The sequence below is a fragment of the Jaculus jaculus genome, chromosome 1 (assembly GCF_020740685.1).
Source record: "Jaculus jaculus isolate mJacJac1 chromosome 1, mJacJac1.mat.Y.cur, whole genome shotgun sequence".
In the NCBI taxonomy this organism is placed as follows: Eukaryota; Metazoa; Chordata; class Mammalia; order Rodentia; family Dipodidae; genus Jaculus; species Jaculus jaculus.
Genome location: NC_059102.1, coordinates 17,748,443 through 17,892,621, shown reverse-complemented (window position 1 = coordinate 17,892,621; position 144,179 = coordinate 17,748,443). Strand labels below are relative to the sequence as shown.

The 144,179-nt window shown below is 40.6% G+C and overlaps 1 protein-coding gene across 1 annotated transcript; it reads left to right on the top strand.

The window, feature by feature from the left end:
- The first annotated feature begins 58,927 nt into the window (after window positions 1-58,927).
- Window positions 58,928-135,122, top strand: Ccdc172 (coiled-coil domain containing 172). Its single transcript, XM_045145402.1, has 8 exons — window positions 58,928-59,006; window positions 59,414-59,499; window positions 86,945-87,061; window positions 91,960-92,125; window positions 120,566-120,667; window positions 124,800-124,902; window positions 126,094-126,097; window positions 134,946-135,122. Exons 1-8 carry the CDS (start codon window positions 58,928-58,930, stop codon window positions 135,120-135,122), a joined length of 834 nt encoding a protein of 277 aa, XP_045001337.1.
- Window positions 135,123-144,179: the final 9,057 nt, after the last annotated feature.

Sequence of the window (144,179 nt, the reverse complement as noted above, 5' to 3'; positions counted from 1 at the left end):
TGTCTAGCAGCAAAGGACCCCAGTCTCGGTACCAACTTTACTGTTGCAGCCAGCCATTGCTGGCAGAAATCACCCAACCAAGAGCAGCTTTGCAGGGGGGGGGGGGGGAAGAGTCTATTTCGGGTTATGGACTCAAGGGGAAACTCCATGATGGCAGGGGAAAACAATGGCATGAGCAGAGAATGGACATCACCCCTGGCCAACATAAAGTGGACAATAGCAACAAGAGAGTATGCCAAACTGGCAAGGGGACAGTGGCTATAATACCCATAAGCCCACCCCCAACAACATACTGCCTCCAGGAGGCATTAATTCCCAAATCTCCATCAGCTGGGAGATAACCTAGCATTCAGAACACCTAAGTCTATGGGGAACACCTGAATCAAACCACCACATTATCTTTGCTAATCGTTTGAGGTAGCTGAATGACCATTTAATTTTAATTTAAGACATCATCCATGCCTTTTGAAAGTATTCTTTGTATGGAAAACATAGTTACTTATTCTGTAGAAATGTTTTAAATCAGCTTTAACAGGTTGGCCTAAACTTTCTCCATATGCAGAACGCAAAACTTCTTTAAACATTTTTTTTTAATTTTTTATTTATTTATTTGAGAGTGACAGACACAGAGAGAAAGACAGATAGAGGGAGAGAGAGAGAATGGGCGTGCCAGGGCTTCCAGCCTCTGCAAACGAACTCCAGACGCATGCGCCCCCTTGTGCATCTGGCTAACGTGGGACCTGGGGAACCGAGCCTCGAACCAGGGTTCTTAGGCTTCACAGGCAAGCGCTTAACCGCTAAGCCATCTCTCCAGCCCTTCTTTAAACATTCTTAGAGAAGGCTGGAGAAATGGCTTAGCAGTTAAGGCACATGCCTGTGAAGCCTAAGGACTCAGGTTTGATTCTCCGGGTCCTAAGTAAGCCAGATGCATGAGGAGGCACATGTATCTGGAGTTTGTTTGCAGTGGCTAGAGGCTCTGGCATGCCCATTCTCCTTCTCTCTCCCTCCCCTCTCTCTTTCTCTCTCTCTCTCCCCCCCCACCCACCCATCTCTAATAAATAAATAAATAATCTAAAAAAAATCTTAGAGCTTTAAGAATATTCATACACTCCATCAATACATTCCTTGTCCTAGTCCTCAAGTTCTTACTGGTGTTGAAAGTAGAACATTACTTTTAAGGCTGGGTGTGGTAGCACACACCCTTAATCCCACCACTGGGGGAAGCTGAGGTAGGAGGATTTCTGTCCGTTCAAGACCAGCCTGAGACTACAGAGTGAATTCCGAGATCATCCTCAGCTAGTAAGACCCTACCTCAAAAAAAAAAGTACAAAAAATAACTTTACTTTTAAAATAATAATATTGGTATTAATACCCCAGAAGTTGGTATCATTGTATTAACTAATATAGTGATACAGTAGTCACAAGCCATGGGGCTGCTTCGATGAAATTAACTGAAATTAAATATGAGATAAATGTCATTCCTCTGTAGCACTGATCAATTACTGCACATGGCTGGTAGCTACCATATTGGATAGCATAGATATAAAACATCTTCATCACCATAGAAAGAGCTTGCGAATAACTATGAATGAACAGATGTGGCCCAGGTTCTAGCCCAAGATTTCTTTTAGTAAGATACAATTAAAAAAAAAAATCACTACTTCACAACTATATCTACAAATATGAAAGGTGAGAGAAACACATTTGGCCAGAAAGCCTGTAGAATATGCAATTTAAAAGCATGGGGGGGGCTGGAAAGATGGCTTAGAGGGTAAGGTACTTGCCTGCGAAGGCTAAGGACGCAGGTTCAATTCCCCAGTACCCACATAAGCCAGATACACAAGGTGGAGCATGTGTCTGAAGTTTATTGGCAGTGGCTAGAGTCCCTGGCACACCCATTCTCCCCCGACCCCATTTCTCTTCCTCCCTCTCTTGCTCTTTCTCTCTCAGATAAATAAAATATTATTTAAAAAGCACTGTGACTTACTGCTGTTATACCACGTGTGGTGGTTTGCACATAATGTCCCCACAGCCTCAGGAGTTTTTGGTTTCGGTTAAGCCTCCTGCTCAAGCCTCTATGAGTGCTGCTGGAGGAGGCGGGTCACAGGGGTGGGTCTTGACTCCAGCCCCAAGGCATGCACACTCAGCTCCGGCGCTGGTGCGGGCTGTTGCCTCTCTGCTGCGGATGTATGATGAACTGAACACATTTCCTTCACTGCGATAAAGCTTCCCCTGGAATCTGTAAGCCTGAAATAAACCCTTCCCTCCCATAAGCTCCTTCTCATGGGGTGTTTGTCCCAGCAACAAGAAGGCAACTAAAATACCGTATGTTTCCTCGCAGCTTATCTGTTCCTGTGTGTAGGGGACTGATCTTAGGGTGAAAGATGGTATTGAAGTATCAAATATTATCATTATAAAGGTTTACACAATCCTCCGTGACGTGTTTTCTCAGTGGAAAATTGTTTTTAATGTTGCAAAACTAGATTCAAGTCACCCATGAGCATGTGAAGTGAACAGTCCCCTTGTATTTCTTGACATAAGTATATTTTCATAAGTTATCTGATGAGTCATGGTGAGAATGACAGTTTTATTCCCTGCAGCATTTTGCCTCTTACCCTCATTTCCTTACTCCTATAGAATATAATGCAAAATATATTCATCTCGTGAAATTATATGCAAAAGTCATTCAAGATGCTTTCATTCAAAGGAGTCAATCATTTGACATTAGACATTCTGACGGCCTGACTAGCTACAAAAGTCACTCACTATTCCCCACAGGTGTGATACTTTATCTGTGTAGCTTTGCCCATCCTATTCCATCTGCCTAAGATCTTCATTCTGGTCTTCTCAGGGTCAGCCGGGTTGAACAAGCCACTAAGCATAACAAAGACACCTTGCATGGGAACCACATACAGTGTAGTTTATGCCCCCAGTGGAATCTCTGCTCTGCTACATCTGGGGTGACATAATCCATCTGTCTTCTTAACTGAATTGTGAGCTCCTTGAAGGCAGGAAGATATTCTATTCTTTTTACTTTTATTTTTGTATCCTTAGCATTTAAGCTTATATGACTGACACATACCCCCAATAAATGCATATTGATTGCATGAATAATGATTGGTGCTATTTTTCATTTTCTCTGACACCATAATTTTACAGAAGACTTACATGAGATCCTTTTACTATGTGAACAATGCTCAGTATAAGTACCTCATACAATTACTGGTATTGCTGTTCCAATAATAGTATCAAATATGTATTATTCCTTTGGGGATTTGACATTTAAATTTTTTTAGCAAAACCCATTATTATAATAGAATGTTCCTTTTCTGGTTCACTTTAATAGTAACATATGACATATTTCGTTTCTGGGAAATGATGGCTTGCCTTAGGTCATATTTGAAGGCATAAAGCCAGAAGCAGAGTAACATTCCCACCTGAAGTTCTCTAATCATCTAGAAATGCACCTCTCTCTGGGAGAAGGGCCAGATCACAACCACCCTGGAGCCTTCATCTTTAAAGGAAAATTTTTAAAAGCCAAATTGGCCCAGAATTGTGGGTTAAAAAAAAAAAAAAGTCTTTTACAAACACACAAGTCCTTTTGCTATCTTTGAGGGAAAATGAGAAAATACTGACCATCCAAACCAGAAAGCTGAAGCAAAGAGCTTCATGCTGACACAAATCACACCTTCTAAAGCTGCACTTTGACCCTTGACCTTTGGCAATACCAGAAGAACCTGTCATTTTCACATCTTACACTTTGAATGTTATTTTGAATATTATTTACAGATGTAAAGTTCTTATAGGCTATGGAGGTGCTTGACCCCCTAGCAACCTATCTAAGGACATCTTTCTTCCTCCTTAGTTCTCAGGTGATTTTCATTTATTAGTACTAAGTCAATGACAACGGTTTTAATGCATTTATGGAAGAATATTCCTGAGAGTTGAAGTCATTTCTGTTTTGGCCTTCTGCCACAAAATGCATAAGTTGCACACAGCCTTGATGAAATAAAGTGCTTGTCATGCCTTATTGCTTGAATAGATGGCAAAAGATCCCCCATTTCCAGCAGCCTTGAGAAGGTTTTGTCAGGATTGCCAAAGGTGTTGGATTAAAAATTCTGCACATTCTGGCTGGAGAGATGGCTTGGTGGCTAAGGTACTTGCCTGCAAAGCTAAAGGGCCCAGGTTCGATAGCCCAGGACGCACATAAGCCAGATGACCCAGGTGGAGCATGTGTCTGAAGTTTGTTTGCAGCACCTGGAGGCCCTGGCATGCCCATTCTTTCTCTGTCATAAATAAATAAATCACATATGTGTGTATATATATATATATATATACACACACACACAAACATATGTGTGTGTGTGTGTGTGTGTGTGTTCTGGACACATTTCAGTCCTCTTTATATGGGCAGAATGGGAATGCCTACTCTGAGGAAACCCTTCTCACCACAGTGGAGAGCACCAAATCCTGTTCAGAGGAAGTGTTCTTCAGAAGGGGGGAGCTTAATCCCCAGTTTTTTTCCAGTAATTAGCCCCCCCCCCCCCTTTCTCTCTCTCCAGCAAGCACAGATGCTGATCCGGATGAGCTCTGGAATGCTGAATGAAAACAGGACTGAAAACACTGACTCATTTCTTCAGAAGCCTTTTAGAGACCTTTAAGGCCGAAACAAGTTCTTGTTTCTACAGGTGTCATTAAGTCTGAAGTGGGACGATGAGACCTTTCCCATTTGTGATGCATCAGAAGCAGCAGCAGCGTGGCCAGGCGCTGGAGGTGAGCAGCTCCCAGGCCTGCGCATCAATGGGGGCTCTATGGTGTGTCGCTGTTTCTGTCATGTCGCTTAGCCAGGCGACTTTCCGTAAATGCCATGGAAATGCTCTGTTTACCACAAAGCAAGGCCCCTCGAAGCACCCTGGGAGGACCTCACTAACACAATTAGCTCGCAGTTAAGGACCATGCCTGGGCCAGAGCTGATGAGGCCAACCGTGCTCATGGCACAAAGGGCTTGGGTCTGTTTTAATGCGTCCATTGTGACATCATTTAGAAGTCATTTCAAACTCCTCCGAAACTGTTGCTCTGAAAACAAATGTGGTGCAATATTCTTAGAATTGTTGGTTTTATTTATTTTTTTTCCTGTCAAAAAATCTGACAAAAGTCAGTTGAAAAATGTCAAGGAAGGAAACATCACACATTATGGAGGTTTTCCTCAAATTTGAAGTCTACAGAAGGAGTGACGAATTTGTTACAGACATGACCCTAACACAAAAGTGAATTAGAACAGCCCAGGAGATATGATACCACAATGAAGATAGGAAGTTGCCTTTGAGAGAGTTCATAAACTTGAGGCCATGACAGAGAATTAAAATCAGATCCATTTGAGTTTAATCTGAATTATCTGTCAAGCTTAAAATACAGGAGAATCAATGGGATGGATATTTTGTGTGCGTTTTTATTTGTACAAACAACACACTATGACATCTCTTCCCATCCTCAGAGGATCGCTTGGTAATGACTGTTCCGGTCTTCCATTTTTGAATGTGTCAACAGACACTCCATCTGTACTCAGGAATATTTCATCAGTTGCTTAGCTGATTGATTTATTTTCTTGTATGGAGCCAGTAGCTAATACTGTGATGTGTGCCACAAGGCATGCAGATAAATGATCCTGCCTGTGGGCAGACTGTGTCCTTCCCCATGGTGAAGAGCCCTGTTGATCTCCTGAAATTCTTCCCTCCTCCTTCCGAAGTAAAGCATAAACATTGCAGATTGTGTCTCCTTCATCAGCAACAAGCAACACTTACCTTATAAAATATTTTTTTAATGTGCAAGGGTGATAATTTAGGCAGTAAAATGCTTGCCATGCAAGCATGAGTATCTGACTTCAGGTCCCTAGCACCCACAGGACAGCGAGGTGAGGCAGAGATGGAAGATTTCCTAGGATTGGCTGGTTACCTTGTCTAGGTGAATTGATGAGTTCTAGGTTCAGCAAGAGACCCTGTCTTAAAAAATAAATGATTAAGCCAGGCATGATAGCACATGCCGTTAATTCCAGCACTTGGGAGGCAGAGGTAGAAGGATCATCGTGAGTTCAAGACCACCTTGACACTACATGGTGAATTCCAGGTCAGTTTGGGCTAGAGTGAGACCCTACCTTGAACCCTCCCCCACACCCCCCAAAAAGCACATTTTTAAAAGTGATTAAAGAAGACACCATACATTTACCTCTGGCCTCTGCACTCACACATGCACACACATGTGCCCATATACATATAAGCATATATACACATGCACACGCACATACACACACCACAAATGAAATAAAATATTTTAAAGAATCACACAAAGTAAAGTATTGTCCCCCCAAAAAAAAAACCCTTTTGTTTCATTTCTTGCATTGGTACCTGTATTTGGGTTACATGTACATATATTTCCTATTGTGAATCATGGTCTGAATTTTTGAAATACTTTATTTATTTATTTGAGAGAAAGAGAATGTGGCAAATCGAGAATGGACATGTCAGGGCCTCCAGCCACTGCAAACAAACTCCAGACACATATGCCGCCATGTGCATCTGGCTTATGTGGGTGCTGAGTAATCAAACTTGGGTCTTTAGGCGTCCTAGGCAAGCACATTCACTACTGAGCCATCTCTCCGCCCCAGTTTGAAATGTTTGAGTGTCGTGGCATTATATTAATTATACACTGGGATTACACTTGAACACTTTCACTTGAAATAAAGCTTTCATTTCCCATTCCTTCTTCTCAGCCCTGATCATAGAGACAAGGTCTGATGAGTACAATGTGTCAGAAATGACAGGAAGACCCTCAGGGAGTTCCATCCTCTCCATATTTCCATTGTCATCATATATCTTGGTTGCTGTTTGGTGTGCTATGCTCAGCCAGGTATGTAACCCTACCTATAAGGGATGCCAGAACGAGACAAAAGGGGCCCTTGTCCCAAGCTGTCTTCATAAAGCACAGCCATCTACTTTCTCTGGAGTTTCTATTCCATACTAGTAGAAAAATAAATAAATAAACTTGTCTTATTTAAGCTATTAAACATATTGGATCTCCAATATGTGCAGCCAGTCTTGTAGAACTAGTTACATCCAATTTCCAATAAAAGGGAAATAAATTTAATTAACATTTTTTCCCCTGGGCATCTATCATGGACAAGCCTTCAGCTAAGCTGCTTTAGGCAATACAGAACACGGTGTCTAAGGGAAGTGCTATGTCATTGAGAAGATGAGCTACACATCTGAAATACTGGAATAACAGGATGAATTCTCAACATGAATGGAAGTAAAAAAATAAGGCCCTTGTAGTGGTTTGATTCAGGTTTCCCCCAAAACTCAGGTGTTCTGAATGCTAGGTTCTCAGCTGATGGAGATTTGGGAATTAATGCCTCCTGGAGGCAGTGTATTGTTGGGGGTGGGCTTATGGATGATATAGCCAGTTTCCCCTTGCCAGTGTTTGGCACACTCTCCTGCTGCTATTGTCCACCTGATGTTGGCCAGGGAGTGACGTCCACCCTCTGTTCATGCCATCGTTTCCCCCTGCCATCGTGGAGCTTCCCCTCAAGTCTGTAAGCCAAAAATAAACCTTTTTCTTTTCCCAAATGCTATTCTTGGTTGGGTGATTTCTGCCAGCAATGTGAACCTGACCACAACAGCCCTACACAGGGAGGTGGATTGGAAAGGTGGATAATGAGGCAGATCTACAGAATCATGAGTTGAAAGAAGAGAAAGGGATAAAATAAGTAGAGCTCTCCTGAGGACATTACATGTGTGGAGAACTGAAAAGAAATTAAAGACCTTCAAAATAGAAGTGGCGTGACCATTTATCCCATGCCTCCCTTTCCAGCCCTGAAGAGCACTCAACCCAGGTGATAAGCAAGAAATCTGTGCTATGAAACAATCAAATCTACAGACTCCCTTCCCGTCTATACAGCAACTCATTCTCCCCTGTCTAAAACCCTTATTACCATTAGGGCAGACCAGAGGCCCCATGTCAGAACTTCATGTAGGAGGGGATGCTGCCCATGTGGAAAGTGTCTCTGGATTTGGTGGTAAGCACTTCCTTTGGGGATCATGCCCATCCCACCCAGGCATACCTCCATGTTTGTTTGTTGGTTGGTTGGTTTCCTATTATTATCTAGTTTATTTTAGTTGATTGATTTATTTTTCTTTTTCTTTTAAAGAAAGACACAGAGAGGTAGAGAATGGGCATGCCAGGGCCTCTAGAAATTGCAAATGAATTCAGACACATGTGCCACCATGTGCATCTGGCTTACATGGGTTCTGGGGAATCAAACCTGGGTCCTTAGGCTTCACAGGCAGGCGCCTTACTCACTAAGCCTCCTTTCCAGCCCAAGTTGGCTGGTTTTTAAGAAAAGGTGGAGCTTATTAAAGAAAAGATTTTAATATAGATTTAAGCCCTGACAGAGAAAAGGAGGAAGGGAGAGAGAGGAGGGAAGAACAAAGAGAGGAAAAGAGCAAGAGGAAGAATAAATAACAGAGTGTACCCAACAGTAGACATACGGAGCATTGCCAGCATTAGGTCATGATCGTGTTACACCAAACTTTGGTGAAGTTTCTAATATATTTGTAGGTAATTTGGATCACTAATGATAAGGAGATTCTAGGATTCTGTTCTCTGCATACCATCTAGAAGCTATTTAACACTTGGGGCCTCCCTTCCTGGAAGACTCATGACTCGGAAATGCCTGGCCGGCAAGGCATGAGTATGTTAAAAGGAAAAGTGTTATTTCAGCAGACTCGCCACAGAGGTATGTGTTAATTAAGTTAATTGTGCTATCAGTGATGCAGGCAATGACAGTAACCATTCCCCATAATGGGACTGGGTTATTGCCATCATCCATTAAACGTGCTGGTTTTCTTAAATGCAGTTACTTCACCTTATTTTTTAAGCATGAGCACACACACCCACAATTTATAGCTTTCCAACCACTTTCATATGAATTAAATAGCATTATTTGATCTTCATTCGCGCTCTATGAGAAAGAGGGAACTCATTTTCTTCCTTAAGCAAATGAAGAAAGTGAAACTCAAAGCTTCTTAGTCCAGGAGTCAAGCCCCAAGTCCAGTGTCCTTCCCTATTGGTCACATTATCTGTTTAAGAGTCCTTATCTTAAAAAAAAAAGAGTCCTTATCTTCTAACCAGCATGACCCAAATTTACATAATCTACGTACCCTAGCTTATTAGACTGAGAATTATTACATAATTATTTTTGAAAATTAATGGTAGATCAACTAATTGTTCCATCCATGAAGTACTTAAAGTCATAGCCTCATGCATTCGGGATGATCTAAACCAAACACAGTCAGGATCAGTTGAAGACTTAGTCCAGGTCCCTTCCTGACTCATCTTTCCAAAATATTACTGTAATTACTAGGAAGAGTAAGAAATGGTTAAAGGATATCAAGTTAGTCCAGACTTTCATTGGACTCAACTAACATTGATTGCTTCCAATTCCACAGTGAAAGTCCATTCAGGGGTATATCAAATGATCATTCTACCAAGTGATGCCCACCTCATTGGCTAAGAGTCCATCTAAGTTTTTCTTTTCTTTGGTTTGTTTGTTTTTGTTTTTCAAGGTAGGTTCTCGCTCTAGCCCAGGCTGACCTGGAATTCACTAATGTAGTCTCAGGGTTACTGGGATTAAAGGTGTGCGCCACCATGCCCAGCCCTAACGTTTTATTGTAATTTTAATCCACATCAAATCATACACATGATTGGGAAAGTTGATTCAGTAGTATTTTGGGTCAATTGCCCTTTATTGTGACTGAGGTTAGAACTTCTTTTTAGAGCCTGAGGGCTGTATCATGTCTGTTCATTGGACTGGAGTGGATGAGCGTTGACTCCTCTGAGAGACTCTAGCTTCTTTATACTGATGGTCAGACTTAGTTGGCACAGCAAGGAAAGACCTGATCACTGTCTGCAGCACCCGGAGTCGTCAATGCAATGCTTCCAAAGCAGTGTGAAGAACTCCCTCTCTTTTGTTTCATGCCAAAGCAAGTTGCTGAAGTCTAGATAGAAAAATTCCCGGCATCTCACCCGTGTGACATCTCTGACTGGCTTTCCAGAGGAATCGTCTTGAAGTGCTGCACAGTAGAATTCTGAGTTTGTTGACAAGTGTACCTCCTCAGCCTGAGTGCGAGTCAGATCAGAGAAGTAGATTTGAGGGCTGGAGAGATGGCTTAGCGGTTAAGGCACTTGCCTACGAAGCCTAAGAACCCAGGTTTGATCCTCCAGGTTCCGCGTAAGCCAGATGCACATGGTGGAGCATGCATCTGGAGTTGGTTTGCGGTGGCTAGAGGCCCTGGCACACCCATTCTCACACACACTCTCTCTGTCCTTCTCTCTGTCCCTAATTAATAATAAATAAATAATAACTCAGAAAAAAAAAAGAAAAGTAGATTTGTGCCTGAATGTTACTACTTCCTGCTAGTCTAAAATATTTATTAACAGTAGAATTTTGGTACATTCTTGGCAAGAGTGACTACAGACCGGATCCCAGTAGAACCTTGGTACTGAGTTTCTAATGAGCTTTCTTAATAATACCCACTGAGCCTTCTCCAGCAAAGGACTCTGGGAAGCTTGCAGCTGGCTTCCTGTGTGCTTTGCATGTGCACCTTTTCCTCCGCCTCGGTTGTCTAACCTCCTTCCTTTGTGAGAAATCTCAGCCAGTTAAGTATACACTGCGTCCTGTGGGCACTGTTAGGGATACATCATATCTGGGAGTGGCCATGGGAACACCACTCCCCCCCCACCCCACCCCCCGCAACATGGAAACACTTGAAGTGTGGTTCTTGAAATGAGTAGTCGCTGGGTGTAAGTGTAAATGATTACATTGAAAGCAAGGCTTGCCACATGAGGCCTGTGCAGACACCCATGGTTCTTAAAGGAACTGTGCTTAGAAGGACCCTGAGCATTTAAGGTTCTGTTGCCACTATTTTGAAATTCTTAATAGTTTATGCACAGCAGGTTCTGCAAATGATGTACTTAATCCTGAGTCAAGGTCATACTTAGAGATTTTTCATGTTTACATGTCACTGGTGTATGTGTCCACATTTCTCCTTTTAATAAGGACACCAGTCATATTGAATCAGAGCCCATCATAATGACCTCATTTTAACTGGATTACTCACACTATAAAGGCCTTATTTCCTAATAAGGTCACATTATGAAGTGTATTGGGAATTGGAATCTCAGCATATGAATGGGGGACACAAGTCAAGGCTTTACAAGTGAAGTTGTTGTTTTTTTCCTCTAAGCATTCCACCATTTGGAGTTTGAGGGTCTGTTAGTGACCTCTCATGGAGCCCGTGTTCTACAGATGAAGAGAAAGAGTCCATCGGGATGGCCACAGCCCAGGGTGGTGGTGTGGGGAGTGGAGAGGAGAGGCGATGACGGCAGGGAGGGAACAGGCTGCTGAGGTAGGTTTGGGTCAACGCTGGCTCTAGATTCTTCACCCTGAGCAAAGCAGGTTTATTAGAGATTCAGTCCTGGGGATTATCTCACTAGATAAGTGACATTATTAAACCAACTCAACACTTGAGAGACTGACGCAGAAGGTTTTAAGATGGAGGCCAGCCTAGGCTACATATTGAGATTCCTCTACCCTCAAAAAACAAGCACAATAACACCAGGAATTGGATGGGAGATTTAAAAGGCGAGAGGCTGAGCCAGGCGCGGTGGCGCACATCTTTAATCCCAGCACTCACTCGGGAGGCAGAGGTAGGAGGATCTCCATGAGTTCAAGGCCACCCTGAGACTACATAGTGAATTCCAGGTCAGCCTGAGCTAGAGTGAAACCCTACTGTGAAACAAAACAACACCAAAAAAAAAAAAAAAAAGAAAAAGAAAAGAAAGAAAGAAAGAAAAGAAAAAGGATAGCAGTATATTCACACCCATATATGCATATGCATAGACTTACATACAGACATCTAGTCATATCTACACCTTTACCTATCTACATGTAAGTAAAAGCTTTCATAGGAAGCCTTCCTGTGAAGCTAAGCTGAAAAGTTCACAGACCGATGGGTCATGTTAAGGGAACCCTGTTCCTCCCCTGGTAGTGACCAGGGCTGCGATGTGAATTCTCGGAGGACGCCCACCGTGCCTCTTCCATGATCTGCCCCAGCCTTATCTTGCACCTGTTCCTCTCATTTCTGTAAGCTCCAGGCACATTGACTTCCTTTCTGTTTTACCTCAGAGCTTATATTTACCTTTTTTGGGGGAGGGAGGGGGCTGGCCCCTATTATGTTTAGCTGAAAAGTCTCAGCTTTTAGGACACTTTTTTTGGAAAGGGCCCTCGACCTAATTCCCTGGGATTCCTTCCACTAACTTTCACTCCCTGTCTGTCTTCTTTCTGCTGGGTCCTAAGTCCGCCAAGGGTGGGGAGCGTGTCTCTCGTGTTTTTGCAGAATGTCCACAACCTGTGACAAGTTGGATAAGTCAATAGTCTACATACAAGCTAAATGAATGGATGAATGGTTCATAGTCTAAAATGGACTTAGAGCAATGTATAAGGAAAACAGCAGGATCAGAAGGGAATAGATAATGTGATAATTTTTAGTGAGCTCAGAACCCACCCTTAACAAATGACTTTTACATTTAAAGCCAAAGTTAAATTTTAAATTTTAGAGGACTTGTATTAATCGATTTATCATCCAAAGTAACTTCCATTTTCTTAGAGAACAAAATACCAAAACAAATTAAAGCCTCATAGACATCAAATTACTTTCATTAGCCGGGCATGGTAGCACACATCTTTAATCCCAGCACTCAGGAGGCAGAGGTAGGAGGATTGCTGTGAGTTCAAGGCCACCCTGAAACTACATAGTGAATTCCAGGTCAGCCTGGGCTACAGTGAACTCCTACCTCGAAAGAACAATAAATAAATAAATATGTATATATATTTATATATATACATATGTGTGTGTGTGTATATATATATATATATATATATATATATATATATATATATATACACACATATATATAGTAACAAAAATTGAGGGATGGGGCTGGAGAGATGGCTTAGTGCTTAAGGTGAAGCCTGAGGACCCAGGTTCAATTCCCCAGAATCCATGTAAAGCCAGATGCACATGGTGGGACATGCATCTGGAGTTTGTTTGCAGTGGCTAGTGGCCCTGGCTTGCCCATTGTCTCCCCATCTCTCTCAAATAAATAAATAAATAAATATAAAATATTAAAAAGGGAGGCAGGGAGCCTTGAAGATGAATGCATTTGAGTATAAAAGCCCAGAAGCATGTGGATTGCATTTCCCTTAAACTCTCTTGGGGTTTGCAAATTAGAAAGAAGAGCCTGGAATAAAACACATTTTCTATTTTCCCGAAGTCAGTATATTTGGGAAACAGCGATATTTGAGATGTTCAGGAAACTGAAGTTCTGTGTGGGTACTTGTTTAAGTACAGTTATTTCCAGGACTACATTAAAGTGGCTGATAAGAAAGAGGAAGTGGCCATTTAGCATCTGAAAAGAGCTAATTCAAAAAAAATTTTTTTTTCTCTGTGTAGCTTTCACGCAAGAGAAATCTTCCTCTGCCCCCACCCCCAACCACAATCAATATTTTTTAGGGGACGGAGGCAGGAGGAGGAAAGAGTTTATTCAGTCTTTTGTATGCGACTGCGCTGTGAAAACCGGATGAAGATTTTGCTAAATCTGTCCATTAAGTGTCTCTAAGTGCTTTGAAAACATGTCCTAGAGCAGAATGGAGGGCACAAGAAGGAGAAACTGGGAATCAAGGCTAAATGAGTACATTTCAGTGTCTTCATAGTAGAAATGTCAGAAAAAAAAAAAAAATAGCGGCATGACAAGCAGACAGAACTTCCGAGGTAGCTCTTACTTCCTCCTTCATTTGACACCTCTACAAGCTGAAAATTTGTTTGGGTTCTTAAGTGGTCAAATTATGTAACTTTTGGGCTGGAGAGATGGCTTAGTGGTTAAGCGCTTGTCTGTGAAGCCTAAGGACCCCGGTTTGAGGCTCGACTCCCCAGGACCCACGTTAGCCAGATGCACAAGGGGGCGCACGTGTCTGGAGTTTGTTTGCAGTGGCTGGAAGCCCTGGCACGCCCATTCTCTCTCCCTTTCTCTCTCTCCCCTCTCAGCCTCTTTCTTTCTCTGTTGGTCGCTATCAAATAAATAAAAATTTAAAATTATGTAACTTTTGTGGGGGCTTTTTATTTTTGTTATTATCTATCAGGGCTTTTTTCTTTTTGGTGCGGCGCAGGGTGGCGGGGGTTGGTTTTGGTTTTTTCAAGGTACAGTATCACTCTACACCAGGCTGACCTGGAACTCACTCTGTAGTCCCAGGCTGGCCTCAGATTCACCATTGTTCCTCCTACCTCTGCCTCCAGAGTGCTAGGCTTAAAGGGATGTGCCAACACGCCCAACTATTAGTTTTGATTATATATTATTCCTCAAGATGTGGTAGGTAAAAATTGAATTTAAAAAATACCAACTTAAGCCAGGCATGGTGTTACATACCTTTGATCCCAGTACTCAGGAAGCAGAGGTAGGAGGATCACTGTGAGTTCAAGGCTAGCCTGGGACTACAGAGTGAATTCCAGGTCAGCCTGGGCTAGAGTGAGACCCTACCTAGAAAAACCAAAACAAACAACAACAATAATACATACACACACACACACACACACACACACACACACACACACACACGGTATTATTATTGGACATGACAAGTTTCTAACAAGCAGATATTTACTTTCTAATTTAGATCTTTAGAAAGAGTCAAAAAGTCAAAAGACTTAACTATAGAAAAATTACCCAGGGCTGGAGCCATGGCTTAGCGGTTAAGGCGTTTGCCTGCAAAGGCAAAGGACCACGGTTTAATTCTCCATGACCCACGTAAGCCAGATGCACAAGAGGGCGCATGTATCTGGAGTTAGTTTGCAGTGGCTGGAGGCCCTGGCACGTCCACTCCCCCCGCCCCAGCTCTTTCTCTCTCTCAAATAAATTAATTAATTAATTAAAAAAAAAGAAAAGTTACCCATGGAGGGGCTAGAGAGAAGGCGTAGCAGTTAAGGTGCTTGCCTGTGAAGCTTAAGGGCCGAGGTTCAATTCCCCAGTAGCCACGTAAACCAGATACACAAGGTGGTGTACACATCTGGAGTTCATTTGCAATTGCTGGAGGCCCTGACATGCCTATCCCCCCCCCCCGTCCCATATAATTAAATCAAGGTGGCACATGTGTCTGGAGTTCATTTGCAGTAGCTGGAAGCCCTGATGTGCCCATCCTCTCTATCTCCTCCCTCCCTCTTTCTCTCTCTCTCTCTCTCTCTCTCTCTCTTTCTCAGATAATTAAATAAATAAAATAATTTTTTAGAAAAGAAAAAAAATGCCCATGGAAAAGAGAAAAAGTAAAGTAATTTGACAAAGGAGGTTAGTGATTTTGCATATTTATTGTATTGATCTATTAATATTTAGAAATAACAAGGAAAACAGCCTATTTTGACTTGCAAATGTCTTTTGGTGTGTGAAAGGTGGACTACTAGAGCCCCCTAGCGGTGGGAAATGATTCTGTCCTCCAAGGTGTAGATAACGAAGTGCAAAAGCGGTGGTTTACCAAGAAACCCACTAGGAAACACACAAGAGTGTATACCTCGACCCCTTTGCACACTAAGGTCTTACCATGGTGGCTGGTAGTAATGTCAAATCTGCTGAGAACACCCACCAATGTGGATCTTGGCCTTCCACACCCTTGAACTTCATGGTAGGCCAATTATTAGTCTACCACAATCACACTTTCCCCTGTTGTTTAGATTGGCCTCAACAAGAGGGTCTTCCAAATCCAAAGTACAGCGAGTCTGATGGAGGTGGAGGAAGGATTCCAGGTCTGTTTTCAGTAACAGGAAGTCTCTCCAGGACCTGGCCTGCCCTGGGCCTTGGGATGATTCAGCTGATGTCAGCTAGTAGCCCGTGGATGCATGTTTTGGTTTTAGTTTTTGTGTGCCTAGAACTTGCAAAGCCTTTAGTTATGCAACTTAAGTTGTGAAAATTAAGTAAATATCAGTTCAAAACTCTTATTTCTGGGCTGGAGAGATATCTTAGTGGCTAAAGGCTCTTGCTTACACAGCCTAAGGACCCAGGTTCAATTCCCCAGTACCCACATAAGCCAGATGCACAAGGTGGGACATGTTTCTGGAGTTTGTTTGCAGTGCCTAGAGGTCCTGGTGTCTCCATTCGCCCCCCCCCCCCGTCTCTCTCAATCTCTCTCTCTCTTTCTCTCTCAAATAAATAAATAAAATCAAACAAACAACAACAAAATGGACTTCTGTGTGAGTAGGAAGAAAACTCAGTAGCAGAGGCCAGTAAACTGGAAAGGGGACATAAAAGGATTAGAAAGGGAGGGAGAAGTGGACTTAATAGGATGGCATTGTATATATGTAAGTAGAAGAACAGATTAATGGGGATGAAAAGCCCTAAGTGAGGTCAGGGGAAGAGATTGAAGATGGAGGGAGGGCTAATCAAAATCTATGAGGATATACATAAGTCATGTGGAAACCTACAATTATAAGCCTCCTCCCAAGAATAGAAATAAAACATCTAGGGATCGGGTTCTTCAGGTCCATTATCTCAAATATTCTTATCAACCATTCAAAACAATTATACTTGTTTTACAAATAAGAAATGCAAAGCTCATGTTTAAATTAAGTAACTCAATAAATATATGATGAGTGCCACACTGAGGCTGGTATTTTATTTATTTTTTAAAAATTTTTTTTATTATTTATTTATTTGAGAGCGACAGACACAGAGAGAAAGACAGATAGAGGGAGAGAGAGAGAATAGGCGCGCCAGGGCTTCCAGCCTCGGCAAACGAACTCCAGACGCGTGCGCCCCCTTGTGCATCTGGCTAACGTGGGACCTGGGGAACCGAGCCTCGAACCGGGGTCCTTAGGCTTCACAGGCAAGCGCTTAACCGCTAAGCCATCTCTCCAGCCCGAGGCTGGTATTTTATTAAAGGGAAGATGCAGTGCTGAACAAGACAGCCATGACCCCTGCGTTCTCAGAGTTTCAGCTGTGTGTGGTGCTTATAAAGTGAGGCTGTGTAGCCGGGCGTGGTGGTGCACGCCTTTAATCCCAGCACTCGGGAGGCAGAGGTAGGAAGATCACAGTGAGTCGAGGCCACCCTGAGACTACATAGAGAATTCTAGGTCAGCCTGAGCTAAAGTGAGACCCTACCTCAAAAAACCAATAAATAAATAAAGTGAGGGTGTGGACTGCCCTGGAGCAGAGAGAATTTAAGGTGGACTGTATCAATGTCGCCCACTTTTTACCCAGTTTCACCCAGAGAGCATGGAGTTCTTTCTTCATCACTCCCTCTAGTTTCTGATGTAAGGAATCTGGCTAGGAGCCAGGGGCCTTCACTTTGTTTCAAAATTGTAGCAAACTATAAACAATAAAATGTTACCATTTTAACTATTTTTAGTGTACTGTTCTGACAGCATTGCATAGATTCACAGGGTTGTTCACCCATCGACACCTTCCACATCCGGAACTTTATTCATGATCTCCCCATCTGCAGATAATTCTTTTACCCTATTCCCCATCAGTATCCATATTTTATCAAAATTGTCTTCCTTTTTTTGTTTTGTTTTGTTTTTTAGGTTTTTCAAGGTAGGGTCTCATCTGGCCCAGGCTGACCTAGAATTAACTATGTAGTCTCAGGGTGGCCTCGAACTCATGGCAATCCTCCTACCTCTGCCTCCCGAGTGCTCGGATTAAAGGTGTGCACCACCACACCCAGCAAAATTTTCTTCCTTTTTAAAGCTGCATAATATTCTATTATGTGTATGTGCCATATTTTGTTTGTCCATTCATGTGCTGATGGACATTTGGGCTGTGTGGTAATTTGAATGTGCGTCTCCCATAGACTTGGTGTTTTGTTAAAACTGAGTTTGCAACTTCAGCCTCTAGCAGGCAGCGTCCTGCTACAGGATTAGGGGACATCACTGGGGGGCAGAGCTGAATTCCAGCCTAAAGGAAGGCAGAGAGGTTTTTGTTATCTGGCTGTTCTTGTGGCTTGTGGTGTGTCCTATGCTTGGCTTTGTGAATGGAGCCAGCTTCGTCTGCCATTTGATGGAAGTTCCCCTGGATCTGCAAGCTTAACATAAATCTCTTCCTCACATAAGCTGTTCTGGTTTGGTTGTTTTTCCCAGCAATGTCAAGCTGACTCCAACAGGTTGCTTCCACCCTTTGGCTATTATGAATAATACTACTGTGAATGGGAATCTAACAGCATTAATTTAAGCAGATATCTGCCTGTTTACCTCCTTGGCAATCCAAATGAACCATGGACCATGAGCTTCCAGGCATTGATAAATGATGATCTTAAGGGTCAAGGAATCGAATCCAGGCCATCAGGTTTCGAATGCAAGCTCCTTTAACCCCTGAGCCATCTCTCCTGCTCAGTTTCTGAGCCTTTGAGACATTTTTTTTTATTTCTAATAATTAATTCTAATTAATTCTAATTAATCCATCCTTTTGGTACTGATGAAATATCATCATTGATTTCAGTTTCCACATTGAAAATGAGCCCCACACTTAGCAGAGCTCACCAGTGGGTAAGGGTTACCCTGACACTTGATGAGAAAGCTGTTGTTCTTTGAGGGGGAAAACAGAGGAGAGCTGTCCTGTCTAAATCTCTTTTAAGAGAACTGTAAAGAAGTGTTTAGTGGTACATGACTTGAACATGCTTGAGGAAGAAATAAATGTGTCAAATTAGAAATTCACAACATGTGAGCTGGAGAGATGCCTTAGTGGTTAAGGAACTTGCTTGAAAACCCAAAGGACCCAAGTTCAATTCCCTAGGATCCACATAGGCCAGATGTACAAGGTGGTGCATGCATCTGGACTTCATTTGCAGTGGCTAGAGGCTATGGCACGCCCATCTTTCTTTCTTCCTTTCTTCCTTTCTCCCTTCCTTCCTTTCTTTTGTTTTTCTCTTTCTCTCTCTCAAATAAATAAAGAAAAAAATTAAAGAAATTCACAAGATGCTTTTCTACATATGGACATCTTTGAACTTGGAAGGTATTTGTCTTAGTCTAATTTGTAGTATAATTTATCATTCCATCTTAGCAATTGCAAAGTTCTTGAAGGTAGGATCCTTCTATCTCCAGACTAGCTCTCAATATGAACACAGGGTAACTCACAGAACAGAATAACTACAGCATATTACATACCAGACATGAAATAAATATCCAATAAAAATTCAGTAATTGAATAAATAAATGGACACACTTCACAGAAGAGCAATTTGGAAAGAAGCGCAAATGAGTTGTCACTCATATAAAATGCACGCACGTCTGTGTTGCAGAGGGAGGCAGCTCAATAATGATTGAATGTGAAAATAAAATCTTGCACACGAAGCCTCACTTTTTGTGGTTGTTGTCTTGCTTGGTTTTTTTTTTTTTTTTTTTTTTTTTGAGAGCGACAGACACAGAGAGAAAGACAGATAGAGGGAGAGAGAGGGAGAATGGGCGCGCCAGGGCTTCCAGCCTCTGCAAATGAACTCCAGACGCATGTGCCCCCTTGTGCATCTGGCTAACGTGGGACCTGGGGAACTGAGCCTCGAACCGGGGTCCTTAGGCTTCACAGGCAAGCACTTAACCGCTAAGCCATCTCTCCAGCCCTTGCTTGGATTTTTAACAGAGCATTTCAAGCAGCTTGTCGTCTATGCTTTTGAAAGAATATCTCCCAGAGGTACAATGATGCTTAGTCCTTCTGGAAAGACAAGCCATCTTGTGTCAGGCCAGGTGAGGGTGAAGAGAAGCTGAGAACTCTGTCCCTCCTGGAAAACAGGCGCAGTAAACACTTTTGTTCACCTGAATGTCTAATAATCCAGTGATTCCAGTACGTGACCAGCGCTTTAGACAGGTGATGAGGAAAGGAACAGAAATCAACATGGAGCAAAGGAAACAGGAAGTTTAAGCTTAAAAGGTTGATTCCTTTTAGGGCTGGGCAGAGAGTTCAGTCAGTAAAGTGCTTGTTTTATATGCAAGAGGACCCCGGTTTCTTTTCCCAGAAGCCACAGGAACATGCCAGGCATGGCGACATACTTACAAAGTGAACAGTGGGCAGATAGAGATAGGGAGATAGGTAGGTCCTTGGAGCTCACTGGCCAGCCAGTCTGGCCTAATTGGTGGACTCCGGGACAATAATCTCAATAAAGGTGGACAGTGTCCCTAAAGAAGGATGGCTGATAGTCGGGTGTGGTGGCGCACGCCTTTAATCCCAGCACTCGGGAGGCAGAGGTAGGAGGATCGCCATGAGTTCAAGGACACCCTGAGACTCCATAGTGAATTCCAGGTCAGTCTGGGCCAGAGTGAGACCCTACCTCGAAAAACCAAAAAAAAAAGAAGGATGGCTGAGGTTGTCTTCTGGTCTCTGTATGTGTATACACACACACACACACACACACACACACACAGGTTTATTAGCTGTATTCCAGAGAACAAGCATGAATTATGCAAAGTAATCAGTAAGAAAAATAAATCCGGTTTTAAAAACATTTTACATGGGGCTGGAGAGATGGCTTAGCAGTTAAGGTGCTTGCCTGTGAAGCCTAAGGACCCAAGTTTAATTTCCCAGTACCCACATGTGGTGGTTTGAGTCAGGTGTCCCCCATAAACTTAGGTATTCTGAATGCTAGGTTCCCAGCTGGTGGAGATTTGGGAATTAATGCTTCCTAGAGGCAGTGGATTGTTGAGGGCGGGTTTATGGGTGTTATAGCCAGTTTCCAAGGCCAGTGTTTGGCACACTCTTCTGTTGCTGTTGTCCACCTGATGTTGGCCAGGAGGTGATGTCCACCCTCTGCTCATGCCATCATTTTCCCCGGCCATCATGGAGTTTTCCCTTGAGTCTGTAAGCCAAAATAAACCTTTTTCCCACAGGCTGCTCTTGGTCAGGTGTTTTCTGCCAGCAATGTAAACCTGACTGCAACACCACACAAGCCAGATGCACAAAGTAGCGAATACATCTGAATTCTGTTTGCAGTGGCTAGAGGCTCTGGCGCACCCATTCATTCTCTGTCTCTCTCTCTATCTGCCTCACTGTCAAATAAATAAATAACATATTTAAAAATATATTTTACATGACTTCAAATCATCTTCTTTTTTTTTTAAATTTTTATTTATTTATTTATTTGAGAGCGACAGACAGAGAGAGAAAGACAGATAGAGGGAGAGAGAGAGAATGGGCGCGCCAGGGCTTCCAGCCTCTGCAAACGAACTCCAGACGCATGCGCCCCCTTGTGCATCTGGCTAACGTGGGACCTGGGGAACCGAGCCTTGAACCGGGGTCCTTAGGCTTCACAGGTAAGCGCTCAACTGCTAAGCCATCTCTCCAGCCCAAATCATCTTCTTTTAAAGTAACTTAAAGTAGACATATATTCACATTAAACATACATACATATATATATATTTATATATCATGTAGCCCAGATTGGCTTTGAATTCAAGATCTTCCTGCCTCCGACTCCCAAGTGCTGGGATTGCAGGTTTACACCTAAAAAGATTAATATTTGATCATTTTTAGGAGAAAACATGTTGAAACTCTCATGTACTTGCTCACCTCCCATACACCATTTTTTTGTGGGCTCTCATGCACAAATCATTGCTTTACAGATGTTATTGGGGATTCAAGAAGAACTTTGAATCTGTATCTCTTTTCAGATTCTGATATCCGGGGCCTTTTTTTTTTTTTCCCCCTACTGCCCAATGATTTCCAAGGTTGTTTATTGTTTTATTTGTTTGTTTGCTGGCTTTGAGTCACAGGTAACTAGCACACACTTTCATAGAAACGTGAGCTGAGTTGAAATTCTTTGTTTAGGTCATGCCGAATTAGCAAAACAAAGGGAAACTCTAAGACTTCAGATGAGAGGACTTGGGAAAGGCAGAGGGAAATAGTGCAAAAACCAACCCCGTCGTAAGGTCACATTGGCTGACCTAGTGTATCTTCAAGCATATTGTTTCCACAGAGGAGGATGCTTATACATTTTTAAAGCCTGTCTTCTCTTGGGAATGGTTTGAGGAGTCTGACAGAGTTCACACTGTGTGCCAGCAAGTCAAATCAAGTGTGCCGACTTCATTTCGGCGTGTTCTGAACTGTGTCGTGCGGAAACAGGAATAAAGCCGGAAACTCAGCTTCCCTCCACCATCTGACACCACCTCATATATCATTCTCGATACGTCATTGAATCTGTGAAAAATGGTAAATGTTTAAAAAAAAAAAGACCATGGAATTCAACATAGGAAAATGACCATCTGTGGCAATCAATTTAGAGTAACTTCCAGTTTCTAAAAACCACTAACTGAGGTGCAGCCTCAGCCAGCAGAACACTGCTGTGCTCAGGGCAGGCATCTGCTCTGCTCTCCATCCCTCAGTAGCTGCTCTATCAGGGATGCTTCATAAATGTTTGGTGGGATGGAGTAGGATGGAAAGCAAGGATACCCTGCAGAGCATTGCATGGCTTAGAATTAGGAAGAGCCTTCTAATTTGTCAAGCAAGCAGTTGTCCATGGGAACTGATCACCCCATGTAATGACTGGTAATTGCTCAGCTTCTTGAATAATATCCCTTTTCCAACAGCATGCTGTTTGGACTATGTTGAAGCACATGAAGTTAGCACATGAAATTAGCATGTGAAATTGCAAGCATTTGCCCATTCTTGAGCTCCCAATTACCTGTGTCATATGGTGCAGTTTAATTTCCTTTCTTCTCTCTTTTTTAAAACATATTTTATTTAGCCAGGCATGGTGGTGCACACCTTTAATCCCAGCACTTGGGAGGCAGAGATAGGAGGATTGCCGTGAGTTTGAGGCCACTCTGAGATTACTGAGTGAGTTCCAGGTCAGCCTGAGCTAGAGTGAGACCCTACCTCAAAAAAACAAATATATATATATATATATATATATATATATATATATATATATATATATATATATATTTATTTATTATTTATTTGAGGAGGGACAGATAGAGGGGAAAAAAGAGAGAGAATGGGCATGCCAGGGCTTCTAGCTGTTGCAAACGAACTCCAGATGCATGTGTCACCTTGTGCATCTGGTTTACCTGGGTTCTGGAATCAAATCTTAGGCTTCACAGGTCCTTAGGCTTCACAGGCCAGCACCTTAACTGCTAAGCCATCTCTTCTGCTTCTGCTTTTTTTTTTTTTCTGTGTATGTATTATATGTGTGAAGTGGTTCGTGTGTGCATGTGCATGTGTGTGTGTAGATGTATGTGCCCCATGCACATGCATGCAAAGGCCAGAGAAAGATTTGAGGTGTCAGTTTCTTAATAGGAAAAAATGGGAAGCTCTAGGTTCAATGAGGTTGCCCCAGCAATCTTCCTGTCTCCCCCTCACCTCAGCTCTGGAATTGCAAGCATGCATAGCACTTCTGGTCAAACTCATACCTGCTGAGCCATCTCCCCAGCCTCACAATCTAATATTGTAATAGACACATTAGGAGCTCTAAGTTGAACTGTATGAAATGGCTGTGTTTGTAGGCTAAACACAATTGACTACCAACGATCTCATAGACATCAATTATAATGATAATAATGATAAGCTGCTTAGGTATTACGTGGTTTTGAGGCTCCATATACTAAAACCAGTTGCTGCTATCTACTGGGAGTTACTATGTCCGCACACTGCTAGGGAGTCCATCTACGTTGTTCCGTTGAATCTTACCAGATGGGTCTAAATATTAGCCTCCAATTTATGCCCTGTTCCTGAAAACGGTAAGACATGAAGCATTAAGTAAGTGCTTTTATTTTATGAAATCAGCTTATCATTGGACCTAGTGTCATGTTGACAGGAACAAAAAGAATGGAGTCTGAGGCCATGTTCTTATGGGAAAACGGCTTCCTTGAGGCAGGAACCTTTGCATACCAATTCCAAGTAGCTTTCTGGAACACATCCTGGATTTCATTTATGGTTCCCAGTTGGGCCTGTGGTCATAGCTGGGAAAGGTAGGAGACAAGGCACACATACATACGCTCACACTGTGCAAATAGAGAAGCATTCCACTGACAGACAGCGCGCTGGACTGAGGACAGTGTGTCTCCTCCGCCTCCCCTGTGTCCGATAACATACTGGTTCATGCCTGGTTCAAGCATAATCACTGGAGACTTCCCATTTCACCTCCAACAGCAAGCTGGAAACAGGGAAATAAGGCAAGGAGTTTGCTTTGAGAACGAAATTTAGGGGGTGCCAAAATTCAGTAATTGAAAGCAATAGTATTTTAAAGTAACTTTTAAAAAATATTATTTGTGGATTTGAGAGAGAGAGAGAGAAAGAGAGTATGGACAGGCCAGAGCCTCTGGCAACTGCAAATGAAACTCAAGATGCATGTGCCACTTTGTGCATCTGGATTTATGTGGGTACTGGGGAATTGAACTCTGGGCCAAGAGGCAAGCAAGTGCCTTTAACCACTGAGACACCTCCTCAGCTCCTACAGTAATATTTTAAAAATTAGAAAAATGAGCTGAGCATGGTGGTGCACACCTTTAGTCCCAGCACTTGGGAGGCAGAGGTAGGAGGATTGCCATGAGTTCGAGGCCACCCTGAGACTACATAGTGAATTCCAGGTCAGCGTGGGCTAGGGGCAAGACCCTACTGTGAAAAGCCAAAAATAAATAAATAAATAAATAAATAAATAAGAAAAATACAAAATAGTCATAATTATAAAAACATTAACATTTTAAGTAGGAAAAGGATTATTTTGACTAGTTCTTCCTTTTGCCTTGGGCTCCCATATGATTGCATTGAAAAGTACATCTTAACCAAGCAGGGGTAGCTCACACTTATAACCTCAGCATTCATTTGGAAAGCCCGGCAGGGGAACTGCCATGAGTTTGAGGTCAACACAGGGCTACATGGGCTAGCCTGGACTACAGAATAAGACCCTATCTCAACATAACAAGAAAAAGCACTTCAGCTCAAGTAGCTAATTTAGAGAATTTCATAAAATGACCATGAAATAATGATCATAAGACACCATGTCTAACTCTGAGTTTCAACTGTGGGGCAACTGTTGACATTATCCCCATTCACAGCAGAGAAAACTGAGGCCGGAAAAGTTAAATATGTAGGCTGTGCGAAGTTACTCAAGTAAGAGAGGGGCAGCAAGATTTGAATCCAGGCAGCCTGGATCCAAGTCCTTGGCCATGATATGAGGCCACATCTCTGAGAAAGAGCTCCGTGGATGTGATTGCAAATACTCACGGGGAAAGGAGCGGTGGGAGAGGGGAATGGTTTCACCTATTTCTCACGTGGGACTATAGCTCTCAGCCCAGAATACAGCTGTGAGCTGGCTGTCATTAACCTTTTCTGAGCCTCTGCTTCCTGTCAAATGAAGAGCTTGGACCGGCTGATGTCTGAGGTCTCTTTCAGCTCCAAAGAATCATCGTTTGTTCCGTGAGTCCTCATTACCGCCTGGCGTTTCTCTGGCACTCGCTGGCCTTCCGAAGCCTTTCTTTTTTATGTCTTCCTTCCACTCTCAGCTCCTCGGTGCGCGTCCTCCATCCTCCCCCCATATGGCTGCTCCTCGGCGACGGTGATCTCATCCGTTCTCACGGCTCCGGAGCTCACCTCACCATGGCTGACTCCCAAGTCTCGATTGGAGCTCCATCCTTCTGCCCAGGTCAGACCAGCAGTTCCAGTCCCCCACCCCCCACCCCCCACCAGCTCTCCTTATCTCACACCGGAAGCTGTAAATCAACGTGTCTGCCTTCTGATCCATCACCTTGCACCAGTCTCCATCCACCTGTCTCATGCACCTCCAGCTCAGGCAGCTGCTGACACCCCAACCCCACCAGCGCCTAGCTGCCTTCCCCATCTCCCTCCAGTGTGCCCCAGGCCCAGTGCTGGGATGAACTTCCTAGGGGATAACTGCGATGCTGGCTGTCCCGCCCAAGGACACGCAGTGGCTTTCCGGTGTCCCGCAGAGCAAAGGACAACTCCTGTCTGACTCCCACGTGTTTTTCCAATCTTATCTTTGACTTCTCAACTCCACGTATCTCTTGTGCCCATGTTTTCCAAATATATATATATTTTCCTACTTTTGACATATACTTTTTTTTTCTCTTTACTTACTGTTTCCCCTCCTTCTTTGTCCATTTTTCAAGATCTAGCTCACATACTCCTTTCTTTACAATGTCTTCTCAAATTCCCTGGGCAGAGATCATCTTTCCTTCTTGTAACTATTTACAGCACTTCCTACATCTCTGCAGCGCTTGGGTCGTTCTACATGGTCTTGCTGTTGCATACATTTACTTTTTATCCTGGCAAATCAGTCTTATCTCCCCTGGGGGGGGGGGGTGTCATGCCTTTCACCTCTAAAACTCTATCTCCACCCTCCCTGCAGTGTCTAGACATCGTCACATAAAAGGAGCTGGAGAAAATGCAAACATTAAGTCACCTGGTTTAGTTTAGTTTAGTTTAGTATATATATACATATGTGTGTGTGTGTGTGTGTGTGTGTGTGTGTGTATGTGTGTGTGTGTTTCGAGGCTGACCTGGAATTCACCATGTAGTCTCATGGTGGCCTTGAACTCACGGTGGTCCTCCTACCTCTGCCCCCCGAGTGCTGGGATTAAAGGCGTGCACCACCTCGCCCAGCTAGTTTAGTTTAGTTTTGAGTTATCATACCGGCAAAATAAATGACTTGTATTTCTGAGTGAATAAAAGGGCAGGGTCTGCATTTCACTCTCTCTCCCTTACACTTAGCCACACTGTAAAGCATTCCTTTCTCACAGCCAGCAATCTTGCAAGGACAGTCTTGCCTGCCCAGCAATTCAAAATATGGGGACTATATGCTACCTACCCAAGAGCATCCCTTTGCCTGTGAAGTGTGGGATTTTCCTTTCTTTGGCAAAAGAACCTTCCAGAGGAGCTGAAGAAATGGCTTAACAGTTAAGGCATTTGCCTGTGAAGCTAAAGGACCCAGGTTCAATTCCCCAGGTTGCACATAAGCCAGATGCCCAAGGTGGTGCACAGATCTGGAGTTCGTTTGCAGTGGCTAGAGGTCCTGGCATGCCCATTCTCTCTCTGTCTCTCTTCTTTCTTCTCTCTCTCTCTCTCTATCTCTCTATCTCCTTGCAAATAAATAAATAAATAGAAACTTCCAGAATTCTTGGGTGGCAACTCTTTGGGCTTCTTTTAGTGTATGCTAAACTCAGATGTTCCTTATTACTCAGATGAAGTGGCAGTTTCAAATCCAACCTGCAGTAGGGAAGAGCTATTAATTTATTTATGAGAGAGACAGAGAGAGAGAGAGAATGGGTGTGCCAGAGTCTCTAGCCTCTGCAAACAAACTCCAGATGCATGCATCACCTTGTGCATCTGGCTTACTGGGTCCTGGGGAATCAAACCTGGGTCCTTTGGCTTGGCAGGCAAGCACCCTAACCACTAAGCAATCTCTCCAGCCTGGGAAGAGCTTTTAAAAAACACTCTCCCTGTGAAAATACTTATTAGCAGAGGCCAGTAAGTTGAAAAGGAGACATAAAGGGAAGAGAAAGGAAGGGAGGAGGACACTTAATAGGTTGGTATTGTATATATGTAATTACAATGATTGTAATGGGGAGGTAATATGATGGAGAATGGAATTTCAAAGGGGAAAGTGTGGGGGTGGGGAGGGAGGGAATTACCATGGGATATATTTTGGAATCATGGAAAATGTTAATAAAAATAAAAACAAAACTAAACAAAAAAACAAAAAACACTCTCCCTGAGTATTTGTGCATGGGGTAATATACTTAGGTAAGACAGAGAAAGGCTTCAGAAGCAAACCTAGCCTGTCCGGTGCAAGCGGTGCTAAGACATGGTTAAGGTAACTTTCCATGCTCCATATTTGGGCTGAGATCAAACACCAGTAGTGTATTGCAAAAACAAGCAAAGAAAAAAGCCGGGCCTGGTGGCACACACCTTTAATTCCAGCACTCGGGAGGCAGAGGTAGGAGGATCACCATGGGTTCAAGGCCACCCTGAGACTGCATAGTGAATTCCAGGTCATCTTGGGCTAGAGTCAGACCCTACCTCAAAAAACCAAAAAATAAAATAAAAAATTTTTTAAAGTAAAGAGTTGGGCTGGAGAAATGGCTTAGCAGTTAAGTGCTTGCCTGTGAAGCCTTAGGACCCCGGTTTGAGGCTCGATTTTCCAGGACCCACATAAGCCAGATGGACAAGGTGGAGCACACATCTGGAGTTCGTTTGCAGTGGCTGGAGGCCCTGGCTTGCCCATTCTCTCTCTCTCTTTCTCTCTCTCCCTCTTTCTCTCTATCACTGTCAAATAAATAAATAAATAAATAAATAGTCACCGAAGGTCATTCCTTCTTAATCTAACAGCTAAGAGGCAACTTTTTAAAAGTTTCATTTCCTGCTCCAGTATGTCCTTGGACTAGCAACTGATTATGGAATTTTGACTTTATATTACAGCATATGTTGCTTCTCTGAATTTAAAGATCCACAATGAATCCAGAATCTTTTCACATTCTGCAGAATAGTCTCACAAAAATAAGGTCATCGGAGGGAGTATTTATAATAAATTTACAATTTCTGAAAAAAAATGGAATCAATATATACAATTAATATTGCAAATAAACGTCAAAATGATCTACTTCCACCATATAAACGAACCCTGTTTCACACATAAATGTGCTTTGTGGCAGTGGTTCAAAATTCTTTTTCTTCAACAGTAAGCAGATTGAATGAAATAAAAAATGATGTGCCAGGACTTAAAGGTACAAATGGTACAAATTTCAAATTATTGATTGCTGACTGTGCTTCCAGACATCAAACAATGCTTTTTCAGGCAGCTATAATAGTCCACTTCAATAAGACATGATATATTACAGGAAAATTGAAAATAAGGGGACAATTTGACTAATCCATCATCATTTTAAAGTATTAAAGTTTTGGGGGTCTTTTTTTAAGGTTATATTTTTTAAAATACAAACTAAATGAAATCTCATTCACTTTAAACTTTTCTTACCCAATACCTTTTATTATAACTTAAAACGTACTAAGATGTTTAGTCAGAATATAAACTTACTTTATGTTAGAAGTGCATATTTGGGCAGAATCCACGGGCAGTGACACCCTAATGGAATCCTTAGCAGGACAGAGCCATTGCTCTTAAGGGATTCAGAATGTATTTGTGTAAATCAGGGACTAACTTCTGATTTATAAGGGATGCATGTGCTTTTGCAGAGTGTGAATCTGAACTCTTGCAGCATGCCCACGCCTCAAACATCACCTTCCTCAAAGTAATGGCCAAGTGTAGCTCCAAACCTGAATCAATGGTCTTGCACTTGAAATGATCTTCCTGTAGCCTGGAAATGGAAAGCAGATTTGTGCATTAGAAAACGCTAACACTTGGAACTCTCAGTTGTGTGTGACAGAAACCAAACTCAAATCAGCCGAAGCCAAAAAATAATAATAATAATAATTTATTGTCCTGGGTTATTGGAAAGTTCAAGTAAGGCTGGATCCAGGGGTTCCTATGATGTCATCAGGAATGTGTCTGTTTCTGCCCATCTCTCAGCTTTGTCTCTTGTGCAGGGGATTAATTCCCAAACTAGCTGTCACCATATGGAGGAGCCTGCTGGTCACAATACAGGCCTGCAGGAGGGTTTTCTTTCTTCTTCTTTATATATATATTTTTTTTCTCGTGGTATTCCCAGAAAGAATTAACGAATTAAAACATCTTTGTAGCTGGCTGGGTATTGATCTGGACATAAGGGACCAGATCAGTCTTTGGAACTTTTGTCCATAATGTGGTTATATACACTGTCCCCTGCATACTTGCTCTCTGCTTCATTCTCCAGGCTCATAGGTCTTCACAGATCCTCATTTAAGACTTCCCAAGGTAGTAGCCCATCCCTGTCTGCCTCTCTAGATCTGTCCCTGATGCTCCTGGTCCATAACAAACTCACAGTCAGACGCCCACTGATGCTGTTGAGATAACTCTCCAGTCCTGGCCAATCACAGTGCCTTGTAAGGTGGAAGTTTTCTGATGGGCCTGGAGCTTGACCAGCCCCATGGGAATCAGGATCTGTGTTGCTCAAGAGCCTCACGAGGGAAGCTGTGTTCCAAATGAGATGTTCTCCCATTCGCTGTCAAGACACAGGTGCCTCACAGCTACAGAGAGCCCACGAGAGACAGCTTTCTGACTGAGCTGGAATAAGTGGACTCTGGAAACGCTTGCTAGAAGGTGTCAGGAGAGGAAGGACGGCTTCTTTCATGGGCCTGTGGTCATGGATCCCTTCTCATCACAGATGCATTGCTCCAATATATGTATGAGCCTAGGCCTCAACAGGGTGTAGCTTATCCACGGGGGGCCAGAAGTTGTCAATTCCAGAAGGAAACCAATGGGGGGGGGGGGAATTCTCTGGACTTGTTTGGTTTAGGAGATGAATCTGTCTTTCTTACTGCAAACCTGGCCAACTAAAGATGCCCTGAGGAGCTGGAAATATGGCTCAGTGGTTAAGGCAGTTGCCTACAAGAAAGCCTAGAGACCTAGATTTGATTCCCTACTACTCATGTAAAACCTGATGCACAAAGGGGCGCATGCATCTGGAGTTTGTTTGCAGTGGCTGAAGGCCCTGGCATGCCTTTTCTCCCTTCCTTCCTTCCTTCCTTCCTTCCTTCCTTCCTTCCTTCCTTCCTTTCTTTCTTTCTTTTGTTCTTCCTCTCTCTCCTCTCTCTCTCTCTCTCTCTCTCTCTCTCTCTCTCTCTCTCTCCCCCATTTCTCTTTCTGCTTGTAAATAAATAATTTTTATTTTTATTTGGCAGAGGGAAAGAGGTAGAGAGAGAGAAAGAGAGAGAGAAAATGGGCATGCCAGAGCCTCCAGCCACTGTAAACAAACTCCAGATGCATGCACCACCTTGTGCATCTGGCTTACATGGTTCCTGGGGAATCCAACCTAAGTCCTTTGGATTTGCAGGCAAGCACCATAACATCTAAGCCATCTCTCCAGCCCAGTAATTTTTTTAAAGGATGTCCTAAGCATCTTTTGAGTGCCAGGCATTATAGGGACATATTGATGGATTAAGAAAGCAAGTGTCCCTGCTTGGAACATTCAAAGCTCTTCCAGGAACCTAGTAAAGAAAATCACTGCCAGGCTTGGTGGTGCACGCCTTTAATCCCAGCATTCGAGAGGCAGAGGTAGGAGGATCGCTGTGAGTTCCAGGCCACCCTGAGACTCCATAGTGAATTCCAGGTCAGCCTGGGCTAGAGTGAGCCCCTACCTGGAAAAACCAAAACAAAGAAAAGAAAATCACTAACTACATATAACAGGCTGTGATTCGCTTCATGAGTGGTGTGTTAGAGGAGAGAGGAAGGGGATTCACTTGCTGGGAATGGAGAGACTGAGCAGTGGGCAGGGAAGTGAAAGGAGAGGAGACATCAGCATGTCTTTCCCAGGGGCTGACATGTGACCTGAAGAATGAGACAGAGGGTGGCTGCTTAGGAGGAGAACAGCATTTCAGTCAGAGGAAGCAGTAACAGGAGAGAGGAGAGAAATCAATGCGACACTCTTTAATAGTTACTGGCCAAGTTTCCAAGGCCAGCACAAGAGGGAGGATTGAAGCAATTATTGAGAAAATTGTCTCAATCTTTCCCTTTTTCCCTGGCTGTGGAGAATTTGGCCACCGCTACTGCATTTTTGTAAGAGAAAGCATCTTGATTCCAGAGACCAAGCAACGTTAACTGATGGGAAGTTTATTTATTTTTTGACAGAGCAGAGAAAAGACCATAGCATCTGAATTCAACCAGGAAAAACTAGATTTTTACAAGCAAGGAAACCAAGTCTTTTTCTCTTTTGCTCTGTCCTCTCTCACTCAACTTCTCTTTCTGTGAGAGGGCAGGGAGAAGCTTCATGTTAGCAAAGCCACTGAGCAAGAGCCATAAGGACAGATGCATTTGCTGCCCTGTGAGAGCTTAATAATACTTATCATAGAATAGTAGTAATTATCCAAATATTTTTTCATGAACTTACTCACATTAAAATTAAGTACAGTTCCCTCAGTGGACTCCCATGCTCTTTCCCCATTATGTTATCTCCTCAAATGTATGAGTAGATTGTTAGCATCCAATACTTCTTTTGAAGATCAAAAGTACGATGTTGGGCTGGAGAGATGGCTTAGCGGTAAAGCGCTTGCCTGTGAAGCCTAAGTACCCCGGTTCGAGGCTTGATTCCCCAGGACCCACGTTAGCCAGATGCACAAGGGGCACACGCATCTGGAGTTCGTTTGCAGAGGCTAGATGTCCTGGCGTGCCCATTCTCTCTCTCTCTCTCTCTCATTCTCTCTTTCTCTCTCTGCCTCTTCCTCTCTCTGTCTGTTGCTGTCAAATAAATAAATAAAAATAAACAAAAAAAATTTTTTTAAGTACTATGTTATGGGGGAAACCAACTGCCCTCTAATTGTACTGGATGCTGGCTCCATGGGAGAGAATACATCCCTGATACTGAAAACCTGCAACAGGGGTAGTCATGAGCCTTAGGGTTATGACATCTGCTGCTGTCTGGCTAAATGTATATACTATGCTCACCAAACTGCCCAGTAAGCACTTCTCTTAATGTTCATACCCACATATTAATGCTACTCTCACTTATGATTAAAGAACCTTCTCTTTTCATATAGCAGTGACCTCAGGATGACTCAGAAGGCATCATGGTGCTGAGAAGAAGTGACAGACAAGTGCAATATCTCTATTACACCTTCCAAAGCTCAGGGTCCATTGCAGAAGATGTGGTGGAAAGAATGTAAGAGCCAAAGGAAGGGTAGGACAACGTGCTCCTTCAGACACAAAATGGCCTGGATATCCATGACCTCACAGTGCCTGACACTACCTACACAAGACCATCGTAATAGGATGAAAAGATGCTGACATCAAAATAAAAGAGAGACTGGGGCTGGAGAGATTGCTTAGTGGTTAAGCATATGCCTATGAAGCCTAAGGACCCTAGTTCAAGGCCTTATTCCCCAGGTCCCACGTTAGCCAGATGCACAAAGGGGCACTTGCATATGAAGTTCATTTGCAGTGGCTAGAGGCCCTGGTGTGCCCATTCTTTCCCTTTCTCTCTCTCTCTCACTCTCCCTCTCTCTTTCCCTCATTCTCTCTTTGTCTGTCACTTTTAAATAAATAAATAAACAAAATTTCAAAATAAAAGAGAGACTGATTGAGAGGGGGAGGGGATATGATGGAGAGTAGAGTTTCAAAGGGGAAAGTAGGGGGAGGGAGGGAATTAGCATAGGATATTGTTTACACTTATGGAAGTTGTCAATAAAAATATAAAGTAAATAAAAGATTGAAAGTATTAAAGTTTTGCCTTGTGAAGAAAGAGACTGTGAGGTTATGTAAAAATAGTACAGGTATAAACACATATAGAAATATGAAGGGGGAAAATTCTGGATTAAAGTCTTTATATAAATAGAAATTGGAGAGATTTTTTTCAGTTTTAGCATCATCCTTTATAAATTATTGTTTCTGGACAAGTTTCTTCATGTCTTTAAACCTCAACTTTAAAATCAAAGTAGAGAGCTGGGCGTGGTGGCGCACGCCTTTAATCCCAGCACTTGGGAGGCAGAGGTAGGAGGATCACTGTGAGTTTGAAGCCATCCTGAGACTATATAGTGAATTCCAGGTCAGCCTGGGCTAGACTGAGACCCTACCTCAAAAAAAAAAAAATCAAAGTAGAGACAATGTCATAGCATAAAATGGCTTTTTAGATTAATATTAATAATCTATTAATCAGCACAGTGTCTAGCATACAGTTTTACCAAAAGAACACTAGAAGTTCAAAAACCTGCCCCAGAAAGGGTATAGAGATGTAAAGATGGCTCAGTGGTTAAAGGCACTTGCTTGTAAAACCTGATAGCCCAGGTTCTATTACCCATTACCCATGTAAAACCAAACACACAAAATGACGCATGCATGTGGAGTTAGTTGGCAGTGATAGGAGGCCCTGATATGCCTGTACTGTTCTGAGACTACATAGTGAATTCCAGGTCAGCCTGGACTAGAGTGAGACCCTACCTCATAAAACATATATATATATATATATATATATATATATATATATATATATATATATATATATCTGTGTGTGTGTGGTTTAATTAATTGTCCCATTATTAATATCTATCACAAAGAAGATATTATAGCAAAACTATAATCTGATATACTATTTATCTCATCGTTCTCTTTATCACAATGTTATGAACATTAACATGACAAGCACTTATTTTTTTCTAAGTAGGGTCTCACTCTTGCCCAGGTTCTCCCATATAGTGGAATTCACTATATGGTCTCAGGGTGGTCTTAATCCTCCTACCTCTGCCTCCTAAATGCTAAGATTAAATAAATGAGCCACCACACCCAACCTTTGAACACCTTTGTTATGACATTGATCATTGTTGAAGAGCACTGAACAGCCAAAGGAGGAACTTTAGTGTTTTTATCCTCAGGTTATTGATGAAAAGGAAGGACATTGAACTTCCTTTTCTGAAAACTTTGGCCATTTAACACCACAAGAGTTTAATTGTGGGGGCTGGAGAAATGGCTTAGCAGTGAAAGTGCTTACCTGTGAAGCCTAAGGACCCAAGTTTGATTCCCCAGTACCCAGATACACCAAACGCACTAGGAGGCACATGAGTCTGGAGTTTGTTTGCAGTGGCAAGAGGCCCTGGCATGCCCATTCTCTCTCTCTCTCTCTCTCTATCTATGTATAATATATATATACATATATATATATATGTATGTATGTATGTATGTATATATATATCCCTATTTCTCTCAAAGAAAAATTTAAATTAAAAAAAATTTAAAGAGTTTAATTGTAAGCAAGAATGGAGGAAAACATGTGTGAAACTATCACTGAGCCCAGTGCATGTTCCTTACCCCAGGGTAGAACTTCTGTTATCCAAAAATAGACTTCAAATATACTGTGTAATTGTATAGGCATTAAGTCTTAAAATTTGCTAATGTTCAATATTTGCTTTGAGTTTTATATGCTCTCTATAATACAGAATTATCAGCTTCTTACTACGGTGTAAAATGGCTAAGGGCACCATTCCTATAGTTTTAACAGGAGTACAAGTGTCCCCCTTATGTTACATTTAAAAAGTATACATAGGGCTGGAGAGATGGCTTAGCTGTTGAGTGCTTGCCTGTGAAGCCTAAGGATCCCGGTTCGAGGCTCGGTTCCCCAGGTCCCACGTTAGCCAGATGCACAGGGGGGCGCACGCATCTGGAGTTCGTTTGCAGAGGCTGGAAGCCCTGGCACGCCCATTCTCTCTCTCTCCCTCTATCTGTCTTTCTCTCTGTGTCTGTCGCTCTCAAATAAATTAATTAATTAATTAAAAAAAAAAGTATACATAATCCAGTATAGCATGTCTTTAAAATGTGTCTGCCTATGGGATCTTAACTTTGGAATCGATTCCTTACAAAGGAGCTAAAATACTCTTCAAAGAGAGAATTTAATAGAAACAGAAGTCATGACAGAATTTCTGGTCATCTGCATAGTAAATAGATTTTTGTGTAGTTAAAAAAATATATACATCCTTTAGCTGGAGAGATGGCTTGGCAGTTAAGGCACTTGCCTGTGAAGCCTAAGGGCCTGGGTTAGATTCCCCAGGACCCACATAATCCAGATGCACAAGGTAGCTCATGAGTCTGGAGTTCCTTTGCAGTGTGGCTGGAGGCCCTGACATGCCTATTCTCTCTCTCTTTCTCACTCCTTCTCTCTCTTTCTCTCTGCCTATTTCTCTCAAATAAATAAATAAATTTTAAATATAAAATTAAAAATAAATTCCTGGGAGGGAATGCTGAAGGCTATACATATCTTCCTGCCATTTAAATTTACTTTTACGTACTCCAAATGCATGTTGACTGTAGTTCAATGAAATGGCTGAAGAGTTGCAAAATATAGTTCCCATGATCATCTAGCTTTCTGTATAAGAACTAGGTACAAAAGAGAGACATGGAGCCAGGTGTGATGACACATACCTTTAATCCCATCAGTCAGGAGGCAGAGGTAGGAAGATCACTGTGTTTGCGAGGCCTTGAGACTACATAATGAGTTCCAGGTCAGCCTGGGCTAGAGTGTACCCTACTTCTAATCCCCACCACCAAAAAAAAGAGAGAGGGAGAGAGACATGGTTTAGAAAAAAACAATCAACATGAAGTTGGAATTAAAAGAATGGGTCATACTATATCTACTCATAACAAAATTTGAGGACATGATATTTAGCCAGAAAATAATAATAGATGTTGTAGACAGTTTCATGTCATGAAGAGGAACATTCAAACCAGACATAGTTTAGCGAGGAATGAGTTTATTTCAGGCTTACAGATCCAAGGAAAATTCCATCAATAGCAGAAGCTGGCTCCCATTCATAAATACAAACACAGGGAGAAACCACAACCAGCCAGCAAAACCAAAAAGCAGCAAGAAGCAGGGACCCCACCAGAGCTCAGACCACTCTGAACACCTTTGGGCTGGACTCCAAGATCCACCCCCAGGGACATCTCCTCCATCCTAGTGGCTGGAGAGTCGAGTTACAAGCTTTAATAAAACGCCTGAGTCTATGGGACACATATCTTCAAATCACCACAATAGATATGTTAGATTTTATATAGTCAGATAATCATGAGTCTGCATAACATGTTTAAGTAAAACCTGATTCCTATTCCATTCCTGTTCCATAATTAAACACTAATTTCTCAGGTCAAATTTTCCCATGACATCATAATAGTCTTTGATTGTGTCTACCCTCAGCCTTCATGTTATTTAGAAAGAGTGACACTGAGATAATTTTTCCAATGAATAATGAAGCTATTGATGTATTTTTCAGGCTTCTCAGTTAGGAAAAAATCAAGGACAAATGGAGGGGCTTTTGAGTCTAAGGCCAGGTCTGTCACTCTGTATGTCTGAACCTCCATTCTACAACCCATTACACAGTAATATACACTTATGCCCCACACCCCTCAGGCCAACAATTTGCCAGAATGCTAATGTAGATCAGAATCACATGTTTATAACTCCTGGCTAGAGGGAAGCTGAATGGCCCACCACCAAGACCTCCATAGCTACCTGAGCAGAAATCCATACAAGAATTCAAACTGCACATTATATTTTATAGAACCTCCTTGACTGTACATACTTCATACTCCAGCACACTAAACAAATGAAAAGGGACTCATGTCCAAATAAATTTAAAACATTCTGTTCGACTAAATGAACCATATTTCAGGATGTCTAAGCACTTTCAAGAAACTAGTATATAATACATAAACAATTTTTGTTTGTTTGTTTGTTTGTTAGAGGTAGGGTCTCTAGCCCAGGCTGACCTGAAACTCACTCTGTAGTGTCAGGCTGGCCTCAAACTCACAACAATCCTTCTACCTTAGCCTCTCAAGTGCTGGGATTAAAGAAGAGGGCCACCACGCCAGGCTAACAATTTTTTTAAAGGACCCAAAGCTCGAATGCTCTCTGGAGGGAGTTTATGGAATTCTACATCCTCCACTAGAAGGTCTTGGAGTTGTCTTTGTGGAAATGACTTAATCATGGTTTGTCAGTGATTTTAAAAAGAACATTTCCCCAGCTGTAGGACAAAGAACAATACAAAAGCTAGGCCTAAGTGTGATCTTCTTCCAGCCTTTTTGCATAATTTAGGGACGATGAGAAGTTCTCTTTTATGGAAGAAGACAAAATTGTTAACTGCAGAGCAGAAGTTGGGTCAGGCAGATATACTGCTCCTGCAAATGTGCTGATTATGGCCAATGTTTTATGTCTGCTGAAAACTTTGAGTAGCTTGCTAATGAGATCAAGCACCGTTACATATATATTACTGGCATCCTCAAAAACTGCAGATTCATTTTGAAGCATCTTTCTGCTACATTTGTTCACAGCATTCTCTTTCAGTGAAAAGAATTCACCTGCGCATTACATTTTCTCCGTAATATACTTCTAACAGTGCAAAGAAATATTTCTGTGTATCCTTTTGTCTGAATTTGGAAGCTGTGGATTTTCTTTGAGTCTCACTTCAAAAAAAAAAAAAAAACTACTTGTTGACAAATAAGATTGTCACAATGGTTGTGGTTCTGAAGTACTCTGTTGATTTCCTAATTTGTTACTTGACTTGTAATGTCCCAAAAGAAGTGCAGCATCTCTAAAATATTTTGTCATCTCATAGTGTCTGAAAGATAAATGATCTTAAGCAGGATAGCTGCTGAAATCCTTTGCTGGAACTGGAGCTTTTTGTTTGTTTGGTTGGTTGTTTTTTTTTTTTTTTTTTTTTTTTTTTTTTTGAGGTAGGGTTTCACTCTAGCCGGGGCTAACCTGGAATTCACTATGTAATCTCAGGGTGGCCTCGAACTCACGGTGATTGGAACTGAAGTTTTAACACCAAGTTCTACCTCTCAGAGAAAACAGCTGGCAGAGATTACTCCTTATACGGAAGGTTTTCTGCTCCGCTAGAATTTTGACAGTCAAGTTCAACATGAAAGGGAGAAGATGAAGGAGAGGAGTGCTAAGTTTCAAAGGAGCTGGATTGTATTAAAAAGAAAACAAGGCGTGACTGTCTCTTTAAAATGCTGATCTCATTTCTTTTGGCTATATAACCAGAAATAGCATTGTTGGATAACAGTTTTGCCTTTTGTTTTATTTTTTTATTTGAGAGAGAGAGAAAAAAAAAAGAGAAAGGGGCAGATAGAGAAAGAGAGAGAATGGGCATGTCAAGGCCTCTAGCCACTGCAAACGAACTCCAGATGCACGCTCTACCACAAACATCTGGCTTACTTGGGTTCTGGGAAATCAAACTTGGATCCTTATGCTTTGTAGGCATGCGCTTTAATCACTAACCATTTGTCCAGCCCCTGCCTTAATTTTTTTGAGAACCTCAGTACTGTTTCCCACAATAGCTGTACCCATTTTCAATACGTTCTGTGCCACATTATTCTCAATAATCAGGATAATCAAGCAACCCAAGTGTGTTTGGAAAGATGAATGGAATAAAAAGATGTGTTATATTTGTGCAACAGACTATTATCCAGCCTTAAAAAAGAGGAAAGCTTAAAATTTGTGTCCATAAAGACGAACCTGGAGGACAGTATGCTAAGTGAAGCAAGCCTGACGCAGGAAGATAAATTCTCCATGACTTCATGGATGTGTGGGGCTACAATAGGCAAAAGGGTACAGTGGCAGTGGTCAGGAGCTGTTGGTCAAAGGGTACAAACAATTATATAAGGCATGAAAATCTAGGATCTAACGTGCACCAGCTCCATGACCTTATTAACAATATCATAGTGTGTGTTTCAGTGTCAAAAGGATAGATTGTCAGAAAACATCTTACCACAAAAGGTAAAGAGAAAAAAAAAAAAACATAACCATGTGAAATGATTGATGTGTTTGGTTATGATGATATGATTTGATTATGATAATCTATACACATTTCAAATCATATTGTTGTGTCTCCTTATACATATATATAACTTTAACTTTTCAATTACATTTTTAAAAAGTTTTTTCCAGGCTGACCTGGAATTCACTCTGAAGTCCCAGGCTGGCCTTGAACTCACAGCGATCCTCCTACCTCAGCCTCCCAAGTGCTGGGTTTAAAGACATGAGCCACTATGCCTTGGCCAAATACATTTTATTAGGGTGGGAACCATGGTGCTACAAGAATCCAGTTCACATTTATCAGGAAGCCTCAGATAAATCAGTTAGCTGTGAATTTCCATAATTAATGAACTAAAGGGAATAGCACTGGTAATCTGTCAGATGCTTTTGTTTTGTTTTCATTAGACATTGGGTACAAATAAAGGGGGAAGCAGAAAGTGAGCTGTGAAAAGAAATGACTGATTTCAGAATTCTTTCCACTTTCTTTGTTGGTTTTTTCAAGGTAACGTCTTGTTCTATCCCAGGCAACCTACAGTTCACTATGTAGTCTCAGGCTGGCCTCGAACTCACAAAAAGCCTCCTACCTCTGCCTCCCAAGTGCTGAGGTTGAAGATGTGTGCCATCATGCCTGGCATCTTTCCATACTTTTTTTTTTTAAATTTTTTATTTATTTATTTGAGAGCGATAGACACAGAGAGAAAGACAGATGGAGGGAGAGAGAGAGAATGGGTGCGCCAGGGCCTCCAGCCTCTGCAAACGAACTCCAGACGCGTGCGCCCCCTTGTGCATCTGGCTAACGTGGGACCTGGGGAACCGAGCCTCGAACCGGGGTCCTTAGGCTTCACAGGCAAGCGCTTAACCGCTAAGCCATCTCTCCAGCCCTCTTTCCATACTTTTAAGCATGGAGAAAGTCTTACTGTCCTCATGAGTTCTTTACTCCATATCCAGAGTAGTGATGACTGTTGCTCTGGGGAACATAGAATCTACAAACTGGATTCCATTTCCTGCCTAGAATTTGGTATATGGTTGTTCTATGCCAATATATGTATGTATATTATATTATACTACATATAATATAAATATTATATTATAAATATTATATTATATATGTCTATAAGTATTAATTTTGTCACTTTTCATTTGAAAGTCTTTGACTTCCTGTCCTTATAAGTGATAATACTAAGGCTTGGTGCCAATAAAGTTTCAGGGAAAAAGAGTGAGAAGATTATTTAAAAGGACTACTTTTTGATAATGGCAGTGTTTTGACAGGTTTTGACAGGCAATTTGGAATAATGCAAACTTCTGGATTACAGCCAAACTGTGAAATGGGCTGTAATTTAGAATGATGGCAGCTTCCATGACTCTTGTGTGAGAGTCACTAGAATTAAAATGGTGAAGGGTGGAGGGAGATTTCCAAACAACTTTTAGATATGTATTTGAAAAGTGGGTTTAAATGTCCTATATGGAGCCATCTTATTGAATGAAAGGATTTTCTTGTTCTGCACACAACTGCACATATAAAATGGAAAAGATTTTCTGCCTTTTCATGTGTCATAACTCTTCTCAGATTCTACTCCCAACCAGTTTCTGGATGTTTTAATGGCTAGTTCTGGGCACATCGGCTCCTTTTGTCCCCTACATGAAATCAGAGCTCCTCAGGTGTGGGTAAATGTAGCACTCTGTCATCTGGCAAAAGACAAAGCTCTGAACTATTACAGCTTCCAGAACTTTCTCTTTTCCCATAAATGTACTGTTTTAGTGTCTGAATTTGGTCCTTGGGGCTTGTTTGAAAAATGGATTCTATTACTCCCTTAATTCTAAGAGTTAAATGCTTTTTAAAGAGTTGCGTAACTTAAAGATGAGCTGGGTGTGCAGGGCAGCGTTTTTAACTGAACCGCAATTCTCCAAACATACCAATATATTCCAAAATTGCCAGTTGCAGGCCATAAAATATTTACATTACAGAGTTAATAATGTATGTTTAGTAAGAAATGATGAAATATTTACAGTTTTTTTTTTCTAAAGATACTGTATGGGGTTTTTTTTCCTTTGCCACAGCCATTTTTCTTGAAGTAGGCAAAATAGGCAACTTCCTGAGTTCTGAGGGCGGCACGAAATCATTTCCAAAGAAAGAGGAGGTTCTGAGGTGGCTACTGGAAAAGTCTCTACAAGGAAGAGAAGCACCAGCTGATCACTGTCACTGTCGGATACAGAGACTCACATTCCCTGTGATGGAAGGCCTGGGGAGGCATTAGCTAACATGTTTGGAATCCTTACAATTCAATCGATGAGTTGCTAGGCTCACTTTGCTCTGGTATGCCAAAGCTCTTCTGTGGGAATGTTGTGACCCTTGAGGAAGTATGATCTTCCAAGCTTCAAATAGTAAAACCTCCTTTCTCCCCCTCCCCACCTCCGACACACACCCACAATGACCTTGAACCTGACAGTGTTAACTGGTTTTGGACTTCTGATAGTTAGAACTACAAACGAATAAATGTGTGTTATGTTAAGCCAGAAAACATTAATCAATTTGTGACCACAGCAAAAGGCAACTAAAGCATGTACCATTTTCCCAAACCAACTCTAATCATCGTTTATTGCTATACGCAACTACTCAAGCCACAGCTTTAGGGCCTCATGATTTAACTGGCCCTGAGAAAGCAAGCCTTGTTGCTAGAAGATACCCCAGGCCCCTCTCCCCATCTGCCTTGAGCACCTTCCCCACAAGCCTGTTCCTCTGCACTTGCCATAGCTACCAAAAGACACCAGGCAGCAGCGGTGAGGGCCCACGGCCAATAGCAACATCCCTCAAATTGGGACCTCACTCCTCAAGAACTCATCCTCCCCCTCCCGAGTGCTCAGCATCCTGCTAGCTACTGAGGGGAATTGAGAGAACCCGGAGAGATCACTCCCGACAATCCTGCTGACATTGCACAGAGATTACAAACACTGAGGCTGCATTTCCAGGAATGTCCAATGTGAGGCTTTCCTGGCTACAGAAAATATTGTCTCATTCAGGGACAGGACAGATGTATCATCCCAGTTGAAGGGAAGATGATGTCAAAGCCTGAGCTTCCCAGTTGTACTCTGGTTAGAGAAGCTGGAAACCAAGTCATTTTTTCCCCATTGTTTTAGCCTCTTGGGAACTGGTGGTAGTGGCTGTATTTCAAGGCAGGTGAGAGCCTGTGGAAGGCAGGGGGGTCTGAATATTTTATTAACATTTGTTCCCATCTGAACAGCTCATAGGGAAAGAATGGGCGGGGGGAGAAGGCAGTTGCATAGAGCTGGAGTAGCATCTTGTTTCTATGGCAACAGTGTCTGCTCTGCTCCAAACTCCATCTGGTATTCACAGACCTACCAGCCAGGTAGCATGTAAGTGCCTGATGTGGGGAAAGAGTTATCAGCAGAGATTCTCTGGATCAGGCACAGATGAACATGGCAACACCATACCCCTTCCAAGGAAAACAGCGCATGGCTTCACCAGCACCAGGGAATCACGAAGACCAGCCATCAGGTACACAGGATGTGCTCCAATCCATTCTGTAGACCCAGCAAGCCAGCGTGCACACACAAGGCAGATGCACCACGGGCTGAGCCCGAGCTTCCCTGGTCAGTTCCTTTCCAGGTCCCGCTTCCTGGAGTTGCTGTGCGTCGGGTAATAATGGATGCGGCAGCTCTTGCTTGCCTCATCGACCTTCCCATCAGATTTTATCCTTACTGTTCACTGAAAGCTCTGTGGAATTTATGAGAAGTTGAATCTCAGTCTTCCTCTACGAACCCTGGCGCCCAGGAAGAAAAATCATATGTTTAAAACGCACAATATGACGCGCAGGCCTCCATAATTCCTCTTCTCCCTACTTTTAGCATATTTGTCTAGTGAAAGTGACTCCCCCCCCCCCAAGTAATACCATCTGTAAAAACAAGAAATCTTTACGAAGTTATAATTTACCTAAAATACAATACTATGTGACTTTGATGATATATAGCCATGTTGTATTTAGGACACACTTATACTAAAAAGTGCTTCCTGTTCTTCAGACATTCAAATTTAACTGGACATGTTGTATTTTTATTAGTTAAATCTGGCATGAATATAGAACTTTAAATTTATTTGATCACATAGGCTTTGATAGGGTATATTGAAATGCCAATACACTGAATTGAGTATTGATTTCCAGCTTCTTTCTGGTTGCTAAAACAAACATTTAATTGTTCATTATTTATGTCAAAAGTGGTTGTTTATAACAAATCATTGCATATATTCATCTATTTTCCTTTATTCATTCAAAACAGAGTTGTTGGGCCCTTGCTATTTGCCTGACCTTTCCAGAAGCTGCTGTCTGTGACGTGCATAAGACCCATGGGCCTTGGATGAGCCTGGGGCTGAGGCTACTGCATGTTATTTCAGGACATTTACTCTCTCAGTACATCCAGGTCATTGTCCAGTATACAGAGATCCATTAGATATGGCTTCTGTCTTCTAAGAGCAGATAAACTACACTAGATTAGATATCCCCCTTACATATCTTTAAAATTTCCCCTACCTCATCAGCCAATCCCATGGGTATTAAATTGCAGAATGCATTCAAATTTCCATTATCTTCCTGTGCTTACTTTTTTTCCCCTCATTTTTTTTCCCTTACTGTCTCATGTCAGGAGATAATTGACTGTGGGAGGGTTGGAGGTTACCATCAATTTGTAGTGATTCTTCTTTTCCTTAGTGGAATCTCTCCATCTGAGGGTCCCTTTCTCTTCTGAGCCCTAGCAAGGGATTTAAACTTAAAAGTAAAATATGCATCCTCTCTCCCCCACCCCTTTCTGTATTTTCCCAACTCTTTTAAAAAGTTGGATAAATGACTACTAACTCAGAGGACAGAAGTAAAAATCTGCATTATTCCAGGAAGTTCTTGAGACATTTATTTATTCTATGTGATGTTTATTCTAGGTGAACCATATGCTTTCCTCTCATATCTCAACTTTTAAATAAAAATTTTACCAAAATAAGAGAGACTGATTGAGAGGGGAAGGGGATATGATGGAGAATGGAATTTCAAAGGGGAAAGAGAAGGCATTACCATGGGATATTTTTTATAATCATAGAAGTTGTTAATAAAAAAATTTTGAAAAATAATATTTATTTAGAGAGGGGGGGAGAGAGGAGCAAAGAGGCAATAGAGAGAAAGAGCACACCAAGGCCTCTAGCCACTGCATATGAACTGCAGACACTTATGGCACCTTGTGTATCTGGCTTACGTGAGTACTGAGGAATTGAACCTGGGTCCTTGTGCTTTTCAGGCAAATGCTCTAACAGCTAAGCCATTTCTCCAGCCCCCATATATCAAATTTTAGTGGTAACACATTTTTATGAAGAACATATTTATCTTATTGTATAAACTAAAGGGCTGGGATTAAAGGCATGTGCCACTACACCTGGCTTAAAGTATCATAGTTAAAATGCATAAACACTATGTAGACAGAATAAAGGCCCTAAATATAACTGCATTGCAGTCCCCTGATACTTAAGAATAGATCTCCTTACATAGTAAAAGGGGCTTTGAGAATATGATTAAATTCACTGTTTTGGGGGACTAGAGAGATGACTCAGTGGTTAAAGGCACTTGCTTACAAAGCCTGATGACCTGAGTTCAATTCCCCAGTGCCCACATAGAGCAGATACACAAAGTGGTGCATGTGTCTAGAATTTGTTTGCAGTGGAAAGAGGCCCTGGAGTGTCCATCCTCTCTCATAAATAAATAAATAAATGTTTAAAAAACAAATTAACTCTTTTGAGATGAGAAAATTATAGTAAATTATAGGCCCACTGGGACCTATTTTCTGACCTGTAGAACTGTAAGAGCACATAACTGTAGTTTAAAGCCTTTTAAATTTGTGATGATTTGTCATAGCAACCATAAGACACTGATATTCCTGCAGGGCAAGGCAGTGAATAACTACAATTGACATAGAGAAGGATCCTTGAGGTCTTTTATTAAATCAGTGCTATCTGAATGGTTATTAAAGTTGGACAACAGGTCTAGAGAGATGGCTTAGCAATTAAGGAACTTATCTGCAATGCCTAAGGATCCATGTTTCAACTCTCCAGATCCCACTTAAGCCAGACGCACAAGGTGACATAAGTGCACAAAGTCGCACATGCGCACGCGGTGGTACACACATCTGGGGTTCTATTGCAATGGCTGGAAGCCCTGAAATGCTAATTCTCTCTCTCTCTCTCTGTCATAAAAAAGTTAGACAACAGAGATGGTAGAGTTCATATAGAGGGCTAGAGCAGGTGTCATATACCGCCTGTGAGGATGTTTTAGCATATTTACAGTCAGAATGGGTAGACCAGTAAATCCCTACTATATACCTGCCTATGTACAAATACAGTTAAAAGATATAGAAGAGTGTGGCTATCTCTTACCCTTTCCTTCCCTGAGGCCTTGATATTAAACTTTAGCCATGGCATTGATTTCAATACATTTTATTATTTTCTAAGTGCCTTACATCTGAAATTTCCATTTTTAACTATTGAATTTTTATTTCTCTCTCCTGTTTCTTCTCTTTTGTTTACTCTGCTCCTAGAATTCCATTTGGAGATAGGTGAAATAGGAGGAAAGAGAATCAAGACTTCCTCAAGAACACATAGCTACCTATCAGTCACGGTGAACCCTGGACCTGGGTCAACTCCTTTCACAACGATGTGATGTCATTCCACTCAACATTGTTGTCTTTTTTTTTTTTTTTTTTTTTTTTGGTTTTAAAATGCAAGCATTCCTTTAGACTCTTCTATCCAGTGCTGAATAAGATTCAGAGTCCTTGTATTGCCTTTAAGGATCTGCGTGATTGGGCGCTAAGCCTTTTGGCCACCCCATCTCTAAACAAATCCCATTGTCTTCCTCTTTCATATTTCAGATGTCAAGACTGTCAGGTCTGAGGAACTGCTGGAGCATAGATGTGTTGTCTTCACTGGGCACACCAGGTCTCTAGACCACATTATTATTATTACGTTTGATACCTACATTACTGTTCTTGCACTGAGCAGATGAGTGTGTATATTCTCTTATTGCCTCTGTTGAAGCTGTCAGTACAGAAAGTTCACTGGCTTTGTTCATTATTATATTATGGAGTCTGATAAACACACTAGGACTCCAGTGAACACTTGCTGAGTGATGTCTATGGCTATTCCTCGTATATACACCCTAAGGGCATAACACCATTCTCAAGATGTAGAACAACTTCCACCTTGTAAACCTCTCAGGCAGGCTGACAACCAAATGCTGGGACTGACTAAAAGAAAGAAAAGGTGTTTGGTCAGCCACATAAAGTATCACAGCTGCACTTACCGGAAGTTGAGCTGGTGTCCTGACCTCTGGAGGAGTCAGCTTACACTGGGGAGGAGGAGATCTGAATCTCCTTATCTACTCCTACATGAGAATATTATGTTTCATTTACAGTTACAGCCTTTGAGACGGAAATATCATATTTTATGAGTAATAGCATCTGTAAGTAAGATAAAAGACATCACAAAAGAAAATGAAAGCATTTAAAATACAACAATTACTGAAACAAAATTGTCTTTGGGACATTTTTCTGACAACTTCTCTTAGATTTTATTAATTTCTTCTAAGAATATTGCCATAAATCTTTTTTATGAATGTTTGGATCCTGTGCACACAATCCTTGCATTTAATCACTGGAGGCTAAGCTACAATAGAGCGTGGGAGCTTGGCTGTTTTTAGCCCTCTTTGTTACTGCCTTGACGAAGGAAGTGGTAGAAGGTAGATTAGCAAAAAGCTTATGAAATTTGAACATATACACATTTTGTCAGCAAAATGATGAGGTATACCAAATACAGAACTATAAGAACATTAAGTGATTTTGTGTGTGTGGGTAGAGAGAGACAGAGAGAGAGAGTTTGCAATGTTTCCTTATGTCTTCGGATATTCAATTCTATTTTGGAACTACTAATTTTGCTATTACCTAGAGATACTTGGAGTAGTGATCTATGTTTGTTTGTTTGTTTGTTTGTTTGTTTATTTATTTATTTATTTAAGGGAGAGAGAGAGAATGGGCGCTCTAAGGTCTCTAGGCACTGCAAATGAACTCCAGATACATGAGCCCCCATTTACATCTGGCTTACCTGAGTAGAGGGAGTCGAATCTGGGTCCTTAGGTTTCACAGGCAAACACCTTACTCCCCAACCCAAATTAGCTTCTGTTCCTTTTTTTTTTCCCCCAAGGTAGGATTTCACTGTAGCCCAGGTTAACCTGGAATTCACTATGTATTCTCAGGCTGGCCTCGAACCCACAACAATCCTCCTACCTCTGCCTTCTGAGTGCTGTGTTTAAAGGCATGTGCTACCACACCCAGCTTCTTGGAGTATTTTTAGTTTTAATTGTTTCTTAGTAAGCCCCTTTATTTAAATGCTAACTAATTGTTTGCCTTCACTATCTTAGAGAGTTTTCTATGTTCTGTTATGAACACACCTGCAATGTCAAATAAAAGATAAGGTTTATGAGCCATGCCCACTATGATAAAACATTTTGAGCTGTCTATGGCAGCTTAGAGGGAAAATAATGGCAGTGTCTGGGTTTTATAACATAATACTATTGTACTAAGGCCACTAAAGTCATTTTAAACATAAAGCATAAAATAATTTTATCCTGATAAATGAGCAATTTAGCAAGGTGTTTTAAGAAGTATGATTTATAGCTAATTTTATCTACACAAAAAAAACCAATACCAATACTTTGATTTTTTTTCAAAGTTTCCAGATTTGTACTGAATAATTCAGAGAAAATAATAGCAATACTGAAATTTACCCCTATTTTGCAAATAGGCACCATTCACTTAAATTAATAGAAAAATCTTCATTTACATATATTGTATTAAGAAGCTAGAACAGAATGTGTTGTTTGTCTAAATTTGGACTTAACTAAAAGTCAGTTGCTTAGTGGGTAAGTAACCATGCACTTACTAGGTAAGCAAATCCTATGTTAATGATTTTCACAAGTAATTGGTAAAAAGAGAAAGAAATTCAAACTTTTTCTATTAGTCATTTCTCTGTAATTCAAAACGATTGAGCTTTATTATCATGGAAACAACCTGATAGATCCAGATCACAACCCCTTACCTTATTCATCGTTTTAATGCTAAATTTTCACTCACCTTATACATGGTATCTGTCTACTGCCTGCTTATTGATAACACATGGATCAAACATGAAGCGAATCTGATTACCAAGTTTTGTTTTTGTTTCCTAGGACTGGCAGTCTGTTATTTTGGCTAAGGCAGCGGGACAACCTTTTTTGGTCACTAGCTGGGGTCTGGGCCCTGACAAGGTAAAACTCCAAGTTCAACAGCTACCCTAGAGAGCTTTCTCCCTGTGATTTTGGGGTTTATTGACCACAAAAGTGCTGATAGAATTTCTACCTACGCTCTACTTCAGAAATCAAAGAAGTGTGATTTTCTTTATCAATGACTAAGAATCAACAGTTTGAACTAGGGATGTAGCTCAGTGGTAGAGGAATTTCCTAACATGTGAAAGTCCCTAGGGGTTGAATAAGAGCTGACAAGGGTCTGATGAGGTGGCTCAGTGGACAAAACACTTGCCCTACAAGCATGAAAACTGGAGTTCAGATCCCCAGCACCCACATAAATGCTAAAAGGGGCATGGTACCCATCTCTAATCCCAGGGCTGGGCACACTGGCATAGGGGCTCCCCGAGCAAGCTGGCTAGCAAGACTAGATGAATAGACAAGCCCTATGCTCAAGTGAGAGGCTGCCTCAACAACAACAACAAAAAAGAGTGAGCGGGCCATGGTGGCGCACACCTTTAATCCCAGCACCCTGGTGGCAGAGGTAGAAAGACTGATCACTGTGAGTTCAAGGTCACCCTGAGACTACATGGTGAAGTCCAGGTCAGTGTGGGATAGAATGAGACTCTACCTCAAAAAACCAAAAATTATAAAAATAAAAAGTAGTAATAATAAAATAGAGTGATCAAGGAAGACACCTGATGTCAACCTCTGACCTCTATATGCTCATACATGTGCACCCACATCCACATGCCAATGCACACACACACACACATGCACACACACATACACGTACATTCTAAAAATGAACTGACAATTTACCTTCGTTTCTATTTTATGGATACAAGATTGAAAATCAAATTAAAATTTTCAAACATTTTCTACTTACATGTGTCATTTTAGCATAAGTGTGTACATCTAGATACGTTGTATGCACAGGCATTTTCTCTATTTATCAGCTAACTACCTAACTATCATCTCTTCAATGTCCTTAATGGGGAAGGGCCATGAATAGATAAATATCTCAAAGCTGACTCTAGCCCCTGGTAATTATAAACTTTCTTGAAACTCTTGTAAAAATATTCAATGCAGATAAAAGGGGAGTTGCTTTAGTTCAGTTGGCTGAAAGGTACTGGTGAGCCAAAAAAGATCTTTCATTGGAACAGAAGTAATTAGGAGGGGGATGGTCTCTATCTAGCTCAGATATTAATTGCATGTGTAACACTGAAGAAATTCATACCTCCCTGGCCCTGATGTTAATTGTTAATACCTAGAAAATAAAAGGATGATGCAATGGTCTGGGGATGTAGCTTGGTAGCAGAGGACTTACCTAGCATATACAAGGCCATAGATTTAATAACCAGTACCACATACACACATGAAAGATTGTGTAAAATATTTTCTAAAGTTACTTAAACCACTAAAATTCTTCAGCTATAAAGTAAATAAACCAGTTTCATTAGAAAACTAATTTAGAACCACAGACTTTGGGGTTCTCTAGAATAACAGAACCAATAGAACGAATATGTGTTATAAAGGGAATTTGAGGGCTGGAGAGATGCCTTAGTGGTTAAGGCTATTGCCTACAAAGCCAAAAGACCCAGATTCAACTCCTCAGGACACAAGTAAAGCCAGATGCACGAAGTGGTACATATCTGGAGTTTGTTTGCAGCAGCTAGAGGTCCTAGCACACCATTCTCCCTCTCTCTCTCTTCCCCATATAGGTAGGTAGATAGATAGATAGATAGATAGATAGATAGATAGATAGATAGATAGATAGAAAGAAAAAAATAAATAAAAAATATAGGGAATTTGATAGATCGGCATATAAGATCCAGGCCAGGCAGTCCAACAATAGCTGCCTACAGGCTGGAGAATTGTAAAATTCTCAGTCTACAAGGCTGGATGCCTCAGCAATAACAAACTTCTAGAAGCCTGGAGAGCTGCTGGTCTTCAGTCCATGTTGGAAGACTGATGAAGCTGGGTTCCAATGTCTGTGGAGGATAGGATATCATCAACAGAACAGATGGCTTCCTGTACAGGCAAGTAGCACAGAAAGCCAGTAAAAAGGCCCTGTATGTCTTGGAGCCTTACATATACTCCACATAGGAAGGGCTGCCCACTCTGGAGAAGGTCTTTCTCTCTCAGTTAATCCTTCCTGGAAACACAGGCCTGCCCAAGAGGTATGTCTCTTACTTGATTCCTAATCTGACCAACTTAACAACAGAACTTAACTGTCATACCATAACTATTTTCTGCAACTTAATTTTTCAGACTTAAGGGTTCATTGGTTCCTCCCAAAAGATATTGAGGTCTTTACTTTCAGTACCTTAGAATGTGACTGTATTTGGAAATGGAATCATTGGAAGATATAATAAGTTCAGATGAGGTCATCCTGGAGTAGTCCCTTATCCACTATGGCAGGTTGATGTATTAAAAAGAAGTCAGGCCTTTAGTTCCAGCACTAGAGAGGCTGAGTTAGGAGGATTACTGCGAGTCTGAGGCAAACCTGGGGTGATGGAGTGAGTTCCAGATCAGCATAGGCTAGAGTGAGACCCCTACCTCAAAAAAACTAATTAAAAGAAAAGAAAAAAAAAGAGAGGAGAAGTAGGAGGTTGTGGAGGAGGAGACAGAGACAGGGAGAATTCCAAATGACAACAGACATAGAGACTACGGTGATGTCTCTATAGTCCAAGGAATACCATGTGTTACCAACAAGGACCAGAAGCTGGGAAGAGATTTCCTAAAGAGCACCCAGAAGGAACTAACCTTCTGTGGTAGTTTGATTCAAGTGTCCCCCATAAACTTATGTGTACTGAATGCTAAGTTCCTAGCTGATAGAGATTTGGGAATTAATGCCTCCTGGAGGGAGTGTGTTGTTAGGGGTGGGCTAATGGGTATTACAGCCAGTTTCCCCTTGCCAGTGTTGGGTACACTCTCCTGTTCCTGTTGTCCACCTGATGTTGGCCAGGAGGTGGTGTCCACCCTCTGTTGATGCCATTGTTTTCTATGCCTTCATGGAGTTTCCCTCTCAAGCCTGTAAGCCAAAATAAACCTCTTTTTTCCCACAATCTGATCTTGGTTGGGTGATTTCTACCAGGAATGAGAACCTAGCTGCAACAGTAATGTCAGTACCAAGGAGTGGGATAACTGATAGACACCTGACTATGTGGCTTTGGTCTTTTGGAGCTGTTTTTCAAGAGGAATTTGGACGGATTTGAAACCGTGGCATAAGAGATGCCTTGCAGTGCTGTAAGTACAGCTTGATGGGCTATTCTGGTCAGAGTTGAAAGATCTGAATGAAATAATAATTATGGACTGTAAAGTTTGACTTATGATAGTGAGAAAGAGTTTTGCCTGTACTGGGTTAGAAGCAGTTTCTGTGAGAGGTTTGCTGTTAAGACCATGTCCTGAGAATTTGTGCAGGGTTGCACTGCGTAGGAATGGACTGGTATGAGCCAAGGGATATGGCACAGAAAAAAATGAAATATTTGGGCCTAAACTGCTGCCTGTTCATCTGCGATTGTTTAAGAGATTACAACGATTGAGACTGGGCCAGCTGACCTGCACCGGGGCAACAGGAAGAATGTAGACTCGTTTGAAGGGGACATAATGCTCAAGGAATGTCCTGTTCTTCAAAGTTGGCTTTATTTCCCCCCTGGATTAACAAATTGGCACCCTACGTGGTATTGTGGAGTATAAGAAATGCAGGAAAGAGAGGGTCATTGAATTTGCAACATGATCTTGTGTTTTAGAAATGGCCATGGGCAGTGTGAAGCAGGTTTGCTGGATTGCCTGCATGGAGACCCAATGAAGCTGTGAGAATGGACCATGGGTTGCAGTGGAGACCCAGTGGAGATTCTGGGACCACAAGATGGCTACTAAGGAAAGCTGCAGGCCCTGGATGAAGTTTTCCAGGACTATGAGTAGTCTAGCTGGAGGGGCAGAGTTGGAAGTCCAGAGACTTGTTGGCTAGAATTATCGGACTTGGAGACTTGTCACTGGCTACAGTTGTTGGACTTGGAGCTACAGAGTTTGTTGTTTGTCCTGTTTAAATCATGTATTGCTTGAGTATTTCTTTGCTATGCCCAGTGCCATATTTTGTAGTGTGAATGTTTATTATGTGCCATTATGGGTTTTGGGGGGATTATTTGGTATTATGATTCAATTAAAAGAACTTGGGGGCTGGAGAGATGGCTTAGTGGTTAGGTGCTTGCCTGTGAAGCCTAGGGACCCCGGTTTGAGGCTCCATTCCCCAGGACCCATGTTAGCCAGATGCACAAGGGGGCGCACACATCTGGAGTTCATTTGCAATGGCTGGAGGCCCTGGCGTGCCCATTCTGTCTCTCTCTCTCTGCCTTTCTCTCTCTATCTGTCACTCTCAAATAAATAAAAATGAACAAAATTTAAAACAAAGAACTTGGATTATTGGGATGTTTGAAGGTCATTGGGATTGATAAAACTATGGGGACTTTCACATTGGACTGAATGCATTGTATCTTACATCAAGTATGGTTATCAGTTTATGGGGGCCAGGGGCAGAATGTGGTGGTTTTAATCAGGTGTCCCCCATAAGCTTAGGAGTTCGGAAGCTAGGTTCCCAGCTGATGGAGACTTGGGAATTCACACCTCCTGGTGGGAGTGTATTGTTGGGGGTGGGCTTATGGGTATTATAGCCAGTTTTTCCTTGTCAGTGTTTGGCATACTCTCCTGTTCTTGTTGTCCACCTGATGTTGGCCAGGGGGTGATGTCCATACTTTTCTCATGCCACCATTTTTCCTGTCATCATGTAGCCTCCCCCTCGAGCCTATAAGCCAAAATAAACCTCTTTTTCCCCCCACAAGCTGCTCGTGGTCTGGTGATTTCTACCAGCAATGTGAACCTGGCTACAATACCTTCATTCTGGATTTCTAGCCTCCACAACATGACAGAATAAATTTCTTTTGTCTTGAAACAGTTGTGATACTGTGTTACAGAAGCCCTAGGAAGCTAACATAAATATTGGAAAACAAAGGCAGATTATACATATATTGCATCACTAATCCACATTCTAGGAGTCTGAAAATATCTTTCAAAAAAACACTAACTAAAAGTGGCACACCTTTAATCCCAGCACTCAGGAGGCTGAGGTAGGAAGATTACTGTGAGTTCAAGTCCAGTTTGAGGGTACGGAGTTATTTTCAGATCAGCTTGGGTTAGAGTGAGACCCTCCCTTGACAAAAAAAGGGGGGGGAAAGGAAGAAGAAAAGTACTAATTTGTAATGAGCACTTTTTTGAAATAATATGACTACTTTTAAATGGAACAGAGAAATAATTTCATTGACTCTAGTCTTTAAGGTTTTAGAGACGGCATGAGGAGGTCAAGGGGCGATGGGCACTCAGATGCTCACCCTGCCACTTCCTCGCTACTGGGCCCACTGTGAGTCACCCGGCTCTCTCTGCCTCAGTCCTCCAAAATACCAAAAGCATTGGCCCCACAGGTTATTGGGTTAATTAAAATAATTCCTTCATGTCAGGGCTCAGCTGTTGACTGACTCACATTGAGTGTTACCATCTGAACGTTTGGGTCCAATCCAGATTCATTTGTTTAAATTCTAGCCATAATCTGATGCTCACAGAAGTGTTCCTTTGGGAAAGTGATTAAATAACAACATCAAGGGCCTCATGATTGAAATTAATTTTACACACACACACACACACACACACACACACACACACACACGCACACACACAATGGATGAATAGATAGATAGACAGACAGACAGATAGACAGAGAAGAAGACATTTTAGGACTTCTGGTCAAAATGGCAGACTCATAACCATGCTAGAATTCCGGGGGTGAAATCAGAAGGCAGAGAGAACCAAAATCTATCAACAAGACAGGAAAAGACAGCTGACTCCCTGGCAGGAGATGAACCACCCCTCACATCTCAGCCAGGGTTCAGGTGAAGCCACAGAGGAACTAGCAATATGAGCAAGAGTGCGGCTTCCACGGCGAGCCTGACAACTGCGTCAGGGTGATGGAGACAGGCACTGAGAATATGCAAAATATGCTCAAGAAGAAGTGGAGAAGCTGGTGAGAGCTCAACACAAAATCAGACACATGGTTTGTCCACACAGTTTCTAACTTAATTTTTAAAAAATAAGACTTTTCACTTATAGTAAATTTTTTTTAATAAAATGTATATAAGAAATGGTCCTAAAAAGACTGCTAATTGTGGCAGAAAAAAATAGGATAAATTCAGTTATCACCTGTACACATTACCTCGCCTGGGGAATATGTTTTGTTTTCTGATATTTATCTTGTTAAATTTTCCTATCTTGTGCTTGAGGTTCAGTAAGTCACTTGTCCTTTCATTTATTTATTAATTGATTTAAGAGAGAAAGAGGAAGATATATATGAGAGAGAGAGAGAATGGGTGTTCCCACCTTATGCATCTGGCTCATGTGGGTCCTGGGGGATCGAATCTGGGTCCTTTGGTTTTGTAATCAAGTGCCTTAACCATTAAGCCATCTCTCCAGTCCCACTTTTTCTTTATTAAAAGGAAAATCAGACAGAGAATGATAGCTAGTCTCCACTGTCTTGTGAGGATGCGGTAAGAAGACATCTTCTAGGAACCAGGAAATTGACTTACACTGAATCTGCAGGCACCTTAATCTTGAACTTCAGAGCCTCCAAACTTCTGAAAAATAAATTTCCATTGCATTTAAACTATTTAGCTTATGGCATTTTGTTACAGCAGCAAAAGTAGACTAGAAAGCTATTCAATACATGCAAAATGGCAGTCTCATTCTTTTCAGTGTTTCCAACCCACTGTCATGGATTGACTGTGTAGAGCAATTCTGCCATCCCATCACCTACTCAAAAACATCACATGGTTCTACACCAGACACAAGACAATGCTCAACTTCTTCCAGATGTTAGACTTGTCTACCTTTCTGCTTTCTCATCCTTATTTTCTATTAAAGGACCAACCTCCCTGTGAACTCTGCAGATAAATCCTCTGCAGCAGACTTAATCTTTCTCCACCCACCATATTCCCATAGCATGTGTGTGAAGGTCTCATAGACAGCTTGCTGAGGAGTCTTTTGTGCTACTCGGCTCCATTTAATAGACTGTGACCTCCAGGAGAGCAGGGTCTGCGTCTTTTCAACTTTGCATCCTCCTTAGGACCCAGGAGAGGATTTTATACTTAGTAGACACTCAATATATGGCTGTTAAACTTGGTTGAGCTCACAATTCTTTTCTTTATGGTAGATGCCCTAAGAAAAACATTTTTTTTTTTTTAAAAAAAAAAAGCATTACTTTTCCTCTTTCCATTGCCATATATATGCCTTGGGCTAGTGAGTATTTGCAAGCCAGGTTTCGAACTTGGGGAAAAAAATCATCAATCTAAGAAAGGAGAGGAACTGCACTTTAAATCACAAGAGCGGTCTAGCCTCATCGAGGACCTTCTAGCAAAGCAGTGATTAATGGCTCCACAGCCAGGTGCGACTGTGATTATGAGCAGAAGTATGAGCGTGAGAGTGAGCTGAATCATTATGTGCCATAGGTATGCAGTTCCATGAAACATGTACAGATGGAAGGTTTAGATATAAGAATCATATGTGGTTATCATAATGCAAATAATTGGCTTTCTTTCTAAAAAAAACATCTGTTGAAACATCTGAATGCAGTTGTTTATAACACTGCCAAAATGCTAAAAATATAATAATTCTCCAATGAGGTTCAAATTATCCAGGGGAAGAAAATTATTTTTTTATGTAGCCCTGTTTTTATTAAATCTTCTTGCTGTTTCTCTAACATGGTGCATAGGAAATGCTCAATAATATTTGTTGGGTGAATGTTGAATGAAAAGCAGAAGCCCATTAAACAGTTGTCGAATGAATCATTTTGGGTTTTTATTCTTAGAGGATACATTTTCAGAAAATAGTATGCCCACAAAGTTTTATCATGTCATACACCATTTTTATTTGCCATAAATTTAAGTAATGCCATTCTTGTTCTGTACATTATGGGATGTAATCAGCACATATAGCTATAAGAGAAAAAATCTTAATACACAAAATGTATGACTAAAGCTAGATTTTAATGTCTTAATACATTACTTTTATTTATTATTATGAAACATGCAAAGTTTAAATTGTGGGCTTCTATAACTATGTTTGCTTCAATAAACAAAGTTAAAATTTAAAGCTCTGCTAATGTCTATAATTATAGTAACACTCAGAAGATTCTAATAAGATTTAAAAGCACTAGAATGTTCTGGCCTGTGAAGATGACTACAGAATGTGAGGATGCCATTCCTCCCAGCTGTCCCGTTCTTGAATTTCCAGTAGCTCTCTGTTCCATACTTCTGTGTGACTGAAGCAATTGGGCTTCAAAAGACTGCCTAAATTTCATTCTGCCAAGGTTTAGTACAGAAAGAGCATGTTAAATAATGAATGGAGTTTGAGTGTAACTAATAAAATTAGAATGTTAAAAAGAAGCATCATGCTTTTGAAGACCAGCCTCCTTGTGAGGATGCTCCCTGTGCAAGTTCACAGGAAATAATTCTGAAAGGAGTGGTATTAATTAGTAATGTAATTTATCTTCTGGAAGCCCTGTCCTTTGATGGCTGCCGTCGTATAATTCAGGACCCTCCAAAGTGAGTGCTCAAAGAAAATAGTTCAAGCCACAGTCAGCTTCACTTCCAATCCTAAAAACAAACAAACAAACAAAAAAAACACAATCGTTAAGTCGATTTCTATCTATCTAGATATTATATACATACATACATGTAATGAAGGATTATGCACACATTTAAAAATCTTGGTAGTCCTGCATGCCTGAAACTCCAGTGCCAAAGGAAGTGTAGGAAAGGATTGTTGCTGATGACTTGCTGGTCAACCATTCTAACCAAAACACAGTATACTCCAAGTTTAGTGACATACTCTGTCTCATTAAAATAAAGTGGAAGGGTGATAGAAGATTCCTGAAGTTCTCCTCTAGGCTGTATGCAACAGCATGTATACATGCATACACTACATGTATGCATACATACATACACACCACATAGACTACATATGCACTCCCCAAAATTAAAAAATAAAATAAAATAACATATCATTATGACTTGTTCACAATAATTTCAAGTTTATAAATGAAAACTTGGCAAGAAAGCTTACGTTAAAAGCAACAGCCAAAATTTATTGATACTTGCTTTTGAATATTCTTATTGGTAATTCTTTTTTAGTGTATAATAAGTTAAAATATTAGATTTCATGCAGACATGACAAGAAAAGTTAAAGTAAAAATTTAGAATAGGTTAACATTTAGAACCAATTATATACGATGGTATTATTGAACCCTTAATTAAGCGTATTGTGTTATGATAAAAATTTACATTTTGCTTAATTTTAAATGCATTATAGCTAGAGGTTACTTTTTTACATTTAACCAATGTCAATTTTACATTTAGAATAAAGTCAAATGCTTATTAAAATGTCAATATTTTGACCTACTGGGACTAAAAATATTTTATTTTTAAATTTAAAACAAAATCTCATGCAAAGATCCCAAAGGTGCCTTTCATAGTTAAGCTTTAATTAGCAACCACTTTGGTCCCTGACACATATCGTGCAGATACTGAAGTGTTAATATTACCAAAGGCTTGATTACAAAAGGCAATGATTAATTTTAAAGCAGACAAAAAAGATATGCCCTGATTACGAAGGAATGATTAAGGCTGAACATCCGACATCACGCATTTATAGTCCTTGCTATCCTCAGAGGATAAGACTTTGCAAAAGTTTATATTTAGAACCCTGAATACTTTGCACTGCATAACACCGTGTTGCTTGTGTCTTGGAGACTGCACGACCCAACTCTACCGAGGCCTAAAGACCCATAGGTTTGCCAATAGCTACCAGAATGGACCCCAAAGAGCCCCCGTAGGCTTAGTTCTCGCGAGGCCTCGCCGAGACTTCTCCACAGCCCGGGAGGCCTGGGCCGGGGGAGTCAGCCCGCAGCGCTTGAAACTTGTTGGTTTCTCGGAGGAGGACGCCGGTGGAGGAGCGTGGACTAGTTCTAGAAGGATCTAGAGTCCCAGTGGAAGGCCAGCGGAGTGAAAGGCGGGAGCCCGGCCGCCCGGCATGAGTCTGGAGTCCCTTTTCCAGCACATCATCTTCTCGGAGCATCGGGCCGAGGAGGGTCGCCGGTTGATGCGAGAAGGTGGGCCGGTGCTCCCGAGGGGTGCCCGGGCGGGGGGTGGGAGAGCCCGAGGGTGCTGGTCCCGAGCCTTTCGGCAACCACAACTCAAAACCCACCCGGCAGCTGCCGCCGCCCACGTGGGCACCCAGAAAGATGGATGTGATTAAAGATTTCATTTGGGGCTGGAGAGATGGCTTAGCGGTTAAGCGCTTGCCTGTGAAGCCTAAGGACCCCGGTTCGAGGCTCGGTTCCCCAGGTCCCACGTTAGCCAGATGCACAAGGGGGCGCACGTGTCTGGAGTTCGTTTGCAGAGGCTGGAAGCCCTGGCGCGCCCATTCTCTCTCTCTCCCTCTATCTGTCTTTCTCTCTGTGTCTGTCGCTCTCAAATAAAAATTTAAAAAAAAAAAAAGATTTCATTTGTATTACAGTAAAGTCAGAAATAACCAGATGTCGTGAAAAAATTCAGAGAGCCACAGAGGAGCTGAAGGAAGAGAAAATCAAGTTGGATTCTAAGGTACTGGCGCATAGAGCATGCTAATTATTGCCTGAGGGGAGCGGGGGAAATCTGTACGAAATGGATGTCGAGGGGAATATTTTACTATTTAACCACTTTTCCTTCAAGAAAGCGCAGAACTGATATGCTGTAGTCCCGTGTAGTTCTCGTGCCATTTAAAAGTCCCGAATCCTTAGCTGGGTGTGGTGGCGCACGCCTTTAATCCCAGCACTCGGGAGGCAGAGGTAGGAGGATCGCCTAGAGTTCAAGGCCACCCTGAGACTACAAAGTGAATTCCAGCCATAGTGAGACCCTACCTCGAAACAAACAAACAAAAAAAGTCCTGAATCCAGGGTTGGAGAGATGTCTCAGTGGTTAAGGAGCCTGCCTTCAAAGCCAAAGGACTTTGGTTCAATTCCCTAGGACCCATTTAAGCCCGATACAGTAGTGCATGCATCTGGAGTTCGTTTGCAGTGGCTGGAGTCCCTGGTGTGCCCATTCTCTCTGTGCCTTCCTCCCTCTCTCTTCCTCGTTCTCTCCCTCTCCCGCTCTCCCTCTTTCCCTCTCTCAAATCAATAAATAAAAATAAAATATTTTTTAAAAAGTTCTGAATCCAGTGATCGCTTACTTTTAATATGAACTTGCACTGAAGAATCTAGCTTAAGTAAGAATTCATTGTTGATTGAGATGGGGAGGGGATATGATGGAGAATGGAATTTCAAAGGGGAAAATAGGGTGAGGGTGGGTGTTACCATGGGATATTTTTTATAATCATGGAAAATGTTAATAAAAATTGAGAAAAAAAACTGAAAAAAAAAGAATTCATTGTCCATTTTGTGGGATGGTTAGCATCTTTAAAAGAACACTGTCATTGAAAGAATAATTGTTCAATAAGTAGTTGGTGCAGTAGATAAATTTTGGATGATAAATAATTTAAGTGTTCTATGTGGATATAATGTATTGAAGGTATGTTTCAAGTGAGATTCTGCTTTTTGTTTTTCCATTCTCTACTACATTTTGGGCATGTCTTTCATCTGAAAGTTCTCTTTTTCAACATTGTTTCCTCTTCTGCATTTGTAAAGTTCTGCTTTTGTTTTTATTTATTTATTTGATGGGACAAAGAGAGTCTGGTGGCTTACTGAAGAAAAATTATGTCTTATTTATTTATTTGAGAAAGAGAGAGAGAATGGGCATGCTAGGGCCTCTAACCACTGCAAATGAACTTCAGACACATCTGGCTCTACATAGGTACTGGGGGATTGAATCTGGATCCTTCGGCTTTTTTAGCAAGTGCCTTAACTGCTAAGCCATCTCTCCAGCCCCTGAAGAAAGATTTTGAAGCATGGTTAGGACTTTGGAGAGGCAAAGAAAAGTAAAAGAAGTCATTTGCAGTTTGAGGGAGGAGGCAAATCTGCCCTGGCCTTATTGGGAGAGGAATCTAGGGAAGAGCAGAGGGCTGACCTGGAATAGGAGAAAACTCTTGCCAACTTTTTGTTCTTTCTTTCTTTCTTTTTTTTTTTTTTTCTGAGGTAGGGTCTCACTCTAGCCCAGGCTGATCTGGAATTCACTGTGGAGTCTCAGGGTGGCCTCGAACTCACAGCAATCCTCCTACTTCTGCTTCCCGAGTGCTGGGATTAAAGGCGTGCGCCACCACGCCCGGCTTCTCTTGCCAACTTTTGATTGAGAAGGAGTGATTAAAGGTGCTTTTAGGAAGAAGGCTGCACTCTTGATTGGAAAGATGGGAACAGATAGTGGAGAAGGCAGGAGCAGCGTTTCATGGGAGCCCTCACTGTGGAATGGGGCAGACAGTTATCCAAAACCATTTTCTCAATGCCTAAGGATGAACTTAGCAAGCAGTGTGCATGGGCAGTTTGTTTGAGCACGTTTGTTTACTTCAAGTATGTCTATTTTAGAAAGTCCCTTCTTTCCACATTTTGCCCAGACATCATCCATAAAGACCTCCTTAGACATCTTGGTAAAAATTCTTTTATTAAACAACACATACTGGTATTTGTAGCATAATGTCTTTGCAAGCAGTGAATTTACATTTTTTTATTCATCTTAATTCTCATCCATATTTGTTATTCAGCAGAGAGAGTACATTCGTGTTTTCAATGAATACTAATAGGGTGATAGATAATAAGGAAAGTGTTGTCTCTTTAATTTGACAAATAAAAATTACTTATTTATAGGTGCCATATTATTTTTTATACATGTATCATTTTCTGATGTTCAAATCAAGATTTGTTTGCTCAAGCATTTATCATTTCTTTGTGGTGAAAACACTAAAAACTTTCTTCTAAATTTTTTTTGTTTTGTTTTGTTTTTCAAGGTAGTGTCTCACTAGACCTGGAATTCACTATGTAGTCTCAGGGTGGCCTTGAACTCATGGCGATCCTCCTACTTCTGCCTCATGAGTGCTGGGACACCTGGGTCAAAGTTTTTTGTTTTTTTTTTTTAAATTTTTTATTTATTTATTTGAGAGCGACAGGCACAGAGAGAAAGACAGGTAGAGGGAGAGAGAGAGAATGGGCGCGCCAGGGCTTCCAGCCTCTGCAAACGAACTCCAGACGTGTGCGCCCCCTTGTGCATCTGGCTAACGTGGGACCTGGGGAACCGAGCCTCGAACCGGGGTCCTTAGGCTTCACAGGCAAGCGCTTAACCGCTAAGCCATCTCTCCAGCCCAGGATCAAAGTTTTTTAAAATAAACATTATCATCTATAGTCGCCCTGCTGTGCAATAGAACACCAGAATTCATTCCTCCTACCTGTAGCCTAGTACCCACTGACCAATCTTTTCCCATGCCTTCCTCCTAGTAGAGACAGCTGTCTTTAAAAAAAGAAAAAAAATGGAGCTATTTTTCAGTGAGGCTCTGCCTCCTGTTTTGCCCATGTATAGCAGGATAACTAGCTACTGCCATTGGTGCTTGAAGCTGGAGGAGTGGGCAAAGCCTGAAGCATGTCCTGATAGGGCTTTCTTTTACACACACGCTGGTCATATAGTCATGTGTAGCCAGCTAACACTGACCTATGTTAACTCCTTTAATCCTAACATGTACCCTGAAGTGAGTCACCATCATTATACCATGTTTACCGGTAAGGAAGCTGCAGGTTAAATCACTTGCCCATGATATATAACATAAAACCAGGTAAACTGCCATAATGAAAGAAACAAGTAAGGAAAGCATTGTATTAGAATAATTTCTGGAGCTCATCTTTAACATTTTTCTTCATGACATATAATAATACATCTGAAGCTTTGCATCTGAGGCAGTATTTCTTAAAGGTCACTTATGTAAGTTTTTATATAAAATGTATTTTTCTGGGATTGGTGAAGATATTGACCTGACAATAAATGTTTTATTCTAAATGAAAAATTTTCTCTTTGTAATGATTTCTTTGTTTAAAAAAAAATGATGGAGCTGGGTGTGGTGGCACATGCCTTTAATCCCAGCACTCGGGAGGCAGAGGTAGGAGGATTGCCATGAGTTCGAGGCCACCCTGAGACTCTATAGTGAATTCCAGGTCAGCCTGAGCTAGAGTGAGACCCTACCTCGAACCCCCCCCCAAAAAAAGATGGGCAGGAGAGATTACTTAGCAGTTAAGGCACTTGCCTGTGAGGCCTAAGGACCCTGGTTTGGTTCCCCAGTACCCACATAAGCCAGATGCACAAGATGGCACATGCATCTGTAGTATGTTTGCAGAGACTAGAGGCCCTGGCATGCCCATTCTCTCTCTCCCTCTCTGTCTCTCTTTCTCTCTCAAGTAATATTTTTAAAAAGATTATTCTTTGTCATAGTTTCTTTGTGAGCAGGCTATTTGATTAAAACTGGAAATGTGATGTTGATAATCTACATACATAAAGAAAATGTTGATTTGACTGTGTGTACTAGAAAGAAGACAGAGCAAATCTCTAATAATGTTTAGAAACATTTGTTGAAATTACTAATTAATATAGGCACATAAATGTGCATTGCTTTTTAATCGGCTCATATATGTGGGTAATACAATTGTATCTTACTAATAAAACTAACACATGAGGGTCACAGTTCCTACAACACTAATTTGTAATTGAAATAACTTGATTTATAATTATAATCAAGATGGTGTGTGTGTAAAAGATTTTAAAAGTGGAGCTACAATTATAATGTACATGACTAATGGGAAGAACTAAAGAAGTAATCATAAATTGATTTCTTGTTTCTTTTTTTTTCTCAGAGTTAATTATATGTCTGCCAATAACAATGAAAATATATTGACTTGAATATTTGACTTGGCATTTATTGACCCATTTATCAAATGGAAACGGCACAAGAAGCTAGAACATAATTTGAATAGGGCAATGCTTAGCGTACAGTCATACATTCAGAAAATATTTGGGGTATTTATTTGAGAGTTTGCTTGTGGTCAAAAAAATGTGGTTAGGAAGCATGGTATTCTTGTATCCCCCTTTCCAGTAAAACCCAGGTAGCATGTAATTAGAACCTGAATGATGCCATATACCATTCAGGGCTCAATGAGTCCTTTAAAATAGATGGTTGCAAAAGTCCCCGATTATATAGTATGAATACTTTGTGAATTGGACAGCTACAGTATGCCTGGTTAGGTTTGGTAATATGAAAATAGAAAGATGAGAACCTGCCATGGATTTGCATTAGCACTTACCAGGGTACCTGAAGCTCACAGTAGTCAGGAATGTTTTTACAGGAGTGACAACAGAGCAAACTGAATTTAAGGACTGATAGAACCGTTGTTTCTGTGAAACATCCTAAAGAGTTTCATGGTTTTTTAAAATTGTATGTATGTATGTATGTATGTATGTATGTATGTATGTATTTGAGAGAGAAAGGCAGAAAGAATGGGTGTGCTAGGGCCTCTAGTCACTGCAAACAAACTCCAGGTGCATACATTACCTGGTGCATCTGGCTTACATGGGTCCTGGAGAATTGAACCTGGGTCCTTAAGCTTCACTGGCAAGTGCCTTAATTGCTAAGCCATCTCCCCAGTTCTCATTTTTTAAATGACATATAGTCATAATTTAGGTATTTAATTTTTAAAACATTAAGAGAGGGAAAATGGAGGGAAATGATGAATCTTACTTTGGTTTTGTTTTTGACAGAGTCTCATGTAGCTCACTCAGGCTAGCTGAGCTCAAACTTGTTATGTAGCTGAGGATGACTGTGAACTTCTGATACTTCTGCCTAATCTTCCAGCCTGGTTTTATGCAATGTTGGGGATTGAACCCAAGGCTTCATGGGGCCTCTAATATTATAGCAATAATGAAAGAATATTTGAGGAATTTTTTTTTAAATTTTTATTAACATTTTCCATGATTATAAAATATATCCCTTGGTAATTCCCTCCCTCCCCACACTTTCCCATTTGAAATTCCATTCTCCATCATATTACCTCCCCATTACAATCATTGTAACTACATATATACAATATCAGCCTATTAAGTATCCTCCTCCCTTCCTTTCTCTACCCTATATGCCTCCTTTTTAACTTACTGGCCTCTGCTACTAAGTATTTTCATTCTCACGCAGAAGCCCGGAGATTATGTTGAAATGAAGTAACAATGTGGCTTTCTTTTTTTTTTTTTTTACTTGAAAATGTACATTTTTTTAAGATGGTAAACATTAGGCATCCTCTCAGGACAGCTGATAAGGTCATCTTGTAGTACTGTGTTACTTAATTTGGGCAGGAACCAGATCAAAAATTATTATTATTAAAACATTAAAATGGAGCTCTGTCACTCAGGTGACAGTTACTCATTAAATTTATGTGTTTTTTTTTCAAGGTAGTGTTGCACTATAGCCTAGACTGACCTGGAATTCAGTCTTGTAGCCCAGGCTGGCCTGGAACTCATGGTGATCCTCCCATTACAGCTTCCTGAGTGCTAGGGTTAAATATATGTGTCACCATGCCTGGCTGAAATTTATGTTTTATCAAAGAAAAAAATAGATCCTGCCTAGATTTAATTTTATTGTTGATTAAAAGTTGCTTAGCCAGGGCTGGAGAGATGGCTTAGTGGTTAAGTGCTTGCCTGTGAAGCTTAAGGACCCTGGTTCGAGGCTCAGTTCCCCAGGACCCATGCTAGCCAGATGCACAAGGGGGTGCACGCATCTGGAGTTTGTTTGCAATGGCTGGAGACCCTAGCGCACCCATTCTTTCTCTCTCTCTGTGCCTCTTTCTTTATCTGTCACTCTCAAATTAATAAATTAAAAAAAACAAAAATAATTTTTTAAAAAAGTTGCTTAGCCAGGCGTGGTGGCATATACTTTTAATCCCAGCACTCAGGAAGCTGAGGTAGGATGATTGCTAAATTTGAGGACAGCCAAAGACTACATAATGAGTTCAAGGTCAGCCTGAGGTATAAGACCCAACTTCGGAAAAACAAAAAGCTGCTTAAAAACATGGATGAAGCCGGGCATGGTGGCACATGCCTTTACTCCCAGCACTGGGGAGGCAGAGGCAAGAGGATTGCCATGAGTTCAAGGCCACCCTGAGATTACAGAGTGAATTCTTCCAGATCAGCCTGGGCTAGAGTGAGAACCTACCTAGAAAAAGCAAAAAATAAATAAATAAATAAAAATGAAGGAAAAGAATTATTCCTCTTTCCTATTTAGCCTTTGTTTAAATAGCATGTGAGTTTATCATAATTTTAGGAAATACATGGACATTACATTTTTAAGAATTTAAAAACTTAATTAATTTGCATGCACATGTGAGGGGTGGGAGAGCTGCCAAGACCTCTTGCCACTGCATACAGAACACTAGCACTAGATGCTTTCACCACTTTTTGGGTCTGGTTTTACATAGGTAGCTGGGGTATTGAATCTAGGATGCCAGGCTTTGCAGGCAAGCATGTTAAACCACTGAGCCATCTTCCCAGCCCCTGTTTTTAAGAATGTGATATATCCTTCTGTAGTTCCACTAATTATGACCAAGAATATTTGGGGGCTAGTTGTACTCTATTGCATATATTCACAGGAATTTCTTATCTTTAAGACATGTGGCTTCATATGTTCAAAGTACCCAGGTGTCTGGCATGGTGATGCACACTTTTAATCCTAGCACTCAGGAAGCAGAGGTAGGAGGATTTCAGTGAGTTTGAGACCAATTTGGGACTACAGGGTGAGTTCCAGATCAGCCTAGGTAAGAGTGAGACCTTACCTTGAAAAAAAAAAGTCCCTAGGAGGTAAAAGGGGATCACAATCCTGAGTAAGATAGCCTCAGACCAGTGGAAAGCTCCATCTCAAATTATTGAGTTTAAAAAATAGGTAACAGCAAACAATTATTTTGCATATCAGGCCAAAAACTAAGCATTTTATAAACATATCAGTCTCATAAGAACCCTTTGATACTGGCAGTGTATTATCCTAATCATTTTATACGTTTGAAAAATTGAGACTCAAAGAAATCACAGAGCTCGCATTAAGTCACGTAAGTGGAAGTAGTAGATCTAAGACCTGAGTCTGTTGAGGCCTAGAGGACCCCTGGCTTTACGCACTGTATTGCAGGGTGAAACGGGGAAGGGAAGGAGAGCTGGTTGGAGTAAGTTCAGAGGAGTGTGAAGTCATAGTGTCAGGAAATTAGAGGCATGATTCACTAAAATTTGCCTCTTGGACTTACTGTTCCAACAAGCATGATAAGTATGTGTTCATATATGTTTTATGAAGTTATTAGTAAGAATGTCCCATTTCTTTGCTCCTTTGTCAGTTGAGAAACTTTATAGAAAATTTTTTAATAAGCAGTGAGTATTATTGTCTTGGAAGGGCTTCTGTGTAATTATAGACTACTCATTACTAAAGAGCCCTATCAATCAGGCAGTAGATAAGGGTGAATAATAGATAGTCCTTGTGCTTGGAGACTTAATTCAGGTATTATCCTTTCCTTAGGAAGAAGGCTGTCCCAGCTAAAGGTGCCCTTGGTTGCAAGCAGCAGAACTTCAGTTCAGCTTCTTAGATGTCCTTGAAGACCACTGACTATGTAACTTGAAACCTAATGATTGGTCCAGCAGCTTCATCAGTTGTAGGTGCATCAGGATACGTACAAAAAATGTCCTGCTGTTATGGCTTTACTAAATAAAGGTTAATTTTTTTCTCATGCACTAGGATATCTGAAGTGAGGCATGTCAGAGCCATTTATGAAAGCTGATCGAGGAAATCCTAAAACACCCTAGCACACTGTCATCTGTTTCCCCCTTAGCCTGCAGCTTTCATCCTTACCAACCATGGTTCCATCCATAGACACTGCATCTGAGATCCAGCTGGGAAAGGGGAAAGGATGAAAACCCAGAGGTGCTTCCTCATCTAGCCTCTCGCTTTAGGGGAGAAAAGTCTGCATGTCAAGGATTAGAATTTTATCACTCAGCCAACATAGGCAGATGAGTCAGTGGGTTGGTTAGTTTATTTTTTGAGGCAGTGTTTTTGTAACCCAGTCTGGCCTTCAGCTCACTAGATAGCACAGGCTGGCTTCAAATACAGGGTGGTCCTTCTGCCTCAGTCTCCAGAGTGCTGGAAATATAGGTGTACACCACCAAACTCTGCTTAGGAAAGTGATTAACAGTACACTGTTAGACCAAACAAAATTGGAATTGTATTACTAAAGTGGAGTACTACAAAGGGTGGCTGCCTTTGTGTCTACCCTGCTTACTAGTGACTCTGAGGGGCCGGTGATACCCTTTATGGATCCTGTAGGTACCGCTGACACCTAGGATCCTGGGCTGTCGGTTGTGTCCCCAGTAGTTACTAATGACTTTTTGGATCCTGTGGTTTGTTTCAGTCCGAAAGCACAGAGAGGCATGAGGGAAAGATGGAGAGATCAGAGACATGTTTCCAGAAGCTATCCCTAAAACACAGGGAAATTTTCCTATATCCTCCTCAGATATTTTTTCTCTCCTACTTCATTTCTACAGGTTATTACTTGTGACTACCTCTGCACCAATAGGTGTGGTATTTCAGGTTTGGTGGGCTGTGTGGAGATGGTACAAGTTACAAAATAACATGAACTAGTCAGTAAGGAAAGAAGAAATGCATGTCAAGAAGATAACCAGTGTGTACAGAGGTTTTGGTGGTTAGAATGAGAATGGCCATGTAGAGTGCCTGTGGTCAGTTGAAGTGTTTCAGGTTAATTATTGATTATGCTTTATCATTTACTGTGTGATTTATCACATACAATGAAATGTAGCACATGTATTTTTTCCTCTAAGTTATCCTTCAGTTAAGAATAAATATGCTCACTACCTTTAAAATATTTTCATATTCTGAAACCCACTTTTATTTTGAACAAAAAATTCGTAGTAGTTTGGAATGCATGCAGAAATCTCCTGATTGAATTGCTAGAAAGGGAAGCAAGGCTATTTAGTGGAGCCAGTTACTCATACTGGGAGCATGACCTCAGATTCCAAGTATTAGGTGTTATTATAAAAAGAAAAGCCACTTAATGATGACCTAAAAGTTATTTATCTCCAAAATATCATGGGATAAAAAAGTAACTTGTAGAAGTTATGTAAGTATAGTACTATTAAAAAGATGCAAAGCACAGGAATATCTTGTGAGGGATATGTAAGTCCACTAAAAATGCAGTGACATGCGTGGCGATAACTAGCGCATGAAGACAGTGATTCTCTCTGTTGGGGTGGGAGATCACTGTAACCAGGGAAGGGTGTGCAGGCACTTGTGCCACCTGTAATGCTTTCTTATGCTGGAATAGGGTCACAGCATAAGTCATGTTCTTTCTTTCTTCCTTTTTTTTTTTTTTTTTTTTTTTTTTTTAGATAGGACCTCACTCTAGCCCAGGCTAACCTGGAATTCACTATGTAGTCTCAGGCTCGCCTTGTACTCACTGCAGTCCTACTACCTCTGCCTGCAAATGCTGAGACTAAAGAAATGGGCCACCATGCCTGCTCTGCGATATTATTATTATTGTTTATTTTATTTTGCTTTTGTTTTTTCAAGATGGGACCTCACTATAGCCCAGGTTGATCTGGAATTCACTATGTAGTGTCAGGCTGGCCTCAAACTCTCAGCGATCCTTCTATCTCTGCCTCCTGTGTGATGGGATTAAACGCAGGTGCCACAACAACCAAGGTCATTTTACAAAATAAAAATTTATTTTAAAAGTTACTAAGTGATGATTTTTAGTCTTTTTACAAGGTCCATAACATTTTCATCACCACAAAAGAAATTTTATTTTATTTTTTTTCCATTTTTATTAACATTTTCCATGATTATAAAAAGTACCCCATGGTAATACCCTCCGCCCCCCCCCCTTTCCCCTTTGAAATTCCATTCTCCATCATATCCCCTCCTCATCTCAATCACTCTCTTTTATTTTGATGTCATGGTCATTTCCTCCTCTTATGATGGTCTTATGTAGGTAGTATCAGGCACTATGAGGTGATGGATATCCAGGCCATTTTATGTCTGGAGGAAGCACGTCGTAAGGAGTCCTACCCTTCCTTTGGCTCTTACATTCTTTCTGCCACCTCTTCCACATTAGACCCTGAGTCTTGGAAGGTGTGATCGAGATGTTACTCAGTACTCCAGTCACTTCTTTCCAGCACTACGATACCTTCTGAGTCATCCCAAAGTCACTGCCATCTGAAAAGAGAAGATTCTCTACCCAGAGTGAGAGTAGCATTAATATAAGGGTATAAATATTAAGAGAAATGCTTACTGGGCAGTTTGATAATCATAGTATATACATTTTTCCAGACATCAGCAGGTGTTACACCCCTAGGGCTCGTGACTACCCCTGTTTTAAGTTTTCAGTATCAGGGATGTGTTTCCTCCCATGGAGCGGGCCTCCAGTTCAATTGGAGGGCAGTTGGTTTCCACCATGATAGACGTGCCACTATTGCACCTGTTGGCTCATTTGGGCTGGCTGGCCAATTATAAGACTTGCACTGTCCACTGTTGAGTATCTTCACTGGTGTCTCTTTCTCCCATTGAACTACATGTAGAATGGCTTCTTCCAGCTTTCTGTCAGCCAAAAGAAATTTAATAACAGTCACTCTGTTTTCCCAGACTTCTCCAGACCTAGGTCCCAGTTAGCTCATTTCTTTGTCTCTAGAGATGTCATATAAATAGTGAGTGATTTTTTTTTACTATTTTCTTTCACTTAGCATGGTCTCAAGATTCATCTGTGTTGTATGTAGCCCATTATTAATACTTCATTCCTCTTGTTTCTATTTTTTTGATGTTTTCACACTTACACATTACATTTTGATACCATGTACCCACACTACCCTCCCTTGTCACCCTGAGTCTCATGCACCCCTCATCTCTTACTAGTAGTTATGCCATGGAAGAGGATGACCCCTTTCCCCACACCTGTAACTGTCATTAGCTCATTAGAGAGGGAAGGGGCCTGTCTCTAACAGGATGACGACTGGCCCCATCATGTGCAAGGTATTCACAGCTTCTGTGAGTGCATAGGTGCAGTGGCCTTGCCATGTTGGGACACAGGGTCTACTGAGCTCCTTCCCATCCTTCCATCTTCCATGATGTCCCCTGAGCCCCAGAGGGTGATGTGGGTGTCGTGCTTAGGATCTTTTTATGGAAGAACAATAGATGACTATACACTTCACTGGATGTACCCTGAATGGAATATTTGAATCATTTTTACATTTTAGCTATCTTGAATAATGCTTCTGCGAACATTTGTATATTTGAATATATATTCGTATGTCTTGAGTATTCTGTGTAGGAATGGGGTTACTAGGTTATGTGGGAACTTCCAATTGTTTTAATTTTTTTCTCAGAAGTGTTAAAACTTTCCATGATGATTATACCATTTTCTCAGTAGTTTAGTATGTATAGGAGTTGGAACATTGTTTCCTTACCAACATTTGTTATTTCCTGGATTTTGGTCTTTTTAAAAAAGATATCTTAGTGGGTGTTAAGTGGTACCTTATTGTGGATTGTTTTTCTAATACCTTTATGACATTGAAGTTTAATATCTTTTTAGTGCTTAATGACCATTTGGAACATTTACTCTTTTTTAAAAAATATATTTTATTTATTATTTGATAGAGAGAAAGAGGGAGAGAGAGAATGGATGCACCAAGGCCTTCAACCACTGCAAATGACCTCCATATGCATGCATGCATGTGCCCCCTTGCATCTGGCTTACTTGGGTCCTGGAGAGTAGAACCGGGATCCTTTGGCTTTGCAGGCGAACACCTTAACTGCTGAGCTCTCTCTCCAGCCCCCAAATAAACATTTATTTATTTGAGAGCGAGAGAGAGAGAGAGAGAGAGGCAGAGAGAAAGAGAGAGACAAATGGGCATACCAATGCCTCCAGCCACTGCAAATGAACTCCAGATGCATATGCCACTTTGCTGTGCATCCGGCTTAGGTGGGTCCTGGAGAGTCAAACCAGGAACTTTTGGTTTTGCAAGCAAACACCTCAACCGCTAAGCTATCTTTCCAGCACCCCCTTTTTGTTAAATATATTTTATTTATTTATTTATGAGAAAGAGGCAGACAGGCAGAGAGAGAATGGGTGCACCAAGGCCTCCAGCCATTGCAAACAAACTACAGATGCATGCGCCTCTTTGTGCATCTGTCTTAGGTGGGTCTTGGGGAATAGAACATGGGTCCTTTGGCTTTGCAGGCAAATGCCTTAACAAATAAGCCATCTTCTCCAGCCCCACATTTACTCATAATATGAGCTCCTTGATTAACAGCCATGTTCATGATTACAGTTCTATCATGGGAAGACTTGGCCTTTAATAAGTAGCAACTTCTTTTCCTATTAGTAGAGCTGAAATGACTAGATCACCAAATCAAGTGAAAATATACAGCATTTATTGGATTCCCTTTTTCTCAACTTTATCTTCATGATTGTAAGAAAATTCAGGGACTATTTATAAAAGCCACTTAGAGCACATTACAGTGATATGCAACTTAGCCCTCTGATTCCAGGTATTTATAGATCATGAAAGTCACACACTTCATGGCTTAAGAATCCACTTACCGATTCCAAACTGTAAAATCTTCCATGTTTCAATTCCAGTTTTTTCCCAAAGAGCTTCTTTAAATAAATTATATAACCTTTCTGAAATGTTAGAAATGTTTTTAATAGGGAAAAATTGTTTCCTATAAGTGAGAGAATGATCCTTTAATTAAAGAATAGTGAATTTGTGGCTCAATATACAGAAAGAATGGAATTTGGTTTTAGTTTTCCAGTCTCATAAAACTGTATGGCACAAAATAATGCATTTTTATTTTTAATTGGTTTTTTTGAGGTAGGTTCTTACTCTGGCCTAGGCTGACCTGGAATTCACTGTGGAGTCTCAGGATGGCCTCAAACTCACCCCAATCCTCCTACCTCTGCCTCACGAGTGCTGGGATTAAAGGCGTGTGCCAGCACTCCTGCCCTTCAAGAATGCATTTTTAAAGCTTAATTTGTCATTTGTGATTTCTTAGAAAATCAATTAATTGTGATTTGTGCATCTCCTAAATATCTCCAGTCACACACTGGGTACTTATTCAACAAGCATTCATTAAACAACCTAAATCAAACTGTGAAGAACTGGTGAATAAATTATATAATACCTTTTTTAATAAGAGTATTGGCATCATGCAGCTTGAATTGTATAAAACTAGCTGTAAACTTTTTAAACTTTATTTTTATTTATTTATTTGAGAGAGAGAGAAAGAGACAGAGAGAGGGAGAGAGAGAATGGGCATACCAGGGCCTCCAGCCACTGCAAAAGAACTCCAGACCTTGTGTATCTGGCTTACAAGGGTCCTGAGGAATCCAACCTGGGTCCTTTGGCTTTGCAGGCAAACACCTTAACTGCTAAGCCATCTCTCCAACCCTGTACACTTTTTTTGAGGTTATCATTTAGAAGTGATTTGGATTAGTTTTAATTCTCTTTGCAATTCCCCAAAGAAAGCTTTAATCACATTTGTCATGAATAAATATGCAAAACTTGGAAATAGGCAAAAGGAGTCACTGAGTGATATTATCCAATAGCCCACCTGCCTGGGGATAGTGTGACTCTATTATGTACCTTTCAATTAGGAGTGTTGTTTTTGTTACTGTTTTTCTTGTTGAATAGAGCAGCATATTTTTTTTCCAGGACCTTTCCAGTGGCTATTTCCTCTGCCTAAAAGACTCCTTTCCTGAGCTACTGCTGTGTCATGCATACTGACTTCACATGGGTCCCTCTTAGTCTGATGACCAGCCACCACACTGAGATCCAGGACTTTGAGTGAACAGGGAGAGGGAGCCATGAAGATCTTGATGTTTGGCTGCCCTGGGTCCCTGCTTAGTTGTCCCCTTAAAGCATTGACTCTTTTATGTGTGGTGTGCAGGTTCCTTTGGGTTCCCAAGATGCTTTCGGGGTTTGAGAAGACCATAACTGTTTCTCCAACAGTAAGAAGGTATTATTTATTATTTTAACTGTGTTAATATCTACCTGGATAGTATAAAAGCAATGTAGCATTTTTAGCACTTTAGCACAAATCGAGGCAATTGAACCAGAACTGTGCTAGTAGTTGTTTTTAGTGGTGCAAGCACTCACACATTTCGTTCCATTTTCCCAGGAGTTAATGAAGTCACCATTTCAGGGCAAATAAATCACCTTATTATTATTTTGCAAATGATAATATTCGGTCTTAGCTGGGCAGGGTGACAAATGCCTTTAATTCCATCACTCAAGAGGCTGAGGTAGGATAGCTGTGAGTTTTAGGTCACCATAAGACTACATAGGTTGTGAATGGTGTTTAATGAATGCTTGTTGAATACGTACTCAATGTGTGACTGGCGATATTTAGGAGATGCACAAATCACAATTAATTGATTTTCTAAGAAATCACAAATGAGAAATTAAACTTTAAAAAAGCATTCTTTTGGGCTGGAGAGATGGCTTAGCGGTTAAGCACTTGCCTGTGAAGCCTAAGGATCCTGGTTCAAGGCTCGGTTCCCCAGGTCCCACGTTAGCCAGATGCACAAGGGGGCACACGCGTCTGGAGTTCGTTTGCAGAGGCTGGAAGCCCTGGCACGCCCATTCTCTCTCCCTCCCTCTATCTGTCTTTCTCTCTGTGTCTGTCACTCTCAAATAAATAAATAAATGAAATTTAAAAAATTTTTTAAAAAGCATTCTTTTGTGCCATATAGTTTTATGAGGCTGGCAAATGAAAACCAATTTCAGGTCAACTTGGGCTAGGGCAAGACCCTATCTAGAAAAATCAACAACAACCAAAAAAAAATGATTATATATATTTTTTTCTTTCAAAAACAATTAGAACTTTGTTGAGGGCTGGAGAGATGGCTTAGTGATTAAGGCACTTGCTGGCAAATACAAATGACCCAGGTTCAAGTCTCAGGTACCCACATAAAGCCAGATGCAAAAGGTGGTACATGCATCTGGAGTTGTTTGCAGTGCCTAGAGGCCTTGGAATGCCCATATTCTCTCTCTCTCTTTCCATCTTTCTCTCCCTGTCTCTCTCTCTCTCTCTCTCTCTCTCTCACACACACACACACACACACACATAATAAATAAAGAAATATATTTAAAGGCAGGCATGGTGGCATACGCCTTTCATCCCACCACTCGAAAAGCTAAAGTAGGAGGATCACTGTGAGTTCAAGGCCAACCTGAAACTGCGTAGTGAATTCCAGGTCAGCCAGGACTAAAGAAACACCCTACCTTGAAAAACAAAAACAAACAAAAAAGTTTTTCTGGTAAGTTTGTTAATGATGATAGTAAACATGCATGTCATTTTTGACTCCATGTTATGAAGTATACCAGTATTTGGAGATTCCGTATAGTGCAGTGAAGTAATATCTTGCTAAGGGCTAATGTAACTGTTACAAAACTATGCACATTGAGAACAGCTTTTACACTAATAGACAGTAAGCACATACTGAGTGAAATAATCAATTTGAAGTTTATTCTTGTGTAACTGTCCATTTTCTGTTTTCTTCTGTTAATTATTTCATTTGATACATTTTTTACAGGTTTCCTTGTAAAGTTGAAGACATTCTTGCTGTGTATTTGCATTTAGCAGAGTCCATCTCTCCCTCGACAGGAAAGGTGACCCTGCAAGGCCCATTGGTGGCGTTCAGGATGTTCTTAATGAACCCTAAGCTCAGGATGTGCACAGTGCACGGATGGCAGATCCTTCTCCTCACATCCATGTGTGGACATAACTATGGCTTCGGCTTCAGGATTACAGGTCTAACTCCTTCCACACCTGGCTGACTGGGTTGCTGTTTCACCAAGCCAGTAAGTGGAGTTTTCCACTAAGTGTCTGTGCCAGTAGGCAACGGTTCCTACTGCAGTAAGCTTGGTACAGCTCTTTTGCCTTGACTATTGGCTGGTGTGTGTAAGCACTGAAATGTTATCCCTGGGCACTGGGGAAATGACTCAACAATTAAAGGCACTTGCTTGCAGCCTGCAAACCTCAGTTCAGCTCACCAGCAACCACATAAAGTGGCACATGCATCTGTGACTCCAGTGCATCTGTGGCAGAGGGAGGTGGAGCTAGGAGAACCCAGAAATGGGGCACACAAATCAAAGCAGCAAAAGCAGCAGAATAATGGAGACCCTGTCTCAAGTAGGGTGAGGGAGAGCATAAACATTGTGTGGTTGTCTTCAACCCACCAGACATACACCATGGCACATGTGCACGCACATGCGCACAAACACACACGCAGAGAACATATACATCCACATATTACAGATGGAGAAAACTTTTCAAATGCCCCCTAATATCTGTTTTCTATTTGAAAGATATCCCTGTTGGTTTTAATATTAAGATACCAATGTTTCCCTGCTATCTCTTTGTTTTAGCCACAAAGATTTCACACTTAATTTGGCATGGTGGTGCATGTCTTTAATCCCAGCACTTGGGAGGTAGAGATAGGAGGATCAGTCTGGGCTAGAGAGAGACTCTGCCTTGGAAAAATAAAATTAAATTAAAATAAACTAAGATAAAATAAGCTAACAGATGTCTAGGGGCCTGAGGAGATGACTCAGCGGTTAAGGCACTTGCCTGCAAAGCCTAATGACTAGGGTCTGGTTCCCCAGATGCACAGTGGTTCATGCATATGGAGTTCAGTTGCAGTGGCTAGAGGATCTGTAGAGCCCATTCTCTCTGTCTGTCTTCTATTGCTGTCTACTTGCAAATAAATAAAAATAATTTTTAAAAAATACTTTACTTTTATGCTTTTGACTTAATGAAGTAAACTCTATGAACATGTATGCTCACGTAGCATGTTTTCTAGTTATGAGGAAAAATGCATGTTCTAAAGAATATAATTCTTTGATTAATAACATTGCATGAAAAACTAGCTCAGTACCACATTGATTTATATCCCATCAGAATACGTAGATGTACTGGTAGGTAAGGTACTGTGACTGGACGTGTGGAGTTGCTCAGAAGTCACCATATTTCAGAGCTTCTCTTCAGTGTCTTCAGATTAAGAAATACTGTCACACAGTGAAATGCTTAACACTTAAGTGAGACATCTCTGTCATACCCTCCAAGGCTCAGGGACCATTGCAGAAGAGGTGGCAGAAAGAGTGTAAAATGAAAGGAGGGGGAAGAGGACTCTGGAACACTGACTTCCAGACCCAAAATGACTCTTGCTTTCATGACCTCACAGTGGCCAATGCTACCTACATCCAAGGGCAAAATAAAATGATGGCATAAAAAAATAGAAGAGGGACTAATTGGAAAGAATGGGTTCAATGGAGGGTGGATAGAGGAGTGGGAACAAAAGAAAGTGGTGGGAGGGGATCCTGATCAGGGTACATTGTTTGTGTATATGGAGGTTGTCAATAAAAGTTGAAAATACGAAAGGTTGTCACAGAATGTTCTTGGCTTACTGATATTTGTTCTGCTGTTCTTTCCCTCATAGACTAATATTTAGCTGAAACCGGCAGCTTTAGGGAATTGGGGGTTTTACTTGAGGAAAAGGGAATGAGTAATTTTGTAGTTCAGTGGTTATTGAAAAGGGTAGATTGCAGTTGGTAAGGATGTTAGAATGCCAAGTCAGTTCAGGAAACAGAGTGGAAGAGGTCATGGGCAAATTGGCTCCTCAGCCTGTGTCCAAAGCTGCTGGACAGGGTTTCTTGTAGAGGATTTGTTGTTTTTATGGTCTAATGGATTGTTATTGCCTAAATTCATGTTTCTAAAAAACTTAAAAACCTGTCTACTTCAGCACATTTGATTCAGATTAGTTCCAGCACTCCACATACAGAATAATTTTTATGGTTAAAATTTTAATCGACACTAAATAAACTTGTCTTTTTTCTTTAAAAAGTTTATTTCCCTTATGGGAAAAAGAGAAAATGAGAAAGAGAGGGAGAAGAGACCTTACATTGGAAAACCAGATGAGCTTGTGACTCTAAAGCTGTCTTCTCATTATGAGCTCCTGCTCCTTGCTGTTTATTAGTAGTCTTGCTTATTTAACCCTACTGAAAGAGTGGATTATATTCCTAGAAAATTTTGAGGGTCTTCTGCCATTTTATTTGGTGAACATGAAGACATTTTTCAAAATTAAAATAGGTCTGTTGTGTCAACTCTTCATAAAAGTAAGGCATGTTTGGGCTGGAGAGATGGCTTAGCGGTTAAAGCTTTTGCCTGTAAAGCCAAAAGGTCCCAGTTCAATTTTCCAGGACCTACATAAGCCAAATACACAAGGGGGTGTGTGCATTTAGAGTTCACTTGCAGTGGCTGGAGGCCCTGGCGTGCCCATATTCATATCCTCCCTCCCTCCCTCCCTTCCCCCCCTTTCTCTCTGTCAAGTAAATAAATAAATAAAATACGTTTTGTAAAAGGTAAAGTATGTTTATTGGAGGTTATTCTAAAACAGGCAAACTACAGGACAGAAATCCCCATAAAACCATTGAGCAGATAATGCTTTCAGTTTCTCTTTCAAGATTATTTAAGGGGCCTGGAGAGATGGCTTAGTGATTAAGCACTTGCCTGTGAAACCTAAGGACCCCAGTTCAAGGCTTGATTCTCCAGGCCCCACATAAGCCAGATGCACAAGTTGGCACATGTATCTGGAGTTCGTTTGCAGTGGCTTGGTGGCCCTGGTGCGCCCAGTCTATCTGCCTCTTTCTCTCCCTGCCACTCTCAATTAAATAAAAATAAAATAAAATAAACATTTTTTAAAGATTATTTAAATGTTTAAATGTTTTTCAAATAATTTTTTTCTACACTTTTTTAAAATTTTTATTAACATTTTCCATGATTATAAAAAATATCCCATGGTAATTCCCTCCCTCCCACTACACTGTTCTTTATATCTTCATAAATATAGATCTAAAATAATTTTAATAGCTGAATAGTATTCCAATACTACTTCATATTTTAGCTAGCTAATGTTCTGTTGATTAGTACTTACCAATTAGGAAATTAGAGTTGAGGTAAAATAAATTAGGGATAAGTATGACTATAAGTAAATTACTACTATTAGCATAATTGTCATGGTAATTTTATACATTCATCTTTGTGTATGCATTTTTTTTTTTGGAATAAAGTCCCAAAAGTCAAGTTGCAGGTAAAATTTTCAAGACTTTTAATAATTTCCAAGCTCTCTCTCAGAAAGGTTGTTCCAGTTTGAATTGTCAAAATTTTATCACTTGCACAGTAGAAATTACTGTTTTTTACAAATATGAGTAAATTGCATCTTTTATAGTTTTAATTAGAATTTTATTAACTTATAGTATTACTCATCTTTTATTATTAGCTTCTAGATATTTATGTTATGCATATGTCCATTTCTTTGTCATTTACTGCAAATTTTATTATTTGTGCCTCAGTTTCTTATAGTATGTTTTTCTAGTCAGTTTGTAATTTTTGTGTTATAATTTTTAATCTTTTTATTTGTTCATTTCTGAATAATTTCAAGCTCAAGAAAGACTGTCCTGTTACAGGATTTTTATTTTTTTATTTTTATATATTTGCAAGAAGAGAGAGAGCATGAGGGGAGAGAGAGTGTGTGAATGGGTGTGCCAGGGCCTTTAGCTGCTACAGATGAATTCCAGATGAATGTGCCACTTTGTGCATCTGGCTCTACATGGGTACTGGCGAATCTAACCTGAGTCTTTAGGCTTTTCAGGCAAGCACCTTAACAACTAAGCCATCTCTCCAGCCTTTATTTTTTTTTATTGACTGGCTTTACTGAGATATAATTCATGTAAATTACAGTTTGTCTTTTTTTCTTTTGTTTACTGAGGACTTTATTATATACAGTAATTTGATCATGTTCCCATCTCTTTATCCTTTTTGGTCTCCTCTTCTGCCATAACCCACCCCCTGAGGACCCTCTGTCAAGGTGTTCCCAACTGTGTCCTTCTGACCACTTATTCACAATGTACCCTGAGTCTTGTTGGAACTCTCCTTTAATGTTGAGCTCTAGACAGCCTCTTATTGTTTATCTTAATGAGTTTTGAGTCTCCTCAGTGTCTACTTCCACCTCCAAAGAGATGGTTCTCTGGCTAACAGTGAGAACAGTGCTCATATTCTTCCTGTGACTGCAGTGTTCCCTTAGCCCTGTTGGGTGTGACAAAGTTCACTTACCCAGTGGTGAACCCTGGACTTTCTCCTCTTGTTGTCATTTTGATGAGTCTTAAGTCTCCCCAGTGTTTGTCACCATCTGTAAAACGAAGTTTTGTTAATCAAAAGTGAGTTGAGAAATTATCAGAGCACTTAAATGTGCCCACTTAGGCTGTTTGATGATCATAATATCTCTTTTTAGCCAAAGGAGAGTGGAAGTTTCCTTCTGGGGTCTATGACTTTCTATGCCATAGTGTTTTGGCTGAATTCTCAGTACCAGGTGTGAGTTCCCTCCCACTGAGTGGGGTCTTTTATCCAGTCGGCAATTGATTACACCCGTAACTCATGTGCCACCATTGCACTGGTGGGACCATCTTGCATGGCAGGTTAACTTTGAAGCTTGCAGGACCCACTGCTTGTTCAGACTAGATGATTTTCTCCACCAGTAGCTAGCATGATGCATCCCAGCACTATGGCAGCTGTCTATCCCACTTCCAGCTTGATATTTTTGTGTCCTGTGACCACAACCTGTGAGATCTTCAGAATAGGGTCATACCATCTCCTTTTGGTAGGTAACCAAGCACTTTTAACAATGGCCTGCATTGTTTGAGGAGACTCATGGGCCTCCCTGGCCAACATCACTTTCTAGTACTATAAAGAATCAGGAGGCAGAGACTTGAGCAGGTTATAGAGCCTGTGATAAGGCTGCAGTGTGTCTGGTGTGTCTAAAGAACAACTAGGTAATCAGTCGGTCTGAGAAGGAAGCTAGCTATGAATCGGCAAGAGAAGGCAGGGGGAGAGAGACTGCAGGTGCGTACTTCCCAACCTTTGTAAGGACTAAAGATTCCTAGTATTGAACCTTTTGTGCTTACATTAGGATTGCTGTGTCATAAGGAGTCTTTCTTTATGCATTGCTTCTGTGGCTTACAAACATACTTATGAAAACCTATATTTAAAAAAAAATGAAAACCAGGTGTGGTGATGCATGCCTTTAACCTTTAACCCCAGCCTTTGGGAGGCAGAGGTAGGAGCACCACCATGAGTTCGAGACCACCCTGAGACTGCATAGTGAATTCCAGGAATTTGGGGATGGAGAGATGGCTTAGCAGTTAAAGAGCTTGCCTGTGAAGCCAAACAACCCAGGTTTGATTCTTTACTACCCATGTAAGCCAGATGCATCCATCTGGAGTTCAGTTGCAATGGCTGGAGGCCCTGGCATACCCATTCTCTCTCTCTGTTTCTCTCCTCTTGGTCTCCTTTTCTTTTTTTCTTTCTCTCTGCATATAAATATATATTTTTAAAAACAAAAACAGGGGAAGGAAAAAATTCAGGACTAGAAAGATCGCTCAGAGGTTAAGGATCTTGCCTGTAAGTCCTGATGATCCAGGTTCAGTTCTCCAGTACCCACATAAAAACCAGATGCACAGGATGGCACACATGTTTGGGGCTCATTTGCAGTCACTGGAGGACCTAGCATACCCATGCTTTCTCTGTCTCTCTGCTTTAAAATAAATACATAAAAATATTTTTAAAAGCCAGTTGTGTTGGCACACATCTTTAATCCCAGCACTCAGGAGGCAGAGGTAGGAGGATCACCATGAGTTCTAGACCACCTGAACTAGAGTGAGACCCTACCTTGAAAAAACATTATACACACACACACACACACACACACACACATATGAAAGATTTTCATTGCTTAGAGAAGCAGCATTAATCAGGGAGTTGGCACCACTTTATAAACTAGTCTTTTCTAAAACAGTATTTTCTGACAAACCTTGTACACTTGAGCCTAGAATGTGACATTAAGGATTTATGCAAATGCTTTTATTTCTAGTCAGAGGACAGAGAGGTGAGAAAGAGAAATTTGTATTCCTGCCATTAGTAACTTTCCACCTTTTTTGTACTGCATGTAGCTTCCTGGGATCTCTGAGTATTTTGGAAAGTCAGTAGTTTCTTAAGTTTATTTACCATAAACCAAATGGCTCAGATATTAGTGCCTCAATTCAAACATGATTTATGAGTTATTCAAACATGAGTTATGCTTGGAAATAGTTTCCCACAGCACAATTTTATATTTTATAGCATCTTTCCATTCCAGTTACCTCCTATCCACTACCTTGTAACAACAGAGGTTAGAGACATTTTAGATGGTGCAGATGGCTATTTACATGTGAAGTGGCCTTTTTTTAATTTTATGAGCGAGCGAGCGAGCGAGAATTGGCACACTAGGGCCTTAGCCACTAAAAATGAACTCTGAGCATGTGCCGCCTCTGCACTCGTGTCGCCTTGTGCATCTGGGCTATGTGGGCTCTGGGAGGTTGAACCTGGGTCCTTAGGCTTTGCAGGCAAGTGGTTTAACCACTAACTGATTTCTCCAGCCCCAGTGACCGTATATTTTGATCTCATCATTATATTTAGGGTTATATTGTGAACACTTACTTAACTTGTACCTACCAGTAGGCCTTGGTTCCCACCCAGGACTTAAATTAGTTGGAATTACAAAAAAAGCAAAAGGAATAACTTGCACATATTCAACAAATAGATAATTATGAAAGCTTTTTATTTCTGAGGAATTAACTTAAACTTAACAAAGAGAGACTGGGCTGATCCAATTGTTTTTGTGCCTTTAACTACATTAAAATATGAAGGTCAAGCTGGGTGTGGTGGCACACACCTTTAATCCCAGCACTTGGGAGGAGGATCACCATGAGTTTGAGGCCACCCTGAAACTACATAGTGAACTCCAGGTCAGCCTGAGCTAGAGTGAAACCCTACCTAGAAAAAAGGAATATGTATGTATGTATGTATGTATGTATGTATGTATGTGTGTGTCTGTATATATACACACACACACACACACACACACACACACACACGAAGGTCAGGATATGGAGAGATGGCTTAGCAGCTTGCAAAGCCTAAGGACCTGGGTTCAATTCCCCAGTACCCATGTAAAGCTAGATGCACAAAGTGGTACATGTATCTAGAGTTTGTTTGCAGTGGCTAGAGCTAGAGGGCCTGGCACACCCATTCTGTCTGTCTCTTTTCAATCTTTCTGCTTGCAAATAAATAAAAAGTTTTTAAAACTGAAGGTCCTTTCTAGCATCTGCAACCTCTATGTGCTGAAATCCTGAGGAATGTGAACCTATACTTAAGGCCTCTGTTATTACCGTTCCTTCCTGACTGGCATTCTGACATCTTGCAATTTCTCCACTGTGCTCTTTCCCTGACTTACAAGAACTTTTCTTACAAATTTTTTTCATCATAAATCCTAAGCAAATTGCAGAAGCAATGTTATTGTAATCTGCCTGTAGGTACTGCCTCTCTGGGACTTTTTAGATGATGATTAAATGGGGGAAATACAGAAATAAAAGATAAAGACCGAGGGCAAAACCAATGGGACATAAAGGGTCTAATAAAAATGAAAACAACAAAGCAAGAAGGCCTCAAAAAGGATACCTAACATAGAATTTTAAGAAAGAAGGAAATTATATCTTGACTCTTTTAAGAAATATTTTTGAACAGCTGTCTCTTTTTTTCTGGGTTTACATGCTTCACTAGTTCAGGTGATGATAAAATCTCATAAGCCACCAGTATATCATAAAGTTCTCTTTACTATCTGTTATTCTGCCCTTTTACAAGAAAGTGCTTTTAACTGCTGTGCCATCTCTCCAGCCACATACCTTTTAGAAAGAGGACATCAGTGCAGTGGGAATTTTTAGCTCTTAGTTGGTAGCTAGATGTTTTAATTCTGAGTGCTTCACATAAGGTTTTTGGAGTCAGTTATTTACAAAGTTACTCATTTGATAATATTTTCCCCAATTTGGGGTTTAGGAAGGGGTGTGTGTTGTATGACAAATCTGTGTCAGAAAGAGAATCAGAAGTCAAGAATCTAACTTCTGAAGAGCATAATATTTGAGAAACTTCGGTACATCAAAACAAGGCTTATCTAACCGTTATTTGTGCCTGAAGAGTTCTGTGGACAGTCATGGTTGCTGTCCTGGTGTCAGCTACAGAGTTTGGTTTGCTGTAGCCTTCCCTCTAGGTATGGTAGACTGAGCACATGGTAATTTTCTAAATGCCCCTTAAACTTACCTTTAACTTATACTGCTATATGAAACTGAAGTCCCTCTTTTGTTCCAGAATTACGATTTCATTACTTTGAAATAGTTGCAATATTTCCATGTTAACATTGTGATTTAGAAAAAAAGTCCAAAGATTTGTATTTTTAGTCCTATATTACCCTCAGTTAATTATCTAACCTTTATTAAACTTATCTAGGCCTTATTTTGTTCTCTTTGGTATTATGAACACTAAATACCAGTGAAATATTATCTCTTCTTATGCTAAATAAATTTAACATAATTCATGATCATACTCCTGCTTGCCTATTCAACTTCTATGTGATTTTTGTAGAGTGGAACATGTTCTGTAATTTCTGCATTCTCAGTAAAATATTAACTGCCGCATTCTTCCTTCCTGCAGTTTTTAAAGTTGTTTTCACTATACTGTTGACCATGCAAAGTGTATGTGTAATCTTTCTCTACTGTGACCATGAGAGCTGCACCAAGAACTTAGTTGTAGGCAGGTGTCCTGTGATTATGTATAAATGTAGGATCCTATTTCTGTTTTAGTTCATATACTCTTTTTAAAATGCCAATATTCCCAGGATTTTGTAGCCATAATATTTCAGAATGTCTTTTACGCCAACCCTTTGCCTCTGGAATAGATAGATCTTAGGCTCTTTACCATTCAGTGTCTTCTGGGACAGCGATTTCACAGCCTGCCTCTCACCTTGAGGAAGTTCTTATAACTAACATCAATCTTGCTTTCTGCACTTCAAGTTGACTTTATGTCATTTTTCTTTTCTCTGTAGAGATGAGAACAGCCCCAAACTGGAAGTAATGCTGTCTTATTAAGGCCAGTCCTGAATACTGTAGGAAAAGTACTTTCAGTCCAGCATCAGTTTCAGCTCAAAGCTCCCTATCTTTCATTCCAATATTCATATCTCAAAAGGTGCAATTTTTAGTCTACTGAAATAATAGTTACAGATCTGATATTAATGTTTATGTCTTTTATTCTTTTTATTTTTTGTAATTGTATGTGTGTCCATGTGTGTTTGAGTGCATGTGTTTGTGTGTTTGGCTGCACACATGTATGGAAGTCAGAGGACAACTTTCCAGTTGGACCTTGTCTTTCCACCTCATTTGTGTGTGTATAGTTGTGTGGTGTGCTATAATGTGCACATAGATGCATGCAAACAGATGCATATGGAGGCTAGAGGAATACATGGCATGACCCCTCCATCTTTCATCTGCAAGTATCCTTGAGATAGTCTCTTGCTGAGACTGGAACTTGCCATTTTCATGAACCCCATTGATTCTCCACTATCTGCTCCTCACTGGAATAGGGTTACATGAGTGTGTGGCCATGCCCAGCTGTTTAAATGGGTGCTATGGAAATTGAACTAAAACATTCTAAATACCTCTTAGGCTCTCACACTTGTGCAGAAGTTTTCTTAACCACTGAGCCTCTCAATCTCACTCTTTCAACCTCATTTTTGAAGCAGGTTGCTCTCTCTAGAACCTGTTCTGCTGTTTTTCTTTGCTGTGTTTGCTGTGAGCATTCAGGAAATTCTCCTGTCCTTGACTCCCATCTTACCATCAGTGTACTGGGATTACAGAAGCTTGCCGCAACTTTAGACATTTTAAGTGGGTCTGAGGGTCAAATTCCGGTAGTCAGGCTTGAGGTATGAGTGCATTATCCACTGAACCATATCCCTAGTCCCCTTTTGTTCTTTAGAATCAAATGAGGTACTAAAATGTTTTTATGAGTTCTTGTGGGGAGCAGGAGGGAACGGGAAGGGGGAAGTTGGCCTCTGATTATGTCTGTAAGGATTATGGTAGGCTGAATTTCAGATGGGTGACCTTCAGCAATCTGACCAGTGTGAGCATTGTTGTCCAGCTGTTGAAGTCTCTGAAATTAAGAATCATCTCCTCTCAAAAGCAAACAAATGAGCTGGGCGTGGTGGCACACGCCTTTAATCCCAGCACTTGGGAGGCAGAGATAGGAGGATTACCATGAGTTCAAGGCCACCCTGAGACTTCATAGTGAATTCCAGGTCAGCTTGGGCTAGAGAGACCAAAATATATAAATAAAATGAAAACTGAATTCTCAAAATGTGCTTGGAAATTAAAATGGATTTATATTCGAGACCAACCTGAGACTACATAGTGAATTCCAGGTCAGCCAGAGCTAGAGTGAGACCCTACCTCCAAAAAAAAAAAAAAAAGAGAGAGAGATTTATATGTTATTTGATACATCTATGGGACTGGATCTTTGCCCCTACTTTGTAGACCTTATCTTAGCATTAGTCATTGTAAGTTGAGACTATGAAACTAGAGAGGTAGCTCAGTGGTTCAGTTTCTTGCTTGCAGAGGGACCTAGGTTTGATTCCTCAGTACCCACATAAAGCCAGATGCCCAAGGTGAGGCATGCATCTAAAGTTTGTTGGCAGTGGCTAGAGGCTCTGGTATGCCCACTCTGTCTAACTCTTTCTCTCCCCCCCCCTCTTAAAATAAATAAATTGTGAGACTAGAAGCCTGTCCTTTAAAGCAAGCTGTCTTGAAGTAGGTTTCAGTAGTCAGGAACATCTTGATACCTAAGTAAAGAACCTTGTTATATGTAAGGAAAAAGAAAACACCCTGCACTTGAGGAGCACCTGGTCAGATTGGGGAAGGAGACTATAAACTTATCATTGTGAATCACTTACAAGATAGTTCATGTTCAGTAAGCTGTTCAATAAATTTTACTTTGAATTTTAAACATTGGTGCAGAAAAAGGTTTATACTCTTCGTGCTTGTTCCTTAACTAAGATATCTTAAACTGAGTTAGTAGCTGCATTCTAACTTTTGCATTTTTGTTTTGAAGGTTCAACAGTTTTCTGAAAAATCCTTCCTCTTACAACTTATGAAAATCCATGAAAATGCTTTAGAAAGGCAGTGCAATGACATTACAAACCAAAGGAAAATGCTTCTCCAAACCTTTGTAAGTCTCAAGCCACTTTGAAAAATCTGTTTCAACAACTGTGTCAGAAATATTGAAACATACTTGGGTATACTTTTGAAAATGATCCCTGTGTATATCAGCAGACAGTGCTCTCAAATAAAGAGAAGTACCTACTGTTATTAAAACCAGTTGGTAGAATAATATGGCTTGAAAGGGATCTGTTTGCAAGGATGTAATATAGAAATTATTTGCAATTGTATTAAGCTTAAAATAAAAAGTGCACCAGCTTTGAATTGCCCAGGTTCTGTAGCATCAGTTTTAATGCTTCTGAAAGATCGGTTCACATGTAAGGCATATTTATGGCATGGGTGAAAGGGTAGATAAGTGTTGCAGTTAGATTCACATTGGTGGAAGAAAATAACCAAGAGCAACTTTTGGGGAAAAAAAAAAGCTTTTGGCTTGCAGACTAGATGCGGGGAGCTCTATGATGGCATGAGCAGAGAGAGGGTGGTCCTCACCCTCTATCCAGCATAAGGTGGGCAGTAGCAACAGGAAAGTGTACCAAACACTGGCATGGAAAAACTGGTTATCATGCCCGTAAGCCTGCCCTCAACAATACACTGCCTCCAAGAGATGTTAATTCCCAAACCTTATCAGCTGGGAACTTAACATTCAGAACATCTAACTTAATGGGGGATACCTGAATCAAACCACCATATTCTGCCCCTGGCCCCCATGAACTGATAACCATCCATGAGTGAAATGCAGTGCACTCTGTCCAACTTTAAAAGTCCCCATAGTTTTTATCAATCCTGATGATGTTCAAACATTCCCATAGTCTGAGCTCTTTTAACTGAACCATAATATTAAAAAATAAATCAAAAAACCCATAATGGCACAGAATAAATGCTAATGGGCATGGCAAAGAAAGAATTCAACCAATACAAGAGTTAAAACAACCAGGACAAACATCACACTCTGTAGCTCCAAGACTAATAACTCTAGTCAGTGACAAATCTGCAAGTCTGATAATTCTAACCAGCAACAAGTTTCTGGAGTTCTAGTTCCACCCCTCCAGTTAGACTACTCACAGTTCTGGAAAACTTCATCCAGGGCCAGCATTTCCCCTTAGTAGCCATCTTGTGGCCCCAGCATCTCCACTAGGTTCTCCACTGCAACCCACGGCCCATCTTCATGGCTCCATTGGGTCTCCATGCAGGCATCCAGCAAACCTGCTTCACACTGCCCATGGCCATTTCCAAAACACAAGCCCATGTTGAAAATTCAATGACCCTCTCTTTACTGCATTTCCTATACTGCACAATACTAGGTAGGGTGCCAGTTTGTTAATCCAGGGGGGAATAAAGCAGATTTTGAAGAACAAGACACTCTAAGCATTCAGGCCCCTTCAAGAGACTACATTCTTCCTGTTGCCCCAGTGCAGGTCAGCTGGCCCAATCTCAATGGTTGTGATCTTTCATATAATTGCAGCTGAATGGGCAGCAGTTTCAGCCCGAAGATTTCTTTCTGTGCCATATCCCTCTGCAAACACAAGTCCATTTCTATGCACTGCAACCCTGCACAAGTTCTCAAGATAAGGATATAGCAGCAGCCTGCCACACAAATTACTTCTAACCCAGTCCAGGCAAAGCTGTTTCTCACCCTCATAAGCCAAACCTCACAGTCCATAGTTCTTAATGCATTCAGGTCTTTTAACTCTGACCAGAATAATACATCAAGCTGTACTTACAGCATTGTAAGACATCTCTTAGGCCAATGTTTCAAATTCTTCCACATTCCTCTTGAAGATCAACTCCAAAAGGCCAAAGCCACACAGTCAGGTGTCTAGCAGCAGTCCCACTCCTTGGTATCAACAGTACTGTTGCAGTCAGGTTCACATTGCTGGCAGAAGTCACCCAACCAAGAGCAGCTTTTAGGGGAAAAAATAGGTTTATTTTCGCTTACATACTTGAGGGGAAGCTCCATGATGGTAGGTGAAAACGATGGCACAAGCAGGGGGTGGACATCTCCCCTGGCCAAGTTAAGGTGGATAATAGCAACAGTAGAGTGTGCCAAACACTGGCATGGGGAAACTGACTGTGACACCCATAAACTCACTCCCAATAATACACTGCCTCTAAGAGGCAATAATTCCCAAATCTCCATCAGCTGGGAGCCTAGAATTCAGAACACCTGAATTTATGGGGACACCTGACTCAAACCACCACACTATGGTTTACCTTTTTTCTTACATCAGAGCCAAGAAACTAAGCAATAATTCTGAATGCAGGACTAATTCATAGGTGTTCCCAGTGATTTGTTGACATCTTTTAAAAAGTCCATTTAAAGAGAGTGAAAATAGCGTTCATGACATGACCACTTCCTAAATGAAGCTTATAATAGATTGACATGTCAGACAATAAATACAAAATTACAATTTTTCTAGCATGGTCAGAATGTTGATCTTTATACATAGTCCAAAGATTTTTGAAACTATTTCCATACCATGTTGATACTTCATAATATAGAAATTATTTAGAAAACATTTTGAAATGAAAACATAAATTTGCCTTCAGCCTCTATTTTATGAATATCATTGTTTTTGCTTTTTCTCTTAGGAAGCAACAACAACAACAACAAAAGCCTGACGTGGTGGTGCACATCTTTAATCCCAGCACTCGGGAGGCAGAGATAGGAGTATAGTCGTGAGTTCAGTGCCAGCTTGAGACTACATAGTGAATTCCAGGTCAGCCTAGGCTAAAGTGAGACCTTACCTCAAAAAAAAAAAAAAAAAAAGCAAAAAAGAAAGAGAAGAAAAAGAAACAGCAATCAGGGCTAGAGAGAGGACTTAGTGGTTAAGTCACTTGCCTGCAAAGTCTGAAGACCCAACTTCCACTCTCTGGAAGCCACATAAGCCAGACACAAAAAGACGCATGCACACAAGGTGTTGCAACTGTCTGGGTTCAATTGCAGTGGCTAAAGGCCCTGGTGCACCAATTCTCTGTCTCTCACTCACACTCTTTCTCTCATAAAATAAATAATAGAAAAGCAGCAGCAATTCCTTTGAATATAGAGTTGTTTTGTTTGTTTGGTTTTTTCTTTTTTTCTTTCTTTGTCTGAGGTAGAATCTCACTCTAGCCCAGGCTGACCGGGAATTCACTATGTAATCTCATGCTGGCTCCAAACTAATAGCAATCTTCCTACCTTTGCCTACTAGGAGCTGGGAATGCAGACATGTATTGGGGCTGGAGTGACAGCTTTGTGGTTAAAGCACTTGCCTACAAAGCCATAGTACCCAGGTTCAATTCCCCAGAACCCACATAAGTCAGATGCACAAGGTGGCACATGCATCTGGAGCTTGTTTGCAGTGGCTAGAGGACCTGGCATACCCATTCCCTCTCTATCTGCCTCTCTCTCTCCTCTTCCTCTTTCTCTCCCTCCCTCTCTCTCTCTAAAATAAATAAATAAGTAAAATATTTAAATTTTAAAATGAGCCGTGCATCACCATGCCTAGCTCCTTTTTGTTAAGTAGCCCCTCTCTCCCTCCCTCCCTCCTTCCCTCCCCCCACCTCTCCCCCCCCCCTCTCGCCCAAAATTTTGGAACTCACTCTGTAGCCTAGACTGGCCTCAAACTCATGGTGATCCACCTACCTTAGTCTCCTGAATGCTGGGATTACAGGCATGTGCTACCATGCTCAACTTGAATATAGAGTTAAATTTTGCTCTAGTCATTATTCTACCACCTAATTGTGTATTATAATGACAAAATGGCATATATGATTATAAAGTTTAATTCACAAAAGTATAATAATGATTGGTGCAACTCCTACTTCAAAAATCTAATGATAAATCTGTCATCTGGAAATAGTTAAGTACCAACCTAAATTTAAAATCTATATATATAAAATTACTGGAGAAACTTAGCAGTTTTGTAGTAGTGCCAGAGCATAGTTGATAATGTTTACAGCAGTTGCCTTCTAGTTGCAGGACTAAAGCATCTGGGCAGAAGCCGTGTGGCTTTACTTTGGACGGCAGTTTTGGTTGGTTGGTTGGTTTTGGGGGGAGCTTTTTTGGCTTAAATATGCCCATTTTATTATTAACTTTTTTTTATATTAATTATAACAGGTTGTTCTCTTTTATCCCCTCACCCCAGCATCTGGTACCCTGGAGACCCTTCTCAGTGGGATGGTGGTATTCACTGAAGGGTCGTAAAGGCTTCAGTCAGTCCTCTGTGGGATAGCGGGGACCATGCCTCAGGATATTCCTACACACTCTGTGGCTCTTACAGTCATTCTGCCCCCTCTTCTGCATGATCCCTGAGTCATAGCCAACCTGTTGGCAGCCTAATTTAGTGTTGAGTTCTCTGTAGCCTCTGGATTTCTGATTTTGTTTGTTTGTTTTTATAGTGGGCAAGCAGCTGCAAATGAACCCCAGAGGCATGGGCCACCTTGCACATCTGGCTTGCATGGGTCCTGGGGAATCAAACCTGGGTCCTTTGGAGTCAAGCACCTTAACCACTAAGCCATCCCTCCAGCTCTGGATTTCTGTTTTGATAGGTTTTGATTAATAACCACGTTTGTCAACATCACCTGGAGCTGGTTGGCTTGCAGTTTTGAGGGGAAGCCTTGTCATGGCGAGGAAAGCATGCAGAGCAGACAGCTGGGGTGGAACATAGTGTCACACCAGCAGGGAGGAAGCAGCAAGAGTGAGCTAGCACTGAACACCCAGTGGCACACCTCCAGCAGTGCTCCATCTCCACAGGCTCCCTCAGCGGTAGATTAAGTGTGATACTTAATCAGAAACGAATGAGGATGTGGGGGCCTTTAGCATTGAACTCACCATAATTGTGTTAAAAATTCTAAATGATTATGTCTTAAATCATTTAAGAAGAACATTTTAGCCAACAACTTTATTTCATCATTTATTTCTGTTTTCAGGAGGCTACAAAAAGAAAAGCAACAGAGGAAGAAGAGAAATTTATTAAGGAAATTACAGATTTCAATAATGAATATGAAATAACAAAGAAAAGAGAGCTTTTGATGAAAGAAAATGTCCAGATGGAAATATCTGACTTGGAGAACCAGGCCAACATTTTGAAAAGGGGTAGGAATGCATAGTAGGTCCTCTTCTGTCTGGCTTTTGTATAAAGGAGGCTCTTTTAGTTGCTTTTTGAGATGAGCTCACCATGAGCTAAAACAGGCTTTGCTTCGTAGCAGGCTGGCATGGAATTTTCAGTGATTCTCCTACCTCAGCTTCCCAAGTACCTAGATTACAAGCATGCACCACTCTGCCAGGCTAAAGCAAGTCATTTTTACTAAATGAATTTTTCAGGAAATTTAACTCTCTTACTAAGCAGATCATATTATTCCTTTACTTCTACCTTCTCTTAATGAATTTATTTATATATTTTTGTTGTGAGCAGCTTCAAATTTAGAATTATGAAGTGAACTATGAATTTGATCATTTTCCAGTACAAGTATCTGTTTATTATATCTTATGTCATGGGTACTGTTCTAGGTCCCAGGGGCATGAAATTTAAAAGAGTAAGAAATAAATGTGTAAAAAATATGGTGGAAACCATAATGAGGTGAGTAGTGTGAGGTAGGAAGTAAGGTTCCAGCAGGGCGGGGAAGTTTAACTTCAGGAATATGCAAGTTGTCACTGTCTGTGAAGATACTGCATTAAAGCGCTTGCCAAGAAATAGAGGAATGAAAGAAATATTTAGGAGAAATGAAAGAACTTCAGTACACAAGGAAAAGGGAAATCAAAAACAAACCAGGCTTTAATCTTCAGAGATTTTGTCCTAACATTAATTTAGAGTTCAGTGTCCCTTCATCTAAATCAAATCCAATTGCAGATGTGGATGTTTGATAGTTTTTCTTTGTATAATTCCCTCACTATATGTTTTCTTGGTATGAAAATCTCAGTGTACAGAATAGTTATCCCTTCAGGTGTCCATTATACACAGAATAAAGACTGGAAAAGGGAACACATGAATATTATTGCCCATCGCCATTCTTAAGTACAGTTACAGACATTCTGAGATTTCCTTAATTAGGATATGGTCCCCCTCCTACTATTGGAAGAAAAGTTAAGAGGAACATTCTATGATCTAGGAATGGGAAAAGACTTCTTGAACAAAACCCCAGTAGCACAGGATCTTAATCACTCAACCAATGGGATCTTATGAAGCTGAAAAGTTTCTTCACAGACAAAACATACAATAAGCAAACCCAATAGATTACCCACAGAATGGGAGAAAATATTTGCTGAATATCCAACTGAGGCCTAATTTCTAGAATCTACAAAGAATTCAAAAACCTAAACAATAAAAAGTCAAACAGCCCACTCACAAAATGGGGCAAGGAACTGGACAGGCAGTTCACAGAGGAAGAAATACAAATGGCAAACACACACCTAAGGAAATGTTCATCATCCTGAATCATCAGGGAAATGCAAATTAAAACTACTATGAGGTTCCACCTTACCCCAGTAAGGACAGCAAACATCAAAAAGTCCAATGAAAATAAATGCTGGTGAGGATGTGGAGAAATAGGAACCCTCATCCACTGTTGGTGGGAATGTAAGAGGTACAACCACTTTGGAAAGCAATATGGAAGCTCCTAAAAAACTGACTGTAGGACTGGAGAGATGACTTAGTGGTTAAGTGCTTGCCTGTGAAGCCTAAGGACCACAGTTTGAGGCTCAGTTCCCCAGGACCCACGTTAGCCAGATGCACAAGGGGGTGCACGCGTCTGGAGCTTGTTTGCAATGGCTAGAGGCCCTGGCATGCCCATTTTCTCTGTCTCTCTGTCTCTCCCTTCCTCCCTCCCTCTTTCTTTCTCTGTCTTGTCGCTTTCGAATAAATAAATAAATAAAAATACATAAAAACTGGCTATAGAGTTACCAACAGACAAAGTTATTCCCTTACTGGGCATAAACCCTAAAAGCTCCATGCCTCAGCTCAGAGATATTTGCTCAACCATGTTTATAGCTGGTCAATTCATAATAGTCAAGAGCTGGAATCAACCCAGATGTCCATCACTAGATGAATGGATAACTAAGATGTGGTGTAGCTGCACAATGGAATTCTACACAGCAGTAAGGAAAAATGGCACAATGAAATTTGAAGTAAAATGGTTGAGCTTGGAACAGCTTATTCTCAGTGACCTCACCCAATCACAGAAAAAATAATTGATGCATAGTTTCACTCATCTACAGCACCTAACCTGAATCTACCCAAGTCATTGACATACCTATCAAGCATCTCAAGGACCGGACAATAGGGAGGGTGGGAAGAGAAGGGCAGGTAAGGAAGGAAGGGGTACACAAAACTGGACCCAAAAAGCAAAATGGTACTGTAAAACTCTACATCCTAAAAGACAGACCAAATGGCTGAACCTCCACCAGGCCCTGGGAACACCAGATTCACAAGGCCCTGGAGAGCGTACCACAAAAACTGTTCATTCTCTCCTATTCCTCCCTCCCTCCCTCCCTTCCTCCCTCCCTCCCTCCCTCCCTCTCTCTCTCTCCTCTCTCCTCTCTCTCCTCTCTCCTCTCCGTCTTTCCATTTTCCATCTTTCCATCTCTTTTATATCACTTACCTAGTTCTTCCTTTTCTTCTTGGTCACTGACCTATACCTCCCAGTACCAAGAGGTGGTAATCATCCACAATGAGCTTTTGATCACACAGATGTACAAGGTTTCCCAAAAGAAGAAAGATTTATGTCAGAGTGCTTGAGGACCCACCATAGGTTGGTTAGTAGTAAGACCTTACTGCTGAAGACATTACTCTTCTTTTTAAAAATATTTTATTTTATATTATTTATTTGAGACTAAGAGAATCGGGGGGAGATAAAGAATGGGTGCACCACTACAAATGAACTCCAGATGCATGCACCACTTTACATCTGGCTTACATGGGTCCTGGGGAACTGAACCTAGGTCCTTTAGCTTTGCAGGCAAGTGCCTTAACTGCTAAGCTATATCTCCAGCCTTCATTCCTTTCCTTTATAAATAATGCATGGGGACTGGAGGGTTGGCTTAGTGGTTAAAATGTTTGCCTGCAAAGCCAGAGGACCCAGGTTTGTTTACCCAGGACCCATGTTAGCCAGATGCACAAGGGAGCACGTGCATCTGTAGTTTGTTTGCAGTGGCTGGAGGTCCTGGCATGCCCATTCTCTGTCTGTCTCTGTCTCTGTCTCTGTGTGTGTGTGTGTGTGTGTGTGTGTGTGTGTGTCTCTCTCTCTCTCTCTCTCTCTCTCTCTCTCTCCCTCTCCCTCTCCCTCTCCCTCTCCCTCTCCCTCTCCCTCTCCCTCTCCCTCTCCCTCTTTCTCTGTCAAATAAATAAATAGATAAAAATAAAATATAAATGATGTCTTGTTCCTGAAACTGCTACTCTTCTGAGCTTGTGTCTGTTCTACAGAAGTTTGGGTATCCAAGGATTCTTTTGTCATTTTTTTAAACTATCACTGTGTTTATGGAAATAAAATTCTCTTAACTACTTTGTCTCACACGAATCTTGCTGAGATTAATTCCACTAGGAAAAAGCCATACTGCCACATCTTTTTGCACTAAAAATTTCTTTTCTTTTGAATTTTCCTGAAACTGCTAAGAAACAGCATTCTCAAGCTTCTTACTGGCCCTCTAGCTTGACTGAATCATTTTCTGAGGATCATGGATTTTTCTGAGACCAAAGTGAACAGTTTTAAATTCCTATCCTCAGTTTTATTTCTAGACCTGGTTTTGTGGAGCTGCTATGGTATTTATCTTTGCTAACAGGAGTTTACTTTATTTCCTAGAACAATTATGGAGGAAAAGGGAGAGATACATTGCTAGAGGATAGTAGATAGAAACAATCCTAAAAGACTACCTGGTCTGAATGAAAATGGGGAACAGGGAACATCTGAACAAAACCCACACAGAACAAAAAATAAGATGGTAGACCTAAGTCCATCTAAATCAATAATCATAAATATTTTAGTAAGTTAACCAATTAAATGACAGGGCTTATCAGAATAGTGTCCAAACTCAGCTATATGCTGTTCAGAAGAGTCTAAAGAAACGAGAGAGAAACAAGGAGATGCTCTGCTGATGCAAGAAATGCCAGAAGCATCTGATGTTCCATTGCAATGCCTCTCCCACCTAAAAGTGCAAGTAAATGTTTTTAAGTTTTTCATTAAAAAGATACTTGGGGCTGGAGAGATGGCTTAGTGGTTAAGCGCTTGCCTGTGAAGCCTAAGGACCCCATTTCAAGGCTCGAATCCCCAGGACCCACGTTAGCCAGATACACAAGGGGATACACACATCTGGAGTTCGTTTGCAGTGGCTGGAAGCCCTGGCGCGCCCATTCTCTCTCTCCCTCCCCCTTTCCCTCCCTCCCTCTCTTGCTCTCGCTCTCAAATAAATTTTTTAAAAAGGCTAAAAGTACTTTGTTATTTCATTTATTTTTAAAAAAAAGAGATACTTGGGCTGGAAAGATGGCTTAGCAGTTAAGGCGCTTGAGGACCCAGGTTGGATTCCCTAGGACCCACGTAAGCCAGGAGCACAAGGTGGCACATGCATCTCGAGTTCGTTTGCAGTGGCAGGAGGCCCTGGCACGCCCATTCTCATTCTCATTCTCATTCTCATTCTCATTCTCTCTCTCTCTCTCTCTCTCTCTCTCTCTCTCTGTTTCTCTATCTGTTTGTCTCTTTTCTCTCTCAAATAAATAAGTAAAATATTTAAAAGAGACAGTTGCAAAAAAGTAAAGTGATACATGGAAGGGACTTTGTGAGCTATGATTGCTTTCTCTAAGTGCTTCTGACAGTGAATCTAGCAGGAACATCAGCCCCATTCACAGAGGAATTGTTAAAAAATAATGATACAGGGATGGAGAGATGGCTTTAACGGTTAAGGCTCTTGCCGGTGAAGCCTGAGAACCAAGGTTTGATTCTCCAAAACCCACATAAGCCATATGTACAAAGTGGAATATTCATCTGCAGTTTGTTTGCAGTGACTAGAGGCCCTGGCACACCCATTCTCTCTCTAGATAGATAGATAATTTATATCTATACCTATATCTATATCTATCTATCTATCTATCTATCTATATATGTATGTGTATATATATAAATTAATTAAATACTTTGTAAATGATTTAAAGAAGTTTAAGCCCAATGGGTGAGAAAAGAGAAGGTTTAGCAGTTAAGGTACTTGCTTATGAAACCTAAGGACCCAGGTTCAATTCCCCAGTACCCACATAAGCCAGATGTACAAGGTGGTGCATGTGTCTAGAGTTTGCAGTGGCTGGAGGCCCTGGAATGGCTACTCTATATATCTGCTTTTCTGTCTCTCACCAATAAATAAATAAGTGAATTTTTTTTAAAAAGAATATTTTCTGTAGGTTTGGTTTTGTGTTCATATAATTGTAAAGCTGAGTTTTGTCATGGAAAGTTTTTCTTTCACCATCTGTTATAAGGGAGACTTTTGCTGGGTAGAGTAGTTTAGGTTGGAAGCCATAGTTTCTTAGAGTTTGGAGAGTTTCATTCCAGGCCCTTCTAGCTTTCAGGGTTTCCATTGAGAAGTTTGAAGTAATTCTGATGGGGTTTCCTTTGAAAGTGGTGTGCTGTTTTTCCCTAGCTGCTTTTAGGATTTTCTCTTTGGTGTCAGTGTTTAGAGTCTTAATGATAATATGTCTTGGGGAGTTTCTCCTTTGGTCTAGTCGGTTAGGAGTTCTGTTTGCTTCTTGTATCTTGATGGGCCTTTCTTTTAAGAGACGGGGAAGTTTTCTTCAATTATTGTGTTACTGAAAAGAAAACTAATAAATTAAAAAAAATAAGTTCTCCATGCTTTTGGTCTGAAAGTCTTCTCCTTCTGGTATTCCAATGATTCTGATATTAGAACGTTTAAGTGTATCCCACAATTCTCTCATGCTCATCACAGAAACTTTTGAACTTACTGAAATTTTTGGACTCTCGAACTGTTTCTTCCATCCCGTCTTCCAGATCAGAGTTTCTGTCTTCCATTTCGCTGACTCTATTCTTGACAGCCTCTAGCGAGTTTTTGGACTTGTTCAATTAAGTTTGCATTTTCTACTACTTTCCTATGTATTACTTCCATCGCTCTGTCCAGCTCCCTTTTCACCTCATTTTCTGATTTTCTTGATGATTCTTGGAAATCATCCTTGCATTTCTTTATGTTTTCATTTAGTGTGGCCAGCTGATTTTTAAGGTCCTCTTTTTTTTCACTCTCCCTCAACTCTCTTAGCTCTCTTTGAATTCCTTCCAGTGTCTTATCATATTGCTCTAGCTTAGTGATGGTAGCATCCACACGATTATCTGTCCTTTGTAGCTTTCCTGCCAGTTCGAGCAGTAGGTTGGTCAGGGTTGCATTGTTCATAGCTTCCACTTGATGTTCTGATCCTAAACACTCTTCTATGTTTTGGTTAGATGTAATCCTTGTTGGACTGGGTGATCTGTCTGGATTTTCTTGCATTTTATTTTTCATGTTATTTCTTTTGCGCTGTGGTCTACCCATGTCAGTGTATGGGCAGGTAGGTGGGTGGAGCAGCCTGGGATCTAGCTTAATGAGAATCCAAGGCAGCCTGGGGCAGTTGCAAGCAGCCTGGGTTTTTTCTCTCTCTTGCCAAAGCCGCCTATCTATAGCCTGACAGGGGCACCAAAGTTGCCTGAATTCTCACCCAGTAATGCACCAAAGCTGCCTGCCTTTGAGTTTGAAAGGGGACTGAGGTAGCAAGCCCTGAAGCTGCCCAAACTCTGGCTGGGAACACTGGGACCTGCAAACAGTCTGCACTCTCCCGCCTCAGGGGAGTGGAAGATGGGTGGCAATAGACAGGTAGGGTATGGCACCTGAGCTGGTGCTAGTGACTCAATGTGGACTTGTGTGGCCCTTGCTGTGGGACTGGGCCCGCTGCACATGCAATTGTCGTGCAGAGGCAGCTGATGCGGGCACGGGATCAGGACACAGCAGAGGCTGACCGGCGGGCAAGTGATCGGAGCATAGCAGCAGGGGATCTGGCAGCCACCTAATCACGGCAGAGGTGGCCCCCGTGGGTGTGCGAACTGAGCACAGCATGGCTGGCCAATGCGCACGATCAGAGCACAAAGGTGGAGGTCACCGCATCAGTGCAGCAGGCTGGCGGGCATGTGATGGAGCACAGCCGCGCGCAGGGGATGTGTGCTTCCCTGTTTTTCCCCACTCTGTGCCCTCCCACTGGCAAAAAGACCCTGATAGCCCTTAATTTCTTGCCTTTCTTTTCCCGGTATCTGGAGTGCAGTTAGGCAGTCACCATCTTGACCTGTAACCCCCACTTCCAGCTTGGGGCTACCATCCACAATGAGCTTTTGATCAGAGAAAACTATAAGGTTTCCCAAAACAATGACAGACTTCTGTCAGAGTACTTGATGACCCACCAAAGGCCAGTGGTAAGACCCTATTGCTGAAGACTCCATATGCAGCTGACATGTAAAATGGAACCGCATGGCTGGAAGCCAGACAGAGTCAGTCCGCAGACAGTCAGCGTGTCTAGTGCCAGAAGGTGCTACATGGGCGACTGGGGGAAATGACCAACATCTGTCCAAGCAACTCATGGTCTAACCTAATTAGCAACAAATAACCTGATGTGATGCCCACACAAGTGCAATAGTGGCACACAGCCATGGTGAGGAACCAGCTGCTCTTGATTTGGCTAACTGATCCCCTCAGTAGTACTAGACCCATAGCTGGAGCTGGGAAACAAGTCAGAACCATACCCAAACACAAGCCCACTCTCCAATATCAAGCTACCATCAATCATGGCGTACAAGAGGGCCTACACCTATCAAACTCTCTATCAAAAAAGTAAGTGTTATCTCAATTTTCCGGGTGCTAACTTACTCTCCGTTGGAGAATCTGCTTCTGTTTTTCAGATAGATGCAGATCCTAAGGAGAGAGCTGCCCCAACATACCTCAAAAGGGGCCCAACTGAAACTAACGACAATTGGCAAAACAAGCAAGGGTGATGTTTTCCTGTGAACCGGACACCAGTACAAGGGGAAGGAGACCAACACAGAGAAAAATCAACTCCTACCAAATCAGAGAGCCAGAGCCTCAGAGGCCCCCAACACCTCAGCACTGAAGCAGACCAAAAATGAACCCAACATGGCTCAGGGAAATTTTGCTGAAGAGGGGGCGGAAAGAATGTCAGTGCCACATGTTGGGTCATGATTTGCAGAGACATTTATCATACCAATAACTGGGGGCTAACTCCACAATGCACGATCCATTTACATCAACAAGGAGGGTCCAATGGGAGGGGGTAGATCATAGATGAGCCTAAACAATGGTACCAAACTGCCTGCTGAAAAGAAAACTAATAAATTAAATTTTTTTTAAAAAAAAAAATGTTACCAGACATAATGAGGAAAAAATTTTAATGAAAAGTTAGTTAGGGAGATTGAAATAATTTAATGTATCCTCTAGTCACAAGAGCATAACTAAAAATCATCAACAACAAAACAGCCAACACAACTCTATAAGCACTTAGATATTAAATACCACACTTAACTAATTCATAGGCCAGAGGGGAAAGAAAAAGTAACTTTTTTTTTCGAGGCAGGGTTTCACTCTAGCCCAGGCTGACCTGGAATTCACTTTTTTTTTTATTATTTATTTTATTTTTAGAAAAAGTAATTTAAAAATAATTTCAAAGCTGGGCATGATGACGCATGCCTTTATCCAGAACTCAGGAGTAGAGATAGGAGGATCACTATGAGTTCAAGGCCATCCTGAGACTACATAGTGGGTTCCAGGTCATCCTATGCCAGAGTGAGACCCTACCTCAAAAAACAATAATAATAATAATTTGAAATCTGGATGTGGTGTCACACACACTTTTAATCCCAGCACTTGGGAGGCATAGGTAGGAGGATTGCCATGAGTTCAAAGCCATCCTGAGACTACATAGTGAATTCTAGGTCAGCCTGAGCTTCAGAGAGACCCTACCTCAGAAAACCAAAAAATAAAAATAAAAAATAAAACAATTTGAGCCAGGTGTGGTGGCACATGCCTTTAATCCTAGCACTTGGGAGGCAGAGGTTGGAGAATCAATGTGAGTTCAAGGCCAGCCTGGGACCACAGAGTGAGTTCCAGGTCAGCCTAGGCTAGAGTGAGACCCTATGTAGAAAACAATAGAAAAATTTGAACTGAGTCATACCATGAATTCAATATACTAAAGCTTTATTGATTAGGCAGTGTTCAGAAATACATGGGTAACATTTAATGCTTGGTTCAAGAAAAGAGAATATTGTAAGATCAATGATATAAAGTTTTACATGATGAAGCTAATGAAAAGAAAATCAACTAAGCCCCCATGAAGTAGAAAGAAGTAAATTTAAAATTTAAAGAACTCAAATAGAAAATTAACAAATTAGAAAAACTTTATGCATATTGATGATAAGGTCCACTGAGAATCAAGACTGTGTAGCGAGCTAAACAGTAAGACTATAGAATGTTAGGACAGAAGAGTCCAGAAATAGACATCTGGTCAATATGTTTTTAAGAAATGGTATTACTACATTTCAGTAGAAGAAAGCAAAGTCTTCACTAAGTGTGCTAGAAAAATTGAACATTTACTGCCAACCATGGTCCTTTATTATTACCACACCCTATTATTAAAACTACAAGGACTGGAGAGATGGCTTAGTAGTTAGAGGTGCTTGCTTTTAAAGCCTGATGGCCCAAGTTTGATTAACTCTGGGCTAGAGGGAGGGCTCAGTGGTTAAAGGCACTTGCTTGCAAAGCCTGATAGCCTAGTTCAGTTACCCAGTGCTCATGTAGAGCCAGATGCACAAAGTGACACATAAGTCTGGAGTTCGTTTAGAGGGGTAGGAAGCCCTGGCATGCACATTCTCTCTCTTTTTCCCTTCTCTCTCAAATAAATATTTCTTAAAATAAAAAAATAAAAATTCCTATGTGTGGTGACACACACCTTTAATCCCAGCACTTGGGAGGCAGAGGTAGCAGGATCACCATAAGTTCAAGGCCACCCTGAGAGTACATAGTGAATTCTAGGTCAGCCTGGGCTAGAGTGAGACCCTACCTCAAAAAAATAAAAAAATATTAACTCCAAGTGGACTTATGCCTAAACATTAAAGGTGCAAGCATGAATCTCCTAGACGGAAACATAGTAGAACATCTGAGCCCACATGGAATAGACAGCAGTTTCTCAAGGGGAGCACAAAAAACATGAACTTTAGAGAAGAAGAAACACACACTATAAACTAAATTGAAAAAAGAACTTATAAAAATTAAGACAAACTGCAAACTTGGGGAAAATGTTTGCAGCCAATGCCTATGCCATGATGCTGTTACTCAGAATGCAGTAAACTCAAGGCTAATTAGAGGGAGAGTTTTGAACTTCACGGTAAAGTATTGGTGAAAAAAAAAAAAAAACGCATGGGAAAGGAGCTCAGTATCTTCACTCATGAGAATACAAATTAAAGCCACGCTGAGCCATCATTATACATATAGCCAGAATTGAAGACTGACCATGCCAAGTGTTGACAAGAGTGTGCAGCATTTGAACCCCATGTGGTAGTAATAAAAGTGGAAAGTAAATGGTGCAGTCAGTTTGGACAGTTGTTCTACAGTTTCTTAAAAACTTAGAGATAGGACTTCTGGTTAAGATGGAAGCATAGGAACCAAACCAAAGCAGCCTGGGGCCAGTAGTGGGGGGACAGCAAAATACACTTTTCTACTAAAAAGTGAGATGTATAAGAAATTCTCCACAAAATGGCCTGATCTCCATGACCTCACAATGTCTGCACTACCTTCACAAGATGATCACAATAGGAGGAAAAGATCATGACATCAAAGTAAAAGAGACTAATTGAGAGGGGTAGGGGATATGATGGAGAGTGGAGTTTCAAAGGGGAAAGTGGGCGGGAGGGAATTACCACATGATACTGTTTACAATTATGGAACTTGACAATAAAAAAAAGAGAAATTATCAACTGCAGCAGAGAAGTAGGAATGATCCAGAGTGTCTACAGACCACAAAACCAGGCAGAAGTGGCTCCAGCAGCAGTGGCAGCAGGTCCACATAGCCACAGCCGCAAGGCCTGGCCTGGGCTGCAGGAAGAGCCAAATGAGATTTCCCACTTATACCTGCCTCCTCACAAACTCAAGAAATGTGAAGGGAGGACAGCAGTGGAGTTGCTCATGAGGAAGAGAATTGCAAGGACCACTGGGAGAACTTCAGCCACCATCCATAGCCTCCACTTCCCCACCGACAGTGCAAGCACCAGAGACCTGGGGAAGGGCACTCACACAGCACCCAGCACAGGCGATCAGAGCAGCTACCCGTCAACCCAGCCAGCCTACCTGGTCCCACAGTGCGACAAGGAGGGACCCAAGCAGGCGTGCAGCATAATTAACACCAAAGCCATCACAAAAGGTATCTGGGATTACACCAGGTCAGTATCCTCCAAATAAGCCTGGTATATAGGCTTGGATTGGAAGTGCTAATTGCATCTTCCATGTTAGGGTAAATTATTTGTTTTATCTGATGGATGGTTGATTTGCTATTCTTAAATAAGACATATTTTGGGCTTGTCATTTGTTGCTTCCTTATTTATAGTGCCTTCATTTCCTCTTCTGTCCTTCATTGGGGAAGGGTCTCACTTAGTCTCAAGTTGATTTGGAACTCTCTACAGACAAGAAATCTTAGCCTCCCAGTTGACAGGATTTAAGGGTGTGGGGCAATAGACATCTTTAAGGACTGTGACTTTGTTAGAGGATATGGTTGTCATAATACCTACTACTCTTGCATAAATACTCTGTGCTGTTTTTCATTGAATGGGTATATTGTTTGGTTAAATTTTAGAATTTGCCTGGATTTTGTTCCACTCAGCCTACTTGAATACTTCCATAGCAGGAAAACTCAACACCTATAGTCACTTTTGTGGTTACTCTAAGAGTCTTAAGAGCCACACCTAGCATGATAAGCATCTACCCTGAAGATACATAACATCAGATTGATTGATATGTCTGCAGATAATTAGAAAATCCAAGCATTAAATTAATCAAAGATGCAAAAATCTCTGCATTATGATACAAGAAACACAAAAAGTCAGGACAATGTAAATCCACCAAAAAGCATTAATGCATCATAAATAATCTCCAGTGATACTGATTTAGCGTAAATGCCTGAGAAAGATTTCAAAACAATGATTCTAAATATGTTTCAATGAAATGAAAGAGGAAAGCAAAGGAATCAAAGAAGACACAGGAAACCAATTTAATGAAAAATAAGGTGGTCAATATAGACATAGATAAGGAAATAAAAACAATAAAGAAAAAACCAGTCAGAAACAATAGTAGTGAAGAACACAGTCAGTAAAATTAAAAACTCTAAAAAATCTCACCAGCAGAATGGATGAAGGAGAGAACAGAATATCTAAATTAGAAGACTAGGTGGCAGATCTAATACAGTCCAAATAAAAGAAAGACAAACTAATAGGAAAGTATGAATGGGAATTTCAGGATATTTGGGACACTATGAAAAGATCAAATGTAAAATTCAGGGTATAGTAGAAAGAAGAATTTCACTCCAAAAGCATAGTAGGCATTTTCAACAAAATCATAGAAGAAAACTTCCCCCAAATTGGGAAAGAGATGCCAATGTAGATACAGGAAGCCTTTAGAACACCAAACAGAAAAAACCTGGAAAGAACCTGTCCTCACTTATTACAATTAAACTACCAAACATACAAAACAAAGAAAATATATTAAAAGCAGTGAGTGAGAAAAATCGAGTCACATACAAAGGCAAGCTCATCAGGATCACAGCAAATTACTCAACACAAACTTTAAAAGCCAGAAGGGCTTGGAATGATGTATTCCAAGTTCTGAAAGATAACAGCTGTCAACCAAGAATACTTTATCCTGAAAAGCTATCCATTCAAATAGACAGAGAAATAAGGACATTCTACAACTAAAGCAGGATAAAGGAATATTTGAAGACAAAATCAGCTCTACAGAAAATACTTGACAGAATCCTCCATGCTGAAGAGAAAGAAAAGCACACATATAAGGAACCTGGAAAAAAAACAAACCATACTCAAATGCTAGCTGTAAAAAAAGAGCAAAGGTAAAACTGGAAGAACTACAAAATAAGAAAAATGGTAAAAGTAAATACACACCATTCAATAATAACTCTTAATATCAATGGCCTCAATACCCCAACCAAAAGACATAGGTTTGCAGACTGGGTTAAAAAGCAGAATCCTGGGCTGGAGAGATGGCTTAGTGGTTAAGCACTTGCCTGTGATGCTTAAGGACCCCAGTTCAAGGCTTGATTCTCCAGGACCCACGTTAGCCAGATGCACAAGGGGGTGCACACATCTGGAATTCATTTGCAGTGGCTGGAAACCCTGGCGTGCCCATTCTCTCCCTCCCTCCCTCCCCCCCCTTCTCTCAATCCTCCTCCTCCTCCTCTCTGTCTGTCACTCTCAAATAAATGAATAAAAATAAACAAAAAATTTAAAAAAGCATGATCCTTCAATTTGTTACCTCCAAGAAACTCACCTTTCTACAAAGGATGGACACTATCTTAGGGTGAAAGGTTGGAAAATGGTGTTTCAAGCAAATGGGCCTAGAAAACAAGCAGGGTTAGCTAACCTAACATCTGACAGAGTAGACTTCAGACTAACATTAGTTAAGAAAGATGAGGAAGGTCAGTTTATATTGGTTAAAAGAATACTCCAACATGAGGACATTACAATCTTGAACATATATGCACCTAATATGGGGACTCCCAATTTCATCAAACAAATGCTATTAGAACTAAGGTCACAGATAACACCAAACACAGTTGTAGTGGGTGACTTCAACAACCCACTCTCATCAATTAACAGGTCATCCTGGCCAAAAATAAACAGAGATGCATCTGGATTAAATGAGATCACAAAACAAATGGACCTAACAGATATATATATATATAGGACATTTCATCCAAATGCTACAGAATACACATCCTTTTCAGCAGCACATGGGACATTCTCTAAAATAGACCATATATTAGTACACAAAGCAAATCTTAACAAATACAGGAAATTTGAAATAATTCCTTGCACTCTATCTGATCACAAGGGGATCAATGTATAAATCAATAGCAAGAAAAGATATAGAACATACACAAAATCATGGAAATTAAACAGTGCACTACTAAATAATGACTGAGTCAATGGAGAAATCAAGAAAAATCAAAAAATTCATAGAGTTAAATGATAATGAGAACACAACATACCAAAACCTTTGGGACACAATGAAGGTAATCCTAAGAAGGAAATTTATAGCTTTAAGTGCCTATATTAAGAAGTTTAGAAATGGAATTTCAAATGGGAAAGTGTGGGGGTGGGGAGGGAGGGAATTACCATGGGATATATTTTATAATCATGGAAAATGTTAATAAAAATTAAAAAAAAAAAGTTTCGAGAGCCAGGCGTGGTGGCGCACACCTTTAATCCCAGCATTTGGGAGGCAGAGGTAGGAGGATCACCATGAGTTCGAGGTCACCCTGAGACTACATAGTGAATTCCAGGCCATCCTGGACTACAGTGAGACCCTATCTTGAAAAACCAAAAAAAACAAAAAAAAAATTAAGAGTTTGGCCAGATAGGCCAAATGACTGAATGAGTGGAATAGTGGCATATCTGCTCTGGGGAAACCAACTGCTCTCTGATTGGACTGAAGGCCCACTATATGGGAGGGAATACATGCCTGGTACTGAAAACCTAATTGAATGCCTATGGCAGGGGGGTCATGAGCCTTAGGGGTATAAAGCCTGCTCTTGTCTGAATAAATGCATATATTACTGTCATCAAATTGCCCTGAAAGCACTACACTTAATGCTCATACTCATATATTAATGCTAATCTCATTTCTGGTTGGAGAAGCTTCTCTTTTCAGATGTTGATCACCACTGGGATGACCCAAAAGGCAACATAGTGCTGAGAAGAAGGGATGGAGGAGTGTCCAGCACTGGAACATCTCACACCCACGAAGGCTCAGGGTCCATTGCAGAAGAGTTGGCAGAAAGAATGTAAGAGGCAAAGGAAGGATACCACTCCTTACAACTGTCTGGACAGAAATTGGCATCGATATCCAAGACCTCACGGTGCCTAGCAATACCTACACAAGACCCTCATAATAGGAGGAAAAGATGATGACATCAAGTTAAAAGCGAGACTAGTGGGGAGAGGGAGGTAAATGATGGAGAGAACAGTTATGAAGGGGAAATTGGGGAAAGGGACGGAAATACCATGGCTTATTGTCTGTAAATATAGAAGTTGTCAATAAAACATATAAATATGAAGGTTGCAAGTAAACAACTTAATGCTTCACCTTAAAATCTTGGAAAAAGAAGTACAAGGCAAACTGAAAATCAGTAGATGGGAAGAAATAATAAAGATTAGGACAGAAATTAATGAAATAGAAACATAAAAAAAATCCAAAGAATAAATGAAACAAAGAGTTGGTTCTTTGAAAGGATAAACAAGATTGATAAACCCTTAGCAAATGTGACCAAAAGAAAGTGAGAAAAGACACAAATTAATAAAATTAGAGATGAAAAAAGCACCATCAAAACAGATACCAGAGAAATTTAAAGAATCATAGGGACATACTATAAGGACATATACTCCACTAGGTTTGAAAACCTAAAAGAAATGGATGATTTCCTTGATTTATATGACCTACCCAAATTAAATCAAGATGAGATTAATCAGTTAAATAGACCTATAACAAGTGTGTCTATCCAAGCAGTTATCAGAAATCTCCCAACTACCAAAAGTTCAGACCCAGGGCTGGAGGGATGGCTTAGCAGTTAAGGCATTTGCCTGCAAAGCCAAAGGATCCAGGTGCAATTCCCCAGGCCACACTTGTCCAGGACCCACATTAGCCAAATGCACAAGGGGACGCACGCATCAGGAGTTAATTTGCAGTGGCTGGAGGCCCTCACATGCCCATTCTCTCACTCTCTATCCCTCTTTCTCTGAATAAATAAATAAATAAAAATAAAATATTAAAAAATAGTTCAGGCCCAGATGGATTCACTAGTGAATTTTACCAGACCCTCCTGGCAGAACTAACACCAATGCTTCTTAAAATTCTTCACAAAACAGAAAAAGAAGAAATCCCACCAAACTCCTTCTAGGAAGCCAGCATCACCGTGATATCAAAACCAGACAAAGATAGAGCAAAAAAAGAAAATTATAGATCAATCTCCCTCATGAACAAAATATTTGCAAGCAAAATACAAGAATATATCAGAAAGATCATTCACCCTGACCAACTAGGCTTTATCCCAGAGGTGCAGAGATGGTTCAACATATGCAAATCAATAAATGTAATACATTATATAAATGGACTGAAGGACAAAAATCACCATGATCATCTCATTAGATTCATAAAAAGCATTTGACAAAATCCAACATCCCTTCATGATAAAAAAATCCTAACAGAGTGGGAATAGAAGGAACATATCTCAATATAATAAAGGCTATTTATGACAAACCTGCAGCCAACATAATACTAAATGGAGAAAAACTTGAAGCCTTTCCACTAAAATCAGGAACAAGACAGCAGTGTCCCCTGTCCCCACTTTTATTTAATATAGTACTGGAAGTCTTAGCCATAGCAATAAGGCGAGATACACACATAAAAGGGATACAAATTGGAAAGGAAGAGAACAAGTTATCACTATTTACAGATGACATGATTGTATACATAAAGGACCCTAAAGACTCTGCCAGCAAACTGTTAGAACTGATAAACACGTATAACCATGTAGCAGGATACAAAATTAGCACACAGAAATCAGTAGCCTTTCTACATGCTAATAACAAACACACAGAGGATGAAATCAGAGAATCACTCCCATTCACAATTGCATTAAAAAAAAAAAAAGTACCTTGGAATAAATCTAACCAAGGAAGTGAAGGATCTCTACAATGAAAACTTTAAAACACTCAAGACAGAAATTGCAGAAGACACTAGGAAATGGAGAGACATCCCTTGTTCTTGGATTGGAATAACCAATATTGTGAAAATGGCAATCTTACCAAAAGCAATCTACACATTTAATGCAAAGCTCATCAAAATTCCAATGGCATTTTTCACAGATATAGAAAAAGCAATCCAAAAATTCATTTGGAAGCACAAAAAATCTTGAATATCTACAACAGTTTTGAGCAACAAAAATAAGGCTGGTAGTATCACCATACCTGATTTTAACCTATACTACACAGTCATAGTAACAAAAATAGCATGGTACTGGCACAAAAGCAGACATGTAGGTCAGTGGAACAGGATAGAGGACCCAGATATAAGTCCAGGTAGCTATAGCCACCTGATCTGTGACAAAAATATTCATTGGAGAAAAGACAGCCTCTTCAGCAAATGGTGCTGGGAAAACTGGATATGTATCTGTAGAAATATGAAAATAGATCCTTATCGCTTTCCATGCATAAGAATTAAGTGCAAATGGATCAAAGACCTTAATACCAGACCTGAAACTCTGAAACTGCTAGAGGAAAAAGTAGGGGAAACACTTCAACATATTGGTATTGGCAAAGAATATAACCCCAATTGCTCAAGAAATAAAACTAACAGATTAACCACTGGGACCTCATGAAATTACAAAGCTTTTGTATGGCAAAGGACACTGTGAATAGAGCAAAGAGGCAACGTACAGAATGGGAGAAAATCTTTGCCAGCTAAACATATGATAGGGGCTTAATATCTAGGATACACAAAGAACCAAGAAAAATAAATAACAGAAAATTTCAGTGCTAGGGATAGGATACCTTCCAGTGAGTTGTTGGCCATGGAGTTCCCTGATGTCCCCAAAGCATTACAGGCCATTACCAAGGTCCTTGGTTTCCCACCAGGAATAAATGGTAAGACCCTATTGCTGAAGACTCCACATACTTGGGCTGCAAGGTCACTGAGAAATCCTGCTGGAACTGAGCTGAAAACCTCCTCCATTTAGACCAGCTGACAAAAAGCTGGAAGAAGCTCCACTGCCTGCAGTTCAATGGGAGAGAGAGAAATCATCTGTGAAGATAACCAGCAGTGGACACTGAAAGACTCATATTTGGCCACCCAGGCCAAATGAGCCAACAGGTGCAATAGTAGCACGTCTGTTATGGGGGAAACCAACCGCCCTCTAATTTGATTGGAGGCCTGCTCAATGGGAAGGAATACATCACTGATATTGAAACCTATAACAGGGGTAGTCATGAGCCCTAGGGGTGTAATATCTGCTGCTCTCTGGCTATATGTATATACTATGCTCATCAAACTGCCCAGTAAGCCCTTCTCTTAATGTTCATACCCTTATATTAATGCTACTTTCAGTTTTGGTTAGAGAAGCTTCTCTTTTTAGATGACAGTGATCTTGGGATGACTCAGAAAACACCATGGTGCTGAGAAGAAGTGACAGGAGTGCTCTGCCCTGCAGTATCTCTATCAAATGTTCCAAGGCTCATGGTTGATTGTGGAAGAGGTGGCGGAAAGAATGTAAGGGCCAAAGGAAGGGTAGGACTCCTTACAACATGCTCCTCCAGACACAAAATGACCTGGATATTCATGACCTCACAGCGCCTGACACACCTTACCCAAGACCATCATAATAGGTGAAAAAGATCATGACATCAAAATAAAAGACTGATTGAGAGGGAGAGGGGATATGATGCAGAGTGGAGTTTCAAAAGGGAAAGTGGGAGGAGGGAGGGAATTACCATGGGATATTGTTTACAATCATGGAAGTTGCCAATAAAAACAAATGAAGAAAAAATAAAAAGAAAAGAATTCAAACAACCCAATTAAAATATGGACTATGGAAGTAAATAGAGATTTCTCAAAAGAAGAAATACAAATGGCATATAAACATCTAAAAAAAAAAGTTCTACATCCCTAGTCATCAGGGAAATGCAGATTAAAACTACATTGAGATTCCATTTCACTCCTGTCAGATAAGCTACCATCATGAAAACAAATGACCATAAATGCTGGTGAGGATGTGGAAAAAGAGGAACCCTTCTACACTGTTGGTGGGAATACAATCGAGTCCAGCCATTGTGGAAATAATTGTGGATGTTCCTGAGGCAGCTAAAAATAGATCTACCATATGACCCAGCTATGCCACTCTTAGGCATACATCCTAAGGACTCATCTCACTACCTTAGAGATAACTTGCTCAACCATGTTTATTGTTGCTCTATGCACAATAGTTATGAAATGGATATAGCCTGGATGTCCCTCAACTGATGAATGGATAATGAAGATGTGGCATATTTACACAGTGGAGTTCTATTCACCAATAAAGAAAAGTGAAGTTTTGAAATTCACAGGAAAATGGGTGGATCTGGAAAGTATACTTAGTGAGGTAACCCAAGCCTAGAAAGTCAAAAATCACATGTTCTCTCTCATCTGTGCATCCTAACTACAAATGATTGGACTTCTATATGAATAGGAATAAAACTCTGGAGGAGAGGCCAATAAGGCTAAAACAGAGATATAAAGGGAGGGAGGGGGCTCTTAATAGGATGGTATTATATATATGTAACTAGAAGAACAGACTAATTGGGGTGAAAAGGCCTAAGTGAGGTGAGGGGAAGAGATTGAGTAAAGGAAAGTAGAGGGAGGGCTAATCAAAATATAAGAGGATATAAAGAAGTCACATGGAAACCTACTTTTTTGGACAATTGAACACACAGGAGCCATAGATTGTTAGAAATTTTTCAGTGCCAGGGATGGGATACCTTCCCTTAAGTTGTTGGCCATGGAGGTCCCTGATGCCCCCAAACATTACAGGCCTTTGCCAAGAACCTTGGTTTCCCACCAGGAATAGATGGTAAGACCCTGTTGCTGAAGACTCCCCATACTTGAGTTGCAAGGTCATTGAGAAATCCTGCTTGAGCTGAGCTGAAAACCTCCTCCATGTCGACCAACTGACAGAAAGCTGAAAAAAGCCACACTGCATGCAGTTCAATGGAGGAGAGAGAAATCATCAGTGTAGATAAACAACAGTGGACACTGCAAGCCTTAAATTTGGTCAGCCAGGCCACATGAGCCAACAGGTGCAGTAGTTGCATGTCTGTTATGGGGGAACTAACTACTCTCTAATTTGACTGGAGGCCTGCTCCATGGGAGAGAATATATCCCTGATACTGAAAACCTATAACAGGGGTAGTCATGAGCCCTAGGGGTGTAATGTCCACTGGTGTCTGGCTAAATGTATATAGTATGGTCACCAAACTGTCCAGTAATCACTTCTTTTAATGTTCAAACCCATATATTTATGCTACTCTCACTTTTGGTAGAGAACCTTCTCTTTTCAGATGGTAGTGAGTGGCCTTGGGATGACTCAGAAGGCACCATGGTGCTGAGAAGAAGTGACAAAGGAATGCTCAGTACTGAAATATCTCTATCACATCTTCCAAGGCTCAGGGTCCATTGCAGAAGAGGTGGCAGAAAGACTGTAGGAGCCAAAGGAAGGTTAGGACTCCTTACAACGTGCTCCTCCAGATACAAAATGGCATAATATGCATGACCTCACAATGACTGACACTACCTACACAAGACCATTGTAATAGGAGGAAAAGATCATAACATCAAAATAAAAGAGAGACTGATTGAGAGGGGGAGGGGATATGATGGAGAGTAGAGTTTCAAAGGGGAAAGTGGGGGGAGGGAGAGAATTACCATGGTATATTGTTTGCAGTTATCCAAAAACAGGTAAGTGGTTCAGTTAGATTTTGGCTTTTTCTTGTTAATATTTCTATGAGTATTTCTAAGTAATTACAAATGGGTTCTTTTCCTCCATTGTATTTTCTTGCTGATTAGTATTTATCTGTGATAAATGACTTAGTCCATATACAAATTTTCTTACAGAATACCACATGGAATTCTCACATTGTTTACACTTAATTTCATTGATTTCTATGTGTAACAATTTCATCTAATGGTAACTTTCTTTGTTCTCCAATATTCATTACATTTTTTAAAAAGTCTAATTTCATTGGCTGTTACTTTTTAAACTGTGTTGCAAAACAGTAACGATATTAGACACCTTTCCCTATTGCTAACTAACTGAAATACCTGGAGAATTTTAGTAATCATGATGCCAGACTGAAGACTTGTTGGCCTGACCCTCTCCTTTCTTTCTGTCTTCCTTCCTCCAACACCTGTTTCCTAAATAACCATATATTTTTCCTCCTTCATTAGCACAGTGAATTTTGCTTATAAATGTGCTATCATTTACCTTATGTAATTATGGTCTATTACCCTTCTAATGTGTTACTGAATTCTATTTGGTATTATTATCTTTAATTTTTTTGCATCATATAAGTGAGATAGGAGCTCCAGTTGTGCAACTGATTACTCTACAGTACTTAAATATAAGTGAGATTAATCTTTTGTGTGGGTGTTATTAACTTCACAACAAATATAAATACTAGAATAATTTGTTCCTTCACATTTTGGAAGTATTCATTTGTGATACTATTTTTTTATTTTTATTTATTTGACAGAAAGAGGGAGGGGGAGAGAGAAAGAATGAATATGGGCGTGCCAAGGCCTCCAGGCCCTGCAAACAAACTCCAGATGCATGTGCCACCCTGCGCATCTGGCTAATGTGGGTCCTGGGGAAATCAAACCTGAGTCCTTTGGCTTTGCAGACAAATGCCTTAACTGCTAAGCTTATCCCTCTAGCTCATGATACTATGGTTTATAGCTTTTCTGTGTGGTAGAAATAGAGAGAGGAGTTGTGTAAATGTGAGCAAACATCAGAGCCATTTTCCAGAGCAAACTCTGGACACATGCTCCAGTATATGCATTTTCCTTTATGTGGGTCCTGGGAAATTGAACCTGGTCAGGCCAGCTTTGCAAGCAAGTGCTCTTAACCTCTGAGCCATCTCCCTAGCCCATGAAACTATTTCTTATTTTTTATTAAGTAGAAACTTTATAGTTTTTCTTCTTAATTTTAAGAGAACTCAGTCATTATGTTGACTTGTGTCCAGTGTTACTTCCTCAGAGAATTTTCCTCTGCTACTCCCTTATTTTAACCCCGTATGATTCATTTCCTAGGCTAAGTTCTCTCATAGCTCTGTACTTTTACTTCAGAACAATGGAATGCTGTACTTACATGATTATGGATTTATGTTTATCTCCCCTACTAATGCATATATTTACGCAGGAATAGAAATATTTTGTGCTCACAAATTTCTTTTTTTTAATTAATTTATTTATTTGAGAGTGACAGAGAAAGGGGCAGAGAGAGAATGGGTGTGCCAGGGCCTCCAGCCACGGCAAATGAACTCCAGATGCATGCGCCACCTTGTTTATCTGGCTTATGTGGGTACTGAGGAATCGAGCCTCAAACCAGGGTCCTTAAGCTTCACAGCAAGCACTTAACCACTAAGCCTATCTCTCCAGCCCTCACAAATTTCTTTCTGAAATTTCCGTAGTATATTTATTCATTCCATGATATTTATTGTGTTCTTTTTGTATGTCAGGCATTGTTATAGACATTGGTTTTACTGCAGTGACACCCCCCCCCAAAAAAAAAAAGAAAGAAGGGCTGGAGAAGATGGTCTAGTTTTTAAGGTAATTCTCCAGGACCCACATAAGCCAGATGCATAAGGAGGCACATGCATGTGGAGTTCATTTGCAATGGCGGGAGGCCCTGGCATGTCCATTCTCTCCCTCGCCCTCCCTCCCTCTCTCCCTCTCTCTCTCTCTCTCTCTCTCTCTCTCTCTCTTCCTCTTTCTCTCTCTCAAAAAATACTTTTTATAAAAAGAAAGAAAATAACATCTCTGCCCCCATGAAACCTATATTCAAGAGGAAACATGGGAAAGAAGGGAGGAAGAGAAGGAGAGTTGTGGGCTAAGAGGAGGCCTGATGTATCTGAGATGATGGTGGAATGGTATGGGAACTGAAGTCTGGTTAATTAATGAATACAAACATGTGAACAAATAAAAATATTTATAACCAGGCGTGGTGACACATGCCTTTAATTCCAATACTCAGGAGGCAGAGGTAGGAGGATTGCTATGAGTTTGAGGTCACCCCAAGACTACTTAGTGAATTCCAACTCAGCCTGGACTAGAGCGAGACCCTACTTCAAAAAACAAAATCCACCCCCCCCCAAAAGGCAGTCTGTTGGGCTTGCCTCAAATATATAATCAACCTGCCAGAAAAGATAGTGTTTACAGTCTAACAAGAGATATAAATAAAAATAATTATTGTGTGGATAAACTCCCACTTACATTTACGAAGAAGTAATTGTATATGTTTCCCTTTTATTACAAAGAAAAACTAAAGAAAATAATATTTAAAAAAATCTTTAGATATTGAGGACAAGAAACCATACAGCACTGTGATCCCTGAGACAGGAGAAATATGAGGGTTGGAGAAATGGCTTACTGGTTAAGGTACTTGGCTGTGAAGTCTAAAGACCCAGGTTCAATTCCCAAGATCCCACATAAGCCAGATGCACTAGGGGTACATGTGTCTGAAATTTGTTTGCAGTGGCTAGATGCCTTAGCATACCCATTCTCTATATCTGCCTCTCTCTCTCACACACACACGTAAATAAAATAAAATACATTTTAAAAAGATATGAGAAACATGCTAATTAAGTCCTATTGTCCTAGATTTCTACCCAGATACAGTTTGGGGGCAGTAGTACTGAGAGAAGTGTTCTGGAGTCTAGATTTTTGAAGACAGTGTACTTAGAGGACAGGTCCACACACAGAAATAATTTGTGAAATTTGTCTTGAAATCAGGGGCAATAGAGTAACCTTTACAAAGAAGAAACTACAAGGCTGAAAGTCCTACTGGGGAGTGACAAGGTGAAAGATTCCAAGAACTGATAGGGAGCAACATGGAACTTGATATTCTATCAAGTTATGATAGATTTCACCATCAAACTGAAGATTTTTGCCTTAATAAAATAGGATTAAATTAGCCTTAGACTGAATGTTCTTATACACTCACCTATAAAAATGTTACAAATGCTTTAGAGGATGAAAGTAAAGCTGAAACACAGAAAAATATTTTAACTGTAGAATTTCTGGTATCAAGTAAAAAATAAAATAAAATCACTACATGCGAAGAAGCAACAAATTATAATTTGGGCAAGAAGAAATTGAATCAATAGAAACATACAAAAATGACAGAGATGATGCAATCTGGAGGAAAAAAGTGAAAACTGTGCCTAGAAATATTCTCAGTATATTAAAATACATTATTACAACAAACTAAGTAGAAGGTATAAAAAATAACCAAAGATACAGAAAAATCTTTGACAAACTCCAGCATCCACATCCTCTAAAAATAGAGGGGGCTTTCTTCAGTTTGATAAAGGCTATTTACGTAAAGCCCATGGCTAACCTTATTCTTTAAAAAAAAATTTTATTTGCAAGCAGAAAGAGAATGGGTGCATCAGGACCTGTAGCCACTGCAAATGAACTCCAGGTATATGCACCACTTTGAGCATCTGGCTTTATTTGGGTACTAGGAATCAAGATTGGAATGTTAGGCTTTGCAGGCAAGTGCCTTACCTGCTGGGCCATCTCTCCAATTCCCTAACCTTATTGTTAGCGGTAAAAGAATAAAAGTTACCTGCTTAAGAACAAAAACATGGCAAAGATCCTTAATGTGGTCTGTTAACACAGTTCTAGAGATTTTAGTCAGGAAATCAAGCATAAAATAAAAAGGAAAGAAAGACATCCAGATTCAAAGAGAAGAAATGAAGTTATGTCTGTTCAAAGATAACATTATCTCGTGTGTAGTTTGAATATGAAATGTCTCCCACAGGCTTATGTGTTAAGGGTCCTGAACTGATATTATTAACAGATAATTGGATTATGAGTTTAAAGCTAAATGCACTGCGGGGAGGCAGGGCTACTTGGAGGAAGGAGGTTACTTGGGAAGTGCCTTTGAAGGTTATATTTTGGTGGCAGATGATTTTTGCTTCCATATTGTCTGAGGTAGTCCACTTTGCTCCATGATGTACCCTCCACCACAGTGTTCTACTCCACATTGGGCCCCAAACAAGTAGAGCCTGAAGACCATGGACTGAAATATTAGAAGTTGCAAGCCAAAGTAAATCTTTCCTCCCTTAAATTGTTTCTCATAGGTATTTTTCATAGCAATAAAAAGTTTAACATATCATGTATGTGTAAGTTCCAGGAATCTAAGGAAAGCTACAGGAGCCAATAAATTCAACAAAATTATAGGGTATAAATGCAGTCTTTAAAATATAATCATTTTAGCCTGGTGTAGTGGCACACACCTTTAATCCTAGCACCCAGAAGGCCAAGGTAGGAGGATCACTGTGAGTTCAAAACCAGCCTGCAACTACATAATGAATTCCAGATCAGCCTGGGCTAGACTGAGACCCTACCTCAAAAAATAAAATAAAATATAAGTTCCTGGAAATACATTTAACAAAAACTCAAGTTATGTACAGCAGACTATACATAACCTTGTTGATGGCAATCAAAGAGCTAAGAAAATCTGTTGGCAGATATTGAGGATGATACTGTCAAATAAGATGTGAAAACCCAGTGCACCTGTCATCAAAAGCCTAGTCAGATACTAGTGAAAATTTGGCAAACTGGTCCAAAAATTCACCTGAAAATTCGAAAGTGCTCAGGACATGGGAAAGTGTGTGGGGGGGGGGGAGGGAATTACCATGGGATATATTTTATAATCATGGAAAATGTTAATAAAAATTTAAAAAAAAAGTGCTCAGGAGTGCCAAAATAATCTTGAAAAAAAAAAAGAACAGAGCTGGAAGACTCACACTTTCCAATTTCAAACTTTCTAAAAAACAAAGTAATAAAGAGAATGTGGCACTGGAAAAAGGATGGGACTAGTCATCAGTGAAATATGATTAAGTCCAGAAATAAGTTATACATCTATAGTCAATTGATTTTTGATAAGAATGCCAACATAATTTAATGGGAGAGAGTAGTCTTTCCAAGGTAATTAGGTAACCACATGCAAAAGTACAAATTATGCATCAATAGTGCACAGAAATTAATTCAGATGGATCAAAGATCTAAGTGTAAGAGGTCTTAAAGAAGTGTAAGGCTCTTAAAGAAAAACACCTGTCTATTCTTCAGGACCTTGAATTAAGGAACCATTTTCATATATGTACAAAAAAAAAGATAATTTAGATTTCATCAAAATTAAAACTCTGTTTCAAAAAATACTACCTAGAAAATGAAAGGATAACCACAAAATTGGAGAAAATATCTGTATCTGATATGGGGCTCACATCCTGAATATAATAACTTTTATAGCTAACAAAAAGATAATCCAAATTAAAATGAACAAAGTAATTAACCAGACATTCAACAAAGAGACACAGTGGCGACAGGAGGTGAATCCGCAGGGAGGTGCAGATGAAGGGCGCGCCGAGGCAGCACAGGGCTGGCAGGGGTCAGTGCCGACAGTGCTGGCGAGGACATAAGATGCCGTGAGCTTCAGGCATTGCCGGCAGGAGTGTCAAATGCAACCACTCTGAAAACTAGTTTGGCCATTTCTCGGTAGATGAAACCTAGGAACACTTGAATTAGCAATGCTACAACTAGGTATTAAGAGAATGAAAACAAGTGCCAAACCAGAGCCTGTACACAAATCCTTATAGTAGTATTCATAGCAGTCCCAATGTGTAAAGAAGCCAGAAGTGTATCAACTAACGAATGCAAAGAAAATACAGAACTTGGGCTGGAGAGATGGCTTAGTGGTTAAGTGCTTGCCCATGAAGCCGAAGGACCCTGGTTCGAGGCTCAACTCCCCAGGACCCACGTTAGCCAGATGCACAAGGGGGCGCATGCATCTGGAGTTCGTTTGCAGAGGCTGGAGGCCCTGGTGCGCCCATTCTCTCTCTGTCTATCTCTCTTCTCAATCTCGTGAATTCCAGGTCAACCTGGCTTAGAGTGAGACCCTACCTTGAAAAGCCAAGAAAAAAAAAAAAAGGAGGAGGAGAATAAAACATGGATGCATGCTACAACATGGATAGACCTTAAAATCATTATTATACTATGTAAAACTGAGCACAAAAATTTGCATATTAAGCTTTCTTTTTGGCACAATGACAAGAATAGTTTATACATACAGACAGAAAGTGCACTAGGGGACCTAATGTGCCTAGGGTTGGAGGAATTGGGGAAACCACAGTGAATGCTAACAAATGGAGTTTCTTTGTGGGTGGTAAGGAAAAGTTCCAAATAATAATTGGTACAGGAAACTACAAATATAGTAAAGCCTGTGGAATTACACATTTTTAAGAGGGTTAATTGTATGGTATGCGATTTATATCTCAATAAAAAGTGTTCTGTGAAAACAAAAGAACTCTAGAAGTTACAAAATATAATATCTCCCTAGAAGGGATTAACAGCAGATCAGAGACTACAGAAACAGAGAGGGAAATGATTTGGAAAGACTAAAAGGCTCTTCAGAGATGTGAGGGATACCATCAAGGAGTCTAATATACATGTAATTGGATTTCCAAATGCTATAGCAGAAGAAAAAATATTTGAAAAATAAGAAGAAGAGTATTAAAGGTTGGATTGGATCTGACTGGGAATAAAAGGAGCTAAGGGGTTGCAGTGGGAGAGAAGAGCAACACGGTGAAAGCTGGTGTCATGGAGCGAGCACTGTGCACGCCGTTGCGAATGTGTTGCGTCATGAAGAACAGCTTTCTCATTATCTTGCTGAAGGTTGTTTCACTTAGTTGTATGTGGGATATTTCACATTCCCTTTTGTTTTCCTAACTACCAACTAACTCAATCGAATAGGTGATTAATATATTCTGGTAAAAAAAAAAAGTTCATAAGTTGGCAAGAGGATCCAATTGGAGCTTAAAATGACCATTTATATTGCTTAAGTTTTTGATGACATTTAAATTTATCAAAGCCTAAATATGTAAAATATGGCTTTTATATGTCTTTCATTTCTATATGTTTTAGGATTTGTATTTTCTTCTATTTCTGTGAAGAATGCTACTGGAATGCTGTGGGGATTGCTCGGATTCTCCATATGATTTTGGGTAGTATGGAAGCTACCAACTGACTAACTTCATGAGCAGGCCTGCTCTGTCTAGTTTCCACTCTGTTCAGTTTCTTCATCAGTGCCTTCTCATTTTTAGTGCATGGTTTCTGTGCACAGATAGCTTACCCTTTTTTTTTTTTTTTGGTTCATTTTTTATTTATTTATTTGAGAGCGACAGACATAGAGAGAAAGACGGATAGAGGGAGAGAGAGAGAATGGGCGCGCCAGGGCTTCCAGCCACTGCAAACGAACTCCAGACGCGTGCGCCCCCTTGTGCATCTGGCTAACGTGGGACCTGGGGAACCAAGCCTCGAACCGGGGTCCTTAGGCTTCACAGGCAAGCGCTTAACCGCTAAGCCATCTCTCCAGCCCAGCTTACCCTTTTGATTAAGCTTATCCTAAGTAACTTTTTAGTGTTACTGTGTTTCTAGAAATGAAGTCAATGGAATGCAACAGTGACCATCTGGATGAACTCCAGAAACAAAACAGTGCATTGATACAAGAATTACTTACTCTCCAGAAAAAACTTAAAGGTACTACATTAATGAATTGGTATTCTTTGTTGAGAGATACCTTATTATGCATGATTGTGTTATGTTATTCTTTGAAAATGTGCTAACCTGTTGGAATGTAGTGCTAAGAGTGGTATACAGAAGGAATAGATACAATACACAATTGAAAAGAAAATACACAATTGAACTGAACAGGTCAGAGCTTGGTGTTTTGTTGGTTGTTGCAGTGGTTTGAATTAGATGCCCCCATAAACTCACATGTTTTGAATGCTTACTTACCAGCTGTTGGCAGTTAGGGAGGTGGCGCCTTGCTGAAGGAGATATGTTGTTGGGGGTGTGATAGCCAGTTCCCTCTTTGCTCCAGTCCAGCTCACTATCCTGCTGCTATTGTCTTCCTGCTGTTGGTAAGGAGGTGATGCCCAGCTTATGCTCTGCCATCTTTTATCTGCCATTATGAAACTTCCCCTCGAGACTGTAAGCTAATAAAATACCTTTCCCATCATCAGCTGCTTTTGGTCAGGTGCTTTGTCCCAGCAATATGAAGGTAACTACAACACATGCTTTGTTTGGTTTTGTACCAGTGCTGAGAATTGAGCCTAATGTCTTACAACCTAGGCAAGTGTGCTACCACTGACCTATACCCTCAGCTCGCTTTCTTTTTTACTTTGCTTTGAGAAAGTTCCTCCCTAAGTTGTCCAGAGTGGCTTTGAACTTGCTTCAGTCCAGGCTGGCCTTAAACTCTTTTTGGGGGGTCAAGATTGTGGTAGTAGCTGAGTGTGGTGGCACACACCTTTATTCCCAGCACTCAGGAGGCAGAGGTAGGACTGTGTGACTACATAGTGAATTCCAGGTCAGCGTGAACATGAGCTAGAGGGAGACCCTACCTCAGAAAAACAAAAGCTAGGGCTGGAGAGATGGCTTAATGGTTAAGCGCTTGCCTGTGAAGCCTAAGGACCCTGGTTCAAGGCTCGATTTCTCCACGACCCACGTTAGCCAGATGCACAAGGGGGCGCACGTGCCTGGAGTTCGTTCACAGTGGCTGGAGGCCCTGGCGCGCCCATTCTCTCTCTCACTCTCTATCTGCCTCTTTCTCTGTCTGTCACTCTCAAATAAATAAATTAAAATAAACAAAAAAATTAAAAAGAAGAAGAAAAAGAAAAGCTAACAAACAAAAAAGATTGTGGTAGTTATTTCTTTTTTAAAACCTCTGTACATATTGACAGTATACTATGAGCAAAATCCCCTTCCGCCATCCTCCCTTCCCTCTTCCCTGTACCCCTGCCACTGGATCCTCCATTCTTCCCAACTAGTCCCTCTTCTATTTTGATGTCATCATTTTCCCTCTTGTATTATGCAGGTCATGTGTAAGTATATTTAGCCACTGTGAGGTCATGAATGTCACAACCACTTTATATCTGGAAAACAGTATTGCAAAGTACTCCTCCCCTTCCTTTACCTCCTAAATTCTTTTCACCACCTCTTCCACAATGGTCCCTAAGCCTTGGAGGGTATGAAGTTAGAGGTGTCTCACTTAGTGTGGAACACTCCATTGTCACTTCTCAGTACTTTGATGAGTTTTGAGTCTCCCCAGTGGTCACCACCATCTGAAAAGAGAAGCTTCTCTGACCAAAACTGAGAGTAGCATTAATAGGTGGGCATAAACTTAAGTATTTGCTGAGGAGTTTGGTGGGCATTTAGCTGGATGACAGTAGACGTCCCGCCCCCCCCGCCAGGGTTTATAATCTGTGACCTCCCCAGAACCATAGGCTATAGGCTTTTGATTAGGCTTTCAGAAACAGTCAAACACTTCCTCCTATGGTGTGGGTCTTGAATCAAATCAGAGAGCAGCTGTTTTTTCCCATAACAGACATGCCACCGATGTGCCAGTTTGGCCTTGAACTCTTGATCCTCCTGCCCCAACCTTTTGAAAAGCTGTGATTATGTACATGCCACCAGATCTGGCTAGAGCTGACTTTTTTTAAGTTTAGAGAGACTTTATTAGATTAACAGAAGGAAAAGGGAGAAAGTACAAAGAACCCCTGTTCCTGAGCAGTCAAGAGGAGGTAAAGCCACCCGAGTGACCCAAATTGGGGTCGTTTATAGGTTCTGAAAGGGGATGAGCTAACCAGCCATGATGCCAAATTTTGGGGATAAACTTAATCAGCCAAATACCAGGATCAGATTTAATCCTTTTGGGGATCTTCATTCTAGGAAAGGAAAACTTTCTGTGTTTATGCAAAAAGAAAACTAGTGACTCCTTTAGACAAGAGATAAGATAAGGAGCTGGGCGTGGTGGCGCACGCCTTTAATCCCAGCACTCGGGAGGCAGAGGTAGGAGGATTGCTGTGAGTTCGAGGCCACCCTGAGACTCCATAGTGAATTCCAGGTCAGCCTGGGCTAGAGTGAGACCCTACCTCGAAAAATAAAAAAATAAAAAAAGATAAGGAGCCCACTCTGGTTCTCTAGCAAAGTGGACACTGCTAGGGTAGACTCAAGGACATTCCTGCTTTTTACTTTCAGGGATCCAGTCACCCTAAACTCCCTCCATCTCCCCTCTGAGTAAGCAACTGCCACTAAGGAATTGGGATAATGACAGATCTGGCTGAGTGGTGTCATCTGGTGTAGTCTTTTGAAATTTTTCCAGTGGATCTACCTAAGGGACCCCAAAAGTGCATTAGTATAGCATGGGAAGACAGTCCTGGATAAAGATATTGGAGGGATAAAAACACAGAGGTAAAGGGACGTGGACACAGCAAACTAGAGATCTTTAGGATCCCCATTCTTGTAGACTTTCAGGCCTTGGAGGGCAACTGAGGGGGCCTAGATAGATGGAGTTAGATTGTCACAGGACCTGTGAGTGTGAGATGACTGTAAGCAAGAGGGGATAAAGTTAAAATAGCAGAAGAGTACACAAGGTCCTAAAATTAATACTTAACTATTACTAGAAATGATAGGCATAATTGAGAGCTCATATTCTTAAATTTAAAAAAAATTTTTTTCCCCAAGGTAGGGTCTCACTCTAGCCCAAGCTGACCTGGAATTCACTATGTATTCTCAGGGTAGCCTCAAACCACGGCAATCCTCCTACCTCTGCGTCCCAAGTGCTAGGATTAAAGGTGTGCACCACCACATCCAGCTGAAAATAATTATTTTGGGCTGGAGAGATGGCTTAGCACTTAAAGCACTTGCCAGCAAAGCCAAAGGACCCAAGTTTGATTCCCCAGTATCCACATAAGCCAGATGTCCAAGGAGGTGGCACATGTGTCTGGAATTCATTTGCAGTGGCTGGGGTCCCTGATACACCCATTCTCATTCTCTCTCTCTCTCAAAACAAATAAACAATAAAATAATTTTTAAATTTTATTTATTTGAGAGTGATAGACACAGAGAGAAAGATGCAGATACAGAGAGAATGGGTGCACCAGAGCCTCCAGCCACTGCAAACAAACTCCAGACACATGTGCCCCCTTGTGCATCTGGCTAACATGGGTCTAAATTGAGCCTCAAGCCGGTGTCCTCAGGCTTCACAGGCAAGCGCTTAACTGCTAAGCCATCTCCCCAGCACCAATAAAATATTTTCAGCTATTATTTGGGGGCTGGAAATATGGTTCAGTGGTTAAGGTGCTTGCCTGTAAAATCAAACCCACCCGGGTTTGATTCTCTAGTACCTATATAAAGCCAAATACACAAAATGGCACATGCACCTGGAGTTTGTTTGCAGCAGCTGAAGGAACTGACTTCCCCATTCTTTGTCTGTCTCTTTTCTCTCTTTCTCTACTTGTAAATAAATAAATATAAGTATATTTTTAATTATTATTTGGGGGGAGTGGAGAGATGGCTTAGTGGTTAAGGCACTTGCCTGAGAAGCCTAAAGGTCCTGGTTCGATTCCCCTGTACCCATGTAAGCCAGATGCACAAGGTAGTGCATGCATCTGGTGTTTGTTTGCAGTGAATACAGGCCCTGATGCACCTATTTCTCTCTTTCTCTCTCTCTCTCTCTCTCTCTCTCTCTCTCTCTCTCTCTTTCTCTCCTTTCTCAAATAAATAATAATAATAAACAATAACTTTTTAATTGATATACAACACCAAAAGTTAAAGTGTGTCTAAAGATAAACTGTTTAATTTTTTTTAATGTAAGAATCTTTTTGTTTAGTTCTTAAAGATGAGGAGAGGGAAGCCATATATACCACCAAATACCTAGAAGCAGAAAAAGTCAAAATCAAAGAAAAGCCTCAAAATGATGCTGAATGCTTGAGGTGAGAGTTATCTGTTATTATACTTTTAAAGAATATCTGGTATTTTTTTAAGTTAAATGGATTTTGGTATAAAGATGAGTACATTTTTAAGTTCCTTCTGTTTATATTCTGAAACTTACTAAGAAGTAAATATGACACCCACTACACTGGCTAGACCATGATATATATAAGTTCACAATGAATTTCAGTGATAATCCTGAAATGAGTTTTATCTTTTCTTCTGTCTCACGGACTGTTATTCACATCTCAGTGATAAAACAAAAATTCCCTTTCTGTTACTCCTAGCATTTGGAGAGGGGGGGTTAAATTATGTATATTGTATCTATATTCCAAGGGAAAGCTACAAATTATCTTCTTTGAACTTCATTATTCTGAATTCTAAGGAATGGAAATGTGTTTGCTGTGAATATTTATATGGTTTTAAGGCTTGGGCATAATACAGTAATGGTTGATATTTGAAGGGACACAGATATTATCAGAAGAAAAAAAATAAATTTCTGTATTTGACTATTTTTGACATGTGTTTGTGTGTATGGTGTTCATACATGTGTGCTTGTGTGTTTGTGGGGGGCACACATATGCATCTGTAGGTGTGCAGAAGTTGACATCGAATGCCATTCTGTCACGCTTCATGACAGGTTTTGAAACAGTGTCTCTCTGCTAACCCCAGAGCTCACCTATTCAGCTAGACTAGCTAGCCAATAAACCTAGGGAGCCGTGCCTCTGCCTCCGCAGTGCAGCATGACATTTTATGTGGATATCGGAGATCCAAACTCTGGTCTTCATGCTTGTGTGGCAAGCCCTTTACCCACTGAGCCATCTCCCCAGTACCCATATTTGAATATTTATTGATAATTCAAGATCATATCCACTGGATTTATTTTAAAGTTCCTGTACTTTATGGGATTCATAGAAGAAAACAAACCTCATTACTGAATCCTTGAAGTAGCAAATGAAGCCTTCTTTCACATAAATCATACAGGAAACATGTCCACTAGAGCTGAACAAATGCTTTGCGTTAACAGTGTATTGCTTAAGGCCATAATTTTAAAAGATTGTGAAAAAACACTTGCAATTTAATTTTATGCTAAGTTTTATAAACATAAAATATCAGTCTCATGGGTGATGTGTGTGATGCAGAATGAACTTCCATAACAACAATCTGCTCATTGATTTCTTTACACTTTTAAGAATGGTAATACCCACCAGTGTCATACTTAGCAGCATAAGGTCTTCCAATATGAATTCCAATTTTGTCAGTTTATCACTCAGTCATAAAAATTTTCCACTGGGCTAGGCATGGTGGCATATGCCTTTAATCCCAGCACTCTGGAGGCAGAGGTAGGAGGATTGCCTTGAGTTCAAGATGACCCTGAGACTATGTAGTGAATTCCAGGTAAGCCTGGGCTAGAGTGAGACCCTACCTCGAAAGACTTAAAAAAAAAAATTCCACTGGGCATGTTGGCACACACCTTTAACCCCAGCACTTTGGAGGCAGAGGCGGATGCAGAAGGATCGCCATGAGTTCAAGGCTACCCTGAGACTATATAAGTGAGTTCCAGGTCAACCTGAGAGAGTGAAACTCTACCTTGAAAAACAAAACAAAAAAAAGAAAAAAAAAGAAAAGAAAAAAAGAAAGAAAGAAAAAGAAAAAGAAAAAAGAAAAGAAAGAAAATTTCCATTAGTTAAAATTAAACACAAAGTCTGTTGAAGACTATTTTTCCCTTCACAAATGGTGATAGAGGAAATCTGGGCATTGATAAATATCAGTCCATGTACCTGGTCATTTCTTTGATGTTAATGATTATTACTGAGACACCAATATTTCTTGATTTACACTTTGAATTCTGTACCTGATTTCCTTATCAGTATGTTTCATAAAAATGTCTACAAGTATGAAAAACAAAATAAAAGTGCTGAATATAAAGGCTTGGGGAAAAGATCAACCCTATACTTAGTACAACAATAACAAGCTGTGATTGATAAGAAATGATATGACATTCAGCTTCATCAACAAAACCAAAACTGCCAGGCGTGGTGGTGCACACGTTTAATCCCAGGACTCAGGAGGCAGAGGTAGGAGGATCACTGTGAGTTTGAGGCCACCCTGAGGCTACATACTGAATTCCAGATCAGCCTGGGCTAGAGTAAAACTCTACCTTGGGGGGAAAAACAGACCAAAATTAAGTTAATTTTATTTTTACTTAATGTTTGTTTACTTGTGAGAGAGAGAGGCAGAAGGAGAGAGAGAGAGAATGGGCACACCAGAGCCTCATGGGATACTTTGTGCATCTGGCTTTACATTAGGTACTGGAGAATTGAACCCAGGCCATCAGGTTTTACAAGCAAGTGCATTTAGCTGCTGAGCCATCTCTACAGCCTATGATTTTATTTTTAAATTTGGAATAGAATAGTCTTTTTCATCTAAGTGTTCAAAAGTATCTTGAATGCTACAATGATTACAGTTCTCTTAATTTTTCATATTTGAGGTCTACTGGGGTCAATTGTTTTTCTTTGTGGTGGTTTGAATGTGAATGACACCCATAGCCCCAAGTGTTTGTAACTGAGCTTCCTACTTCATCCCCAGCTGGTGGAGCATTGGGAGGTGTCGCTGGGGCAGACCTCGGGACTGTATATGAAGTCCAGCCCACTCACTCAGACTGGCTCACTCTTGATGCCCCTGCCGGCTGCTGATGCATGAAGTTGTGAGCTGTTTGTCTGTGCTGCCTGGCTTTTCTGCACTGCAATGAGTCTAATCCTAAGCTATCTTCCCACAAGCTGCTTCTGGTCTGATGTTTTGTTCCTGCAACATGAAGATAACTGCTGCCAGGCATGGTGGCACATGCCTTTAATCCCAGCACTTCAGAGGCAGAGGTAGAAGGATCACTGTGAGTTTGAGGCCAGCCTGGGACTACATAGTGAATTGCAGGTCAGCCTGGGCTAGAGTGAGACCCTACCTCAAAAAAACAAGATAATTTCCACATGTTAATAGCAGGATTTCTCAAACTCGGGACTTTTGACATTGTAAGGCAGATCAGTCTTTGTCATAGATGCCTGTCCTATGCAATGTAAGATGATTACTAGCTAATATACACAGGAACACTCCCTCACTTCTCAGTTGTGACAACCAAAAATGTTTCTAGACATTACTAAATGCACCCTGTGACAAGGGTAAGAGAGCATCAAAAATTTCCATAGTTTAAAAACTAGCTTTATTTTAAAATTATTGTAATTATACTTCTATTCTTACTTAAGTTTCCCACTAAAAAAAGCAACTAAAGAAGAACATGTTAGAGCTGCAGAGATGGCTTAGTGGTTAAAGGATTTCATTGCAAAACCTAAAAACCCATGTTCAACTCTTCAGATTCCACATAAGCCAGACGACAAGGTGACACACTGCACAAGGTTACACATGCACAAGATGGTGCACATGTCTGGAGTTCTAGTGCAGTGGCTGAAGGCTCTGGCATACCAATTCTCTCTCTCTCTCTCTCTCTTTTACTATCTCATTAAAAATAAATAAAAATTTAGGGCCGGAGAGATGGCAGGACACCAATTTAATGAAATAAAGAAGGCAATACAAGACATAAATAAGGAAATAGAAATAATAAAGAAAAACCAGTCAGAATTACTAGCAATGAAGAACACAGTTAATGAAATAAAAAACTCTGTAGAAAATCTCACCAGTAGGATGGATGAGGGAGAGGACAGAATATCCAAGCTAGAAGACCAGGTGGAAGATATAATACAGTCCAACAAAGAGAAAGACAAACTTACAGAAAAGTATGAGTGGGAATTTCAAGATATTCGGGACACTATGAAAAGATCCAATATAAGAATTCAGGGCATAGTAGAAGGAGAAAAATTCCACTCCAAAGGCATAGTAGGCATCTTCAACAAAATTATAGAAGAAAATTTCCCCCAAATTGGGAAAGAGGTGCCAATGCAGATACAGGAAGCCTTTAGAACCCCAGCCACACAAAACCTGGAAAGAACCTCTCCTCGCCATATTATAATCAAACTTCCAAACACACACCAAAGAAAAAATATTGAAAGCAGTTAGAGAGAAAAATCAAGTTACCTACAAAAGCAAGCCCATCAGGATTACAGCAGACTATTCAACACAAACTTTTAAAGCCAGAAGGGCTTGGAGTGATATATTCCAAGTCTGAAAGATAACAACTGTAACAACTGTAAACCAAGGTTACTTTATCCTGCAAAGTTATCCATTAAAATAGACGGAGAAATAAGGACATTCCATGACAAAAGCAGGTTAAAGGAGTATTTGAAGACAAAACCAGCTCTACAGAAAATACTTGATAGAATTCTCCATGCTGAAGAAAAGGAAAAGCACACATATAAGGAACCTAGAAAAAACAAGTAATACTCAAATACTAGTTAACACAAGAGAGCACATGTAGAACCAGAACCACAAAAATAAATGGCAAACATATATACAAACCTTTCAATAATATCTCTTAATCTCAACGGCCTCAATGCCCCAATGAAAAGACATAGGTTTGCAGGGTTAAAAAGCAGGATCCTACAATTTGTTGTCTCCAAGAAACTCACCTTTCTACAAAGGATAGACATTATCTTAGGGTGAAAGGTTGGAAGACGGTGTTTCAAGCAAATGGGCCTAGAAAACAAGCAGGGGTTGCTATCCTAATATTGGACAAGGTAGACTTTAGTCCAACATTAGTCAAGAAAAATAAGGAAGGTCACTTTATATTGATTAAGGGCACACTCCAACAGGAGGACATTACAATCCTAAACATATATGCGCCTAACATGGGGGCTCCCAAATTCATCAAACAAACACTATTAGAACTAAGGTCACAGATAACACCAAACACAGTGTTGGTGGGTGACTTTAACACCCCACTCTCATCAATTGACAGGTCATCCCAGGAAAAAATAAACAGAGAGGCATCTGGACTAAATGAGGTCATAGAAGGAATGGACCTAACAGATACATAAAGGACATTTCATCCAAAGGCTGCAGAATATACATTCTTTTCAGCAGCACAGGGAACATTCTCTAAAATAGACCATATATTAGGACACAAAGCAAATCTTAACAAATTCAGGAAAATTGAAATAATTCCTTGCATTCTATCTGACCACAATGGAATTAAACTACAAATCAGTAGCAAGAAAGGCTATAGAGCATACACAAAATCATGGAAACTAAAAAATACAGTACTAAATGATGAATGGGTCAATGAAGAAATCAAGAAGAAAATCAAAAAATTCATAGAGTCAAACAATAATGAGAACAAAACATACCAAAATCTCTGGGGGACAATGAAGACAGTTCTAAGAGGTAAATTTATAGCCTTAAGTGCCTATATTAAGAAATTAGAAAGGTTGCAAGTAAACGACCTAATGCTTCACCTTAAAGCCTTGGAAAAAGAAGAACAAGGCAAACCAAAAATCAGTAGAGGGGAAGAAATAATAAAGATTAGGGCAGAAATTAATGAAATAGAAACAGAACAATCCAAAGAATTAATGAAACAAAGAGTTGGTTCTTTGAAAGGATAAACAAGATTGATAAACCCTTAGCAAATCTGACCAAAAGAAAGAGAGAAGAGACACAAATTAATAAAATCAGAGATGAACAAGGTAACATCACAACAGATTCCAGAGAAATTCAAAAAATCTTAGGGACACACTATAAAAGCATATACTCCACAAAGTATGAAAGAAATGGATGATTTCCTTGATTTATATGACCTACCTAAATTAAATCAAAATGAGATTAATCACTTAAATAGACCTATAACAAACATGGAGATCCGAACAGTTATCAATAATCTCCCAACTAAAACAAGCCCAGGCCCAGATGGATTCACTGCTGAATTTTACCAGACCTTTAAGGAAGAGCTAACACCATTGCTTCTTAAGCTTTTCCAGGAAATAGAAAAAGAAGGAATTCTACCAAACTCCTTCTATGAGGCCAGCATCACCCTGATACCAAAACCAGGCAAAGATAGAACAAAAAAAGAAAATTACAGACCAATCTCCCTCATGAACATAGATGCAAAAATTCTCAACAAAATATTGGCAAACAGAATACAAGAGTATATCAAAAAGATCATTCACCCTGACCAAGTAGGCTTTATCCCAGAGATGCAGGGATGTTTCAACATACACAAATCTATAAGTATAATACATTACATAAACAGGTTGAAGGACAAAAATCACATGATCATCTCATTAGACGCACAGAAAGCATTTGACAAAATCCAACATCCCTCTATGATAAAAGTCCTACAGAGACTGGGAATAGAAGGAACATATCTCAATATAATAAAGGCTATTTATGACAAGCCTACAGTCAACATATTACTAAATGGGGAAAAATTGGAAGCTTTCCCACTAAAATCAGGAAAAAGACAAGGGTGTCCACTGTCCCCACTTTTATTTAATATAGATTTAGAAGTCTTAGCCTTAGGAATAAGGCAAGAGACACACATAAAAGGGATGCAAATTGGAAAGGAAGAAATAAATTTATCATTATTTGCAGATGACATGATTCTATACATAAAGGACCCTAAAAACTCTACTAGCAAACTGTTAGAGCTTATCAAAACCTACAGCAATGTAGCAGGATACAAAATAAATACACAGAAATCAGTAGCCTTCATATATGCTAACAACAAACACAGAGAGGATGAAATCAGAGAATCACTCCCATTCACAATTGCATCAAAAAAAAAAAAAAAGTACCTTGGAATAAACCTAACCAAGGAAGTAAAGAATCTCTACAATGAGAACTTTAAAACACTCAAGCGAGAAATTGCAGAAGACACTAGAAGGTGGAGAAACATCCCTTGTTCCTGGATTGGAAGAATCAATATTGTGAAAATGGCAATCTTACCTAAAGCAATCTACACATTTAATGCAATCCCTATCAAAATTCCTAAGGCTTTCTTCATGGAAATAGAAAAAACAATCCAAAAATTCATTTGGAATCACAAAAACCTCGAATATGTAAAATAATACTGAGCAACAAAAATAAGGCTGGTGGTATCACCATACCTGATTTTAACCTATACTACAGAGCCATAGTAACAAAAACAGCATGGTATTGGCACAAAAACAGACATGTAGATCAGTGGAACAGAATAAAGGACCCAGATGTAAGCCCAAGTAGCTATAGCCACCTGATATTCGATAAAAATGCCAAAAATACTCATTGGAGAAGAGACAGCCTCTTCAGCAAATGGTGTTTTGAAAACTGGATATATATCTGCAGAAGGATGAAAATAGATTCTCTCTCTCGCCATGCACAAAAATTAAGTCCAAATGGATTAAAGACCTTAACATCAGACCTGAAACTCTGAAACTGCTAGAGGAAAAAGTAGGGGAAACCCTCCAACATATTGGTCTTGGCAAAGACTTTCTGAATACAACCCCAATTGCTCAGGCAATAAAACCACAGATTAATCACTTGGACCTCATGAAATTATAAAGATTTTGCACTGCAAAGGACACAGTGAAAAAAGCAAAGAGGCAACCTACAGAATGGGAAAAAAATCTTCACCAGCTATATATCTGATAGAGGATTAATACCTAGGATATACAAAGAACTCAAAAAGTTAAATAATAAGGAATCAAACAAGCCAATCAAAAAATGGGCTTTGGGGCTAAATAGAGCATTCTCAAAGGAAGAAATACGATGGCATATAAGCATCTAAAAAGTTGTTCTACATCACTAGTCATCAGGGAAATGCAGATTAAAACTACATTGAGATTCCATCTCACTCCTGTCAGATTAGCCACCATCATGAAAACAAATGATCATAAATGTTGGCGGGGATGTGGAAAAAGAGGAACCCTTCTACACTGCTGGTGGGAATGCAATCTGGTCCAGCCATTGTGGAAATCAGTGTGGAGGTTCCTAAAACAGCTAAAGATTGATCTACCATATGACCCAGCTATAGCACTCCTAGGCATATATCCGAAGGACTCATCTCATTTCCTTAGAAGTACGTACTCAACCATGTTTATTGCTGCTCAATTTATAATAGCTGGGAAATGGAACCAGCCTAGATGTCCCTCAACTGATGAGTGGATAATGAAGACGTGGCACATTTATACAATGGAGTTCTACTCAGCAGTAAAGAAAAATGAAGTTATGAAATTTGCAGAAAAATGGATGGACCTGGAAAGGATTATACTAAGTGAGGTAACCCAGGCCCAGAAAGCCAAGCGCCACATGTTCTCTCTCATATGTGGATCCTAGCTACAGATGATTGGGCTTCTGTGTGAGAAGGAAAATCCTTGGTAACAGAGGCCAGTAAGTTAAAAAGGAGACATAAAGGGAAGAGAAAGGAAGGGAGGAGGGTACTTAATAGGTTGATATTGTATATATGTAAGAACAGTGATTGAGATGGGGAGGTAATATGATGTAGAATGGAATTTCAAAGGGGAAAGTGTCAGGGGGAGGGAGGGAATTACCATGGGATATTTTTTTATAATCATGGAAAATGTTAATAAAAATTTAGCCGGGCATGGTGGCGCATGCCTTTAATCCCAGCACTTGGGAGGCAGAGTTAGGAGGATTGCCGTAAGTTCGAGGCCAGCCTGAGACTACATAGTGAATTCCAGGTCAGCCTGAGGTAAAGTGAGACCCTACCTCAAAAATCAAAAAATTAAAAAATAATAATAAAAAATAAAAAATAATTTAAAATTTTTTAAAAAATTAATAAAAATTATTAAAAAGAACATTTTAATATCAGCTCACCTGCTTGTGTTTATTGTTTATTCAGTAGTCCCCTCCTTAGCCACAGTTTCACCTTCCTCAGTCTCAGTTACCAATGGTGAACTTTCTTTTTGGAGTGCTTGTTAAGAAATAATGAAAGTGGCTGACAGAAAGCTGGAAGAAGCCATTCTACATGCAGTTCAATAGGAGAAAGAGATACCACCAGTGAAGATACTCTACAGTGGACACTGCAAGCCTTATAATTGGCCAGCCAGACCAAATGAGCCAACAGGTGCAATAGTGGCACGTCAGTCATGGTGGAAACCAACTGCCCTCCAATTGGACTGGAGGCCCGCTCCATGGGAGGGAATACATCCCTGATACTGAACCTACAACAGGGCAAGTCATGAGCCCTAGGGGTGTAACATCTGCTGCTGTCTGGATAAATGTATATACTGTGCTTATCAAACTGCCTAGTAAGCACTCTCTTAATATTCATACCCTCATACCCTTATATTAATGCTACTCTCATTTTGGGTAGAGAATCTTCTCTTTTCAGATGGCAGTGACCTTGGGCTGACTCATACTGCTGGAAAGAAGTGACTGAAGTACTGAGTAACATCTCGATCACACCTTCCAAGGCTCAGGGTCTAATGCAGAAGAGGTGGCAGGAAGAATGTAAGAGCCAAAGGAAGGGTAGGACTCCTTACATTGTGCTCCCTCCAGACATAAAATGGCCTGGATATCCATGACCTCATAGTTAGTGCCTGACACTACCTACACAAGACCATCATAAGAGGAGGAAAAGATCATGACATCAAAATAGAAGAGAGACTGATTGAGATAGGGAGGGGATATGATGGATAATGTAGTTTCAAAGGGGAAAGTGGGGGGAGGGAGGGTATTACCATGGGATATTTTTTTTATAATCATGGAAGTTGTTAATAAAAATTGAGAAAAAAGAAATAATGAAGGTGGTCTCAAAACGGAGGGAAAAACTAACTCCAGCCATCTCTGTGGCTGCAGCGGGGTGAGGCCGTGTGATGCAGAGGAAGCACAGCAGCTGGGGAGGCTGTTGACTGGTGCTCTGAGCCTCAAGACTGCGCATGACGGTTTGAGAGGACATTTTGAGAGGTGGGGCACACTCACAGATTGTGTGGTTATGAGAGAGCCGCAAACAAAGCGTTCTGGAGGCTTTGGTTTTGTGACTTCACTTGTGTTAAAGAGGTGGGTGCAGCAATGTGTGCTCTGCCCCAAGAGGTTGATGGCCTGTAATGGAACCAAACAGAGCTGTTTCTGAAGAGGGTTCTATAAAGCCTGATGCCCATTTAAGAGTGAAGAAATTTTTTGGTGGGGAATTAAGGAATACACAGAAAAGTATAATCTGAGGGACTACTTAGAAGAGTATGGCAAGATTGAAACCATAGAAGTGATGGAAGACACACAGAGTGGAAAAAAGAGAGGATTTGCTTTTGTAGCTTTCAGTGATCGTGGTACAAAATGTTTTTGATAAATATCACAGTATTAACGGGCACATTGTGAAGTGAAAAGGGCTCTTTCTAAGAGAAGCAGTCTACTGGGACCAAGGGAGGTCATGGAGGTGGATCTGGCAACTTTATGGGTCGTGGTGGAAACTTTGGAGGTGGTGGAGGTAATTTTGGCCATGGTGGAAACTTTGGTGGAAGAGGTGGTGCAGGTGGTGGCAGCAGAGGGAGTTACTGCGGAGGTGATGATGGCTATAATGGATTTGGAGGTGACTGACAACTGTGGTGGTGGTCCTGGTTAGAGTGGTGCAGGATGCTGTGGTGGTAGTGGTGGACTGGGATATGGAAACCAAGGTGGGGGGTGTGGCGGTGGAGGAGGATATGATGGTTGCAATGGAGGAGGAGGTTTTGGTGGTGGTAACTGTGGTGGAAGTGGGAACTATAATGATTTCAGAGATTAAGGTGGACAACAGCAGTCTAAGTATGGACCCATTGACAGGGCAGTTGGTAAGAACAGGTTGTGGATGTGGTGGACATGGTAGCAGAAGGTTTTAAAAACAGCAGGAAAGGTCTACAGCTCTTAGCAGAAGAGAGCACGAGGAGTTGTCAGGAAAGCTGCAGCTGATTTTGAGGCTGTCTTCCCAAATGCACTAGAGGAAGTGCCCAGATCTGCCGCAGCAGCAGGAGAGTCCATAGTCAGGAACGTTACGGCAGCTGGAGCAGAAAAGCCATCCTGTGCAGGGCGTCCCAGCCCGTGTGCAAAGCGCAGCTGGTGATTGATGCAGCACAGTGTCAGTTACATGCACACTCCTGAGCTGTGTCACATGGTGTAGCTTTGTCCTTTTTTACTTTCCCTACATCAGGTATAGTGCCTGAAAATTATGGTAGTGGTACCAGGAATAAAAAAAATATATAAAGAATTTTTAACTTTTCAATATTTGTGTAGTTCAGTTTTTTACATTTTAGTACAGAAACTTAAACAAAATGCAGTTTTGAAGGTGTTGGCTTACAGGTTAATGAGTAAATAAGTTAACGAGAAAAAAAGATAATTTTTAATTGTTATTTTGTATGAATTTTGCTGTAGCTAGCTGTAAAGAAACACCTGCTGACTTGCAGTTGAATCTGTTCTTCCTGCTTCCAACCATGATATGAATGGTGCTGACAGGTGGAGTGGGTAGATATCTGTATGTTGGCAGTGTTTGTTTCAGATAATTGGGCATTTAATGAATTAGTATATTTGTGAATTTAATAACATTAAGACTACCTTCAAATGAAAAAGATCTCAAGTTAAGAAAGAAATAAAGAAGGGAAGGAGGGAGGGAGGGAGGGAGGGGCCAACGCCATGGTGAATACCAGCAGTCAAAGGCCTTGCCAGTAAAGCCAAAGGACCCAGGTTCGTTGCACCAGGACCCACGTAAGACAGATACACAAGGTAGCACATGTGTTTGGAGTTCATTTGCAATGGCTGGAGGCCCTGGCATGCCCATTCTCCCTCCCCCTTTCTAGTAAATAAATAAAAATATATTTTTTAAAGAAAGAATGAGAAGTATACTAGTCTCCTCCCACCCATGAGGAGTGTTCCAGGATTACCTGTGGGTTGTCTGAAATCACATAGTACCGAACCCTGTAAATACTGTTTTTTCCTATGCACACATTCCTACCTCAGTTTAATGTTTAAATTGGGCATGGTAAGAGATTAATACCAGTAACTAATAATAAACTACAATAATTATAATGATACTCTGTAATAAATGCATTTAAAATGTATGAATTGTTTCTGGACTTTTCCAGTTAATATTTTCAGACTGGTGTTGTCTGACTGAGATTGCTTCTAATTGAAATTACGGACAAAGAGGGACTCTAGTGTGTGTGTGTGTGTGTGTGTGTGTGTGTGTGTAAAATTATTTTGTTGTAACAGTTTGTATTTTTTAAAGTTTTTCTGCATATTCCTGTGATTTGCTGGACTCTTAAGTTGATATTATCTTTAATGTGGAGAACCAGCCCCAGTGGTTCACGTTAGCAGTGGCATAAATGGTCATTCCTTAAGTAATGGTTCACCACTTATAACTACCAATGTGTTTGTTTTACAATCTATTTTGCCCTTCAAAGAAATAAAAGATTTTATTTTGAATAAAGTAGAATCATTAGCTAACACTGGTTAAGGCAGCTAACTTGGAGACTATCGCTATGTCTAATACCTAATACCAAGGTTGAGTTAATTCCATCAGTTTTGTGGGGAGTTGGATAGCTGTAACTGAGCTAGTTTCTTTTATTTAGTCTAGAGAGGATAGAATGATGAAAGTCTGTCTCAGGGCTGGAGAGATGGCTTAGTGGCTAAAGTTGCTTGGTTGCAGTGCCTGCAGGCCTGGGTTTAATTCCCCATTAACCATGTAAAGTCAGATGCACAATGTAGTACATGCATCTGGACTTCATTTACAGCAGCAAGAAACCATGGCACACCCATACTTGCTTTCTCTCTCTCCCTCCCCCCCCTCTCTCTCTTTTTCCCTCCTTCCTCCCTCTCCATCCTGCCTTCTTTCCTTCTTCCTCTCCTTCTCTGTTTCTCTCTCTCAAATAAACAACATTTTAAAAAGAGATGATTAAAATCTAAAACTCAACCGACAGTAAATTGACAGCGTTGTAATCTCTACTTGCTGCTACAAATGCTTCCTGATGGAATAAATAGATGAATAAAATCAAAACCAATGCGTTTTAAATATTTTATGTGGGGGGGGGGCTGATAGAGAATGAGTGCTCCAGAGCCTCTAGCCACTGCAAATGAACTCCAGACACACATACCACCTTGTGCATCTGTCTTACATAGGTACTGAGGAATCGAACCTGAGTCCTTAAGCTTTGCAGGCAAATGCCTTAACTGCTAAGCCATCTACCCAACCCAAAACCAATGTATTTTTGATGTGTGTGTATGATTTTGTGTATATTCATGTGCGTGTGCATAGGCACATGCCAAGGTACATGTGTGGCAGTCAGAGACAACTTTCAGGGGTAATTCTCACTTTCCATCTTACTTGATGTAGGCTGTCTTTGCTTATTGCTCCTTCACCAGGCTAGCTGAACCATGACCCTCCAGCCGATTCTCTTGTGTTCACCTCCTTTTTCATCATGGGTGTGCTGGGACTGTAGATGCCTGTGACAGCCTCCCTCTCAGTGAGTCTGGGGAAGCACGCTCATGTGCTCACACTTGTGCAGCAAGAGCTTTCTCTACTGAGCTACCTCCCTGAGCAGAAGTTCAGGGCCATCAAAACTCTCTGCTACCCACTATCTCTCTGCATTTTTATTATATGCTCTCAGAATATAATCTGTGATATTCAAAATATATGACACACCTTCACACCTCCCCGTCTTTCACTCCTTTTCTCTACCAGGTAAAATTCAAATCAGTCTCGGGCCCCAGCTAGTGTGGCTTCTTCTGGATACTGCTCACGTCTGAAGTGCAGTTGGCATTTGTGATATGTTCACAATCTTGTCACCTGCACCCTAGCCCAGTTCTTCACCACATTTTGCTGCTTTCACCTAAAAATATTAAGATATTCCTTCAATCTTTCCATGTCTCTGTGTCCGTTGCTTCTACCTAAGTTCAAGTATCTTCCTCCCCCACCCCTCCTGTCACTCGCTCTTCTAACCTCCAGTCCATGGCTAATTGAATCATGTCATCCCGTCACCAGAGCCATTCAGTGGACTCCTAATGGACACAATAAGATCAAAAATCCTTGCTGTGACCAACATGACTCCTGGCCACCTACTTGGCATTTGTCTTTAACCATGACCCCCTTCTTACTCTGTTACCTCAAACCTTCATTTAGAAAGCCCTTTATAGGGCTGGAGAGATGGTTTAGCGGTTCAGCGCTTGCCTGTGAAGCCTAAGGACCCTGGTTCAAGGCTCGATTCCCCAGGCCCACGTTAGCCAGATGCACAAGGGGGCACATGCGTCTGGAGTTCGTCTGTAGAGGCTGGAGGCCCTGGCGCGCCCATTCCCTCTCTTTATCTATCTGCCTCTTTCTCTCTGTCTGTGGCTCTCAAATAAATAAATAATGAACAAAAAAAAAAAAAGAAAGCCCTTTATAATTACCCTTCCTTCAGAAATCATCTGTTCTCCACTCTGCCTGACTGCCTGGTGAGTAATACCCTTCCTTAGGTCTCAGTCAAATGATTCTTCAGAGGCGCCACCTCTTATCTTACCCTGTGATTTACATTATGTGATTTACATTATGGAACCTCTGCTGTTTACTCTGGTAGCACCTGTGTGTTTTCTTTTATAGCACATGGTAAATTACATAATTGTGTGGGGTTTTTTGGTAATATCGGTCTCTGCCTGGTAAGAAGGATCTCATTGGTTCTGTTGACTATTGTATGCTGATGATTGATGATATAATAGAGTGGAGATATTAGCATCAGTAGGTATTAGATAAGTAAAGAGGAAACATGAATATAATGGATTATAAAGTCTTTCCTCTAGTGCCTAGTTTTCTGTGACCACAGAGAGTTCATCATATTAGTGTGCAGTGGTTCTAGGCATCTGTCAATCTCACTGGGTGGGAACTCCTTCCACTTTGTTTTTCAGCCTACATCTAACAGTCAAGGACACATAGTACTTGATCAGTATTTGTTCCAGTGACTGAGTCTGTATGTCACTGAATTCTCACTGCAAAGAAATACAAAAGTTCTTCATATGTTCAGTATTAATGAAAGGCATGGTATATTCTAACCATTGGGATAGGGAATGTTTTTTCACTCCTGGTTGTTTTCTTCAATGTGAAAAAGGTTTTACTGGTTTAGTCTTTGACACACACACACACACACACACACACACCCTCCACTCTATTATTCTGTGGGGAGGAATGACTCAATTTGACCAGTATGGAAGGGTAAACTATATAATGTAAAGTCCAGAGACTATCTTTGCCCAGTCATTTTGGAGATTGACCTGCCTCAGAGAGCTGTGCTCCACTCTGCTACTTCATTCACTCTTTGGATTTTTATGCTCGTAGGACTTTATGAGACAAAGTTTATGGGGTTCATTGCTGCCCCTCAAGAGTTGGAATTAAGCTAAATTTTAAGACTCAGTATTAGAAAACTCTTCTTCAGGCCTAAGCCACATTCCCTGGAATCTGCTGTATCAGTAGGAGATGAGATGGTTGTGTCCCTCTTCTACCCTCCTTATTTCTCAATTAGATGGATACATTGTAGCAGACAGTTACACCTTGCTGGGATGAACATCCACACCAGGCACAGCTTAGGGGGGAAGGGATTTATTTCAGCTTACAGATCCAGAATGGGGGAGCTCCATCAATGGAGGAAGAAGCTGCTTCCATACATTAAGGCAGAGAAAACGACCAAACAGCCAGGTGTGGTGGCACAGGCCTTTAATCCTAGCACTAAGGAGACAAAGGTAGGAGGATCGCCATGAGTTGGAGGTCACCCTGAGACTACATAGTGAATTCCAGGTCAGCCTGGGCTAGAGTGAAACCCTACCTTGAAAAAAAAGGGGGGGGTAACAGTCCATAAAACCAAAAGCAATAAGCATGAATGGGCAGCAAGTAACAGGGACCCCACCAGAGCTCAGCATACCCTTGGGATGGAAATCAGATCTGCCTCCAAACACACCTTAGGGCTGAACCCCAGAATCCACCCCCAGGAGACCCAAGTTACAAGCTTAAATTAAACACCTGAGTCTACGGGGGACATATATTCAAACTACCACATGCATGGTCTCAAATTATTACATTTTATTATTACTCAATTCCATGGTTAGCAAAAAAGAATTCATGATCATGATTTATCTTCTTGTGTATCCAAAGCTGAGTTCAAACTTGCAATCCTGTTGCCTCAGTCCCCCAAATGCTAGGATTATAGGCAATACCAACATGAAGTAGTTTTTAAAATTTACTCCAAACAGTAACAAAAAGACTATTTTAGCTATTTCAGGCACTTTCTCTATACAGAGAATTCCTTTCGTGAGTGATTTTTACATCTTATATCACCCACATTTGTGCTTGCCTGGTACAATACAGAGCTTGTTTCAGAAAGAAATCCGTAAAGTCAACAACATGAGATTTTCATGCTCAACACCTAAAAGATAGTGTGGTTTTGTGAAGAGCATATCTGCATTGGAAACTGCACAAAATTTATCCATTTCTGCTACTGAGAGTCTCTTAACACATTTATGGGTAGGAGTAAACAATGATATTCTCTCTTCAGTGAAAAAAGCAATGGAGGTAAGCTGGGCAGAGAGGTCACCATGATAGTCTTTAGATTTGTAAGAAGACATAAACACTCTCAGCCTTTCTGAAAGAGGCACTGATAAATATGTGTTTCAAATATGTATATATTTTATTTATCAAATTATAGGTACATTTGAATTATGAGAATAGGATATATTCACTAAATAAAACTTCAAAACCTACCACGATATAAAATGTCAGTCTCCCTTGTCAGCACCTCACTCTGGTACGTGAGTGACAATGTTTAAAAAGTTAGTAGTAGACCTGGCATGGTGGCGCACACCCGTAATCCCAGCACTTGGGAAGCAGAGGTAGGAGGATCGCTGTGGGTTTGAGTCCAACCTGGGACCACCAAGTGAGTTCCAGTTCAGTCTGTGCTAGAGTGACACCCTACCTCAAAAACCAAAAAGAAAAATAAGTTAGTTTTGCATCTTACAGGGTTTATATCTCTTTCTGTATGTGTGCACACGCACAAGTTTATGTATGCATGTGTGCACATGTGTATTTAGAAATAAGAGTTCCTAGGATCACATTTCCTGGCCTCCAGTTTGCTTCATTGCTTAGCAAAATGTCATAGATGTGATCTACATTAATATCAACTAACTGCATTTTATACCTGTGATGTGTGTTTCTAAATATTCACATATTGACTCCTTTTTATTAATATATCCTTAACTATATGCAGATATATTTCTCTGACAATTTTTAGAGTAAGTATCAGGTAGTAGCATAACAGGAAGTGTTATCGAGTCTACATTTAAAAAAATAGTGAAAAGCCAGGTGTGGTGGTTCACACCTTTAATCCCAGCACTTGGGAGGCAGAGGTAGGAGGATCACTGTGAGTTCGAGGCCACCCTGAGACTACATAGTGAATTTCATGCCAGCCTGAGCAAGGGTGAGACCCTACCTTGAAAAAATAAATTATACATTAGGGCTGGAGGGATGGCTTAGAGTTAGAGCACTTGCCTGCAAAGCCAAAGGACCCAGGTTCAATTCCCTAGGACCCATGTTAGCCAGATGCAAAAGGGGGCGCATGCATCTGGAGTTTGTTTGCAGTGGCTAGAGGCCCTGACGTGCCCATTCTCATTCTCTCCCTCCCTCCCTCTCTCTCTCTCTCTCTCTCTCTCTCTCTCTCTCTCTCTCTTTCTCTGTTGAATAAATAAAAAAAGAAAAAGAAAAAGAAAGGACCCAGGTTCAGTTCCCCAGGACCTACGTAAGCCAGATGCATAAGGTGGCACATACATCTGGAGTTCATTTATAGTGGCTGGAGGCCCTAGAACACCCATTCCCTTCCTTTCTCTCTCTCTCTCTCTCTCTCTCTCTCTCTCTCTCTCTCTCTCTCTCTCTCTCTCTCTCACTCTTTCTCTCTGTCAAATAAATAAGTAATTAAAATATTTTTTAATTATACATATTTTTTAAAGAAAGAAATAGAGCCAGGTGTGGCAGTGCACACCTTTAATCCCAGCACTTGGGAGGCAGAGGTAGGAAGACTGCCAAGAGTTTGAGGCCACCCTGAGAACACATAGTGAATTCCAGGTCAGCCTGGGCTAGAGTGAGACTCTACCTCGCAAGACCAAAAAAAAAAAAAAAAAAAAAAGAAACAAACAAACAAACAAAGAAATTGTCCACGTTTACTTTGTTTTTAGTTGAGAATTAACTGAAAATGAGCAAGTGTAACAAGGTCTTTGCTGTAAAGTTTCTGCAAAATGCTAGTCAAATAATTATATCTGTATCCAACCCTTATCATCACTGTCTTTTTAAAGCATTTATAATATATGAAAATCCTCACTTAATTCCAGGATCAGTGTTAGCTTTGTATTCTGCTGGATAGTTTTCCTGACTCTGCATGTTTTCTGGTATAGCTTCATCATTTATTCACTAACAGAAGTGTCTCTACTGCATCGACTATGTAGCCTTCAAGCTAATAGAAACTCCGTTTTGTGAGGTCTTGGCACATGCTATAGTTATTAGAGCTCTAAGTAAATACAAGAGAAATTTTGATGGTAGACTCCATTGATTATTTCCAAAGTTATATTCTGATACAAATGTACTTATTTATCCCTAAATTTTAAAAAAGAATATCATACAAGTAATTATAGATGTAATGTTTCCAAAGTTATATTCTGATATAAATGTACTTCTCACTAAATTTTAAAAAGGAATATTATACAAGTAGCATATAACATTGTAGCAAATATTTTCTAAATTTAATGCTGTGGTTTGTATCATACAAGTTTGTTTTTTCCTGTTCATATGCTTATCTTTATAACTAATCTTTTTGGTGTGGAGGTAAGAATGATGATAAAACCAGTGTGGTAAGAGGAGATGCATAGTTCAGCCAACCCAGGATTGGCGTATTAGAATGCTGGATTTCCAGCTCTTCCTTAGCAGCCTCCTCAGGCTCAGCCCACTTACCTTCCCATATTTCCTTTTGCAAAAATAAATGGAAAAATATATAATATATATTCTTATAGCCCTTTCTCTTTCACAAACATTGCCACTCCATATAATCTTGTGAAACTCCCTGTTTATCATTTAATAATATATGCTAAAATTTAATGCCTATTTGTTTTAAAAAGATTATCTTAGGCTTAAAAAGATGGTCTAGCAGTCAAGAGCCTTGCCTGAAAAGCCTAAGAAACCAATTTTGATTCCCCAGTGCCCATGTAAACTCAGATGTACAAAGTGGTACATGCATCTGGACTTCATTTGCAGAGCCTAGAGGCCCTGGTGTGCCCATTTTCTCTCTCAACCAATCTCTTTTTCTTGCTGTCTCTCTCTGCATGCAAATAATTTTTAATTGAAATTAAAAGATTATCTTTTTACAGTTGTATTTATCAT

What these genes read in the sequence shown, in the direction of transcription:
- Ccdc172 (XM_045145402.1), top strand. Translation starts at nt 58,928, where the DNA reads ATGAGTCTGGAGTCCCTTTTCCAGCACATCATCTTCTCGGAGCATCGG. An exon ending in AAATCAAGTTGGATTCTAAG is followed by an intron (nt 59,500 to 86,944) that starts GTACTGGCGCAT and finishes TTTGTTTTGAAG; the next exon opens with GTTCAACAGTTTTCTGAAAA. An exon ending in TCTCCAGAAAAAACTTAAAG is followed by an intron (nt 120,668 to 124,799) that starts GTACTACATTAA and finishes CTTTTTGTTTAG; the next exon opens with TTCTTAAAGATGAGGAGAGG.